The sequence below is a fragment of the Cynocephalus volans genome, chromosome 16 (assembly GCF_027409185.1).
Source record: "Cynocephalus volans isolate mCynVol1 chromosome 16, mCynVol1.pri, whole genome shotgun sequence".
Lineage (NCBI taxonomy): Eukaryota > Metazoa > Chordata > Mammalia > Dermoptera > Cynocephalidae > Cynocephalus > Cynocephalus volans.
In genome coordinates, this window is record NC_084475.1 from 16641087 (window position 1) to 16759966 (window position 118880).

General features: G+C 45.2%; 2 protein-coding genes and 1 pseudogene across 3 annotated transcripts; all 3 read right to left on the reverse strand.

Annotated features, from left to right (window-relative positions):
* Positions 1-21628: 21628 nt before the first annotated feature.
* On the reverse strand, positions 21629-24580 carry FOXJ1 (forkhead box J1). The gene is made up of 2 exons (XM_063081460.1): positions 24083-24580; positions 21629-22396 (listed from the first exon to the last, which is right to left on the reverse strand). The coding sequence occupies exons 1-2, from the start codon at positions 24578-24580 to the stop codon at positions 21629-21631; spliced, it is 1266 nt and encodes a 421-aa protein (XP_062937530.1).
* A 2075-nt stretch (positions 24581-26655) lies between these two features.
* On the reverse strand, positions 26656-104355 carry RNF157 (ring finger protein 157). 2 transcript variants are annotated; one of them, XM_063080680.1, is made up of 20 exons: positions 104247-104355; positions 82730-82848; positions 53895-53983; positions 49476-49622; positions 48916-49033; positions 48402-48468; positions 48076-48119; positions 47643-47690; positions 45838-45909; positions 45122-45281; positions 44844-44956; positions 42384-42622; positions 41448-41556; positions 39621-39732; positions 38967-39139; positions 38625-38690; positions 37350-37398; positions 35355-35465; positions 31477-31517; positions 29486-29572 (listed from the first exon to the last, which is right to left on the reverse strand). In XM_063080680.1, the coding sequence occupies exons 1-19, from the start codon at positions 104332-104334 to the stop codon at positions 31477-31479; spliced, it is 1965 nt and encodes a 654-aa protein (XP_062936750.1). In that variant the 5' UTR covers positions 104335-104355; the 3' UTR covers positions 29486-29572. The 2 variants fall into 2 exon arrangements, with proteins under 2 accessions (XP_062936749.1, XP_062936750.1); XM_063080679.1 differs by lacking the exon at positions 31477-31517 and having other exon boundaries at positions 26656-29572.
* LOC134364379 (small ribosomal subunit protein bS18m-like) lies at positions 94368-94800 on the reverse strand (annotated as a pseudogene).
* Positions 104356-118880: the final 14525 nt, after the last annotated feature.

Genomic DNA, 118880 nt, shown 5'->3' on the forward strand with positions numbered 1-118880 from the left:
GCATGGAGAGCCTTGTTTGCCCATCTCTGTTACAAACACCATCTTTGCGTTATCTTGTCTAACCTTCTTAATTAACCTAAGAGTAGGGCACAGCTGCTGTCTCCCTTGTGCAGAGGAGGAAGCTCTCAGGCTCAGAGAGGCACTAAGTCAATACAGCTGACCGGGAGAGTAAAGCTGAGACTGTCTGCTCTGCCTCCCCATGCCGGGTAGCTCCAGGGGTTTTGTTTGTCATCACGCAAAGCTGCCAATCTGATTTTCAAGAAAATTCATTGTGAAAAGCAGGTTATATTGGTGAGAACTATATTTACTAAGAGTAAGCAGAACGAAAAAATGAGTTTACGTTATTCTCAACCTGGTATCAGACATGTGCGGACAAGTAGGTATTTAGTTAAAGCTGTAGTTCCCAAACTGTACTCAACATAAGCTATTTTAGCAAAAGAAGTGAGTCGTGTTTCAGTTGCAGCCTCAGATGCCTTGATTCTCACATCCACAAATTTGTGCAGGACACAAAGTGCCAATCATAGCTGTATTAGTCTGTTTTATGTCACTGATAACAGAATGCCTGAAACTGAGCATTTTATAACAAAATGAAATTTATTTGTCACAGTTTTGGAGGCTGGGAAGTCCAAGATTTGGGGGACACATCTGATGAGGACCTTCTTGGTGGGGACTCCCTACAGAGTCCCATGTGAGGAAGACTATTACATGGCGAGAATCCAAGAGCGTTTTCTCGTGCTCTCTTTATAAAGCCACCACTCCACACTCATGATAACCCATTAATCCATTTACCCATTAGTGGATTAATCCATTTAGGAGGGCAGGGCCTTCATGATCCAATCACTTCCTAAAGACCCCATCTTTCAACACTGCCACAGTGGTAACCAATCTTTCACATGAATGAGCTTTGGAGGGGACAAACATTCAACCCATATCAATAGCCAAGGCCTGCTACTGCCCACTCACAGAGATTCTCTTTCCAGAGGGAAGGAGGAAGGGCGTCCCTATCTAAAGTGTGTTCTTTAGTTTGATTACTTCCTGATCCCAGACTTCATTCTCTTTCTGAGGAATCAGGTGTATGATTCTCCAAATTATCATTTCTTGGCCCTGTAATAATACTGAAGATGTGTCCAGGGTGCCCTGTACCAGCCAGCCTAAAAAAAAAAAAAAAGGTTGAACTAGTCTACACTTCCAGTAACAATGTATAAATGCACCTATTCCCCTACACATTGACCCACACTAAGTATTATCAAACTTTGACATTTTTGCCAATCTGATAGGTGAAAAATGGCATCTCATGTTTATTTTGAACTAAATGAAAATGAAATGCAACTTATCAAAACCTGTGGGATGCAGCACACTATTGAAAGAGAAGAACAAAGCTGGAGGACTGACGCTACTCAGCTTGAAGCTACGGTAACCAAGACAGTGCAGTACTAGTGAAAGAACAGTCAGATCATTGGCACAGAACAGAGAGCCCAGAAACAGTCACACACAATTACAGTCAACCGATGCTTGGCAAAGGAGCAAAGGCAGCACAATGAAGAAAAGAGAGTCACACTGGAACAACTGGACATCCACGCTAAAACCTGACTCTAGACACAGACCTCACACCCGTCACAACATTAACTCACAGTGGATCCCAGACCTAAACGTAAAATGAACTATAAAACTAGGACATAACGTAGGAGAAAATCTAGATGACCTAGGGTTTGCCGATGACTTTTTAGAAACACCAAAAGCATGATCAGTGAAAGAAAAAATTGAGAAGTTGGACTTCATTAAAATTAAAAACTTCTGCAAAAGACACTGTTAAAAGAATAAAAATTAAAAAGACAAGCCACAGACTGGGAGAAAATATCTGCAAAACACGTACCGGATCAAGGGCTTTGTTTTAGGGGTACCCAGGATTTGTTTTAACCAAGTATGGTAAGACACACAGACACAGAAAGGATGGTCATGAAAATAATTTTATTCTAGTCACAGTTCCCTAGAAACAGGAGGCACAGCATACCCTGTAGGGCTACACTGACAGACACTTGGGTTGACCAGGAGGCAAAGGGGACAAGAGGAAAGGGGGCCACGAGCCCTTAGAGTGGTTTCCATGGGAAGGAACAGGCGAGGCAGGATAAACACGTTTAGGATCAGCTGATCTGAATAATTTCAATGGGTTCTAGGGTGCAGGGGCTGTCCCTAGTCATTTGGTATCTGTACCTGGAGTGATTAGGACAGGTGGATAGTGGCCCAGAGTTTAAGAGCCCCATAAAGGCTGGGGGTGTGGGCTCTGGATTGGTTGGTTTGCATATGAAAGGCACTTTTGAAAGTGAGTTGTTTGCTATCTCTAGGAATTAGCTAACTTTAGGAGGGTCAGTCCCACCAGGGTCTGGAAGGCCCCCAAGATGTCAAAGCATCAGAATACAGAAAAGAAAAGGCATGGTTAATAGAGACATATCCAAATTATACAAAGACCTTTAAAAACCCAACAATAGAAAAATAAACACCCAATTAAACAATGGACAAAAGAACTGAACAGGCACCTTGTGAAAGAAGATACACAGATGATAAATAAGCATATGAAAAACTGCTCAATATCATATGTCACCGGGAAACTGTAAATTAAAACAATGAGATACCATTACGCACTTATTACAATGGCTAAAATTCAAAACACTGACCACACCAAATGCTGGTGAAGATGTGGAACAACAGCAGCTCTCATTCATTACTGGTGAGAATGCAAAATGGTACAGCCACTTGGGAAGACAGCTTGGCAGCTTCTTACAAAGCTCCTAATATAGTTCCTGTATTCTCACTATAGGAATCGAGCTGCTTGGTGTTTACCCAAATGTGTTGAAAACTTATGTTCACACAATAACCTATGCAAGAACGTCTATAGCAGTTTTATTCATGATTGCCAAAAATGGAAGCAACTGATGACCTTTAACAGATGAATGGATAAACAAACTGTGGTATAGCCATACAATGAAATACTACTCAGCAATAAAAAAAAAAAAAAAAAAAAAAAAAAAAAAGAGCTATTAAGCCACAAAAAGACATGGAGAAATCTTAAATGCCTATTAATAAGTGAAAAAAGCAAGTCTGAAAAGGCCACACATTATATGATTCCAACTACATGACATTATGGAAAAGGAAAAAGTTGGGCCGGCCCGTGGCTCACTCGGGAGAGTGCGGTGCTGATAACACCAAGGCCACGGGTTCGGACCCCATATAGGGATGGCCGGTTAGCTCACTGGCTGAGCATGGTGCTGACAACACCAAGCCAAGGGTTAGATCCCCTTACCAGTCATCTTTTAAAAAAAAAAAAAAAAGGAAGAAAAGGAAAAGAAAAAGTATAGCAACATTAAAAAGATGAGTGGTAGGGCCAGCCCGTGGCTCACTTGGGAGAGCGTGGTGCTGACAACACCAAGTCAAGGGTTAAGATCCCCTTACCGGTCATCTTTTTAAAAAGTAAATAAATAAAATAAAAAGATGAGTGGTTGCCAGGGGCTTTCAGGGTAGGGGGAAGGGAGCAGAGGGAGGAAGACAGGGATGAACAGGTGGAGGACAAGGGATTTTTAGGTTGATGAAAATATTCTGTATGATACTAGAAATGTGGATACATGACATTATGCATTTGGAAAAACACACAGGACTGTGCAATACAAAGCATGATCCCTATTTTAAACTCTGGACTTTAGTTAATAATAACGTATAAAGATTGGTTCATCAGTTGTAACAAATGCATCCCACTAACACAAGACGTTAATAACAGAGGAAATCGGGGTGGGGGAGACACAGGGGGGAACTCTATAGTTTCTACACAATTTTTCTGTAAACCTAAAACTGCTCTAAAAAAGTCTATTAATAAAAAATTTTTAAAACGACATCCCATGTTTAATTTGTATTCCTTCTATTAAATTTGAGTATCTTTCTTGTTTATTGGCCATATTTATCTATTTGTCTGTGAACTGCCTGTTTAATGTCCTTTGCCCATTTTATATAAATATGATGTTCATATTTTCTTATTAATTTTTCAGAACTTTTTGTATATTAAACAATATTATCATTTCTATGAAAACCTTTTTCTTATTTTTTCCTTTTTTATTATTATGTGGTTTAATTCTCTTTGCTGTTGCTATTTTGCTCTACTAGAATTTTAACTTTTTAATTTATTCATATTTATCAGGCTTTTTGTTGTGTAGCTTTTTGGTTTGGAGTCTTTCTTGGAAAAGCATCCCAGTTTTAACTTTTATTTTTTAAATCACTGATTTTTTTTCTAGTTTTTTTTTTTTTTTTTAACGTTTACATAATTGAGCCATCCGGATTTTTCCCAGATGGATAGTTAATTGTCCCAATACTATTTCTTCAAGAATTCATTATTCAACCACTGATTTGAAATGCTAACTATATTATAAATCAAGTTCACATAGATATTTGGACCTATTTCCTGGGTGTATTCTGTTCCATTGAACTGCTTTTGTCTATTTCAGCACCAGTATCAAACCAGTTAATATAACAGAATTATACATTTAATATTTGGTAGGGATATTTCTTGGCTTTTTGCTCCCCCCAAAAACCTTCCTGCATATTCTCCTTTTGTTTATTTCTTTGCAGGGAAACTTTACATGCATTTTCACAGCTGCAAATTGAATGTCCCCCGAACAAACTTAAGGGTCCTCAAAGAGGGTGGGGCATCACCCTCGGAACCATGCCTGCTTGAGGGATGGAGGCAAAGTGTGACCCTGAAGAGGCAGGACCAGAATCCACTCGGTGGTACCTGTGATGTGGCCAGCAGAGAGAGGCCAGGAAGAAGATCCTGGACCTCACAGGTGAGAGCTGGGGTGGAGAAGCCGCCAGGCCGGCAGGAGCCCCTGCGCTGCGGGCAGATCAAAGGCAGGCCCAGGGCAACTCTCTTCACAGCTGAGTGACACAAACGAGAGGAAAGCCAGGCAGCAGGGCTGATGGGATCACCACAGGTGACCACAGCAGGCTTCTAAAGGGCTGCCTCCCCAGCACCTGGCCTTGGCCCAACACAGAGGGTGTTTAAGGTGCCCAATAATCTATGATGAAGAAATAAACAACAAAAAAAGGGAGGAGCGGGCCAGCCCGTGGCTCACTCGGGAGAGTGCAGTGCTGATAACATCAAGGCACCGGGTTCGGATCCCATATAGGGATGGCCGGTTCGCTCACTGGCTGAGCGTGGTGCTGACAACACCAAGTCAAGGGTTAAGATCCCCTTCCTTACCGGTCATCTTTTGGAAAAAAGAGGAGCAGAGGCATCAAGGAGGACCAAAGGGATATTGTGTCCCAGAGTGGGGAGGTCACAGTGCACCTCATGAGCAACCACGAACCTCTCTGACCTGAAGATCCCCGCAACATACTCATGAGCAGCAGAAACGCCCACCCCCACGGGATGGGGCTGAGGGACGCCTGTATCTCTTCCTGCCCCTCTTGTGGCCAGACACACACACGCACGCACGTGCACACACACGCGCCCGGAACAGATCCCAGGAGATGGCTGTGGAACAGGTGGGAGTCTAGCTTGGAGGGAGGAACTGTGGACACATGTCCCCATGGGAGTGTTACACGTGCTGGCTGATTTCTGACAACAACACAGCTGGCACTATGGGTGGCCCAGAGTGGAGGAGAAAGACCCCAAGTGTGAGGTCAGACAGGCCTAGTCTGATCTCAGCCCCCTCACCAACTAGCTGTGTGACTTCAGCCAAAGGAGGGCTTCCCTGAATAATGCACCACATGTGCTGACAGGCCCCCTTAGATTTGGGGTGAATCAGGTAACATGGCATATATGAAGGGCTTGGCACGTAGTAGGTGCTCAAGAAATGTTAACCAGTGCCCACCCCAGCTCTTCACTGGCTTTTCCAGCTATGGCTGGAGTATAAAGAGAATGACACGGGCTTCTGCAGCTACCTTTCACTGCTTAGAAAAGTGTTCTGAGTTCCAAACAGTCAATTTATGCAGAATCTTTGCGGCCCTCCACCTTTTCTTGCCTGTCCCCAAAATGGTCCTGAGCCACTGACAGCATGTTGCCCCTGGTCCACCCAGTAAGGCCATTCTTAAAGATCGAGGAAACTAAATCATCAGGCAGTGAGTGCCAAGTGCTGAATGGGCACCTTCTGGCACCTTTTAGACACTTCTCTGTACCTTGGTTTCTCCTTTGTAAGGAAAATAACACTACAACTCCACCCCGCCCCCACATACATAGGTTGCTGTTTGTGAGTACAGATGACCATGATAAAGGCTCAGCGTGGTGCCTGGACCTCGTAGCACTAGGATGAGATGTCGCTGGTTGTCCATACACACACCTGACTTACTTCCTGGACTATAAAAATGCAAGAAATATCACTCACATGTCCCCTCAGCTGGCGCCTTGTGGCCCTTGCTCTTTAGACAACCCACCCAGCACTTGGCACTCACTGCCTGCTGATTTAGTTTCCTCAGTCTTCAAGAATGGCTTCCCTGGGTGGACCGGGGCCGGGTGGCTCAACATGCTGGCTGTCAGTGGCTCAGGACTGTTTTGGGGCAGACAAGAGGAGGCAAAGGGTCCCAAAGATCCGTATAAATGGACTGTTTGGAACTCCAAACACTGGAAAGCAGATGCTGTTTTGTCCCTCATGATGTTGCAGAATGACTCGCACAGAAACATCAGAGTGACTCTCTTGGGACCAGCTGGAGCATTCCCTGGCCACAGCCACAGTCTTACCTGGCAAGACGGTGTATCTGGAGGTTACAACAGCCAGGGTTTCTGGAGAGATCCTGAAGACCTTAGTCTGGCCAAGGGCCGTTTAGATCCTAAGGCGAGTGAGAAACCAAGTCAAGTCTGGCAGAGAAAACCAAGCGGGTCGAGGAGGCACTGGCTCTTACCCTGCTACTGGCCATCCACATGCCATGGCCCCTTTGCTGTCCCTGGGCCTGGTGAACCTTTGCCGCCAGGACACCAGAGGGCTCTGGCCACTGGACATCCACTCTGACACTGGTCGCCAGGCACGAGTTCTGGGTCTGGAGGGTGACCAACACCTGAGGGGAATTTTCCACTAGCTTTTCAAACCCGAGCTCTCCTCAGCCTGGCTGGCTGAGGCCAGGGCCAAGGACGGCAGGAACCAGCAGAACTGCAGGCATCCCAGCACGTCCCCTGCTGGCTCTAGGGACAAAGGGACAAGCACGTGAGGCCTTCAGCAACGTCTCCCCTGGCCCGGCCTCAAGGCCCCTTTCCAGAGCCCGGGGTGGGGCTGTGGGACCGTGGCTGTGGCGTGGGGGCGCCGCCCTCCCTGCAACCCAGGGCTGCAGCCGGGGGGCTCCGGGAGCTGGGGCGAGCCGGCCCGGGCGGCCGCGAGGGGGCGCCCCATACCACCCTTTGCCCACGCGGCGACCCAGGAGCTGGAACCTCCGAGAAGGTGCAGGAAAGGGGAGAGGCTCAGGGGCCCGTGGGTGGGTGGAAACAGAACAGGGGGCAGGAAGGGACACTGGAGAGGAAGCAAATAACGTGGGCACCGTCCAGAGGGGACCATGGAAGGAAGGAACGTGCTGGAAGGAGGGCGGGGGCCGCCCGCTCCTGGGCTTTTCTGCCGCCTCCCCTCCCCCATCCCTCCGAACGAGCCCGGGAAGGGGGGTCCCGGCCGGCGGGCCGTGGTGACATCAGTCGCTGGCACCTGCCGCCGGTCCGTCCGCGGCTCCTGGCAACCGCGACGCCGGCGGGGGCTGCGCTGGGCCGGCCTCGATACCCGCAGCCCCGGCGCGCCCCGGAGGCCCGGCTCCCCAGGGCCGCGTGCCCGGAACGTGACTCAGCAGCTCCGTGAGCCCGGCCTGGGGTCGGGGAGAGCACCCGGCCTGCCTGGGCAGCAGGGGAGGGGACAGGGGTGTCGGGGAGGAGCGCTGAGCTGGGCGGGAGTGGAGGGAGCGCAGCCTAGGGGACCAGGCGTCAGCTGTACCTGGTGAGAAGCCTCAGAGGCAAGAGAGACCGGGACAGGGACACAAGTGAGGAGCCCACGACAGTGACCCCGGCAACAGCAGCAGTGGACGCAGGGAGGCGGCAGAGAGAGAAACAGGCCGGGGCTCGGGTGGGGGGGCACAGGGAGGTCCTTCCCGGGAGCCTGCTGGGGGCCTGCCACTGCCGTGGGAAACCAGGAGGCCTCATTCCCTGACGTGGTAGTGGCCTGGGGGTAGAGGATTGAACAAGATGACCCAGTGTGTGCGCGCATGTGTGTGTGCGCATGCGTGCGTGTGTATGTGTGTGCGGGCGTGCATGTGTGTATGTGTGCGTGCGTGTCCGTGTGAGTGTGTGTATATGTGCGTGCGTGTGTTGTGTGTGTGTATGTGTGTGTGCATGTGTGTGTGTTGTCAGGGTTGGGCGGTCCTCAGTGTGCTCTTGGGACCCACTTGGTCTTGCTATGTGTGTTTTCGAGTCCGCACTCACAGAAGTGTCCTCCTGTCTGTTTGACATTTGTTGAATGAACGAATGAATGAGCAGAGACAGGCCAGAGACAGGTGTATGCAGTTCTCAGGATATCTTACCTGGCAGGACACCACACACAATTAGATCTTTAATAAGGGCTTTTTAATAAGGCCAAGGAGGAGGGCTGGACTGGGAGGTGAGGCCTGGGGTCCCCAGGGCAGGAAGGACAGGCTCGAGCTGCCTTTCCCCTGGCTCACTACTGTCTGTCCAGCTGACAGCTCTGGCTTTTGGATCTAGCTCTGCAATAAGTCACTGTGAGAATTAAGGTGCTTCCTGCCACCCCCCATCCACTCTGCCACACTCAGTTGAACATAATCTGTGTGTCATTACCCACTCCTGGAAGGTGCCACAGAGAACTGGGCACCGTTTCTGCCCTCCTGGAGTTCCCCTTCCAGCAGGGGAGGCACATGCTGCCACACGCTGCCAGTGTGGTGAGCAGGGAGGTGGCAAACGTCCAGATGGGTCCCCCAGCCAGCAGCAGCCAGGAGAAGCCTCCTCATTTTCAGGTGACACTAGGAGGCTCCTAAGGCCTTTTGAAGACTAACGGCCCTTGCTTCTGTGATTGAGTACAGCTCCAGCTGCTCCTGACTCCCACAAAGAGGGCAAGCAGACCAGCCTTGTCTGATGCCACTCTGAATCTCAACCTTTTGCATTTCATTTGTTTCCACATTTTGGGAAGCAGTCAAAGTCTTTGCTTAATCCCTGATATGCTGAAAGTCCACAATGTTGTCTGTTGGCATGGGTTTTTGTTCACTCTAGTGGGCCTTCTGTGGGCCCTTTTATTTATTTATTTATTTATTTTAAAAAGATGAACGGTGGGCCAGCCCCGTGGCTCACTCGGGAGAGTGCGGCGCTGGTGGTGCCGAGGCCGCAGGTTCAGATCCTATATAGGGATGGCCGGTGCGCTCACTGGCTGAGCATGGTGCAGACCACACCGTGCCGAGGGTTGCGATCCCCTTACTGGTCAGAAAAAAAAAAAAAAAAAAAAAGATGACCGGTAAGGGGATCTTAACCCTTGCTTGGTGTGGTCAGCACCACACTCTCCCAAGTGAGCCATGGGCCGGCCCTTGTGAGCCCTTTTAATCTGAGAAAATGTCTCAAAGGATTTCTTTTCTTTCTTTCTTTCTTTTTTCTTTTTCTTTTTTTAATTTTTGGTGGCTAGCCAGTACGGGGATCCAAACCCTTGACCTTGGTGTTATCAGCACCATGCTCTAACCAACTGAGCTAATTGGCCAGCTCAAATGATTTCTTTAATAATTTCTTGCCTTTCATTTTCTCTGAGTCTATTATTTTCAGATGTTAAACCTTAAATTGTATTGTCTTTTGTCTCTGCTTTATTTTCCAACCCTGCTATTAGAATTTTGTATTTCGGCTGCCATATTTTAATTTCCAAGAGCTCTTTTAGTTGGTTGCAATATCCGTTTCTCTTTCTGAAGGTACTGTGGTAGTGGTTCCAAGTTTTCTTTTGAGCTCTACGTTGTGTCCTTTTCCTGCAGGGCTTTTTTTGTTTTTTTGTTTTTCTATTTGTTTTTGGTCTCTAGCTTTCAAGTTGAAGGCTTTCTTCGAATGTCTGGTCATCCTGGCTGTAAATTCATATTTAAAACTGAAGCACTAAAGAGCTGACCGCAAATTCGGCAAATAGGAGCAGTTGGCCAACTATTGGGCTTCATTATGGGACAACCTGGCATTTTTGGCGGGGGCTTTGGGCTGGCCAGTTGCTCAGTTGGTAGAGCACAGCCTTGTAACACCAAGGTGATGGGTTCGGATTCCTACACTGGCCAACCATGAAAAAAAAAAAAAAAGAATGGGGGAACATAATGGTCATTACTAGTAGACCTTTCCCCTGGGGCCATTTTATTAGTTCAGAGAAAAATCTTCTAGTCTATTCCTGGAGGAATTGAGCCTGGCATGATGGTTGCTGGTCCAGGGAAGAGGTCTGGAGTCTTGTTGCTCAGGATGCAGATTTCTTTCACTTATCCTTGTTTTCAGACTGATCCCTACTACCCAAAGAACCTGCTGTCCCTTGGTCCTGAGCCTGGTTCAAGTGCTCCAGAGAATAAAACTCCAATCTCCTGGGGAGGGGAGTGTGGGAAGAGTAGAGTCTCATCGTGCAAGGTGTGGGAAGATGGGGGGCTGGAGATCTGTTCAGTACACAGACTTCAGCTCTGTGTTCTGACCTTTTGCACAATCTAGGGAGAAAATCACCTGACTTCTTTTTGGTATCACCTTCTGCAGGCCCAGAGGAATAGTTCCCTTCACACTGTGACACTGTTTCTCATCTTCTTCCTTATCTCTTCTCAGCATAAACTTCTCTCATCAGCTCTCATTAACCCCCTCCTTTTCCCTGCCGATTTATATAATTTTTTCTTATTGAGGTAACACTGACATACAATTAAGCGCTCAGATCTTAAGTACACTGTTCAATCAGTCTTGACGAATACATATCACGACACAGAAAACCCCCTCATGCCCCGCTCCAGTTGATCCCCCACCTCCAAGCAACCACTGAGTTGATTTCTAACACCACGGGGCAATTTTCCATATTCTAGAATTTCATATAAATGGCATCATAGAGTTTGTACTGCGTGTTTGGCTTCTTTCACCCAGCATTTTATTTTTGAAACTTACCTATGTTGCATGCATCAGTAGTATCCCAGCAGCTGAATACAGCGGTTTGTTTATCCATTCTGTCCTTGACAGATATCTGGGTGCTTCCAGTTTGGGGCTATTGTGAATGAAGCTGCTACGAACACGCTTTTACAAGGCTTTCTGTAGTACAGGTTTTTCTCTCTCTCTCCTTTTTTTAATCCTTTACTTTTCATTTGGATGGGGTTTAGGAAGAGAAGAGATAAATGTGTGGGGTCCATCTGCCATGTTCGACTAGACTACCCTGAGTTGATTCTTAAAAGAGTGGGCACAGGTATTCAGCAGGAGTGCAGAGAGGAGAGGAGCTACGGGCAGAAAGAGGGGAGTGGGTGGAAGAACGGAAGTGGGAATCCAGCTGGATTGCTCAGGGAGCTGCTAACACGCAGTACAGAGCAGTGCAACGGCCAAGCGAGGTCACTTAGCGCCCTTCCTGCAAGGTTCTCTTGGCTCCTCCCCTTGTCTAGAAGGAGCCCTGAAGAGGTGGGGAAGGGGCATATAAAACGGTCTGTGGTTTGCATAACATCCCGTCATCCAAGCCCAGGTCTGAACATGCAACACTGTTGGCAGCACTGTGCATTGGGACGGTCCTCCCTGCATTGCCATCCCAGCAGAATTCGCGCCAACCCTTTCTGCACTTCTGTTTGAGAAGGCAGTTGATCACACCCACCAGGGTCCCCAGTCTGGTATCTGAACCAACGTCAGCACCAGCAATGTCACATCCCTCACAGAAGGGTGGGACTAGATGGAGCAGAGTCCAGGCCGGATGTCCCTGGACACTCACTCTGCCTCTAGCTGGCCAGAGTTCCGGAAAATCCACTTCCCACAGTCCACCCCTGACCCTGAGCCCTTTTATCTGGCAGTTCTGGAACTCAGTTTGGGGGATGGGCTCCACTACAATCCCTTTCCCTGCTTCACCCCAGCTGTCTGGTGAATTCCTCAAGGTCAGAAGACAAGTGCTGGGGGCTCTGTCCTCTGCCTGCCCAGTGCCCACGCCCTTCCCCTGCTGCCAGCACAGGCTGCCCACCTTGGGGCTCCTGGCTGCTGTCTGGAGTTCAGGTTTGTTGGGGAAGGTCTTGGGCTGGGCTCTGAGCTCCAGGAGGCCACAACATCAACTGGCCGGGCCTCTGGCAGATCCCAGGCTTCAAGTCTGGTCTTGGGGAGCTGCGGGCCCAGATTCCTGGAGGGGTGGAGGTGGGGGGACAAGGCTGGTCTGCTTGCCCTCTTTGTGGGAGTCAGGAGCAGCTGGAGCTGTACTCAATCACAGAAGCAAGGGCCGTTAGTCTTCAAAAGGCCTTAGGAGCCTCCTAGTGTCACCTGAAAATGAGGAAACTGAGGCACAAAGAAAGGATGCAGCTGTGAGGATGCTGGCACGATGAGGCTGGCTTCTCCTGGCTGCTGCTGGCTGGGGGACCCATCTGGACAACAATGCTGTCAGGTTTCTGAGGACAATTTGAACCTGTGATTTTATAGCCAGCTCAACTAGCAATCCAGTATGAGGGCATGCAACAAACATTCTTAGACATTCAATATCTCAAAAGAACACCTGCTGTGCTTCCTTTCCGGAAGTTGCTGGGAATAAAACAAGCAAGAGGAGGCGGTGGAATCTAGGAAACTGTGAGTCCAATATAGGACAGAGGCAAAGGGAAGTCACAGGATCACCCGATTGCAGCTGGCCCAGCCTGAATGGGAAGACAGTATCCGGGGTGGGGAGGCTTATAGAAAATAGCAAAACTGAGATTGTTTATTGCACTTGGAACTTAATATTGATGCTTATGTGCTTGTATGCGTGTAAGATGTCTCTGGAAGACCCCACCAGAAACTAGTAACGGTGGTTGTTTCAGAGGAGGGAGCTGGGTGGGGGCTGGACAGAGGACACTTGCTCTTCACGTTTCACTGAAGACTCCTTTGTACATTTTTCAGTTTGATGACGTATACTTACGGATTATTTACAGAGGTATTAATAGAGAAGAGAATAGTATTGATAAGGATTTGTAAGATGTTTTAGATCATTTGTCAAGAATTAGCTATAAGCATACAGAAAACTAAATAAATGACAAGCAATGAGGTGATTACTAACTCCTGCATCCTTCCGAAAGGACGTAACTCACAGTAGACTGCTTGGCTTAGCAGTGGACAACATGCCCCATGTCATGACAACCCCACGATCTCTGACTATTTAATCAAAAATCTAACCGAATAGGAGGGTGGGGGAGGGAGCCAGATAACCTTATCTTCTGTGGCGGGAAGTTGATGGACGGCATCCACATAAACTGACAATCTAGCACTGGCGGTATTAATCAGAACACAGCAAGGATTATCTGAACAACTGAAAGAAATGGAGGTGGTCATGGTTACTTCTGGGGAGTAGGACTAAGGGAAGGACAAGCGACTTTTCTTTTTCTTTTTTTTTTTTTTTTTTTGGTGACTGGCCAGTAAGAGGATCTGAACCCTTGACCTTGGTGTTCTAGCACTGCCACAGTGTAACTAACTGAACTAACCAGCCAGCCCAAAGACTGACTTCTAATTCAAGTGCATGGACCATTATGATTTTTAAACTTTTGTTTAAAAGGAAAAAAGAAAGGTCCACTGGCTCTTAGGTGGAGAACATACTGTGGTGAGGGGTGGCCTGGGAGGCTAGTGGCTGGTGGTACCAGTCCCTGTGTGGCAGCCACATGCAGGAGGCACGTGTGAGGGAAAGGGGGTGGCAGGCTGGGCATATGTTGGGTTCGAGGTGCCTGTGGCACATTTGAGGGGTACCTAGGACGCTTCTGGGAAGTGAAGGAAGGTTCTAGGAGCTCAGAAAAGGAACCATAATGTGTGAGCAAATCCCTGAGAACAAGATTCCTGGCCAGATGCTGTGAAGCCCAAACATGTTGGCCTCAGAGCCCTGAGAAAACTGCCCGAGTCACACCAGTAAAGCTGCCGCTTCCCAACGCAGTGGATGAGCAGGGCTCCCTGAGACCAGGTCTTGCTCATCTTTGTTGCCTCCTCCAACCCTGCAGACCCAACCCAAAGATGCAAGGAAACAGGTAAGCAGGTAACCAGGTGAGCGACGGGCCAGCGTGCCGGGACCCTGGCTTCCTCCCCTGCACCGTGGATCCTGCCTGCACCTGCTCTGCCACCTGAGTCCCGTGCTCCGGGGGGAGGAGGTGCGGGGGGCTGGCCTGACCTCCCGGTGCTCCTGCGCCTCCTCTCTGTCTCCCCCTCGTTCCCGTTCCCGAGTGCCCTCCCAGGTTACCCCAGACCTGCCCTCCTTATGCCCATTGCCCTGCCCACTAGCTGGAGCCAGAGCTCCCCACGCCTCCTCCTGTCCCCGTGACGCAGCCCCAGCCCCGTCCCCGCCCTCCTACTTCTGGAAGCAAGAGGCTGGGGCTGGAACTCACCCTTCCTGCGTCCTCTGAGACCCTCTTCTTCTGCTGCCATGTGGGGGCTTGTCCTCTGCTCTCTCCACAGCCCCCTCCCCCAGCATCTTCAATCCATCCTCTCCTGGGGGGGTGGGGCTGCCCCTTCCTGCCCTCTTCCCGTCAAACACACCCAGGTCTTCCCATCTTACAAAAGCCTCCCTTCGGCCTGCCCCGTTACAGCCACCGTCCACAGTCTCTCCTGCCTGTCTCCCTACGTGGAGCTCTGGGTTTGCTGCCCACCCTCAGACTCAGTCCCCACCCCAGCACCATGCTAAGGAAAGTGCCCTGTGGGGGCTGCAGGGACCTCCTTGGCAAACGCTGGCTTCCTGCCATCCATCACTCTGCAGCACTCAGCACTGTTGACTCTCCCTGCAGGGCGGTGGCGGTGGCAGGACCTGCCAGCAGCGGGTGTGCAGGGGGGGCAGCCTCCGCCTCCCTGTTCCAGCCTCCTTTCCTGCCCGTCTTGTGCTCAGGTTTCCTAACTGGCCCCTCTCAGTCTCTCTGCTCTCCTCTTCCTGTTCTCTGTTCTGGAAGAGTCCATGCACCTAGGGCTTTAGCCCTGACCTTCGTTATGTGGTGCCTGTGGCTATGTCTGAGTCCTGGATCCATCTCCTTCAGGTTTCTGGTATCCACCTGCCAATGATGTCTCTGTATAACCTGGGGTGACCTTCATAGGACATGCCAAAGCCAGCATTGTCTCCTCCCCTGTCTTCCCCAAATTGGCTCCCCTTCATTTATTAATTTATGTAATTATTCATTCACTTGTGACTCCAATAAGTAGCTGTTAAGTGCCTGCTCCTTCAGACTGTCCTCAATCTTCCCAGCCTGGATTGATTTTCACTTTGCAGCCACATATTTGCTTGTCACTCGTGTCTGTCTCTTTTCTCTTAGGTTGCAGTCCGTTTCCTAAGTCCCCTTGGAGTCACCACGGTCGTTGATGTGAGGGGGACTGGGAATCCAGTGGGAGGCCAAAGTTCTAGTGGAGGGTAGCAGAGGGAGTGCTCTCTTTTGTGGGCACCTGCAGGCTCTAATGCACCAACAGGCCTTAGGACCACCCGACACCAGAGTTGGGCAAGACCACAGAGATCAGTTTCTTCCTCTGCAAAACGAGGATACTGGGCCTGCTCTTGGGTCCATGCCTTATGGAACTAGCTATCCCTGTGGCCCTCCTGCCTCCGCTCCTGCTTTCCTCTCCCCCATGTGATTTTCTCCCGAACTCTTCCTGCAGACAAGAGCTCCCTGTGTGGGAGGGTGCGGGAGCCTTGCAGCTTGAGCATTTGGGTAGGGGGCCAGGGTTAGGGATGGTCCCCTTTTCATGACCTTTCTCTCCCTGGGCGCACTTGGTGAACAGTCTTTGGATGATTTTCCTCCTCCCCTGCTTGAATTCCTTCCAGGGCTGGGATCCTTGCGATGTCCCACTCCCTCCAATATAACCCTCACATGAACTAGCAACACCCAGGGACCCGGGGAGCATCGGTGATGGTACGAGTCCTGGCCCTCTGCGAGGTCCACCACCCACACCTCCTGGCCTCGTGGGACAGCGCTGGCTCCTGCCCCAGCCATGCAGGCAGTCTCCACCAAGCCAGGGTTAATCTTTAGCCAAATACGAGGCACTGGATTCTCTGGCTTCACTGGATCTCCCACCCTCAGGGTAGGACCCTGGACTCCATGGACTTGGCCAGCTGGGGCTCCAGAGGTGTCAGGCTTAGCAGCCCCAGGTGCACAGTGGGGTGGGTCCAGGCGAGGACAGCTGAGCTGGGCACTGCTCTATCCTGGTGACCTTGTGGCCAGGGTGCAAACAGGTAAAAGGCCCATTCGCCAACCCTGTGGGTTTGGGTGGGGTAGTAAAAGAGTGGGGGGAGGGTCTTGGATGCCAGTGTCTCCATGCCAGCCCTGCCTCTTGGCCCTCTGTGGTCCTCATTCCCAGGACCATCTGGGTCCTGGTCTCAGGGAACTGGGGACCAGAAGGAACAGGTGAGAATGAAAAAGGCCAGGCCTCTTCCCATCTCCCTCCATCCGTCCCTATTTGCCCAGCATCCCCTCTGGCCCTCTTCACCCGGCTCACTCTTCCATGCCTCTCCCAGCAGCCTGTCGGCACCGCACAGGCGAGGGGCCTGGATCCACAGGCCCAGCAATCAGGCAGCACGGGGCGTCCTCACAGCAGGGCCCGGAAGGCCCTCTCCCCAGCCTCTGCACGTCCTCAGGTCAGGCCACCACCTCCGGGGGCTATGGGAATACCCCAGCCCAGTGTCTGGAGAAGCCCTTGGTGTTGACTCTCTGGAGCATTTTTCCAAGGCTACTTTGCTGTTTTTCTGCCTTTTGTCGGTCTGCCAGCCAGCACATTCATTCATTCATCCATTCATCATTTATTCAATAAACACTTCTCAAGTTGGGTACTGTGTTTGATGCTTTGAGTGAAGGAATGAGTAAGACAGGTTATCTGCCCACAGGGTTCTGAAGACCTGTGGGTTTATGAGACCGAAAACTCAGAGGCAGGGTCTGTATCCCCCACCCCCCACCCCCACCCGCTCACCACCCTGCCCAAATCACAGACACAGTCCACTTCAGCAAGCAGGAGGGACCTCTGATGCTATGTGGGGATGGTGACAGGGCTTGATGCCCAGAGGGAGGCAGGAAGGGGGCAGGGCAGCTTGCGGTGGGGGGCAGGACCACTGACAGAGCCCCTGGGCGACTGGGCGAGGGGAGAAGAGTTGGCAGCTTCCCAGCCTCAGCTTAATTCCCTGGGCAAACAGCAGCGCTGGGAGGGCTGCCCGCAATCCGCAGTGGCTTTGGCTTCAAAGGGCCCTGGGGGACCGGGGACGGGGCGGGCTGAGTTGGGGTGTGTACTTGGCATGCTCTCTCCAATTCCTGGAACTCTTGCTTTCTTGTGAGCTCAGCAGAGCTGCTTCTTTCAACAGGAAAAGAGGAAGAGGGCCTGGAGCTCAGACCCCAGGCTCCTGTCCTGCCATCAGAACAGTGATATGGCCCAGAGGGTGGGTGGGGGGATGGGGTCAGCCAGGTCAAGACCCCCACCTTTCCTTGCCTGGCCAGCTCAGGCTGGTTGGTTTCTGGGGGGGCAGCGTCCTTCCAGCTGGTCCCTGCCTGCTCCTGACATACACGAGGCAAGTTCAGGCCCCAGCATGCCCATCGCAGTGGCTCTGACCTGTCCTACCTGGGGGCAACAGAGGGGGTGGACACATGTGCTCAGGGAGGAAGGCGACCCCCCAGGGCTTCCGCACACCTCGTCACCTGCCTCTCAGCTCACAATGGTCAGCACAGCCCCAGCATGGGTGGCCTCACAAAGCCCCTTCCCCTGCCCCAGTGCCTCCCGTCCCTTGTCACCTGTGCTTTCCTGTTCATCACATAAGAACATGTCAGCAGGACCTGGGCCACTCTCCCACCCATTGTGAACAACAGGCTCTGCCACCCCTCCCCATGATCCCTCCCCTGGCAGGCCCAGGCCTGCCCCAGCCCTGCCCCTGCCGGGAGTCCACCTACACCTGTTTACCTTTGGGCCTCAGCCCAGGATGGGACTGTGGCTGACCCTGCCGCCCCTTCCTTCCCACCCTCCAGCTTTGCAAGTCTGAGTCCAGGCGGTGGGGGTGGAAGAAGAGCAATTGATTCCTGTCCCAGATCTAGCCGGGCTCTGCAGGGGACCCAGCCCGCTTGCTCCAGGAGAGCATGAAGCTCTGGGCAGAGGGGGATCCTCAGGGATCCTTCCAGACCCGAGAATCATTGGACTCCAGTGGCCTGTCCTGTGGAACAGGACGTGCTCTGGGCAGGGAGGGGGAGGCCCTCAAGGTCTGGGCTCTTGGCCTTTCCACCCTTCCTCACATCCCTGGCAGCAGGGGGTCCCTGGGGGAAGGAGGATGGGGAAAAGGCACGAAGCGAGGGGACAGCAGGGGCTCCTTGCTTTGAGAAAGGGCTTCCCCCAACACCTGAGAAAGAAGGTGTTCAGGGAATGGTCACCTCAAAAGTGGGGTTTGTAGGTTAGAATGAAAGGAGATGAGGAACCTGCTCAGAGAACTTGAGGCTTGAGCTCAAAGCCACACAGCTCAAAAGGAAAGGCAGCCCATGTGATGCGGGATCTTGGATGGGGACGCAGGCATGGAGGGGCAATATGGGGGTGATCTGCAAAGTTTGAATGGGCTCTGTGGATTACATGGGGTTATGAGGCCAATGTTAGTTTCCTGATTTTGATGGTTGCGCCAGGGTTAGTAGAAGTGACCTTGTTTCAAGGAGATACACACTATTTAGTGGTGGTGGGCATCATGTCTGCAACTTAGTGTCAAATGGTGCCAAGCACATTTTGGTTGAGATAACACTGAATCTGTAAGTGAATAGGAGGTAAACGACTATCCTAAAAAAAAAAAAAAAAAAAAATAGCCACCCCACTGAGGGGCAGGGCAGGGACGACTAGGAGCTCCCGGCTCTTAAGTCCAACCCCTTAACTGCCCAGTCATCTCAGTGATCCAGTGCCGGGCTCTGAGACTCCTGCTTTCCTTACTCCCAACGCTGCCTGCAGACAGTGTTGTCCAAAGCCCTCTTCAGGGCCCTCTCTTGGTTCTGGCTGCACATTGGAAGCATCTGGAGACCTTTAAAAATGCTGATGCCCGGGCCCCACCCCAGAGATTCTGGTCTACTTGGTCCAGCGTGCAGCCCAGGCAATGGGATATTTAGGTGCTTCCTGGTGATTGTCACATGCAGCTAGGGTCAAACCTCGCTTTGCTGCTTTGGCCTTGTGCTGGCCCAGTGGGCGGTTCTGCCTGCCCCGTCACTGTCCCTCTTCCCCCCAGCGCAAGCCTGGGGTGGGCAGTGACACACCCCACTTATGAACCCAGTGGTGTGCCCACCTTGGCCAGGGCTCGAGGCTTATCCTGGGGACCAATGGAGAAGGTTGGAGCTCCCCTTGCTCCCCCGATGCTGGGGTCTGTGGAGAGAAGGGTGTGGTGGTGGGGAGAGAGGGAGGGGTTGTCCAGGGGGTGAAGGGAGCCTGGCGTGGAGGCTGGACAGCCCCTCAGCATGCTGTGTGAAGGCGATGGGGTTGGCTTCTGGGCTCAGTAAGGCCCTGACACTCCGAGTCTGCAGTGTGTGTGCCCTTCTGGAATATTTGGAATAATTAGCAAGTGAAAGCAGCAAGTTAGCAAGGGAATGCCAGGTTGGCCTAGAGCCAAACTTGAGGACAAAGAAAGAAAGGGGCATCAGGAGAAAGGGTCCATGGAGGCTGTGCAGGATTGCTGGGGACAGTGCCCATTTGTGCCTGTGTGTGTGGGTGCATGCATGCGTGTGTGCGTGTGTGTGTGTGTGTGTGTGTAAAGCTCCTCTGTGGGGGGAGCTGAGTACCAGTGAGGGTGTGTACGTGGGGTTGGGTGGGTGCTGGGTGAGGAGGTGGATCCCAAGCAAAGCTAGGGTGAGGGGAATTGAAAGGTGCCTCAGTTTCCCTATCAGAACTCGGGTAGCAGTTCCAGGTTCTTGGCCTCAGTCTGATCCCTCACAAAGTGGACCTGCCAGTGTGAGTGGGGGAAGAGGGTCTGAGCATCCGGGCCCCACTTCCCCGGTGGCCTTCCTCCTCCCCAAGCCAGCATTGAGCTGGCTTGGGTGAATACACACTGGAGTGGGAGGTGGGGACCAGGACTGGGTCCCTCTGACCTCAAACCCCAAGGGAGGGAGGCACTGAAGACAGGCCCAGGCCAGGGACCTAAGACTGAGGGCAGGCGAGCCCGGACAGGCCCTCTCCATGGGGGATGGTGTGAGCCGAGCCCTGGGCACACTCGGCCTTTGTGAGTCCCTGGGGCTGGGGCAGGGGCCACACCCCCTCCCTTTGTCTCCAGCTCCCTGGGGTTATGGGCGCAGTTCCCCCCATTGCGCAGATGGAGGCGCTGAGGCCCAGGCTGCAGGGGACTCCTGATAGCCACCTCTCAGCCCCTTCCTCCCTGGGGACACCGAGGTCGTGAGGAGTTCATCAGGGATCCCTGCAGGCCTTTAGTGTGCACCCATCTTCTTCCCAGCCATTCCCCGCTCAGGCAACAAGATAAGTGCTCCCCCCTCCAAAACACTGGGCCCTCACGTTTTCCCAAAGAAAGTTTTCAGCAGGTCCATTTTCAGATTTTTTAAAATTTTATTTTTAAAAATTTTTTATTGTAAATAACTTTCCATGAAAAAGGTTAAATTGCCCCATGGGGCAGGAGGGTGGATGTGGGATGCAGCCCAGAGGGTCAGGGTGGAGCAAGACCCTCACCCCACCACAAGTGCAGGCAGGGGTGCGGGGCTACCCCCCTTCCTGGTCCCAGTGGTTCCAGCAAGCCCAGCATCCCTCCCAGTTAAGCCTTAGCTATAGCTACGTCACTACATTAGTCTGTCTGCCCCCAAACCCCTGCAGCTTGGCTGCCTCTGCCCCTAATCCCCCCAGAACCCCAACTTCCTGCTGCTCTCAGCTTTAAGCTCAAAGATTTACATCCTCCACCATACTCCTAGGGATGGGGCCAGGAGAAGACCCCAGAGGCCTTACAGCAAGTCTCCTGCACCCTACTTCATTTCTGTCTCCTTGTTGCCCCTCCCCCCCGTCAGTCCTCTGCCCAGCTCTGCCCCAGCCACTGCCTGCCCTGGCCCCAGGGAGGCTCTGCCTGGAGAGGCCTCCAGGGGGTTAATTTGCTGTCACCTAATTAGCATTTGTTGTACCTGGGAACTTTTTCTGGATAGAGACCTGGGGAAGCAGGAGGGAGAGGGGGAGCTGTCCAAGCAGAGGTGCTCTGTGGGGGGGCCCTATCTGTCCCTCCCCAGCCTGGACAGGGCCCCTGCAGGTCTCAGCTCTCACTGTGCAGGGCCCTTAGCGGGTTCCGGGGGCAGGGGAGGCTTGGATCAATGAAACACTGTGTGTATGGGGGGCTGGGGACGGGAGGCAGCAATTCTGGTCCTGGGCCCCCAGTTATCAGCCTCCTGGGCTTGAATCTGAGGGCAGCCTGGGCTAGCGGTGGTGTGGCCTTGTGGGGCCAGCCCTGGGAGACCTGGCCCAGCCCCTGCCTGGGTTGTGGGGTGTCCATAGGACTGTGTTGGGGGGCAGTTCTGGGCCCTGACTTGGGCACTGTCCGGAGGTGGGGCGGGGCCTGGCCTCTTACAAGAAGGCACCCACGCTGGCCCAGTCCTGCAGATCGGCGGCCAAGGTGGCATCCCCAGCCTCAAAGAGGGGCTCTGGGGGCAGGCAGCCACTGCCATTTTCGTCCCAGGGGTGCTGCAGGAAGGATGTGGCCAGGAAGGTCTCGTCGAAGTCCAGGCTGTCGGCAGCCTGCTCCACTGGGGGCCCCCAGGTAGCGGGGCAGTCGATGTGGCGGCCGTGGACGGTGAGGTCCACGTCCCCATGCGAGGCGGGGCTCAGTGGCGGGCTCAGCTCCAGGGCCTCCAGCGTGCCCAGCTCCCCACCCAGAGTGCCGGTGTCGAAGATGGCCTCCCAGTCAAAGTTGCCTTTGAGGGGTTCCAGCTCACCCTGCTCCTCCTGGGTCAGCAGCAGGGTGCTGGGGGGCCGCGGGGCCTTGGCCACCCGCTTGGGCAGTGGCTGTTTGCGCTTGTGCCCGAGCCTGCCCTCGCCGGCACCCCAGCCCGCCTCCCCCGTGGCCTCCTCGAACTCCCGCAGCAGCTGCTGGGCCTCGGAGTTCACCGTCAGCGGCCCGGCCCAGGGGGCGCCGCTGGGCTCCTGCGAGGCCTGGCGGGCAAAGGCCGGGTGGATGTGGACTGGGGGCAGCCGCCGCTTCTTGAAGGCCCCGCTCAGCAGCCGCTCGGCGTACTGGGGGTCAATACGCCAGAAGCCCCCCTTGCCTGGCTCGTCCTTCTCCCGAGGCACTTTGATGAAGCACTTGTTCAGGGACAGGTTGTGGCGGATGGAATTCTGGGCACAGGGAGAGAGCGAGAGAAGGAGGAACCGTTGGTCAGTGGGGACAGTGGTGTTGGAGTGGCACCCAGTGCTCCTGCATGCCACCCCCCATCTTCTCTTCGACGGGGGAGGGGAGGACAGACGGCCTGGCTCTGACCAGGCGGTTGTGGCTCTGGGACACCAGCCACGGGGCACCGGGAGCCCAGAGTGCTGTCGGGGGCTTTTGTTCCCTGTTGCCGGGATATCTGCCTGCTCAGTCATCCGAGCTCTGAGCCACAGGGTGGCTCTCACTGCCACCCCCGTCGCCTGCCCTCTCTCCCTTACCCGGCTGCTTGCAGCCTGTGGCCAAAGCCCTCGGCTCCCCCAGGGCCTGGACGGCCATCTCCCTCTGCCTGGGCCTGGCTGGCCCTCTGTGTTTGCAAAGTGAGTGGGTCGAGTGAGGGGGCTGGGCGACCGAGGATGGTGTGATGGGTGTGTGTGTGTGTGTGTGGGTGTGTGTGTAGGGATGAGGGGTGGGGGGAACCGGTGACTTTCCTTGTTTGTTGAGCCAGCCACTGGCCTGGGCCTTCACCCACTACGGCCCCCTCCTCCCACCCCCAGCTCAGTTGATTATTACCCAGCCAAGGGCATAGCATTCATTCCTAGGGACCATTTCCTGAAGTCCAAGCTGCACAAGCCTAGGGTAGGCTGGGGGTGGGGGTCCCTGATTTCTCACCAAGGCTACAAATGGCCCCACCCCAGGGAAGAGTCTGGGCATCCCTGGGGCCTCTGTCTCCAACTAGCCCTCGATCCTGATGGTTGAAGACTCTCAGGGCAACGTGTGCTCAGCCTCAAACCCATCATCATCCTGCCTTGTCCATTCTTAGGTGCTTAGTCTTGTCCAAACCATGCTGAGGGACATGGGTCCTGAGCTGGGACAGCAGGGCAGGTGGGTGAATAGTACCCTCAGGCAAGGCTGGGATGTTTACATGGTGGCCTGAGCCCCTGGCTGCTCTGAGTCAGGTTCCGGAGACTTGGTACACGAAGACAGTGAGCTAGGCAGAGTCCCTGTGGAAAGCTCCTGGCTCAGGTAATTGTCCCCCCAGGGAGGTTGGCTGAGAATGGGGGGGAGGTAGTGGAGGAAGGAAGTTGGGGAGAGGTGGGAGTGGGGGGCTGGGACAGCAGCTTTAGGAAGGCCCCATACCCTTTCCACTGGGACACAGCAGGCCTTCACATCCCACAGCACTCCCCTTCACCCCCAGAGCCAACTGCAAAAAGGCTGGCTGTGGAGCCTGCTGGGAGGCCACGCTCCAGTTTCCGTTTCTGAGTCCAGCCCTGACAAACTGTCCTTGGGCAGGGCAGTGTCTAGGAATTCTAAGACTTGGGACAAGAATGTGTCCTCAGCCCATCACCCTTCCCAGGAGACTATGTCCGCGCATAGTCTAGTCCTGGTCTTTGGGCCAGGCCTGCTGGATGAATTGACAAGTTCCTTCCCTTAAACCTCAGCACCTGCACCCTGAAAGCCCCATCCCCCCTGGACACTCTCACTCCTCCCTTTCTGGAAGTCGATGGAGGGGCAGTTGCAAGAACTTCCTGGGCGGCCGTCCTCCCTTCCGGTGCCCTGGGTGACCCGCGCCTGCTTGGCCTGCGGCTCTGGGATGTGAGTCCCGTGTAGCGAGGGGACGGGGGGGAGGGAGCAGCCACCGCCCGCGCCGCCCCTACCTGCCAGGTGGGATCCGCGTGGCGGAAGTAGCAGAAGTTGTCTGTGATCCACTTGTAGATGGCCGACAGGGTGATCTTGGTGGCCTTGCTGGCCTGCATGGCCATGCAGATGAGCGTGGCGTACGAGTAGGGCGGCTTCACGTGCGGGTTGGTGGCGTAGTCCACGTCGTCGGGGGGCGGGGCCTGCAGCCCCGGGGGCGCGCTCCGCGACGTGCACGACGAGGTGGGCTTGCCCGGCGTGTGCGGCTGGCCCAGGCAGGCGGGGTCTGCCGCCAGGGGGGACCCCGGCGCCGCCGAGCCCGGCACCTGGTGGTAGCCGTGGGGGTCGGTGCCCCCCGGGGGCAGGGCGGGGGCCTTGGCGTTGAGAATGGAGAATTCCTGCAGCCACTGCAGGCTGGTGAGGCTGTCATCCAGGGCGTCGGGCTCCTCCAGGCCGCCCTCCGGCCCGGCCTCCTCCGTCGGCCCCGCTCCCGAGAGGCGCATCCAGCTCTCCGCCATGTCTGCGCGGACTCCCCGAGGGGCCGGCCAACATCCAGGGGCTGAGCCGGGGCCGGCCCACCGCGCTCTGCGGGCCTCGGATGCCCGCGGCTTCGGTTACGCAGCCTCCCGGACGCGCGCTTCCATCCCGCGACCTCGGAGCACGTCTGTGGTGCCTGCGGGGACCACAGCGGGCGCTGAGCGCTCTTACCGCACCCGCGGGGGACAGGGTGCGTGAGAGGCGGGAACCTCCTCTGAAGTCCCCACGGCTGGGGAGGATCTTTCAGTGCCCAGGTCGGGGACACAGGAGCAGTGCTCCGGGGTCCGACCCCCACCGAATCCTCCTCTTATCCTTTTCTCTTGGAGGTTTTCTTAGTGAGTGAGGGGAGAGAGAGGGACATCCGGACCTATCCCTTCCGAAAAGCGGGAAATCAGGACCCTCCCCGCCACGAATGGAAATGGGGCGAGAAGTCCAGGAGGGCAGTTCGACGGCGCGGGGGTCGGAAGAGGTCATTAGGATGAGGGATCACGGGAAAGGAAGGGAGCGGGACAGAGTTGTGGGGCGGGGGCGGGAAGCGAGTTTCTCCCAAACTCCTCCGACGTCGGTAGCTGGGCCCACCGCTCCCGTCGGGGACGATGGGAGAGCCGGCTGGTAGCGACGCCCTCCCTTTCCGTGGCACGCAGCCCTCCCCGTCCCTTACCTGGCTCAGAGCGCAGCCCGGGCCAGAGGAAGGTTCTGGAAGAGGTTCCTCCCGCCCCCCCGCGGCTCTCTGCCCCCAGCTCGAGGGCCCCGCGAGCGCCTTTTGTCGCCCCCCGCCCAACGGCGCTTCTCTGAGCGCCGGCGGCCCCGGGACCGGCATTAAGTAGCCGCTCCAAAGGCTTCTCCTGCTGCCATGGCGACGCCCCGCCCCTGTAAACAGCTTCCGCTGCTGCCATTGGCCAGCACGTCTCCAAGGAGACCGCGGGCACTTGCTGCCCTCTCTGGCGGCAAGTCTCTTGGAACTCCCTCCTGCTGCGGCCCTCTCCCGCGCCACCCAGCCCCCTGCCCGCCATCGTGTCGCGGCTCGGCGCATTCCCGCCCGAAGGCCGCGCTCTGGAGTCGGAGAAGCGCGCGGCTCACGGCTCCCGCCCGAGGCCCGGGGAACAACCATCGATCCGTTTGTCCTGGGAACTGCCACTCCCGCCGCCGCCCCCTTCCTGTCTGAGCTGCTCCGAGGCGTCGACGGCTCCTAGGACGGAGCCTGGACCACTCACGGGGCCAAGGCTGGGAGCGGGCTAAGGCTCAGGAAGCGTATCCTTGGGGTTTTCTTTCCTCTTCTCTGGACTACGAGTGGCACTTTGTCATGTTTCTGCGGGCTTTCCCTCTCTCCTGAGCCTGAATGTCGTCTCTAGTGCCCGCAGGCAGGTCTGACTCTCCAATGCCACCTGCCGCTCACATTCGCAGAAGCGGCCGCGCGGATCCCTGACACACCAAGGCGGGTAGAGTAATCTGTTTCCCGGTAAGCAGCTCCCTCTCCACCCCTATTCTCAGCAAGGTTCCCTGAAGCTGACATTCCAGAGGCTTCTGCAGAAGTGCTCTCCCTCCTTTCCAGATAGCCCCAAGGAAGCAGAGCCGGTGCGTAAGACCCAGAAAAGTCATGGACTTGCCAAATTCTCCTAGTGGGTCATTTGTCCCGTTAATTTTACCAAGCTTTAAGTGACAAGGAGAAAGGTTGGATGAACACTGTGGCCCTCCCTCCTCCCTTCCCCTGGCCTCCCTCGGTCACTAGCGTTCCTGCTATTGAATTATTGAGGAGCTGCAGTGTTGGAAGTTCTCTGGTTTAAGGCTGCGCAGAGGCAGGAGTGGGGGGTGGGGCTCTTTACTCAGCTTCAGCAGGAGCTGGAGAGCTGGGGAAGGGAAGCCTGGTGCCCAGAAGGCGAGGTAGAAAACAGGCAATGGCACATTGACTCCCATCCAGAAGCGTGCCTTTCCCTACCCCTTCCCTCTGCTACTCCTCCACCTCGAGATCCTCTTGAGTAAAAATATTAGCGTGAGTGCTGGAGAAAGTTGGACAGAAACTTTCACAAATAAGCCCACTTCACAGTTAACGGTTCCCCTTCCTTTGTAAACAGTTTTATTCATTTTTAAGAATCATGCAGAAGTCCATAAATATTGCATCCTTGATGTCCCCACTGCAGTGTGCCCACAGGTGTACTCCCAGGAGTAAGAGGGGTACACAGACAGCACAAACAATACACACACACACACACACACACACACACACACACACTCGCACACACCAGGTGTGCAGACCCTAAAGCAAATTGAGCAACCAGCATACCAATACCAGGTGGACAGGATCCTAACTCCCCAGGTGAGACCGCTTAAAGTGTGTGAGTCTGTGCTCAGGAGATGCCCTAGCAGGGGGATAAACTGGCGGGATGGAACTGGGTAGAAGCACAAAAGGCCCTACAAGGAAGCCAGGATCACCATACCACCCGCAAGCCATGGAGAGTGCAGGCCTGGTGTGGCAGGAAGGAGCCACAGGCCTCCACAGCTAGTCTGTGCCCTCCTGGGGGAAGCCTGGCCCCATCCCATTCTCTCTGGGTAAACTGTTGACAACACGACTGTCTCCAGATGATGGACTGGGGCAGAGGAGTTGGCAGCTGACCTGTCCCTGATCAGGCTTACTGAGGACCAGCCCCTTTGGATAGGATACTTCTGCTTGCCAAAGAGCTAAATGAGAACAAAGAGGGGGGAGGAAGAGGAGGGAGAGAGGGGGAGAGGGGGGAGAGAGGGGAAACAGGAACTGAGAAACAGAGTAAAGGGCATTTCTAACCTACATGTGTCTTGGCCTTGAGGAATCTTTTGGAGCCTCTTAGGAGAGGAAGGACACAAATCCTCCAAGAAGGGATGAAGACAATGGCTGCCTCTTAGGGTCCTAGCCACCCTGGCCACTGTTTGCCTGAACCTGCTTCCCCCATCCCCTCAGGTAACACCACACTATGAATGCTACCTGCTGGGAGAGGAGGTGGGTCTGTGTGCCACCCCCCCCCCAGGCTAAGGGAAGCTCCCTGTGGCCTGGTGCTTCTGGGGCTCACACTTCAAGGAAATCAGGAAGTGGGGTTATTGCTCAGCTAATACTGGTTTAAATTTTAAATATGAAAGAGGCTGTAAGAATGTTGGGGGAGGGAAAGAACATTAGGTGGGACGTGAAATGGCAGAGTCTGTTGCGCTATGGTATTTTGGAGAGGGTAGGTAGACACAGGAACTCAAGCTCGGCTTATGTCACATCTCAGGCAGGACAACAGGCTTCCCTCCGGCAGAGCAGGAAATGAGCCACAACCACTAGACAGTGTGACAGTCACTGCACTCCTGGTCTCTGCAGCCACACGGAAGATGCAAAGGACCCCTGGGCACTGGGCTCTTTTTGAGGCAATAGGCCTTGGAAATGGCCTTGAAAAACTCTTCTAGGGTAATGATTCCAACCCCAAGACAATCCATCACAGTGGGCATAGCAGAAGGCTTTCCCAAACAACCTCATGCCCCCACTAAACAATCACCTTTTCTAAAAGCCAGTAGACAACACATCTCTCCAAGAGCCATGTGGAATCCACTGATAACACTAGTGCTGAGAAAGGAGTAACAGCCAACAACCTGCAGCCCAGCCTCACTGTTTCAGGACTCTGCTTGAAAAGTGTGTGTACGCCCCTATGCTGGGGTGGGCAGGGCACATGATTGCAGCAATATCTCTAATCACTGATGAGCCTCTGGAAGGCTCTACCTCCCCCTTTACCTGTCAGGCCCAGTGGATTAGGAAGGCAGGGGAGGAAAACATGGAGGGTGGGGAGGGTCTTGAGGTGAAGACCCTGACTGTGGCCCTCCAGCTCCCAGACCACTGCTGCAGGCCCCGGGCTGCTTCCTGGACTTAGCACAGCAGTCTTTACCACTTCCTTTGGGGATCCTGGACACCAATTTGAAAATCATTGGTCCACACCTCTCTTAGCCTATTTCTTCAACTGCTAAAAAAAAGGGGGTAGGAGACAGGATAAGAATACCACCTCATAGGGCTGTAGAGAAGATGAAACATGGTTATATGACGGCTGCTAACACAGTGCCTGGCACAGAAGTGGTCAAAAATGTGTTTTGTGAAATACCACCTTAGGACGACGTCGCAGGCCTTCCTGAATGCACCTGAGGATACCTCAGGAGATATCCTCCTTAAGGGTAATAATCATCTCAACTGGGCAATTCTCAGATTTAAGGGTTCCCACCTAAGCAGACAGGCACCTGAGGCACAGGAGACTAGCTCTGCTGCTAGAAGGACTCTTTTTTCCACCCACCTTTTGGTTGCCACTGCTTCCCTTGCCCTTGAGAAAGGAGCTCCTGATGCTTTTGGAGGGAAACAGCACATAGGGTGTGATATGGCTCTCCCTTCTCACAGCAGTAACCCCCAACTCTGCCCCAAACTGGAGGTTTCAAATCGGTTATGATGTGCCAGAGACCAGGAAATGCCAGATGGGTAACAAAGTTGCAGAAACTGAGTCTTCTCAGTCTACCCCCTAAGGAAAAAACGGTGCGTAAGAAACAACTAGCCCATGGATCCCAGCTCCACCTGAAGATCAAGACACAGCAGAACATTCCAGAGAGTCTCTGTAACGGTCTCCTGAGCTGCAGTTCATCGAGTGGCTTCAGCCCACAAGGTGAGAGGAGGGCTTCCAGTCCGTTCTGAGAGGGGAAGGATCATGGTTACAGGAGAAGAGGCTGGGAGAAGTAGCAGGCTGAACTCAACGCTCAGCTCTCACACAAGTATAAAAAGTCTGCACATGTCTTGCCCAGGAGGCCAGCAGCCCAGTGAGGATGATGGAATGCGAGGACAGGAGGAGAGCCTGGGTTCAGGGGCTTAGGTGCTCAGACAGCCAATGGACCCCACACATAGGGCCTGTCCTCAGGGTCCTCCAGGCTGCTGGATGATAAACGCCGGCGCTGGGTGTTCCGACGACTGACAACGTTGTCATCAGCCTGCCAGGTACCTAGAGAAGAGAAAATGAAGATTATAGGAGCCAGACCTTTGGCCAAGTCTAGATGGTGTCTCCAGCAGGGGAGCCTGGGAGTTTGGCACGGAAATTAGCAGGATGTGTGTTACCTGAAATGTCTATGAGTGTGCAAGCCACAGCACGAGAGACAGGATTGGGAGAAGTAGGTGCTGACAGGGCCGCTCCTGCCCCCCCCCCCCCCCCGTTTAGGGACAGTCACTGCCACTGTGGCCCATGGACAGAGAGGGACATGAAAGATGTTCTTTATTCTTACCCTAGGGTCCACTTGTGAATTGTAATTGGTTTTGGAGCTTGCCTATATGTTGTGGTGGACAAGGGAAAGGAAGCTAGGCCTAGCTGAGCTATTTTTATCAGGGCAGGAAGAGCTGGAGGGGAGTGAGAAGAATGTGTTTGTTCAGGCCCAAAGTGTTACTGTTTGCTGTGGGAGCCTTGGTGGGGCAGGAAGGGACTGGCTGCCCAGCAGGGTGCCAGGGACAGAATGCATCCGGTGTGAGGACAGTGTGACACTCCAGCCTCCCCCACCCCGACATCTGCTGCTTTTCATCTCTTTCTGCCCCTGAGCAGCAGGCTGAGGTCTGCTATCAGCTGGTGCCATTAACCCTGGAGACACTAGCCTGAGAGCTTTGGGGACCCACAGGTACCACCCACTAAGCTCATCCTTCTCCCCTAAATCCGCCACTGCTCCCGCGCAAGGAGTATCCACTGCCTGTGCTGGAACTCGTTCCTGGTGCCGCCCTCTCCTTCCTGCTCTGCATCCAATCTGCCACCATCTCCCGTGTGCGCACTTCCGAGCTCTTCTACACCTGTAGTCACACCCAGCTGGGCTTCCCTCCCAGGTTACAACGTACTGACTGTGCAGCTTTGGGCAAGCCACTTTACTTCAAGCCTTGGTCTTCTCATCCCTCAGATGGGAGACAAGTCCTTACCTCACAGGTGTGCTGTGAGGACTAAATGAGATAACGGAGAGTGCTGAGCAGAGTAGCTGACTGGTAGCATGTGCTCAATAACCAGCCTCTCACCCCACAAGGTTTGGTGGGGCCACCCTCTCCTCTGCTGGATCTGCCCTTAATCATCCTCCAGCCCACAGATGGGCTCCTTCTGGTTCATTCCAAGAGGAAAGGCAAGGCCTCAGCCACCTCTGCCTTCAGGATGAAGCCCCAGCTCCCTGGGGTTAGGGAAGGCATCTTGCCCTCTGGTCTCTGTGGGCCTCCTGAGCCCCAAGGGACCCAGTGTCCTCCCCTCACAAGGCACCTCCGAGCTGGATGAGGCCCAGCCTGCTCCTCAGTGCTCTCCCAGCAGCCCGAACTACTGCTCCACTTCTCTCACTGTGGAAGCTGCTGAACCCTTTCTTTCTCCGTTAGACCGTAAGCTCCTCCTGCACAGGGACCATGGCTTAGTCACTGTCACACCCAGAGCCTAGCACAGTGTCTGACCCATCAGAGGATTCAGTCAGTACACAGGGCCGACCAACTCTCGAGTGTGGTCCTGAGGCTTGAGGGAGGCCACTCACAAATGTCCAGGGTCAGCCTCAGGGTAGGCTAGCCCAAGACATGAAACCCTTCCACGGCACTAGGATTAAGCAGGTATAAACTGCTTATTTCCCATAAATGTCCTGTTGTGATAATCCATCCTAAGGCTCTAATCACCTGTGGCGATGGACTCTGGGTGAAAAGTGAGTGGACCAGGAGAGTCTTAGGTGTCTTTCACACTCAAACTGATTTTGGCATCTTTCCTTCTGGAGGTACTGCAGCCTGAGACATGAGTTAAGGGTGGCACGAAGTGTCTACGTGTGGCAGGAGGAATATAAGGTAATATTGCCATTTAGGTTAGGATCCCCAAATAGAATGGTTTTCATTTATACAATCTGGTAGATCTCATACCTATTCCTCAATGTTTATGGGGCAGGACTCCGGAACTGCGGCTGTTCAGTAGGAAAGACCAAAAGCAAATGGTAAACGAGAGAGAAGACACACGTGCACACACAAAATAAAAACAGCAGCAGCAACACCACCACCACCACTGCCGCTGCCACCACGCCATGAAACGCTGGGACCAAGAGGCTGCCCAGGAGAGCTGTCCTGACTCTGAAGTCACAGGAGTCCCTGCTACAAACTCCAGCATTCTACAAGCCTTAGCCAGGGCCAGAAAGTGGTTCCTTGTGTAACAGAGTCAAGACTCAGATCTGAAGTCTCTGTTCTCACTGGCTTCCTGACATACTCTGTGATTGGGGAGATTTAGCAGTGAGAATGAGGCACCCTCTTCCCTGAAAGGACTCTGAACAGCCCACAGCAAGCTCCTGCGGCTGCTCTCCCTCAGCCTTGCTCTGATGGTGAGACTGGGATGCCGATGAGGACTTCCTGAGAGAGCACCACCATTTTCCCTGGCCGAATCCAGGGCCCTCCGGCCAGAAAATGGAGCTTGGAGATTTAAAACCTTCACGGGAAATGGATAAAGGTGCTTTCCATTCAAATCAGAAATGGGAGAGAGAAGAGACCTCTAGAGGTAGATTTTGGGAGCACATTTAGGGAAATTTCACATACCCCTTTCCTACCTCTATCAAGCCACTAATTAAATTAAAGGGCTATAATAATTCAATTGTCTTTGTAGCATTTCTCTCCAGGGGAAAGAAACAGTCCGGATTTTTCCTTAGTGTATATCACATGCAAATTTTCCTAGTAGCAACTTATTCTTGGGTTTTGAGGCTTGAAGAGAGGAGTGAACTGAATGTGAGGTCCCCATATAAGTATTCTTAGATTTCACTGGATGTGCCAACTCTGTGCAATGCAGTCATTTAACAATTCTATTTCCGCCAAAAAACAAAACAAAACCCCAAACCATCTTTGCCTTTTTTCATCACATACAGTACCCAGAGCCTTTTCACAGGACTATCGCTTGTCCCTGATCTACTATCAGGCCACCTGTGTAATATTCCACCAAATTTCTTGGAACCACATCTACTCAGCATGGTCTCATAATTCCAATCTTCTTACTACCTGCACCTGTCATCTACCTGTCATTTTAGATTTTCCCCCTTTGAGAACCTTTCAGAAGCAATCTCAGAACACACACCCCACCCCACTGCCCAACCCGTGTGAAGAACCAGAAATCCACCCTTAGTCTGGGGGGCCTAAGAAGACCGGGAAGCTTTTTAGGGGAAGGAGGACTGGAATGACACAGGTGCCCTCCACACCTCTCACAAGCAGGAGGAGAGTGGTGAGGATGGGAACGGGCACGGGTCTTGCCACCAGCTGGGTCTCCTGGCAGAGCACACATAAGCACAATGCAGGGCACAGGGACACCACAGGACACTCCCCTGGGCTCTGCTTCCATCAGCCCTCCATGAAGGGAATGGAATCCACTTGAAGAGGGAAACACTCAAAGCAGAGACCAGGTGTATAAGCAGCTGTCCTGATGGAGGAGAGAGTTGGCCACAGGAAACATAAGGAGCCATACCAGCCTACGGTTGCCTCAGTTGCAGGATGGAAGTTCAACTTACAGCTGAGGGTGAAGAGACCTATTTATTCCACAGGACCTACTAAAGTGGTGCTCTTCTCTTTAACCCAATGGATACTTCCAGAGAGTTCCCCAGCACTTTGCTACCAGTGTGATGCCACAGCAGAACTAGAGAAACATTTTGTCAAGATAACAGAGGTGCAGCCCTTGAGGCCTCTGGGGAGGATACAACGGGACATTCAGTGTGCATATGCCCGAGTCCCTCTCCCGATGGCCTGTCTGGCCCAAACCGTGAACCCAGTTTAACCACAGAACAGTTGGCTCCAGAAATCACCACAAGGAACCCTAGGGCTGCTTTCTTCCTTCCAGGCCTCGCTCCCTGCCCACAATCCCATAAGTGGAATAAATAGCAGGGAGGCCGGAGGGGTTGGGAAGAGGGGGAAGCAGGAGGAATAAGCTCACTTTCCCCCAGCACTGTTGGCTACAATGGGCCCAGCAGCTCCCTCTGCCAAGAAATGGCAGCCCCTTGAGGGAGGCAGGACCCTGGGTTTCCCTCTTGAAGCCGGTACAGGATGGCCAGTATAGAGCTGCCACAGACACAGGGCAGAGGTAGGCTGGAGACATCATCTTCACCCAACTACTGACAAGGATGCCAATTAAAGACACATCCTTCCTCTAATCCTTGCCACAGAGCATTCCCACTATTGCTGAACAAACTTAATATATTCCCACAAATATTTTTTCTTGGAACATCTTAGTGTATTGAATACATGCCCTTGACACTTGGGAATGGAAACCTTGTTTACAGCCCAAAGCAGGAGCCTCTCAGATATGCACACGCCCAGCAAGCTAGGTGTCAGGGCTAAGCATAGGCAGGGAGGACAGTGTTGGCACAGAGTGAACATGAACTTTCACATGAAGTCTAGATAACATAAATGAATTTAAAAATAAACCAGACAGGTTTACACTTGGCAAAAAGACGTGGAACACAAATGGACAGACGGAAGCAAGGTCAGGAGTGGAAAGGCTAGCAGCGAAGTGGACCCTGGGCCCCAGCAGCTCCAGTTGAGTTCTAACTGGCAGGAGGCTGGCCACATGGCCAATGCTCCCTCCTCCACCAGCAGGCAGGGAGGAAATCTTCCCTGGGCCTGTGCAAGAGAAGCAGGTGATACCGCCTCTTTTGGCCCTAGTAAAGACAAAGAGACCTGGGCAGTATCTTCAGGACAAACTAAATAGAAAATGGCCAAAGAGCCCTTTGAAGGCTGCAGCAAGTGTCTCCTGAGAATTCTGGCTTCCCCTGCCACAGCCTGCATGGGGCCAGAGCATGCTGGGACTGTGTCCTGCACAGGCTGATGGAGAGTGGCAACCACGGGAGGTCATGTGGCAACACCTCCAGCCACTTCGCTGAGCGAGTAAAGCACTGGACCCATGGTGTGGCTGTTCTGAAGCTGAAGCATGTCTTCACTCAAGGGATGTTTAAGAGGATTACAAATGGCACAATGTAAAGGACAATCTCTATAGTAATACCAGGAGGGAACACTTGACCGAGTCCATTTGAGCAAGACTTGGAGCCCTTGAACAAGCACATGGAGTAGAAGGAAGTCAGTGCTCAAGAGTGATTAACATGGTTCCTTCATGACAAATCATGCTAGGTTCAGTGGGGAATCATGAGAGTGAATAAGTGGCACACCGACAACCTGACCAAATTTAAAGATAGGGATCCAGGGAGCACAGTCACACCTGACCCCTGACCTCTCCTTTGGGATCCAAATCTAACGTACTATGCAACGGGTAATGCAGAACTCACTGGGTCACAAAGTCACTAGCCTATAAAATGCTGGCTTTCAAATTCCTCTTTGATCCTAACTTAAACACATTTCTTCTGAGGAACTACAACTTCACTTTTAAAGGGCTCAGGCTCTCTTTCCAAGACCTTTGCAGAGACGTGGTATTTGTCTGCACACACTTCCTGCTGATGGAAACAAGACCAGGCCACTGACATGGTATCTGCAAGACTGTGATGGAGTGGGGCATGGTTACTCTGAATTGTGAGGAGAGGAATTTTTGCTCCTTTCTTCCTATCCAATATTCTCACTCAGAGCAGGGGTAACTCTTTGCAAAAAGCTCGAGGACCCTCCCGAGACCACATCACTTCCTTTCAGCAACTGGTCTCCAGCATCTTAGCACATCCCAGGCCTTCTTGGCAGGAACTGCAGAGCAAGAGGTGGGTGTACAGGGTGAGAGCAGGGATAAGAGCAGAGGGATCATCTCCCACCAAGTTCATGTTCAGCAGACTGCCACTCACCGGGTAAGCAGACCTCAGAGCACAGCTTATTGTCCAGTGCTTTCACGCTTGCGATGTCAAAGTCATTGTTATTGTCACACTCCATACCTAGAAATGCGCATGTCCTCTGGCCTGTAATGGAGTTAATGCAGTTAGAGAGGGGCTGGCTGTGTTTTTCTCTGCTTTGCTGTCCTTAAAATAAAAATTTTTTAAATGGAGACAAAAAAAATCAAATCATATGTTAAAAAAGACTATAATTAAGTCAGTAAAGAGTGGACAAAAAGGAGGTCAAATTGTGTGGGCATGTCTGTGTTCTTGTGCCATCCTGCTGTCTCCCTAATTGGCCCCTTTCCATCTGCTATTCCCTAATAGGTCAGATCACCGGGAGGGCTGTGGGACACAGGCTCAACCGAGAACCACAACAGCAGGCAGAGCTCTGCCAGTGGCCAGGCCGGTGAGACTGTGGCTGACAGGAGCTACAGAAAACCAATGGGATCACCCTACTCATGCCAGTGTCTATCTCGGGGCAAACTGGGTGTGTTCATGACCACAAGGCTCTGCAAAATGATGCATACATAAAGCAACAACTAAAGGTCTTAGGTTCCATAATTTTGCATGCCAAATCAGAATGACCACATTCACAAAATTATGATTAAAGTTCTTATGAGACCTAAGTCGTTATTTTGAGTATGTTTCAACTGACTAATCAGAAACCTACAGACAGGTAAGAGGGGATGGGGAAAGTTTTAGAAATTATTTTCCAAGTTCCCCTTCTTTTTTTTCCTTGGTGAAAGGGAGATAAGAAGACATAAACCCGCAGTGTGGACTGGAGAATGTCAGGCAGAAACAAACCTGGCCTTTCTGCACCTTTTTTGGGGCAGCTGGCTGGTAAGAGGATCCAAACCCTTGACCTTGGTGTTATTAGCACCACGCTCTAACCAAGTGAGCTAACCAGCCACTCCATGCTGCACTTTTTAGAAGCAAATATTCTATGGGGAAAACAATCAGAAAGGATAACTATGGAGCTTTGAGCACTGAAGTCATCAATGAGGTCAGTGAAGCTTGCAGACCTGCTTGGGCTGGTGTGCAAGAGTGTGCGGGAGGCCCAGCCTCAAGGCCCCATCCTTTCCTTCAGGCTCCGAGGCCAGGGGGAGCTGTCCAGTCTGCATGCACACCCCCTGACACTCCCCAAGCAATGGCCAGCGCTAAAGCAGAAGCGACTGGGATGACATCGCACACGTGTGCTCTGGAGGTGCCCTCTGCAGGAGGCATCTCCAGCAGCAGAGGGAAGAGTCTGGCTTCTGGAACATGCAGTTCTCCCTGCCCAGAGTGACTTTTCCAGCCCCCTTCTTCCTACTTCCTTGCTCTGTAGGTCATTCTTTCTTTTCTAGCCTTACTAGAAACAAAATTCTTCCAACTGAAGATATAACTGAAGACTGAACTATGGTAAAGAAAATCATTACAACAGACTACAAAATACTTGGCTAAGATAAGCTGCTGAAGAAACTCGTATCTGTTTCCTGACGACACCTTTAATGTGTCTGCTGGCTCCTGAGACCCCTGTTTTACAGTGACGCCAACCATTTTCTTCACTAAAGCAAAACCCAACCAGCTCAAATAGTTCTCCCTCCCAAATGGAAGAAACTGCTACTGCTGCTCCACATCAGGGCTGCTAGAGCAGCTTGGTGGGGCTCAGCTGGAAAGCTGCACAGGAAGGCAGGTGACAGGCATTACCCAAGAAGCTCCAGAATCTACTAAATGTAAATGTAGAACTATACATGACTTCTGCAGCATCCTCACCCTGACATCGCTGGCTCTGGGTCTCAGAATGAGCTGGGAAGGTCACTGAGGTCATTGATACCCTTCTTGCTTTGATATGCAATTGAGAAGACAACCTTTCCCCCAACAGCCACACAACTCAGCAGTGCCACCAAGTCACACCGCACCCCTTTCTTTACCCTTAAAAGAATACCCAGGAAAGAAATATAAGAGGAGACAAAGGACCAGGTCTTTTACCATCTTCTTGTGTGGGTGATCCATCCTCTTCCTCTATGACATCGTTTCCCTAGGACAGAAGGAAGGCCCTATGAGTCTGTAAAGCAAGTAAAATGAGTACACTGATCGGCTGGAGGCAGAACTAATCATCCTAATGGCATCTGACTCCAGGGCCTATGTCAACAGTGTACATTTCTCTTCTTTAATATGCCCAGAAGGGGCCGAGCCGTGACGCAGTTGGTAGAGTGCTGCGCTGGCAGCGCGGCGACGCTCCCGCCGCGGGTTCGGATCCTATATAGGACTGACCGGTGCACTCACTGGCTGAGTGCCAGTCACGAAAAAAAAAAAAAAAAAAAGACAAACAGTGCCCATCTTCCAGCACTGAGCTTATGGGCCGGCCCGTGGCTCACTCGGGAGAGTGCGGTGCTGATAACACCAAGGCCCCGGGTTCGGATCCCATATACGGATGGCCGGTTCGCTCACTGGCTGAGCGTGGTGCTGACAACACCAAGTCAAGGGTTAAGATCCCCTTACCGGTCATCTCTAAAAAAAAAAAAAAAATATGCCCAGAAGGCTTAGCAGAGGCAGAGTTTGCCCGGTGAGGCACGACTGACCTACAGGAACTAGGTCTGAGCCACATTATAGATATATGCTTGGATGGTCTGTCAGGAATACCCTTGTTAATAGCTTAGCTGATACTGTTTCTCTTCGGTGGAAATAAAAGCTATTAATTGAAAAAGCAAATAGTGAGATCATAAAACTTTCAGAAGTCCCTTAGGATCCCAAACTATGTCCGAATACTCCTTTGAGAGCAGATAGCTCCAGAAAACTTCTCGAGCCATCACTGTGAGCCAGGCATTCCATGGCATGCCACAAACACCATGGTGAAGGTACTCCTCGCACTGAACCGTAATCCTGTCTGCCCACTGGATGGGGCTCCTGGATGGGGAGAGTAGGTGGGGGAGGCAGAAACCTTGCCACTCAGGCCTGCATGTGCCCCAGTGCTAGGGAGCACCTGCGACATAGTCACCCTGTGCAAACTAGATGAACGAAGGTCAACACATTCTCAAGGCCCAGGGCCTGGCCCAGAAAGTTCCTTCTTGACCTCACTCCACACCAATCATGCTTAGAACCAGTGGCCTCTGCTGCCAGACAGTCAGTCCACAGGCCAGAGCGGGCAGCTGCTTTTGCTGCCATCCTACACTCCACTTCTAAGTGACCTGGGCTCGCCACCCAGGAAGGCTGCAATGCTGTGTCCTCACTGGCACCCCCGGCCACTGCTGGGGAAGGGGTTACCTCTGCATCCTGCCCTCCTGCTGGGAGGTCAGCAAAGTTGCTATCTGGAGACTCCACTGGCATCACCTGCAAAAAAAGCAATGAAGACCCAGGGCACAGTTGGCACAGGCTCTCCTAGCATACGTTCATAACAGCAAACCCAACCCCCGTCTTCTTCAGTACAAAATTAGGGCTGAGCAGAAGAGTCCAATCTAAGGGAATGTCTTGTTTTCCACAGCACTCCTCCCAAGCACTCTCTTTTGGGGGCTCTGCAGCCATCCCTGGCAGACCTTTTGTTAAGTTACTTCGGACACGTATGCAAAGCACAGGGAAGCAAGCATGGTCCCTGTGCCCCTCCCTTACCTCTCCTTCCTCTGAGGGGGCCCTGCAGGCAGCCTGGGGGGAAGGGAGAGCTTCTCCCTCCTCTTCAGTGCCAGGGGCGATGTAGGAACCAGACATGGAGGAGACCGTGTCAGTGCTGATCTGGGAGGACGCCATGGACATGACTGACTGGGCCAGACTGCTACTGGCAGGGTCTTTGGAGACAGAAGTTGGAGGAAGGAGAGAGACGTTAGGCATAGTTTCTACAGACTTAATGAGGAGCAGAGCCCTCTCCTGCACTCAGGCAGTGAGGAGAACTGTGGCCTTATCTCACCCTTCCCTAAAGAAGGTTTTAGGCTTAAGGTTTTCCAAGATTCTGCTCCTTCATATGTCAGAGCTCAGAACTCAACCTCAGGGACCAGGGATTTGCTTTTCCCTGTTGCAATTTAAAGGAAATCTGATGATGGCAGGACTGGGACTAAGAGAACTGATCTCCCCTAGCACAGGGTAAGCCCACTGTCCAGTCCCATCGTAGAAGAGCAAGTCCCCTTCCCTCTCAAGTCGGGGCCTATGTAAGTCAAGCAGCTCAGATATTGGCTTGCTGCTCCCAAGTCCATTCCCGGAGGAAAAACCAGGACAACTGTGGACTCAGTTGAGTGGAAAAAATGTGCAGCTGCCCCCTGCACCCATCTGTACCTTCTGGGGAGGAAATTGTGGAAGAGAGAGGCGTCCCTGTGCAAGATGACTGGTCGATAGCTCCCGATGATGACAAGGTAAGATTTTCGCTTTCTGGAGTGACACCACATTCCTGGGGAGTGTGGGAGGACACTGAGTGAGCACAAGTCAAACGTGCTGGAGAAGGAGGTAAGGGCAGGGGTCCTGGGTAGGGGTGAGGAGGAAAGGGGCACTGGGAGGAGCTAAGGCCCCCTACTGCCAGTTGACGTGAGTGGCACGCAGAGGAAGTGCCAGCTTCTCTCCTGCTGTCACTGCACCTCAGCCCCGCCTGGATGGCTGTCTCCCAGGGGAGGGCACATTTCAGTCAGCACCTCCTGCCTGAGGCAAAGCATCTGCTGGGGCTATACAAAGACTGCAGCTCAGGTGACACAGGCCCTATAGCAGCTGTGACATGGGGACACCCCAGGTTTCCCTGGGATTATGAACAACTTTCCTTCTGAAGGAAAAGAATAGAAAACCCGCAGAGGGCTCACTGCCTGCAGAATGGATGTGCACATCAAGTTAGTTCCAGCTCAATCGATCTCAAACAAACAATGCCTTTTCCCCCCAAGCTGACTCCTCCCACATCCCCATCTGTGACCCTGACCCCCATCTGTCAGTCACCTGACCACACACCTCACCCGTCCCAAGTAGATGCAAAGTTCTACTGACTGTATCTCCACAATCTGCTCTCTCCTCTCCAGGCATTCCCTCCAGCCTGGGCCACCAAGACTGGTTCCTGGCTCTGTCTGTCTCCTGTCTAACCCAGTCTACACACCCTGTCAAGCTGCCCTGGGGGAGCCCAGCTCTCACTGTATCACTGGCCTGCCATGAGCCTCTGCCTACACCGTCCCCTACACCGTCCCCCCACTACCTGGAGGTTTCTCTCACCTTTCTTCCATGTCTAAAACATTTCAAGATTCAACTCAAAGGCCGCTCCTCTATAACACTTTTCTGATTTCCTCCACTTATGGTAATCTTGTACCTCTCTGCCACAGCACTTTATTGTCCCTGTTTTGGGTGCACTTATTTTCTGTAGTTAAAATTAATTCATTTGTTCATTCATTCATTGAATAGTTACTGAACAAGAGCAACGTGCCAGGTATGGAGCTATGATTCATGTACATATCCTGTCCTAGCTAGACCTGAGCTCCTAAGGACAGGGACATTTTATTATCTTTGTATGTCCTGCTGTACCTAGCTCAGCACCTACAGACAGTAGACAGATAATAACCCTCTGTTAAGTAAAGTCTGTGAGGGATGCACAGCGTAGAAAATGCCAGCCTTCCACTCACGCCCACTGACCTCCCAGCACACAGCCTCAGTGCCTTCTACCTGCTGCCCTATGCCTGGGGTCCTTGTTCTTGTATATCTGCATCACTCGCTCTCCCACCACCCTCAGTCTCTGTTCCTGGACCACTTTTAAAACGGCAACCCCACTTCTAGGCTGGGTACCCCTTTCCCCTCGGCTGACACACTGATCCAGAGGACCATCTGACACACCAACATTTTTTGCTTATTGCCTTTGTATCAACTCCCACCCCAACTAGCAAGAATACAAGTGCCATGAGGGCAGGGACTTTTGTAGTTTCTTCATTGCTACCATCCTCAGCAGACAGGCCTGGTAAATAATACTGACTCCATATATTATTGAACAAATGAATCTAACAAAACCTTTGCTGCTACCTCCGAGGGTATTAAAAAGGTGTTAGATGAATGAATGAAAGCAGATGGACATAAACAGCCATGCAGGTAGGAAGAAAGTACCTGGAGCCCAACACCCAAGAAAGGGAGAAAAATGTAAGTTACCTCTCTGAGATGATGAGCTGATGGTCTCTGAGAGAGCTGTGTCTCCGACTCACTGCAAGAACGCTCGTCTTCCTCTTCATGCAACACGGAGGAATTTTGGGAAATGGATCTGTAAAAGTCCAGAGGGAAAAGCAGCTGTATCCAATATCCATTTAAAGAATGGAATTTACCCTGTATTCCATTAACCAGACTTCATAGGAAGAGGAGGACCTACGGGAGGGGAATTGAAGAGGAAATCCAAATCTTAAGGAGGAGGAGAAGAGAGGAGGGAAAGAGAACCAGGGAGGGACTGAGACCTCTTCTGGGTGTCAGCAACTCTAACATTTACCTTTACCTCGTTCAGTGACTTGCTGTCTATACTTGGGATGAACCACTGACATTTTCAGGGTCTCAGTATTTTCATCTGTAAAATACTCTCCTTTACTCTGCCACAGAAACCTTGTCACAATTTTAAATGGTTAAAAGATACAGATCCCGTTTCCTTCAGCCTTCAGACTAAGGGATGCTCTCCACCAGTCAGGCCCCATCCACAGTGCTCCTCGTCCTCTTCCCTGTACCCCAATCCCTGCCCCCCAGAAAAGAAAGCACATGTAAGATATCTGTCTAATCAATTCTCCTAATTATCTAACATACCATTTTTTTTTTTGGCAGCTGGTCAGTATGGGGATCCGAACCTGTGACCTTGTGTTATAAGACTGTGGTCTAACCAATTGAGCTAACTGCCCAGCCTTACTTTCATTTCTTAACGTATGGGTAATCTTCCTCCCAAGGGTTCACCTCAGGTCTTTCGTGAGACTAAGCAGCTCTGGGAACAGCCCAGAGGGTCTAGTATGTCCCAGGGCCCCAGGACTTGCTCCAGCCTGCAGCAGGAGTATGATGGGTTGAAAGTGTTCATCAAGGACCCTAGGGACAATGCTGCTGAGCACTGCTACTCACTTGGAAAGACTTTTTTTGAGCTTGAGTCCTTGGCTGCTGCAGTCAGACAGGCGGTCAAGGGGCGAGAGCGTCCTGACAGGGGGCAGGTGGCCATCACTGCCATACGAAGGTAGCATTCCTGAGAGGTGGCCATCCCCAAGCACGTGAAGTGGAGGGACTGCTGGGGATGGGGTGAGGGGCCCATTGAGGGCCTCCAGGAGAGACACCACTTCATAACCTGGTGGAATATTCTCTGAGGACTAGGGGAATCAGAGACAGGTTGAAAAATTAATTAAGTACTTTTTGCTGTATGGCTTGATCATGTTTCTTACTCTACACTAAAAAATGTTTTCTTTTACATCTGGTCTGGGGTGTCTGGCAAAAAAATCCTCAGCATTAGAGGCAGAGAAAAGATAAAATGTCAAAGAATCACAGATTCCTAGTATGTACCACATTTATTTAGAAACCAGAAGGCTTCATTGCCCTTGCTTTCATAGGCTGTGTAATAAACCCATTCCTAATTTGAAGGGTGTTATAATAGGGTTAGGAATTTCTTTTTTTTTTTTTATCAAAACATAACTGATAGTACATATCTGTAGGGTACAGTGTTGAATATTAATACCTGTATGCAATATGTGATGCTCAAATCAAGATAATTAGTATATTCAACATTACACAGTATGTATTTTGTGGCCCTTTTTTCCTGATTTTAATAAAATATATATTCATTACGCGGAATTTAGAAAATGCATAAAAGTAGAAGCAAGGAAAAAAAAATCACTAATAATCAAATCACCCAAAGTAACTTTTGTTGGCATTCTGGTGTATTTTCTTACAATTTTCTTTTCTTTGAACTATTTACACAGTTATGATCAATCTAAGTAACAATTGATCCGAGCTAAGTAACAATTTTATATCCTCCTTACTTCACTGAACGTGAATATTTTCCTATGTCTTTGAAACCTCTTCCATATACATCCCTTTTTCATAGACAACATAAGTTTCTGAACTATTTTATAAGTGCTGGGTATTTAGTTGTATCCAACATGTCTTATTGTAAATGTTGTGATGAACATCCTTGTATATAAATCTTATTCCAGATATTTTATTGGTATTAAATTCTTGGACCTTAGACTACTAGGTATAAATGTTTTTGAAGGCTCTTGATATATACAGCTGTTTTGTTTTGAATTTTCAATGCCCTTTTGTATTGAATTTTCAATACTCCTATAAGCAGTACAGAATTCCCACTTTGATTGCCTCTCTGCCAGCATGGAGTACCTTTAAAAAGGAAAGTTTTTCAATTTGAAAGGTGAAAAATGGTATCTTATTTTATTTTGCATATTGTTGATTTTTAATGTGACTGAACTTTCTTTTTTTCTTTTTTTTTTTGTGATGCTGGCCAGTACAGGGATCCAAACCTGTGACCTTGAGGTTATAAGGCTGTGTTCTAAGCAACCGAGCTAAGCAGCCAGTCCTGAACTTTAAAAAAATGATTGTTAACCAGCTATATTTCCTCATTTGAGAATTTTTGGTTAAATCCTTTGCCCATTTATGTATTGTTTTATTTATATGAGCTATGGCAAAGATACTACCAGCCTTTCCTCTTATATATACTCATATGTTGTGCTTTTTTTTTCTTTAAACAATTTGTTGTTTGTTTTTTAATTTGGGTCACCTTTTAGACCTCTGAAGTGTTGAACTTTTTATGTGGTCAAATCTACAGGTTCTTTTTTTTTTCAGTTTTCCACTGCTTTCAAGCTTATGGTCCTCCCCCAACCAAAGTCAACCAAATAATCATCTATAATTAATTCCAGGTTTTTTAAATTCTAAGTTATCAATGTTTTGTTTGGTTTGCTTTGCTTTTAATATAGTTAACTCGTTACTCCATCTAAAATTTATTTGTTATCTGGTAAGAAGTAAAATGCTAAAGTGATTTTCCCTCCCTAAATAGCTAACTAATTATCCTAACACCATCACTGAATAATAAATATCTCTCACCAGTGGGTTAATCTATGAAACCAAGGTCAATTATTTTGTCTACTAGGCTTCCAGTCACTGAAGCCATGAAATGGGATAAAGAAAAAGTTACCTTCTTCAAGGATTCAAATAAAGATAGCAAATTGTATTCAAATCCAAAACAATCATTCCCTTGTTTCTACTTGGGGGAGTTCCAGAACTAGACCCCATTGCAGGGAAACTGTGAGCAGATGGCTCTAGGAATGGTAAACATTAACTGGAAACCACGTTCCCAAGGAAGCAAAGGGAAGTTTTAATGACCAGTATTCAATTTTCCGTTGTAATATTGGTTGGTTTAACACAGCACGATCACAGCTGGCCTACTAAGTACTTCAATGTGCCAAGGTTTAAGTCCTTGCTGCAATGCCATGTAAATAAGGACGAGTGGTTAAAAAAAAAAAGCCAGCAAGGACACCATAGAGCATTTAATTCAGAGCGGCTGTGTTTCTGAGCCCAACTTACTGAATGCTCTTCAGAGTCAGATGTCTGGGATGAGATGATGGGGTTAAAGCTGGTTGGGGACAAGGGGCCCAATTTTTTCCTCATGGCTCGGATCTGAAGCAGTGCCCGGAAGGCTGTGAAGAAGAAAACAGACAAACAGGACATCCTGATACAGGATTAAGGATGAACAAGAGCCCAGACAGATACCACAATCCCTCCCAGCATTCATCACTTTGCCAAAAAATGTCCTTCTTGTCCTCACTCCCACCTGCCACTCCCCCTGCCTCTCTGGGGCTTACGCAGTCGGCAGATGGGGCAGTTATTGGCCTGGTAGCGCAGGGTGTCTGCACAGGTGTTACAGAGGCAGAGGTGGCGACAGGGCAGAATCAAGGTGTCCCGAACATCTGAGAGACATACCACACACTCAGCACTGTTATCACTCACTTCGTCGTCAGCCACCTGGCCAGGGAGACAGAAATTTAGCCAATGACACATTGCCCTTCATGTCCCATACTTTACTTACGAGACAGCTTGGCTGAAGGGCTGAGATGAATAATAAGAACAAAACCTACACTGATGTTGGACTTTATAGTTTACCCAGTACTTTTGCATACTTAATTTCATTGCTCTGAGAACTGTTTATCTAAAGTGGAGAGGATGGGACTAAGCACTCCAGCTCATCCTATGAGGCTCACGTCTAGTCTTCTCTGACAGTCTGAGCTCAAAGGACTCAGGGGACCACACAGATGAAGGGGAAACAGCAATGAAAGAACCCTGACAGGAAACCAAGCTGAACAGAGTTCTGTAGCAGAAGGACAAATCCACGCCAGCCTCTTTTGCTATTTCCAAAGTGATATCAGCATAATAATCTGAAGTGAGGAACAATAAAATGCCCTTCTAGGACCTAAATGATTTCATAGTTTGGCACACTAAATCCCTAGATCCCGGCTTTATCAGAGAATTTCTGACTCTGCCTCCTGGGAAGAGTACCTTCAGAATTTTGGATAAAACTTACCTTAGAATCTTGTGTGTTGCACTTGTTTTCAATTCCATAGATTTCCTGAAGGAGGTAGCTGACCCCATCTACCTGAACAGCAAACAGAAAAGTTCAAGGACTGGCTGACTCTACTGTGAGACAAGAATGGGAACTCCCCGCACCCTCCACCATCGGTAACCAAGGACTACTGATTCACAAGGGAAAAAATCAAAGGCCTAGACAAGTAAAGGATGCTTTTATTTACTTATGTTTTCTCTTTGAGAGGGGAAGGAAAGTTAAATGTTTAACTCACCTACCATTAAATCCAACAGGGGACATAAAATTTCACAAATGCTACAATAATTCTTATACTGAAGCTCACTATTATGGACAGTTAAGAAAAAAAGAAACAGACTAGAAAAAGGATGGAAGGGTATATATCAAAATATAAGCATTAGCTATGTGATAAAATTTAAGTTCAGACATTATAAAAGAGAAAGTAATGGAAAAAAGAAAGAAAGAAAGAGAAAAAGAAATAGGCAAGGAAAAAGAGGGGGAGGGAAAAATGGACATGCAAAGGGGCATAACAAGACCTTGAAGGAGAGGCCGGTGGTGCACCCCCCACACCCCCTGCCACGTGATGCCACCCCATCCCCAACATGCAGCAAAATTACCCCTTTTGGCCCTGTTTTTTAAAACCCCAACTGCAAATACCCAATCCCATTCCCACTAGCCTGGTCCATGTCAGTGCCTAAGCTGGCCCTTCCCTGTTTCGGTTTAAGAGCCCACTTCTCTCTTCTGCCTCGCCTCCGTTCCCAGACATCCCCTTCCCTAAGACCTAGCCTGCCTCTGATTTCATATCCTACTTTCCAGTTTGAGAGTCTGTTGCATCCTATCCAGGCCTCCTGGAGAACTAGGCCTCCCCCATGAGGCAACTCACCAAGGCCTGGCCTGCCCAAGTGGTATCCTGAGCTCAGATTTGTTTCCTCTTCTGCCTCTCTTAAAATTTGTTTTACTAGCAATTACATTGGAAAGGACATTATCAAATAATTCATACTAAGGTATTATTGACTACTATTGACCTTATTAACCCAAAAGAATGAATCATGTAGTGTTTCTGATATCTGTCACCCATCTGTATAGGGGCCTAGCTTGCATCTCAACGAAGGCCAAGCCTGCCTCCCACCCAACTGCTCCTCTCCCTCCACATGATGACCTGCCTCCCACCCACCCTCCCTTGCCAATGCCACTGGCACCACTCTTCCCCCTCACCCTCCACGACACCTCCTCCTACGTCTGCATGAGTGGAAAGAAAAGGGCTGGCACATGGTGGGGTTAGCACTTCTAGTAGACATATGCATAAGCTGCTGATCATTCTGGAAGGGGGAGAATGCCAGCAAACCTTGAGTTTTAAAAAAAGAATAGTGGGATGAATTAAGCCAAGAACTCTAAGTGACCCTTAATTGGACCCCAGGACTTGATCCTTTTGCTTGAAATGTTTCTAACCCTGGCATTTTAAATCAAAGGAGTTCTCCCTAAACCCAATGTCAGAAGACAAATTCTGTCCTTTCATTTCTCAAGTCTTTTGCTTAGATAATGGCCACCTCAACACCAACAATTCTGGAACAACAAAGACACCAAAAATCAGTATTCTTTTTAGGACACCCAAGTAGTTTCGAACACAGGAAAGCAGTTCCTTTTTTTCCTTTTCTTCTTTGATTAAAAAAAGAAAGGGAGGGTGGAAAGAAAAGTGTTTAGCAAAAAATAAAAAGAAAGAAAGAAGAGAGAGACAGAGAAAGGAAGGAAGGAAGGCAGGCACTAAGTCCCGGCCCTCAAATACTCACGACTTGTTTCTGTTTGAGCGGCTTGACGCAGAAAGTCCCATCTGTGTGCTGGAATGAAAACAAGATAGTTATGACAAGTAAGGGAGAACAATACAGCACCAGATACCTTTTGATACTTCTCTCAATTACACATGTTCTTAGACACTCACAGGGTGGACGTACAGAATCCTAATACCGAAGGGTCTCACAGTCTGACCCTTTCATTTTAAGTAAATGAGACCAAGGCCTAAGGAACTGAAGGTCATGCAGCAAGCTGGTGGCAGAGCTGGGCTGGACCCCAGCGCAGGCCAGCATGCTGCTTGTTCACACCACCATAGCCTCTCAAGCCGGCCCATTCTGCTGAACTCAGGCCACCAGCAGGCAGGTTCCCACATGTCCATGCATGAAAGAAAGGGCTAAACATCATACAGTGAGGACCCATAAAGCTACTTACCTTCTCAAAAGTACCCAGCAGTACATGGCAATGGCCAAAATACTCTGAAAGAAATGGAGGCACACGGATGAAGAAGGCCAACACCACACCTTGATGCCCACCACCTGCCTGGATTCCTTGCAAACCAAATGTGCTGTTCCCAGAAGGGCGTGTCATTTATAACCCAACACTCTTAACATCAGCCTAAGGAGCTTGGGGTCACACATGTGACAGGAGGCAGAACTGCCCGACTAAGACCCACAGCTCATTCTTGGGCCACAGCTGCTACCAGGACTATGCCACGAAAGGGTGGCGTGCATAGCAAAAGAAGACAGAAATCACCCTACCATCTCCTTCATCCACCGCAGCATGGACCACTAATGGGTAAACCTCTCGGTCCAGATCAAAGCCAAGCTGAAGGGAATGAAAAGAGAAAAAGATGACTTAACACATGTAGATGGCACAGTAAGCCATCAGAAAGGGAGGCGCTGTCAAGAAACATTAACCTCAGCTCTGCTCCCATTTACCAACCTTGTAACTACCCAAGTCTGTTTAACCAAAGGCCACCAGTTGCATTTTTAAAATCTCACAGACGCAAAGCCCTCTAAACTGCAGGTGTTTTTCTTTGAGCCTGGCTTTCTCAAAATATCCTTGGCCTACTATGGAATAGAAAAATCAACAAGGTAGATAAATCCTTGCTGTGAAATAAGCAGAACTTCTAAGGGCAGGAAGAGGTCACGAGGTGGAAAAGTGAGTGTGGCCTCCAGGAACCTGGACGGCCTATTTGCTGTGGGCCCAGGTCCCCAGAAGCTCCCAGGTCCTCCCGGGGCTATGTGTGGAAGCCGCACTGGGGCAGCTCACCTCCTCTTCAGCCCATTCGGATGGATCCACGGTATGGGAGGGCAGGCAGAACTGCTGACACACCCCTCGCTTGTAGTGCACAGTCTCCGACTGGAGGCTGTTGTCTTTCGGAATGTAGCTGTTGATACAAGTGGGAAGCAAAGCAAAAGTTAGTACCTAGCCCAGAAGGATCTGACAAATTCCTCTGCCTCATACCTGTTCTCAATTACCAACAGGCTCTAGCATAGAAAGGCCTCCTTTACCACCCATTCCCTTTGCTCTTCTTTGGTAATGTTATCAAACTTATCTCTTCAACCCATGCAGCCACAGAAAGGTCACTTAATAGATTTTTAACAGCATCTTAAGGACTGAAGGGCTATGCTGCCACCTGCCACTGTACCAGGATGGTACAATTTGAAGGGACAGGTGAAAGAGGAGGGCTTTGTAGAATTAAATCTACATTCAGGAACCAGATCTCACCTGGTTATAGGAAAAGCATGTTTTCCTCCATAGGTGAGTGCATAAGACATGAACCCTACCTGTCCGGGAAGGAAGCGGCTTACCTGGCCTCTTGTTCTTACCTGGCAATACCATTCTGGAACTCTTCGGTGGCTTGATAATAGATGGTGATGGCTACCTGAGCATCTGTGTCAAAGGTGAACTCGACATTGTAGTGGACTTTTGCTTTGCCGGCCTCTTCCCCAGGGCTCTTCACTTCCTCAGCACATCTAGAAAAACACAAGAGACTCAGCATTTGCGGGGCAGCATAACAATATTTTAAAATTTACCTTTTTTTTTTTTTTAAACAATACATGTGGGCTTCTGTCCATGATCATAAACATAGGTCTACATCTTCATTGTTAATGATTTGCAGAGTTCTTCATTACCAATACTGTTGGGCATTTAGGTTATTTCCAATATTGCACTGTGCTACAATTAACATCCTTGGGCATTTGTCAGACTTTTTTATTTTAGTTTTTATTTTAATTAAACTTATTAATCGCATAGTTTAAAAAGTTTACACAAGGCTTGTTACAAAAACCAGCAGGTCTTACTCCTTCTCTTTCCTCTTCTTCAGCTGAAAGCTGATCATTTTGGCATTTACCCACATGTTTCTAAATAACATGCTTGGGTTACTACTTTTATTTATTTATTATTTTGGCATCTGGCTGGTATGGGGATCCAAATCCTTGGCCCTGGTGTTACAAGGTTGTTCCCTAATCAACTGAGCTAACTTGATTTTTCAGGTTAAGGCATTATCTGTTTTGATTTCCTACTATGAAAACGAGGATTTCTTTCTCTTTCCTCACTCTGCCCCACATAAGAACTCTCCCATCCCTTAGTGTAGTTCTATCACAATTTTATTAGTTCAGTACTTTAGTGTCTGTATTATGGTGATTATGTAAACATTATTCACAGGTTAGCCACAGAGTAGTCTATGATTATTTTTCTTTTCCTGCGTACCTTTTTCTTAGAGTTAGTGCTCATCTTGTTTTTTTCAGTTGCTTAGTTTTCTATGCTCTCATCACAAATTCTGACCCAAAGTCTCTGCCAGCTGTCTAAATCTCTCAAGACACACAGATGCTCTGGGTGGTCCACTCATTTAATCTTCCTGAGGAGGCCCCTTCTGGAGCCCTCTGACCTGCTTCCTCTGGATCCCTAGCTCTCTGTACCTGGCACCCAGCTGCCATCCTGGAATCCCACCCTAGCCCCCATCATCCTGGTGGTTCCGTTCTGCCTCTGTCCTGTGCAAGCTCATGTCTTCCTCTTTCTTGGGTTACTCTTTCATTTTGGTGGAGCACTCTTCCACTAGCTTCCTGAAAAAGGATGTGTTGGGGGATAAACTTTTTGAGAGCTTTTATTCTACACTTGCACTTCATTGAACGTTTGGCTGAGCAAAGAATTCTAATCATAAATACTTTTTAAAAGACATTTGAAAGCTTCACTGCCTTATCTTTGAGCTCCCAGTGTTGCACTCAAGAAGTCTGAAGCCGTTCCAATTGCTGATCCTTCTTCTTCTGAAAGCTTACAAAAGCTCCTCTTTATCATTCATCGTGCTGGGCACTTGGTGCTCCTTTCCATTTAGAAATCTGTGCCCTCTGGTTCTGAGAAGCTTTCTTAAATAATGTATGTCACTAATGATTTCCTTCCTTCTATATTTTCTGTTCTCTCCAGAACTGTTAGTTGGATGTTAGGCCTGTAAACTGGTGTTCTCTTATTTGTATCTTTCTGCTTTTATTTTCTGTCTCTCTATCTTTTTGCTCTACTTTCTAGAATATTTCATCTTTTCTTCCTACCATTCTACTGAATGCTTCATTTCTGCTATGTTAATTTCTAAGAATTTTTTTTTTTTTTTTTTCCATACCATGCTGCCTGGTATGGAAAGAGAGCTTTTTTGTTTCCTAAATGCTTTGTGTCATTGTATCCATAAAATAAAATGACAGTATCTTCTCTAATGTTTCTGTGGCTATTAATGAAGTTTTCTTCTTGCAGTTTTTGTTTCCAATTAGTAGTAGTTGTTTTTTCTTAGTTAGAAAAAACAACAATTAGTTGTGGTTTTGCCACTGTTTTTCATATTATAGGCATTCCTTAACACAACTAAGAATCTTTGGTTGTCTGCTCATATTTAAGAAATTTGAAACTGCTGATTAGAATTCAGTGTATAACAGGACTCAGGGACCCTGGGCTTCACTGTAGTCTAATATGGGTCTTTCAAGGAACCTCCAATTCTAGTCTCCTACGTTTTCCCACCCAGTGGTCCAATTCCCAGAGAACAGTTTTCCTCTCTCCTGACAATGAATGGCCTGGCTTCTGGCATTCTGGGGCAGAGTGGGGAGGCAGGCTAGAGGGCTCAGCATCTGATCTGTCTAAATTCACTTAGCCCCTTGTTTTTAGCACTGAGTCTGGCCCTTAGCTGTGCCTGTGTCCCCCACATCCACAGATTGTTTTAACCTTCCTAGTCAGTCATATGCCAGATTTTGCCAGGATGTGGGAAGGGTAGTTCTAGCTGTGTTGTACGAGGGAGAGGACCTGACTACCTGTTAGGCAGGCTTTCCACCAATCCTCTCCATTTTAGCTTTCCACCTTCACTTCCAGAGGGAGCTGGTACTGCCAATTACTGATCCTTTTGGGGATATCACAGTATACACTGGGAAGTTCTCAGCTTTTCCTTCTGCTAGTTCAGGATTCTGATTTCTTAGGTCTACTAAGTCATTTAACATTCACCATCTGTTTCTAGCTTCTAAGATTTTGTTGCTGTTGCTCCTTTCACATTCTCCCAATTCTTATGGATTTATGCCTTTCTTTTTTATTTTTGTGGATTTATGCCTTTAAAAAATACTTTCATTATTATTTAGTGGGGTTTTGAGAGGAAGCAGAAGCAGATGTTCAATCTCTAGGTTTACCTGGAAATCTGAGAAACAGAACATACTATATTCCCATAATCTTAGATACACACAAAAAAACACCCTTCACCTTAACATTTATTGAACACCATCTGTTTTTCCTTTCTGTTATCTTATTTAATTTTGACAACCACCATGAAAGGTAAGGTTGATTATCAGATGGGAAACCCAAAGCTCAGAGACTTGTTGGAGCAAGCATCCACGGAGCTGAGAGGCAGACTGATCTTTTGCTTCCAGGCCCGGTTCTTCCAGCACATCACAGCTGCTTCACTCTACTCTCAATCTGCAGCCAGGCCACCACATAAGGGGCCAGGACCTCACAATGGCACAGGCCCTTGAACCCGTCTCTGTCAAATGTGTGAACATCCATATGCAAAGAGAGAAACCAAGTGGACAGAGGAGCTGACAGCGGGCGGGCTCCCAAGGACTCTTAGGCTCAGTCTGCTCTGTTTCTGTAGGAACACCTTGCACAGGGAGACTGTTCTGCAGCTGACAAGTGCCCCCTTGGCTCCCTCGTTCCCAGAGTTGACCCCAGGTATGGAGAGAAGCATTGCTAAGGAAGCAGTAGGAAACATCAAGGACAAATAAAGTAATAATTAAGAGGGACATAAAATAAATTAATGGTTACTCAGGGCTGCAAGGAGGAGTTTGGGGACAATGGGGCGTGACCACTAGTGCGTATATGGTTTCTTTTTGGAATGATGAAAATGTTTTAAAATTAGATAGTGGTAATGAGCCACAACTCTGTGAATTCACTAACAACACTGAATCATACACTCACATGAGTGAATTGTATGATATGTGAATTATATATTGAGAAAGTTATTATATTAAACAAAAATCAGAAAGAAACTTCCTAATGCTAATTAGGCATCTTTGTTCATTTAGAAAAATTCAGGACTTCTGGTTTGCCCTAATCAAATTTGTCTCCCCCAGGAACCACAGAGCCTTAGGAGACATACTATTTGCAGGGGCAGCATCAGATTAAAAATTACAACCTCAGGAATTGCACAAAGGCAAATATTGATGATAATATTGACGGTGAGGATTAAACAACCAACCCAGGGCACTACAAGTTCCTTAGAGGAAAGGCACATGACATTAGGAAAACAAAAGTAAATATAAGCAATTGGGCTGGCCAGTTAGCTCACTTGGTTAGAGCATGGTGCTGATAACACCAAGCACCAGGGCCAAGGGTTCAGATCCCCACACTGGCCAGTTGCAAAATAAATAAATAAATACACACACATAAGCAATAAAAAGGATTTTATATCCCAAGTTCAAATATTCCATTTTTATATAGGCTTGTTGGGGTATCTGCAAAATTCCCCTTTTTTCTCAATTCTTCTTCTTTTTTTAAATCCACAAAAAGGGATAATAATGACCACTTCCAGGCAAATGAAAGTTCTTCATGAATAAACATTAGTGTATGAGTTCTGAACAACATAGGTGCAGAGACCCAACTAAGCAGACATCCTGGAGGCCTGGAGAGGCAGGCTCTGGGTCTGGCAGAAACTGCTCCAGTCCTCTGAGGACTCTGCTGTCCCTGAACGAAGGAGGCCACCTGGGACCTAGCCCGAGCCTCTGGGAACTTACTTGACGAGTCTCAGTGTGTCCTTTCGGATGTTGATCAGGCTTCTCAGAGTCTTCACGGGTTCTTGGGGAGGTGGGGCGGCATAAGGAAACTGTGTCAGAAACAAAGTAGGAGAAGGCTGTATGTTTATGTAAGACCCATAACTGTCCCTCGCTGGTACAGGGCTTTACGGTTGACAAAGAATAGCCTAGTGAGGTGAGGTGGGAAGGTGTCACTCCCTAACCAAGTGAGGAAACTGAGACTCTGACATATTGAGTTAACTTGCTCAAGGTCACAGCTAGTGGGAGAACTGGGATTTGATTTGGCATCAAACAAGCTAGATTTATCTGCATTTTCCATTATATGAAGCTTATTTTGGGTCAGCATTCAAAACTTGGAGAACTAATCAAAAACTCCTACTGAAGTTCCAAATACCAAAGGACACATTGTGGCTGAGTTAATCACTAAAGGCTTTTCCATCTGACCTTAGACGACAGGGAGCTAGACCTGCAAGCCCTTTCCTTCAGTGAAGCCACATAGTATCCTAGTAATTTAGGGACTGCAAATAAAACAGAAATTCATCATGTGTACAGAGCTGAGGCTTGCAAACAGAGAAGAACAAATTTTCCCTGCAGCTTATCGTCTAAAGCAGACTTCTTTAACATGTGAGCCAAGAGTTACTTTGGGGTCATCAAAGGTTTATGGTTGTCTTCATCATTTACCATACACTTTCTAATTCTTCCCCCATTTAGATCTTTGGATATGAAGTTCTGAGTTGATGATAATTAGGAGATAATGAAAGGGGAAACAGTAAAAAAATATCACCGGAAATTGCTTTTAGAAGACTGATTTTAAATGTTCCAAGTATTCTTATAATGTTATTTGGGCAATAAGAAATTTTTACATATAATTTGCAGAAAACTTACTGGTCTTTGTAGCTTTGCAGAACCGTGGTTCTCCTAGCTCAAGAAGAGTCTACATCCAGAATGCTGCTATCGGAAAACAGGACCTCCATGTTATAATCTAATTTGTGCCTTCACAGACTTTTACTAAAAGTGGTTATTTTACTTAGGAACCATACTTTAACTATGGTATGTCTGACTTTATATATTCAGAATGATTGCTGATAATTCACATGTATGAATGTGACTCTTAAGAAAATACATTTTATTTAAATTACTCACATTCAGATTATCCACTTTGTGGGCATTATCTGAGGGTACCTGAAAAAGTTGGTGGAGAGATTTGTATTATCTTTTAATTCCATTTTTCCATGAACTTTTTGAAGTACCCTCAAATAGCAATATTTTACTTTTTCATTGATACATTAAACATATATTCTTTTAAAAATAATAGTTAATTTTTATAATTACAAAGCAATACATGTTCAAACAGAAAACTTGAAAAACACAAAATACAAAGTCAGCCATAATTTCACCAATAATTCACCATAATTTCACCAATTAAGCAATACCAAAGCTAACGCTGCAGAATGTCTTTCTATCTATCTACCTATGTACTGTTTTAAACTGTACATACTATTTTTTGTTTGTTTTTAAATCATGTCATTTGGGTCATATATGTACATACTATTTTACAGACTCTCACTTTGAAAGATGTGGTAAACATTTAAAAAGTATATAGTTTTGACAACGTAAAAATTACAGCATACTTTATTTAAACAATTCCTTATTATTTAATGGTTTAAGTTGGCTTTACTTTTTTTGGCTGATATAAATGCTGTGGTGAATATCCTTGTTCCTACATTTCTGCATGCTTGTTTGATTATTTCCTTAGGACAAATTCCTAGAAATGGAATTAGTGGATCAAAGAGTAAGCATATTTTTAAGACTTTAAAAAATATTTTGCCAAATTATTCTCCACAAAGCTGCCTCTAACTTTGTTCTCCTATGAGCAGTGCTTCAGGAGGCTTTGATATGAGAAAACTGAAATTCTAGCTCAGATCCCATCTGTGGCCCATTTCTCCTCCCCCCACTTTCCTGGGCTGTCACAGTAAAGGAATTTAAAACAATTTTAAAATAAGCTTAAGCAAAAAGTAATCAGGCAGGAAAATCCGACACAAATGCTAGTCTATTCTAAAGCCAAAATAAATGACTTTGGGATTAAAATTTTTTTCTGGGGTAGCGAAGTTAATCATTTTCATTTGTACAGGTACTTGGGAGTTATCCATAACTCCAACCTGAGTTTATAAAAAGGGGGGGGATTACACTTTCTCCTCTGTACCTCCCCAAAAAAGAAAAACAAAAGGAAAGAAAAAAAAAAAAAACCACCTAGCACCCTCCATTCTCCATTTTGACTATTACATTTGAGGACAACTACGGCAATGAAGCATAAGTTCTTCATCTCTCAAGAAAAAGTATTTATGGGATCAACTGTTAATAAATCCACACCTACACTTCAGGTCTCCCCTCCACCCACAACACACACAAAAGAAAACAATTGAAAATCTGTCTGAGAGAAAATCTTGTTTGCGGGATCCTACCTATCAAAGTTTCTTGGCTATTCTTTTTTTTTTTTTTTTTTTTTTAAAGATGACTGGTAAGGGGATCTTAACCCTTGACTTGGTGTTGCCAGCACCAGGCTCTCCCAAGTGAGCAAATCAGCCATCCCTATATAGGGATCCAAACCTGTGGCTTTGGTGTTATCAGCACCACACTCTCCCAAGTGAGCCACGGGTCGGCCCTTCAGTGGATATTCTTTCACGCAATCAGAGTTTACATGCAAATTTCAGTGCTAGGTGTAAAGAGAGATTTAAAGTGGAAAAGATAAGGTCCTGCTCTTTCAGGAAGCTGAATTATAAGGCAAATAACATAGCTACATAAATAATGGTAATATTAGAGAAAGAGAAACGCCACCAAAAAGGGGCAAAAAATAAAGGAAGTGATCACTTCTGGCTGAGGTAATCTGGAAGGCTTCCTGGAGGAGGTGGTATCTGATCTAGGAACTTGAAGGATAAATGGAATCTGTACATTCAGAGATGACAGAGAAGACAGTAGAATCAGAAGCAAATTGAAGAAAATATTTTTCTAGCTGGGGACCAGACCTGCCCCCCCACCCCCCACAACCAGGCACATCACCAGTGCTTCAGGGCACCCCCCAGAGACCCAAGGCATGGATCTGGGGACTGAATTCTCCACCTACAACCAGGCACAGTACCAGAGCCTCGGGGCCCTCCCAGGGACCTGAGGCATGGAGCCAGGGACCAGACCCCCCCCCAACCAGGTACACTGCCAGTGCCTTGGGGCCTGACAGGAGGGCCTGAGGCATGAAGCCAGGGAACAGACACCCCCTCCCACAACCAGGCACACCACCAGCACCTTGGGGCCTGCCTGGGGGCCTGAGGCATTGAGCCGGGGACTGGACCCCCCCACAACCAGGCACATCACCAGCGCTAAGGAGCATGCCAAAAACATCACCTCCATGTGGGTGGCCCACCACAGCCACCACAGTAACCATGGCTGCCGTGAAAGCAGCTAGATGTCACAACCACCATGCAGATGGTCCACCAGCCACTGGAGTGTATTGACACCAGGAGAGTCACCAGCAGAGACCAAAGAAAAGAAGAGGATGTCTCTCTCCACAAAGTTCATTCCAGAGTGACAGAAGAAGCATCTGCTCTACGATAATATTGGGGGACCCGATTACACCTCTCAGCATTGGACAGATCATCTAGGCAACAAATCCACAGAGTAACCATTACTCTTTCAGAGGGAGAGAAGAAATCTAGGGTTATCAGTGGTGGGGGGGGAGGGAGAGGGGAATAGGGAGAGACTGGACAAGGGGCATAAAGAATAAGTATGGTCTGTAACAATATATATACAAGTAATATTGATTTGATCGACATATGTAAACATTAAACCCCCAAAATATGTATAATCAATTATGATTCAATAAAAATTTTTTTTAAAAGAAGAAAATATTTTTCTGCTTAGAGCTGTCTCCCCTTCCTCTCTAAACCAATTTAGCCCACCATTACTCTCTAAGCTTCTCAGTGATCTTCCTTTTTAAAATTACCATTTATTGAGTGCTTACTATGTACCAGGAACTATACTAAGCCCTTTACATACCCTATCTTATTTAATTTTTCTAATTAATTTAATTTTATCTCAATCCTGTGAGATAGATATCGTTGTTTTCATTTTTGCAAAGGAAACTGAGATAGTAAAGAGGTTCAACAACTTCCCCAAAGTCCCCCAAATCTTAGGGAGCAGAGTTGAGGTTTGGACACATTCTACCTCCATTTCTCCCTAAGATGCTTCTGGATGTGGCTTCTTAATCTGGAGATGAGGTTTCCAAATATTAAAATGCTGGTTGTTAAAAGATCTGAAAACACAAACAGATAAAAGTGACATGAAAGCAAACTAATGTCTTCTTGGCACTGAGGAAGACAAAACTCAGGACAGGTTCAGGTCCAAGCGCTTTGCTGAAGTGATCACTGCACCAGGACTGAACTCAGCATTAGTAATCATTTTCACAGTTCACATTCAGTTTCTTTCTTAGGGTCATGAAAGTGTAATTTTTTCAGCCCTAGGTCCACTAGGTTAGGGTGCAAATAGTGATAAAGTCTTTTCTCTCTGATGGAAGCATCTGGCACAACAAGGCCAGAAAACGGGAAGAAGTAGCCATTTCCATCTTGCACAGCACACACTGCATTCACAGAGGGAGGGAGGCAGGCTGACAAGCCTTCTGACTTCTTGCATCAAGCTCCATCTGGCCTTATGAAATGCCTTCCTGTTTCTCAAGTGTCATTCTGGAGTAAATAAACTCTTAACAGCCTTACGAAGGATACCTAAATGCAGCTTCTAGAATTCTATTTCTCTTTTAATAATGAAAACAGGCTTCAGATCAAAACTAATGGACAAAGAATAAAATCTGGCTGCTCAGGAATTTATAGACCAAACCTTATTCGTGAACACCTTTATGACAAAGAAGTAAGGCTTGGATCCCCGCAATCTACTTATCTAATCAGAAAATTTTGCCAAAAGAAAGCCTCTTTGTGGGGTGAAATTTGGGTAACTTGCAATTACAGCCTGTCATACCATGAAAAGAGAGAACATGGGGAATGTTTAATTGAGTATCTACTATGTGCCAGGCATCATGCTAGGTTCTTTAAATATATTTTTTTTTCCATTTTAATTTTTTTAATTGTGGTAAAACACACATAACATAAAATTTACCAACCATGCTCATGCATACAGTTCAGTGGCATTAAATACATTCACGTTCACATTGTTGTGCAACCATCACCATCATCCAGCTCCAGTTTAGATATACTATTTCATATTATCAACATGAACAGATGTGTCCGCCACTCCCATAAGACTGTAAGCTCCTGGAGGACAGTCTGACATGCAGGTGTAACTAAAAAATATGGTCACATGTTTTAACACCAAGGTCAAGCATTTGGATCCTTGTACCAGCCAGCTGCTGGGGGAAAAAAAATGGTAGCTGACTGAGGAGATGAAGAATGTCAGTATTAACATCGCTATTTTGCAAATAAAAAACTGAGACTCAAAAGATTCATGTAATTATCCACCATCCCAGGGCTAACATGTAGCAGAACCACAATTTGAACCCAGGTATGTCTGACTCCAAAAGTCATACACTCTCTGTTACAACTGCAGGGCGAGCTGCTACTGTAGGGCAAGCCTACAGTCTGTTCTGATCCAAAGAGTGTTCCAAGTACCTGAGTAGAGGGTAAGGAGTCTGAAGGTTATATGATCACTGCAAACAGCACGAAACTGTGTTCAGATTCTGGAGGCTAGTCAAATCTCTCTGGATTACATCCTTAGCAGTACATACAAAATAACACCTAATGCCACACTTTTTAAATTTTAACAGGAGCATTTCAAGACTTCTCAGAGAAGAGCTTTCTTGGAGTACAACATGACAAAATCCTTTTGTTTGTAAGATCTAACAGCACCTGCAGAAGATACAAAAGTACGTTTATGGCAGGCAATGTTAGAATACTGCCAGCGGCCGCAAGAGCAACAGCAGATGTCAGTCACTGTTCACCTTGTGCCCAAGATGCTCAAGGATGTGTTACCGACAGACATTTCTAAAGCAGTGATCTGTCCTTTAAATTCTTTTTTTTTTTTTTTAAAAAGATGACCAGTAAGGGGATCTTAACCCTTGACTTGGTGTTGTCAGCACCACGCTCAGCCAGTGAGCGAACCAGCCATCCGTGTATGGGATCCGAACCCGGGGCCTTGGTGTTATCAGCACCGCACTCTCCCGAGTGAGCCACAGGCTGGCCCTAAATTATTTTCAAAGAACAAGGACATTTACCCATTCATTCAGCACTCTCACTATGTCCTGAACACTAAACTAGTCCTGGGATACAGTGAGGAACCAACCAAACCTTTCTTAATTCCATCTGTAAAGTGGCCCAGAACCGTGATATGGCTTGCATCTGGTGCACTGAACGCTTGGGTACAGCACCCTCCCGGGATTGGCCTGCTTGTTTCTGCACTGAAATAAGCCTAAATCTGAGAATCCCAAATACCTCAAGCCCAGGATGGGAGCATAGTTCTGGCTCAGACAGAAGAACTCTTTCAAAGGGCCCCAGAGCTTTGCCAGTGAAGGCTCTGTGTGTTTGCTGGGCAAGTTCCCCTTTGGCCTTTTATTCTGGTGCTCATCAGTTTCCTTTTACCTCACATCGGCAAAGTGCCACCTGGTGACCAAGGATGAAACTGCCAGTTTAGACCCTCACATGAACGGAAGAGTGTATGTGTGCCTGCGTGTGCGCGCACACACACATACACAGAGTATACACCAACCATGTCCTGGATTTTTTTTTTTAACATTCTGATTTCAAATATATTGTTAAACTACCCTTATGGTTGCACTCCCATTCTTGTTGTAGAAAATATAGTCACAGTTCATGTGAGATAATAGAACTTACTCTGTTTGTAAAGTATTGGGCAATTCCCAGCAGTCTATAAAAAAAGACTATAATCCATTCATAAAAATAAATAATTAAGTTTCATAAAAAGCTTTCAAAAAATACATAATTTGTTACTATTTGTCATGAGATTCAGGCCTGAATCATACGCATACAGCATAAATAAGTGGAAATTGATATTATCCCTGTTTATTCTCAAATAAATAAAGTATTGACATTGTATAGTTCTGTTGTTTAGTGCGCATGTGTCTGTGTGTGTTTTCTTTTTCTGACTATTTGATATTAATCATAGTGTTCTGGCTTTTCTTCAGTTAAAACAAACCATCAAATAATTTTTTAGTACACCTACCCAGTACTTCCTTGGGAGATAGGTCAGCATTATTAAAAATATTTAACAATTTGGGAAACCCTAGAAATAGTGAGAGGTCTCAAGATGAGGCAGTACGAGAGTAAGTAAAATTTGTTTATGATCACACAGAAAGGCAGTAATAGAGTTTGTATCTCATTTTCTGTTCTCTGCTTACCCTGCTAACTTCTTTTTTTTGTTGTTGTTTGGCTGGCCAGTATGGGGATCCAAACCCTTGATTTTGGTGTGACAAGGCTGTGCTCTAATCAGCTGAGCTAACCAGCCAGCTCCCAGCTAATTTCTAACTCAGTGATTCTCAAACTTGAGAGGGGCTGAGAATCACATGAGAGTGCTTTTAAGAACTGCAGATCCCAGGGCCTTGCTGCTAGAATTCTGATTCAGCTGGTTTGGAGTGGGGACTAGAAATCTGTATCTTAATAAACATCCCAACTGATTCTGATACAGGTGGGCCAGAGACCACACTGAAAGAAATAATGCTATTATTCTGCATTTAATAATATTTCATTATATACCAAAATAAACTTATATAAAGTTCTTTTTTATATTAAAAAATGTTTTCTCTCCTAAAGTAATACATGCCTACTATGAAAAAATCCAATAGAGAATGTAGAAAGTAAAAGTTGTCCATAACCCTATCCTAAGCACATCATAACATACATATGCATTTTTAAATTTAACTTTTTAATATTTTTGCAAAAATGGGATCATGCTGTACATATCATTTTACACTTCACTTTTTTTCACTAATGACGCATCTTTCCTATGAGCTCAACTTTATAATTTCTTATTTGTGGGGGGGCTGACTGTATGGGGATCTGAACCTTTGACCATTATTTGTTAAAACTTTTTGTTACCTTTATCACAGCTACTCCTAATGTTAATATCTGATGTAAACATAAAACAATTATTGAAACCAGGAAATTAATACTGATACAGAACATTTCACTTATTAACTAATCTATAGACCTTATACAAATTTCGCCAGCTTTTCCCACTAATGTCATTTTTCTGGCCTAGGATTCATTACAGGATCTCACCTTATATTTTTTCCCAACTTTATATAATCAAAAATTTCCAATACACAGAAAAGTTGAAAGAATTTTATAGTGATTACCAGAACACCACCTAGACTTTACCATTAACAATTTACTAATAGTCATATTTGTTTTGGTTTTTATCACATTATCTATCGCTCTATCCATTTATCAATACTTTTTTTCCCTGATGCATTGCAAAGTTGACCGCAGACTTGTTACACTTGTGAAAGCAATCTAAGATATTAAAAGCTCCTTCTTTACCTTTCTGAGGTGGTCTTTTCTGACCACTTTCTGATCTTTCTGCTTAATAAATTCCCACAATACATTTAGTTGCCATGTCTCTTTATAGTTTCCTCCAATCAGTGACAGTTCCTCAAGTTTTTGTCTTTTTAAAATAACCTTGAGACTGTGAATGGCTAGGTGTTTTGTAGAATGTCTCTCAGTCTGGGTTTGCCTGATGTTTTCACATGATTAGCCTGTGCTTATGCATGTCTGGCAAGAATACCATAGAAGAGATGCTCTCTTCATTGTACGATACCAGGAGCGGTAAATGATGTTGACATGACTTATTATGGATCTTGTCAGCTTTGATCACTTGGTTAAGATGGTGAATGCCAGATTTTTCCACTGAATACTTAATATTTTGTCTTTAATAAGTAATAAGTATCTTGTGAGGAGAAACTTTGAGACCATGAAAATATCCTGTTTATCATCATACTTTTGCCAGCTAAATTTAGCATCTATTGTGATTTTTGCCTGTAACAATAATTATTGGGGTGTGTGCCTACTGGTAATTTTCTATTTCCATTATTCCTGCTATATTTATTTACTGAAATTCTACTCTGAGGAGGAGCTATTCCTTCTCTGCCATTCATTTATTTATATAATTAATATTTATTTTTTACATAGGTTTAAAAAAAATGCCAAAAATCTGCTTCCAAAGATAAAGGAAATCATTTCAGACTACTTATAATTAAAATAGAAAAGTACTCATTTTATGTATCAGGCAGACGTATAATATTTGTGCCAAAGAATCAAATAGTAGTTACTATGGAAACTCACATCTGGGGTTATATCAATAACTCATTCATGGTACCACATAAACCTTTCTTTTATTGATTTTAGGGCTTTAATATTTAAATTCGCATTCATTTTTATTTGATGTTATTTTCTCAGCTTTCTGTCCATCCCCTCTTCTCAGATATGTAGTCTGTCCAAGGGCTTACCAGTGGATATTTTTAGACTGATGATGCTTTAGAACATTTTCTTACATCAGTGTCAGGAGAGAACAGTTTGGTCTCTGCTTGAATGTTGCAAAGTGATTACAAATTTGTGTATTTAACTGGCTGCAGCCCTGAGATAAGACTGTATTGTGCCTTCTGTAGACCAGATCGACAATGATCTATATTAACTGCAGTAAAAGTCTTTTCACTTATTTCCATCCAGTCCTCATGCTGAGTCAATCACCAGTTTGGAAAGACTGGTAATCACAAAGCTGAAAAGATGCAAGACAATTCTTTTCACTCAAATCAAAGCCATAAGGGAGACACCAAGAGGGTGTTATAACATGATCTTGAACACAAAAATGCTTTATATTCAGATATGACTACCAAAGAAATCAGTCCAGGAAGGTAGTCTATTTATAGTTTTAACTCCTCCGCCAGGTCTCCTGGCAGGAAGCCCACAGGACCAATGTCATGGCCATATGACATTATACCTCATGTTGACCTTTTCCAAAATATTTAATTAAGTAATTAAATTAAGCAACTTGCCCAATTAAACAAGTCTCTTTGCTCACCCTAACAGGTGATAAGAAGAGGGTGAAAAATCTCCTTCAGTAAAGCACACATCATAAAATTACAGAGATCAATAACCATCATAGACCCATTTCCTCTCTCTTCTCATAGTGTGGGTCTTGACCCATTGTTTGGGAGTACTGAGACCAGGCAACATGCTCAGTACCACTCTGACATCACATGCATCGAGATGGCTATGTGAACTGCTCAGATAATGAATGAACAAAACCTGCTCGACTTCCAGGCCCCCATAGATAGTAATCTCCCTTCCCAGCAGGCTAAAACACTCTACCCAATCATACTGTGCTTCCAAAATAAAAACAACCTTCTTGAAAACGAAAAGAATTCTGTCTAACACCAGCTAATTTTAAATTGAGTTAAAAGGGGAAAAAGAGTGCTTTTAATAAAGCAGACACAGTCATCTTTTAACCCCAAAGAATTGGTAAATAATGACTAATGGTCAAGGAACCCCTCCTTGCAGACAAGCAACCCATTCTTGAAGCCTTGCTTCCTGATTTCATCTGGTCAGGAGACTCACCACCCAGCTCACAAATAAGAATCCACTTCTGAGCAAGAGATTCTGAGATGCCTGATACTGTAATACCATATGTGAAGGATATGCTCAAAGAATATGCTCAATATCAGTCAAAATAGGTTTCTAAAAATATTGTACCGGCCAGCCACCAAAAAAAAAAAAAAAAAAAAAAAAAAAAATTCCCAAAGAAGCATTTGAATGTTCCAATGCCACCAAGTGTTAGTTTTCTGGATATTTTAAAAGAGGCATTTTTAATAGGCCAATTACTAAGAGAGCAAGAGAACCCAAATCTTCCCCATTCCACATTTCAAAAACAAAAAATAAAAAACTTCAAGCTGTCCTGTGCCCACTGAAATATTCAACTCTAAAACTATCTATGTAAGATCCAAGATTAACTACAAGAGCTGTCAAGTCTTCTCTCATATTCCTGGAAGGAAAATATGCTCTAAAGTCTACTAAGCTATAAATCTCAGCTCTAGCTTGAGAACATGAATAATAGTATGAAATAAAGAAATGGTTAAGTTTATAAGCCAATCAAATATAGAACTCAAAGTCTTGACAAGGTCCGGTTACTTTGACTAAGCTATATATTTGCAAATACAACCCTAGGAAGAAAGCTACTACTCAATCAGAAACCATAATAAGATTTTATTTTCTTTAGCTAATCCTGAGATATGGAAGTCCTATATAATTAGAACAAAATAGCATAAAATTAAAATCCATAGCATATGTCTGACAGTTTTAATTTCTAAATTATTAGTATAAAGATCTGTGGAAACCCTGATGGAAAAATCTATTCTGCAGCTAATTTAACAAGGCAGCACTTGCTCCATTTTGCCCTGCTAAGCTTCCAGAAGTTTTAAGAACTCTGATCATTTCTGTTACCCGTCAGTACTGGGTACTACTACTTTCTTTGGCTTATATGAACATCTAAGGTCATTTAAACATTGTATATAGTAAAATCTAGTGGCTAGAACTGTAAGTTCTAGATGGTGAACCTCAGAGACAAAACACAAACAATCACAATATATCATGTTCAAAGTCCAACTCAAGAATGACTTCTGTCACTGGCTTCTCTTTCATCCTGCGTTCCACCCCCACCCCTTCCATGGCCTCCTACCTAAGATATCTGCATCTCTCCATGCTATCATCTATTGCCTTCGATCCACTCTTGTAAATCTCTACTCCTTGAGTCAAATCTGTCAACACCTTCAATTTCACCTATTCTCAGCAACTCTCCTCTTTTTGCTGATTTCCTGCATGCCACTGGGACCCTTTCAGGGCTTGTCAGAGGTGATTACAGTTCATCAAGAATAAGTAGCTGTCCTCACATTAACCATAAGCATTCTGAGACTAAAAATAGCCAAGTTCCAAGTTTAAACAAGATGCGAAGCAAAGATGGTGCAACAGATAATAATCCCCCAAGAAGCAATACAAGCTATCACCTCCTAACATTGTTAGTCTGGCTTCTAAATTTATAATTCTCAGCCTGGCTGTTAATACAAAGATTCTTTAAACGCTAGTTAATAATCTATAAAGAAAGCACAGCTCCATAATTAAGTGGGAAGTCGAAAGTTCAGCAAGAGGATTTAGTGAGGCTTCTAAAGAATAAATTATGGAAAGGGAAGACTTATGGTGGATAAGCCTGTACCACCTTGACCAGGTGATCAAGGGTGACATCATCAGTAATGCACCATGTAATATTACATACTTCCGACATGATGCAACGAGAAGGCTCTCACACGGTGGTATTCTTCCACTAACTAACAGACAAACCCAAATCAAGGGCAGTTCTACAAAATGCCTAACCAGTACCTTTCAAAATCATCAAGGTCATGAAAAATAAGGAAAAACTGAGAAACTGTCACAGACTGGAGGAGATGAAGAAGACATGACAACCAAAGTTTTGTGGTATTCTTAATTAGACTCTGGAACTAAAGAAGGACATAAATGGAAAAAACTGGTGAAATATTAATAAAGTCTATTTTTTTTTTAACAGCAATGTGCCTATTCAATTTTTAGTTTGTATAAATGTGTTGTGGTTATGTAAGATGTTAACATTAGGGGAAGCTGGGTGAAGGGAATATGGGAACTCTACTATCCTCATGATTCTTCTATAAGTATAAAACTATTTTAAAAAAATAAGTTCAGCAAGGGAAATGCTGAGATGAAATGGAACTAGCACAGAATCCACAAGTAGAGGGTATAGATCTTGGCTCTTGAACTGGTCGTGTGATGTTAAACAAATTGCTTCACCCCACTGAGCCTCCATTTCCTTATCAGTAAAATATGCTTAATAATAGCTATCTCATAATTTGTGAGATTAAAGATTGTTAATCAAGGTCAGTCAGGAAAACAGGCACAATGCTTATTTTAATAGGGAGAATGTAACAGAAGAAACTGGCTAAATGGGTATAAGAGAAAGAACTAAAACACAAAAAGGGGACACTGAGCTGACAAAGACAGAAACTGCAGGAAGCAGTTCCACCCCCAGGGCTGAGGGAACGAAGGGGAGAGGTTGGGGGTTGGGTTCGCAGATCCTAGAAACCCAGAGGGGAGGCCTTCTGAAGCTGGCACTCAGACTTCTTGAGGTGGGGGTACCACTCATGGTTCTGGGTTTGTTTTGGGGGGACAACAAATGAACAAACAAAACAACTGGAGACTGGAACACACTGCAGCTGCTCTGGTGAAGAAGCATTGCTGAGACGGTGGTCATGGGAAGAGCAGCTGGACAGGAAGCAGCCTGTCCTTCTCCAGACCTGTAGACCCTCTAGCGCCCTCCATTGGCAGTGCCGCGCAGGGAGCAGCAGACAGTGAGAAGGGTGGCTCCCGGAGGCCCTGCGCCAGCATCACAAAACTGAGTTAGAGGGTGGTTTCAGGCTGGGAGGCAACAGCTTAACTGTCCTGGAGGTGAAATAACTTTGTAAACCCACTGGTACTTATTATCACTACTTCTTTTAAGTGCCTAGGCTAACTGCTTGCTCTCCCTCTCTTTTAAAAACATTTACCTTACAGATTAGCAGAGGACATAAACCTCTAGTGTTATCAGTATTTAAAATTGCAATAAATGGAAAATTTAGATAAAGACTACATTCTAATCTATAATTATCCCAACCTTTACCACAAAGTTTATCAGTACTGCCTTCTAAAGACAAAGCATACATCTGATTAATTCTGTAATAATCAGGGCTACTATTTTACGTGATTGGCCTGGTAAGACCATTTTACAGAATGAAATAAATGTACTGCTTAGGGATGTTATTTACATGTAACCACTGTTAATCTATTTGACCTAAAATTCTGACTTCTATAGACTTTTGTAGAACAGTTTCATTAAAATTTAAGGCCACTGTGCATATTTTTAAAAGCCGAAAAAGTTAACCAAATTTTTCTTTGAAATGCAACACCAGTAAGTATAATTTCCCGTAAGATGGGGCGTACAATGACAACAGGAAACAGAGGTGACAGTGTGCACACTTGGTTTCAGTATGTTTCAAAGAAATTTCGAGGAAATTCCTACAACACAGATGCTGGAGAGTTTCACTGCTGAATACCATAGCAGTTCTTTGCACTCTGGTTAAAAAAAAAAAAAGCATTAAACAATAAACCCAAAGTTCAAGCATTTAGCGTCACTTTTCAAGTCAGTACACTTCTGTCATAAAGTTCCTTTCTCCAAGCTTCCATAAGACTATGTCTACACTTCATTTTTTACTTCCCCCTTTGTACTATAACCATGTGTGTGTCTGATGTTCTCTACAAGATTATAAGTTTGAGGGCAAAATCCATGTTGGAGTCATCTTGGATCATGCCCAGTGATTATACCAACACACACAGAAGACAGAAATAGATGTCTGTAGAATGGACCCATGAGCAATGAGATCTTCAGAAAAGCACGCCGTGTGCCCATGGAGACACTCTAGATTTTGAGCTCTCAGACTAACCAGCATATTGGCACAGTCAATGCTCAGAAAATAACTGAAAAACAGATCACGACATGTTTTTAATTAAGGGTTTGTGAAATAATATTTATTAAGCTTAACTAGGAGCTAAGACCCTCTGGTCCTGCAGTGAGCTGTGTGCAAGACTGGAGAATGAAGATGAAATGACTTAATAAAACAAGTACAACAGCAGGAGCTGGAAGATCCAGGTTCATGCCTTAGTTCTCTACTTACTGATATGCAAGACTTTGAGCAAGTAATTCAGTGTCTCTGGGAACTGATGTCCTCATCTGTAAAATGTGATTTATAGCTCCTGACTATCTCATAGGATGATTAAGATCAAATAAAAATGTTGAAAATCATACAGGGCTATGAAAATATAGGCTGCCATTAGTGATCACTAGTGATTATCATTAATAATAACATAATCTTCATTAAAGGAGTCTACTTGTAATGCCATTTTGAATACTTGGGAAAAAGAACGTATAAATGAAATATAAGCAATTAATAAGTATCTCTTATTAATAATCCCAAAGCACTTGAAGTAAATACAATTAGGACATATATCACTTTGTTGTGACCCAGAACAATTATCGTCAATCTGCCCCATACTCTACTGGAATTTAACCTCTTGGGAACAGCAAACCCCCTATGAAGACATATAAATTCCTAGCATGGTGAATGGAAGGCTCTTTGAGATTGTTGGTTTATGATTAGAAGGGAAATGGTCACTTGATTTATGATAAGGCAATGCTGCAATGTAGTGGGGAAAAGGACGGATGGTCTTTTCAATAATCAATCCTGGGTTAATTAAAACACAAACAAATAAAAAAACCTTGGCCTCCTACTTCACAGCATACCCAAAAACCCATTCTTGGATGGCAATCCCAAATATGAAAGGTAAAACAATGTTATTAGTGGGAAACTAGAGCATCTTCATGATTTTGGTAATAGAAAGATTTTTGAAATAGCATACAAAAAGTGCTACCTTATAAGAAAAAAGTTAATAAATTGGACTACATTAATATTTAGAAGACACCATTAAGAGAGTGAAAAGGCAAGCGGAGACTGGGAGAAGATGTCTAAGATACATTTATCTGACAAAGGGCTCATATTCCTTATCATTTCCTTACTAAGAAAGAAAAAGCAGATAAGCTAATAGGAAAATGGGCAAATGATGTAAACTCACACTCTACAAAAGAGGAATCCAAATGGCTAAGAAACATATGAGAAGGTGCCTAACCTCATTAATCATCAGGAAAATGAAAATTTATTCTTACACACCCACCAGAACAGCTAACATGAAAAAGATGGAAAATACTACGTGCTGGGACTCTAAACACCGCTGGTGGAAATAAAACTGGCATAATCACTTTGGAAACTGTTCAGCAGTATTTACTACAGCATATTCTATGACCCAGCAATTCCACCCCTAGATATAGTCCTAACAGGTACGCATACATATGCTAAACAAAATACATATAATAGAATGTTCATAGCAGCATTATTTGCAATACCTAAAATTCCCAAAACAACAGAATGATCAATGCCTATAAAAAAATAGAGTGGATAAACTGTGGTATACGCTGTGGATTGATTGAATTGCGTTCCCCAAAGTCCATACCTTAAAGCTTAATCTCCACTGTAACTGTTGAGGGTGGGAAATCCTATTATGGTAATTGAAAGGTGGGGCCTTGAAGAGATGATTAGGTTGTTGGACCATGTGGTAGTGAGTGGATTAATAATGGTGTTCAGGGGCATGGTTCTGAGGGCTTTAAAAGGAGTGCATGTGAGAGTCTCTCTCTCTGCTCTACCACTTTCTGCCATGTGAGACCCCTAGGTCACTACTGCCACTACCAAGGCCTTCACCAAATGTGTTCCCGGGACTTTGAAACACCAAATGCGTTTCCCAGCCTCCGAAATAGTAAGGAATAAATTTCTTTTTCTTTATAAATCACCCAGTTTCAGGTATTTATGTTATAAGCAACAGAAATAGACTAATATAGTATACTCATACAACGTAATACTATACAGGAATGAGAATGAACTGTATACAGCAATAGTTCATTTCTTCTCATTGCTGTATGCAATGATATATAAGCGTACTTCAAAAAGTTCATGGGAAAATTTGTATTATCTTTTAATTCTATTTTCCACAAACCTCATATGTAAATGTCTCAAACATTCTGAGTGAAAGGAGCCAGACCTAAAAGAGCACACACTACATCGTTCCACTTATATAAAGTTCAGACCAGCAGAGAAGTCAGGATCGTGGTTACCTTGAGCTAGAGGTGCTGATTGAATGGGGGCAGATGGGGAGCTTCTGGGGGACTGGCTACGTGCTATTTCTTGATCTGGATGCTGTTCACAGAGATGTGTTTACTTTGTGAAAATCAACTGCACACGTATGATTTGTCACCTTTCAGTATATATGTTACACTTCAATAAATATAATTTTTAAAAAGGACAAGCCAGCCCTATGTAATTGGTTCTAGAATGATCCCAAAATACACTATTAAATTAAAAAACAAGGGCAGAGTATGTAGGGCAATGTTGTGATGTGCTGGCACCCCACCTACATCTCCTTCCCAGGTCTCTGTACCCAACCCCAGCTGCTGAGAGTGTGGGCTACAAATAGCTACAGCTGTTCCTTCTCCAAGAACTGAGAACCAGAGACATCTGGTCCATGAGAATCCCCTGATTGCCCCTTCCTGGTACCACCCCTAGGGGCAGCCAATAGCCAGTGACTGATTGACAGAGAACTACAAAAGGTCAGCCCCCTTACCTCAAGATGGGGCAACTCTGTGGAGCAAGAATACTCCGAAGCTTTCCTGTGGGTCCAGGTCTCTGCCAAGACCACACTGTTGTTTGGTTTTGCTCCCCTACCCCCTCCAGCTTCCCCTTCCCCAGGGAGCATTCCTTCAACAAATAGATTTCACAAAGATCTCTACCTCAGGCTTTGCTCCCAGAGAACCAGACCTAAACCAGCTGGTTGTCTAAGATATCAGAGGTTGTTTAAAGAAGTGGACTCTGCGGGTGGGATTTTGGGGGTGGATCAGCCACCAGCAGATGGCAATGAGGACCCATCACTGAGGTGTGTACAGTATGTGTGGTCCCCAGCCTGCTGCAGACTTTCTCCTGTGGTGAAGGGGCATAGCAGACATGTGGCAGTTTAATGCACTGGCTGGTTTGATGTCCCTGGTACAGGACGCAGGGAAGAAACGGTTGTAATGAAGACTGTGGAACTGGGTGGCTGTTATTACGAGCCATCCATTTACTGAAAAGGAAAAATGACAGTCTCAGACACAGCAATCAACAATTTAAAGTCAACTTTGACAGTCAGAGAGCCTCCTTTCGCAACATTTAAAGTCTCATCTCTTGCAGGCATAGGACCTAATTTTAAAGAGTGGCAGAACTGAAAAGAAGGCTGAACTCTCAGCCTTGGCAAGTCTATTTGCCAAAGGAAGGGCCCTGGTAGGAAAGGCATGAATGCTAAGACTTGGGATGGGGATTTCTGTGCATATGGACCTGAGAACCATGATCCCCAGATTCCCTGGCCTGCCAAGTGGCCCACTCCCTCCCCTGGCAGATGGAGGAAGCTGTCCCCCTTTGCTTGATGACAGTGCAGAGGCCTCACATGAAGCAATCACCTTCCCAGACCGTGCTCACCCTAAAGAGAACCTACCCTCCATCTTCCCTACTGGCCACTGGACCATAACTGGGGTCAAATCTCAGCATCACTCACTCAACATGGGCCTACTGGGCCTGTTGAGAGGAAGGGGCTTATAATGCTAGAGATGCTGCAGGACCTGGTAACACTGGGCCCTGCACTGACAGGGCCCAGAGCATGTGAGGGAGTGGATCCTGAGAGTGCAGGATCAAGGGCAATGGAATATAAAGCAGGGTGAGGGACAACCTGTCGATATGGGGACGATCTCTCCTGACAGAATTAATACCTTGACAAGGGCCCTGGGTCTCACACGTGCTGGGGGAGGGGAGCTCTTGAGAGCTTGGAAAAGTAACGGACCACATTAAATGAATCCAGAACTGCCACAGGAGTCTTTGGAAGAAAAGCTCAAAAGGCTTAGAAGTGTAGGCACACTAGAATGGGTCTGCACATTCAACAGGAAAACCCACTACTGGGCTATGTCCTTCGAGTGGGCCCGGAAGATACTCTAACTACCAAAGCCTAGATTCTGCCTCTTACATAGTTTACCGGCGTAGATTCTGTCTCACGCATCAGAGTCCTCTTCATTCCTACTGCAACCTGAGCTCAGTCTTCCGTCAAATCTCATCTGGACAACTGGTTCCCCTGTATCCATTCTCACAACCCTCTAAACCACAGTCTTTCACAATGTATATTCTATGACCCCCCAGGTTAAAACCCATTAGCAGTTCCCCAGGCCTACAGGATAAAAGGCCAAAGCTCACAGGAAGCCACACGAGGGCCCCTTGTCTAGGCCCAGTTTGACAGCCTTATCTCTTGCGGTGTCTCCTCCTACCCCGGGGACCCTACGTGCTAGTTATGCTGAGTCATCTGTGGCACACAGACCTCGCCTTGGTGCTTCTGTGCCTCTGCTCAACAACCCTCCTCCAACAAGCTCATGCTTTCTAGCTACACGATAAGTTCCTTCAGGCAGGATTGAATTTTATCTGTTTTTACATCTCTAGTGTCTAACATTAACCCGGAGAACCACAGATGTTCAGTAGAATGTTAAATGAATGAGGAAATGAATGAATGAGTCAATCAATCAAGGATTTATGTAATGGGGAGGGGAGAAAGATCAACAGTGGGCACAGTCTAATGATTATTAAAGAAAACTATCTTCTCAATTAGCACAGAAACCAAATTAAGAAAAGAACAGAGAAGCAGAAACTATTTCCTTATCCTCCTTCTCTTCTTCCTACTCCCAGTGAATTGTTTTATAATCCAAATTGTTTTTGAAATTCTTACATAGAAAAGGTAATCCGCTAGGTTTACACCTAGTAAAAACTCACATCCTGTTCCTCATTCATCCCCAGAAAAGTTTCTTCTCCAGAGAACCTTTTCCTTTCTCTAAATTCAAATTATATTGCAACCCCTTTCTACAACTGTAATCCACAAAACTATACCCTGAAATTTACATGCCACACACAACTGTGATCACCGTTTTACATCTCAAAGCAATGCAGTAGATCTAACATGTAATGTCCTACTTCACTAACCTCAGCCAACACAGCATCCTTAGCTAAAAAAGGTAAGGAGCAAACTTAGTTGCTGTATTTTGCATTAAAAAAAAAAAAAAATCCAGGCAGTAGTTTCAAAGTATCTTCCCCAAGATATTTAACTACAAAGGGAAAGATGACAACCCTACTGTGGAGAAATCCATGGTGAATTATATCTCAATGAAGCTGTTATGAAAAAAATTATGCAGATGTGATCAGGGTTGGGCACACAGAGGACAGCTAAGGTAAGGTGCAGGCAATGTTCCACTTCTCAATCTGGGTGGTGGTTATAAGGGTGTTTGCTTTATACTTCTTTAAACTGTAGATATATGGTTTATATACTTATGTATAAATAGCTCACGATAAAAAAAAGTGAAAAGAAAAAACAATGGAAAGTAAATTAAAAGTAGCTATTTTTTGTATTCAAAAGGAAAGTTAAAAAAGAAAGAACAGCCATATCAATACTAACAGGTACTAATGCTGATTCAGCTTCTCTTGGAGCACCCCTACTCATCACTGATGGCCTCCGCGTGAAGCGTGACTGCACTAGGTGACGCAGCTCACTGGCCTCCATCCCACCACCGCCTGCTCACAGCACTGGGACCCCTGTCCCTCTGATGAACCATCTACTACAGAGATCCAACTCCATAAAACACAGGTCTCAGAGCAGGAAACTCTTAGAACAGATGCCACATAAAAAATCCCCTTTATAGGGCCAAGTAACAAATGCTTGGAACCGACTAGCTTTCCAAAGCTCTCTTTTTCATGCTACCACTTATTTTCTAACGGTGTAGTTAGTTTTACACATACTGTTAAGCCTCGTATTTTATGCTCTCATATACCTTAAAAAAAAACACCTATTCTACTCTTCATATGAAAGTAACCAGTTTTTTTTTTTTTTAATGTTATCCCTGGAATCAAGAGATAGTTGATTAATTAGAGTGCAGCTTTATAACCCCAAGGTCACAGGTTCAGATCCACATACTGGCCAGCCACCCCCTCAAAAAAAAAAAAAAAAAGAGAGAGAGAGAGTTAAAACTAACTCTTGAGTAAAATCTACAATTTGGTTATACTCTCTCTCGGTATTTGGAAATATGATTATGATGTTATCTATACAATGCAAAATAGTCTTTGTTTACGTATTCAGTATTTATTCATGAAGGGACAGGGAGCAACTTTCCCTAGAAGGAGACATTGAAATAATTTCCTCATCTCTATTAAGGATAAAAAGTAATATAAATGGAATATACGTTTTTGGTAAGAACATAAAAACAAGCTGAATTTCAAAATTGAACCTACAATACCTTCATTTACATTATTTCCTAAAGCTGAATAGTTATTTGTTCCCTAGCCTAATAATGGTGTGTGTGTGTGCCTTAAAAACTAAATGCAACACCCCTATTCATAGCATTACCCACAACAGCCAAAAGGTGGAAGCAACCCAAGTGTCCACAGACAGATAAATGGATAAACAAAATGTGGTTATCCATACAATGGAATATTATTTAGTCTTAAAAAGGAAGGAAATTCTGACATGTGCTACAAAATGGATGAACTCCGAGAATATTATGCTAAGTGAAATAAGCCAGTCACAAAAGGACAAACATTATATGATTCCACTCCTATGAGGTACCTAGAGTAGTCAAATTCATAGAGACAGAAAGTAGAATGGTGGATGCCAGAGGCTGCTGGGAGGGTGAAATGGGGAGTTAGTATTTAATGGGGACAGTTTCAGCTTTGCAAGATGAAAAGCATTCTGAGGTATGTTGCACAACAATGTAAATGTACTTCTGAACTGTATACTTAAAAATGGTTAAGATGGTAAATTTCATGTTATGTGTATTTTACACAATTTAAAAAAAAAACACTGGGTGTAAAGGGAAAGGTTGAGAATACCCTTTATTGAACTAAGCAGGGTGGGCACCCCTGGGGAGAGCCTAGAAGTAGGGAGACATGTATCATAAGAATGCTGTTTTTAAAAAGTTCTTAAGTGGAACTCTGTAAAGCTCTAAGGCATTTAAAAAGTATAAATTTCTGTTCCTAAGTTCAGCTCTTTTATAGACTGGGTTTTCTTTTATCCTTAGGTTGTTAAAAAGCAGGCCACATCTGTATGGCACTGAACATTTCTGAGGTGAATCACCGCATGTTGGCACTAGGAGGACAAGGCTACCTGGCTCCACTCCTCACCATACTTACTGGCTTTTTGTCATCCCCCACAAGCCCCCAACCACTTCCTGGCTCATAGCCCCACCCTGCTCGGCAGACCTCATCTTTTCTGTAGTTCACTAGAAAAATTACAAGCATTATTTTGTGAACTTCCTTAATTTTCCTACTTCTATATTTTCTCCTAGACCTATTTCCTGCCTCTGCTCAGAAGTATTCCCTTCTCTATTTTTAAAGAAAATTAAAATGCTCTGAATTTAAAAATGAAAGCATGCTCATTAGAGAAAATTCAAACACGCAGAAGAATATGCAGTAAGAAGTAAATACCCTCCTCCCTGATATACCCCAAGAGTCACCACTATAACAGTTTTTTGTTGTTGTTATTGTTGTTTTAAAAAGATGACTGGTAAGGGGATCTTAACCCTTGACTTGGTGTTGTCAGCACCATGCTCTCCCATGTGAGCTAACCAGCCATCACTAATTAGGGATTCAAACCCATGGCCTTGGTGTTATTAGCACCACACTCTCCCAAGTGAGCCACAGGCCGGCCCTCACTGTAACAGTTTAAAATGCATTGTTCTCTTACGCATTTTTATGTAGCTATAAATATATATACATAAGTGCACACGTATATACATATTGTTATTTTTATCAGAAATGAAATCAGACTCTACATTATATACTACAACTTGCTTTTTTTGGTAAGTGAGTGGTTGAAGATATATTTTCACCTCAGCGGACACACATCCACTTCATTTTTGGCTGAATAATAGTTCATAGCACAGACACACCATAACTTATTTAACCATTCCCCTAAAATGGGCATTTATATATTTTCTAATTTTCACTTGTACAAGTAATGTTACAATATATATTGTAAATAGGAATCATTTCACATTCTTTAAAGTATTTCTGCAGAAGAGATTTAGAAAAGTGAAACAGCTGGGTCAAAAGGTAGGCACAACTAAAAATGTAATAAACATTGCTAAGCTGAATGCCAAAAACAATTAAGTTAGTGTGCAAAAGGCAAATAACCCAATCTCTCTCTTTTCTCTCTCTCTCTCTCTCTCTCTCTCTCTCTCACACACACACACACACACGCACGCGCGCGCACATGTGCACATGCACAGGAATAAGAGGCCCATCCCGCCACAGGCTTTAAGGCTGTAGGGCAGTAGGCATCAGGGTCCTTGTACTGTAACTGACCAGGCCAGCCACCCAGAGCCCAGGGCACAAATTAATCTCCAAACCTAACTCGTGCACAGCACCACATTTTAAGTGGTGGCCTCCCACAGAGGCTGTTCCACAGAGTGTCCTCTGCCTCCACTGTCCCTCAACTCACACTGCCCACGATTCTCAAATCTGCAACCTGTTTATTTTTAATGCTATTATCCTAGTTTAGGCTCAGTGATTAGCCAACACTTTAACCAACAGCACAAAGCTAGTCAGTGGCAAAGCCACTGATGACTATGACCTTCATCACTGCCATAGAAAGTAAAGTAAAAACTTCTTAGTACAATATCCACAGCCCTTCAAACACAGGCCCAGTTGGTCTCTCCAGCCTCATTCCCACCACCGTCACTCACAATCCAGTCCTTAGGACCACTTGCCATTCTGGAAACTAGCATGTACTTCTGTACCTTTGTGTTTCCTCAGTACCTTATTAACTCTGCCTCAGATGCCTCTCCTGTCTCCCCCACCTGGGAAATCCTACTTGTCCCTCCAGTCTCAAGGGTTCATCTTTCAGAAGCCCTTGCCTGACAGAGAGGGCATCCCCATTCCTCTGTGCTCTAGGGCACGCTGGTCCTCTCCCTCCTGCAGAAGCCACCATAGTATATCACAGTCAGGAGCAAGTCTACCTATTGCACTCTGCTGTGAGCTCCTTCAGGAGAGGGCCAGGCCTTTTCATATCTGCATTTCTAGTTCCTAGCTTAATATCTGCCTCATCAATATTTGTTGAATGAATGAATGTCACCAGGACTGACAGAATAATATTCTTTTTCTTTTCTGCCACAAAGCTCTACATGTGCAAAATTCTACTTCACAAATGGATATATTGTCAAGTTTCTTTAAATAACTTGCTTTCCCTACACACATGTGAATAAAAGGGTCAATTAACAAAAGGTGGATTTAAGTACAACTTTTTGGTATATCTCTATTAGAGAAAGACGAAAAGCACACTGTGTGCACCTGAGGTCTTGGCAATAATGCCAGCTGTGCAGCCCTGGTTGCAGAGAGCATGAGGAGGAAGAAACCTTGTCAACGGGGCCAAGCTACAGAACACACAAGATAATGTGTACTATTAGAAGCTAGACTAAAGGGCCGGCCCGTGGCTCACTGGGGAGAGTGTGGTGCTGATAATACTAAGGCCACGGGTTCGGTTCCCATATAGGGATGGCCAGTTAGCTCACTGGGTGAGTATGGTGCTGACAACACCAAGTCAAGGGTTAAGATCCCCTTACCAGTCATCTTTAAAAAAAAAAAAGAAGCTAGACTAAAGCTCAACTGCTTTCCCTCTAAGATGAGAGGAAGGGTTTGAACTCCTGGCTACAAATATCAGTTAGATATTATAACACCAAGGTCAAGGTTGGGGATCGCCATATCAGCCAGTCACCAAAACGAAACAAAACAAAAACCAAAAGGCAGGTAGAGTCAAGGCAGCACGCGATACTCTGACAATCCTAAATTCACTAAGCCTCTAAATAACTTAGAGCTTTAGCAGTAATTTATCTCAACAAAATAAGATCTAACTCAATAAAAGAGCAAACAAAGCAGCACCAGCTCTTCCCCACCTAGAAAGGGCAGGGATGGTCTTTATTAAACATTTTATAACCGTGATTCACAGACACCTTAGCTCCTCTATATAGGGACCAGGGCAGAAAGACCTTTAGAAGCCCTGTTCGCTACTTAACGGCAGTACTTAAAAACTAGTGTATATTCTCTTCACTCAGAACTATCAGTAGCTGCAGAAATAACCAACTTGAAATGTTAGCAAGTATAGCTAACATTGCCCCATGCTGCTTTTCATCTGGCAATTCCAATGTATTTTTCAAGCATTCCTCTAAAGTCAGAACTGTCCCCACTTTACAAGCGGGTAATTTGAGAGCCGAAGTGCCAGACTGGCCAAGGTTATAAAGAGTAAGATATAAATAAAACTTGAAATCTTGATTCCAACTCTCTTCAACCATCTTTCTGTATATACATACACTCTACTTTCCTTAAAATTGATCCTTAAGACTTGATAATAAATTTGGCTTTCACGGATTATCCTAAGTGGTGGATCTGTAGTGCTTCAGTAAAAACTACAGGCTAAGTGATAGCTCATTCCAATGATAGCCTTTTTAGTCTGCTCATTCAGAAATGATAGGAAATACCACAAATCCCAGATGCCAGGAAGTCTATGGCATTTATATATTTTAATATAACAATTTATTTCAACATATTTCACTGCCCTTATTCATTCTCTCTGGAAAGAGGAGCCACTATTGCCTCGTCCTCCTAGGTGGTTTTAAAAAGCTGTCCTCTCTCCTCTGTAACCTAACACTCATTTGCTGATACTAGAGATCTGTTACTAGAGAGTGGAAGTCAGGTCTTCAAAACTAAAGCTACATGTCAATCTTCAATCTCTGGGCCTTCCCCTAAACAAGTGTGATGTGTGGTAATGGCAAAACCCAGAGGTCAGCTCAGCAGATGGAATTACACACCAAATACAAACTCTCTGAAGAGATATTCCAAGAGAACATATCACTGCTACTCATTCTACTTTTAGATGCTATCCGTAGCTCATATATTGCGCTTGATGATTTACACAAATGGACTCATAGACAGGATGTGGACAGAGATCCTGAGCACAGCTGACCTTATGAGCAGAAATGGCAGAGGCGCTCAGGCTCTGGAACAGACTGCTGGGTTCAAATCCTGAGTTGATCCCTTACAGGCTTTGTAATCTTTATTTAAACTCCTTGTGCCTCATGTTCTTCACCTGTCCAATGAGGACCTTGCTCAATAGGATGAAAGGACAAAATGAGATAACACACATGAAGCACTTAGAACAACCAGGCCTGGCAAATAGTAGGTGTTCAATAAACGTCAGCCATTATTATTATTAAATAACATGTGGTGAAAGAAAAGGGAAACATGCTACCTTTATTCTGTATGCTATATTTCTATGCAGCTATTTGAAGTTACTCTGATTTGCTTTCCTAACATGAAATTATATCTTTTAAAAACATTTGTTCTTTACAAATTAAGCATACTTAATGATTACTACATAAAAAAACAACCAAAACAACTGCCATGTCAATGCTCCTTTGGGAAAAAGCCTCAAACTTAAGGTCAAGGCTGCTAGTAGTTTAGGAAGAGCTCAGTCATTCACAGGCCTACACAAAGGTATAAACGAGGCAACTACACTTTGGAAAAGTTTTCCACCCAGTATAAACCCCAACATGAACCTAAAGAAACATGTACTTATTTAAAAATCATCTTCATGGCCTAAAAAGACAAAATTAAAAAATATATATATATACGTAAACTATTCTGACATCAGAGGAAAGAAAAAATAAAAAATGAAACTGATACAAATGTTAAGTCTGTGTAAGCAGAATCAGCTATTTTCTAAGCATGAGCTGATTACTGGTGAGTGAGGAAAAATTCTTATCTAACTCTATCAGAAAAAAAGAAACATCTATCTACTTGAATTGCTAAAGCAGTAGTAGCAAAATTAAAGAGCAGACATTTGACAAGTACTACTTGGCATAACTTAATCTGAAGCAGAAGGGACTTGGTATTTTGAAAAAAATACACTGCACTAAAAATTAGAAGAGGGATCACTCCAGATAGAAAGGAAGAAAAAACCAAAAAAAGCTATTAACTAAAAGGCAAGATGGAAGACTGTCATCAGATCAATCTTCCTTAAAAAACAAAACAAAACAATTTCTCCAGGTCCCTCACCTGCCTAAAAATCTTAAATATTCCTGGTAGCCTATAGGAGATAGTCAAAAACCTCTCAAGGTAACGGAGACCCCACCTACCTTTCCAATCTTATTTGGCCATCATCAGGCCAGACTGGTTTCCTTGCTTGTTCCTGAGGAGAGCAAACCATACTAATTTCAGCTCTGTATCATCCCCAGCGCCTATCACAGCACCTGGCACACGGGTGTTGCTCATAAACATTTGCTCATTCAACAACATGAATGCTTTTAGGCCTATCTCCTGGGAAGCCCCCTCCTCACCCACCTCCTCAAAGTCCCTCTCTACTCCCTCCACCTCTTCTCAACACAGCACCAAAGCAATCTGCCCTTGCCATTCTCTTCTCCCACTCAACTGAATTCCTACAGAATTCAATCACTTCACATCTTCACTGTTATTTAAACATTTCCTGCTTATATGTTTTGTCTGCCCCCCATAATGGGAGTTTCTTGAGAAAGGCAGCATACCGGAGGCAGTGAGAAGCAGTGGAAAGATTATCGATCTGTGGCCAGACAAACCCAGTTATGTGATTTTGAGAAACGTTTGTATAAAATGCTTAAAACAGTGTATAACTTCATAACTTCTACCTACCATCATTATTCATCTCTCAGAACCTCAGTTCTCTCACTCATAAAATGGAAAAAATAATAAGTCTTCTGTCAGGTGGGTCTTCATAAGGAGTGGGAACAACGTCTGAAAAGTCATCCTCAGCATGCAGTAGCCACTCAATAGCCACCAGGCACCTATTACTGCAAAGCCTAAGCTGGGCGCAGAGAAGGTACTTAAAACTTTATGGAATGAGGGGCCAGGCCCATGGCTCACTCAGGAGAGTGTGGTGCTGATAACACCAAGGCCACAGGTTCAGATCTCTATATAGGGATGGCCGGTTAGCTCACTGGGTGAGCGTGGTGCTGACAACACCAATTCAAGGGTTAAGATACCTTTACCGGTCATCTTTAAAAAACAAAAACAAACAAAAAAACCCAAAACCAACTATATGGAATGAGCTCAGCAAACAACTGAGAGGGACGTACTCTAATGTTAACTCAGACATCCAGGGAAACTTTTCCAGTTATTCATTCAGCAAATATTTATTAAAGGCCTATCATGGGCCGAGCCCGTGGCGCACTCTGGAGAGTGCAGCGCTGGGAGCGCAGCGACGCTCCCGCCGCGGGTTCGGATCCTATATAGGAATGGCCGGTGCACTCACTGGCTGAGCACCGGTCACGAAAAAGACAAAAAAAATAAAAAAATAAAAAATAAATAAAGGCCTATCATTATGTGCTAGGCTTTCTTCTATGTCTGGGAAACAACAGCAACAATACATTCTAAAGAGGAAGGCAGGTAAAAAACAGAGAACAAGACAAACAAATAAGACTTTGGTGTTAAGTGCTATGAAGAAGAAAAAAATAAAAGCAAGGTGAAGGCAAGCTGGCAGGGTTGGACCGGGCTGTCTGAAGAGGTGGCATTCAGGCAGAGATCTGAATCCTCAGAAGCTTAATTTTGTGAGACTCATCCTCACCCTGCCACAGACTCCATCCAGTAGCCTTTCAACGGGTCTCCTCTAGTGCCAAGAGACCCAGCATGACCAAAAAGGCTGTGGTCTGGTTCCTAAGGCTCCTCTCGACTCATACCAAACTACAAATTCTGCTGAACCAGGCATTGCAAACTTATTATTATTATTATTATTTTTTAAAAGATGACCGGTAAGGGGATCTTAACCCTTGACTTGGTGTGGTCAGCACCACGCTCACCCAGTGAGCGAACCGGCCATCCGTATATGGGATCCGAACCCGGGGCCCTGGTGTTATTAGCACCGCACTCTCCCGAGTGAGCCACGGGCCGGCCCCACAAACTTATTTTTTATGACTGTTTGAATTGGCCACTTAAGCCCCACATGGAAGTAAAACGATTACAGCCATACCATAACTGGCCTGTTCCCCAGAAAGTTCAGATCGCTGTTTTCTCCAAACAGGTAACCTTCAGGATGGGTTGAGTCAAACTTCTCTCCTCCCATAATGAAGTGGCTGGCAAAATAGCTTCCTAAAGAGGGAAAAACAAAAAAATCAGACAAGCAGAAAGCAGTCAATCTGAACCAAGTAAAAAAGTTGATTTTAAAAAATGTTAACCCTTCATACAAATAATTAGAGCAATTTCTAACCCCAGGAATGTTTTCTTTTCCTGATTTCAGACAATGGCACGAAATAAGCAAAATCATAGCAGAGAGAACCCAACATAGCAAACACAAAATAGATCATTGTTTTCCTTTTAACATTCTTAATTAAATCCTTATTGTGATCTGTCTAAAATACCATCAGCCAAAAACCCAGAAGGTCCCACAATGCACATTAATGAACATATATATATATTTTGTTTCTGATATTTTTCCTTAAATTTGAAGTTCTATGTATTCAGGAATCTTAACTACAGGTATCAGCATGTATACACAAGCATATGTTTCTTTGCCTAGATTTTCATAAGGAAGCTCATATCTACAAACAAAGTCTCAGTACAGACATACTACTGCTTCTACACTTCCATAATCCTCTATGATGAAGGTTCTTTACACTTTAATTTACTGTACAACATGATTGTAAGGAAATATGAATTTAAATAATATAGCTGTCCCTGGCTTTACCTACCAATTAGACCAATTACCACACAGACTATGGAGTTTAATAAGGAGATATTTTAGAGCTATGAAAGGATACACACATACCCCCTCAGGCTTACATGCATTAACACTGCTAATGGTCAGGGCTGCAGGGACATTAGTCATGGCAGGCCCTCTTTGCCCCATCTTAACCAGCCAGGAAGCAGGGATATTTTCAATACAGTACAACAACCAGATGAAATCAGCAGTCAGGGGTCAGAATGCCCATCAGCCTCATCCAGATAACTGAGAAACTGGGCCAGGATATAATGGTACTGATAAGTCACCAAGGGAAGCTTAGGTAACACCGAACATTCCATACGGGAATACATTTTAGCTTTGATGTTTAAACGAATGCCTCTTACCTCAGATTTCTATCATCTAATTCTCCCATGAAAGTGAGCTGTCCAAAGTGAAGGACTTATACCATAATATACCTTTATCAATGCTCTCATATACCCCAATCCTCAAATTAATACAAAGAACTTACAAAATGGCAAAAGGTTTATGTGCTATACAGCTAGGATATATATATATAAACTGACTTAAGTTGCAATTTTTGTTGAAGATTTACAGCAAACTAAAAAAAAAAAAAAGAGCTTTATCCCTTTCAGCCAGTGGAGAAGCCACGGGGAAGGAAGAAAGAGAAGAAAATTCTAATAGAAAAATTGCACCAAACATTCATTTTTTAATTTTCTACACATGGAGCTTTAGTCTAGAAACAGCTATTAAACAAATCAGTGTGGATAAAATCACTCACCACAAAGTGAGGCAATTCTTGAATTAAACAACAAGCAGGAAAACATTATTTGAGAGTAACAGCATCCAAAATCAGAGCAACCACTGAAGAATTCTTGAAAGTTACCCATCAGAACTTCAAAACACAAACAGCAGCCATTTGCTGTAGTACAATAGTGCAATTCATCATTTAAGAAAGCTTAATTATCAATTATTTATGTCTAGGACTTGCTAGCCCTATTTTCCAAATGCATAATTTATACAGAGGGGAGGTGCCTAGTTGCCTTAAGTAGAAGCAGCCATCTCAAATAACTGAAGTCATTATTGTTGAACCTTAGTAAAACATATTTTCTACACATTAGGGATTATGTATTTATTATCCATTAGGTGAAATTAGAAAAGTTAAAGATGCTACATTGATGGATGTCTTGCCAAAACAATGAATAAAGAATGAAGAGAAGTAAGTTTGGTGTCTGGAGCCATCCAGGTTGAGTTCAGTGTGGGAACACTGAGTTTCCAGCACCTGAGGGCACTCAAGTGAGGTATATGGGGCAGTGAAATCCCCAGATGACTAGCTTACAGATGACAGTGATTGACTCCAGCAACAGGAGAGCACTAAGGACTTGGGGGCTAAAGGGTAAAGCAAGTAACAGGGTTCTATTGGAAATGCCCTTTTTAGCCATGATATTACAAGAAAAGAAATTATCAAGGAAGATGTGTAGAGCTACTACTATAGTTTTGTCTTCCATTAAAAATCAAGAGCACTGATCTGATATACAAAAATCTAAAATTAGGGTCAATACTTCACAGACTTAAAAAGATTTTTCATTTCAGCAAAACAATGCATGTAAAGTTCTTTTAAAAAGCTCATCTCCCTGGGCCGAGCCCGTGGAGCACTCGGGAGAGTGAGCGCGTGGCGACAGTTCGGATCCTATATGGGAATGGCCGGTGCACTCACTGGCTGAGTACCTGTCACGAAAAAGACAAAAAAAAAAAAAAAAAAAAAAAAAAAGCTCATCTCCCTTGGTGCACTTAAAATACAAATACAACTTCATTTATAAAAATTCGATGTAAGCAACTTTTCATAAAAAAATACATTGAATAAAGTATTAAAGATAGTTGTATACTTATATCTGGGACTGATTTCCTATGATTACATAGGTGGCAAAAATAATCTTTCAATTAAAATTAGTTTGAACCCCTGTTCAACCACTCAATAATTCTTTGACAATATTCATTTCTAAACTTTTGGCTATTAAGTAGGAGATACTTAAAATGTGTAAGACTATATGAATTAAAATAGAATAAGCTCCCCAAACTTTCATCAGCTAAAAGGAAAAACAAATTTAAGACAGCCCCAAGTTTGCTTTTTGCTTTCTTTGAAATGAACCCCTAACAACATACCCTCACTTAGATTAGCGAGAAAGAGCAAACCAACCATTCACAGGCTGAATAAAACTTTCTATTTGCTCAGTCTTTCTGAAGGGACAAATAAGTGAACAGTAACGTATAGCCACCACATCAGCAGCACTAACACCAAGCACATCATCAGTCCTCCCCAAAAATGCCTTTTGGACAACTTGTGCATATTTTTACTTCTTAACAGCATAAACTGTGCTCCAAAATCAGAAATGGTAGGGAAAAAGGCACTCTCCTAAAATACATATTTGCCTATTTGCTAGTAGGAATAAACAGATATCGTTAGTAGTTAAACAACAAGTTTTTCATTATTAGTGAGCTACAATTTCTTAATCAAAACTCATATTCAGAATTTTTTGCAGGGGCTTTAAGAAGCCACATCAAATACAGATCTCCAAAACTGCATTTAAACCAAAAGGTATGAGTGGGGAGGAGGGCAGGAGAATAAGAGTTTAATAGGTACAGATTTTTAGTTTTGCAAGATGAAAGAATCCTAGAGGATGTATTGCACAACAGTGTGAATATACTTTACTGAACTGTACACCTAAAAATGGTTAAGATAGTTAAATATATTGTTATGTATTTTTTACCACAATAATAAATAAATATCAAGAAAAAACACCACCACATAAGATATGGCCCAGAATGCCCAACACTATGACAAGCTCACTAAAACTACTGAGATTTAAAGAAAAAAAGGCATTCAGGTCAAAAGTCAAAGAATATAGAGGAAGAAAATCAGCGCCATCAGACTTTTCAGTAGCAACAGTTTATGCCAAAAGACAAGAAGTAACACTTTAAAGACATTCAAAGAAAGACAAGCCCCTGAGCTCAGCTGAGGAGTCTACCAGAGAATAAGCTTCAGACAACCAGCATCCCCTCCATGCCGCTGACACAGGGACGGCTGGTGACCATGATTGAGAACTAAATCGAACATCAGATAGAACTGAAACTGAGTGGTAGTTCCAAGGAGAAAAGTATAGTCTGTAATGGCAATTTGCCCTACAATTAGAAATAGAGTGCAACTCTCAAAGAATGGAGGAGAATGGGACAGCAGAAGAAAAGTAGAGTAAGTTTGCTGACAGATTTTAGATTTTACGTGGGAGTCAAAGGAGATTCCTTTGAATCAAACACTGGGGCAGAGAGGAGAGGTGAATGAAGAGGTGACTAGCTATTTTGATATTATTCATAGCAGGAAACTAATAGACAATAACAACAGCAAAAAAAAAAACCTAACAGAAGTATACAAAGATTAGATAAAGGTAACTATTAGAAAAAAATACAAATCTTCCTAAATATCAAGAAATACATCTTAAAAAAAAAGAGCAAACTAAACAGGCTACATAGTGAAAGACTGTATAAATTTATATATACATGAGTATATACATTTACATTCGTATATAAACAAAATAATAGGACCAAATTTGTGCCAAACATACTGATCATATGAATAGATGTAAATTGGCTTAATTTGTAGCATGCTACCAGATATGTAAGGAAAAGTGAATATGAATATATACACATTCCCATTAGTATTTTAAAAACAAGCAATGTAAGGATAAATCAAAAAATTTTAAATGGTTATAGGAGGAGGGAGAGAACAAGGTAGAAGGTATTAGGATAGGGCCGAGCCCGTGGCGCACTCGGGAGAGTGCAGGGATGGGCGCCGCCGCCGCCGCGGGTTCGGATCCTATATAGGAATGGCCGGTGCACTCACTGGCTGAGTGCCAGTCACGAAAAAGACAAAAAAAAAAAATAAATAAATAAATAAATAAACAAACTGAGAAAAATGTATTGGAGAATGGGAAAGTAAATCTAAAGAAAAGAAATGGAAAAAAAGAAGGTATTAGGATAAAAGCTAGATGTCTTTGACCATGCATTGTTTTGTATAATTAACACTAGAACAATATACACATTTTTCATAATTATAAAATTTTAAAAATTTTAAAGCAATCCCTAAAAATCAAAAGTAAAATGAAACAAATGAACCTAAATGTATGTCCAGTTATTGGCATAACCACACAAATAAAAACTATTCCAAGTAACTTTAAAACACTATAATTTGACTGTACATCTCTCATGGGATATACCCTACAGGGAAGAAAACTGCAAAAAATATATATCTTTCTCAAACTGTTTATAGTAATCATATTATTGGTGGTAGTACTATTCTTCTGAGAATGTGAAATTAAGCAAATGAACAATCATGTGATATTTTAATTTTATCATATCTGGTATCATTGAGAATCAGGAATTCTCACATGGGAGAAAGTTAAAGCCCACATTAAGAAAAAAACATGAATTTGAAGTATCAATAAAAACTCATGATGTATTTTGTCTTCACAGACAATGTTTCCTAGCTCTGTCCACTGAAAAGGCCTAGAAACAATGACCAACGACGTAGCAGTGACCATCTCTAACACCCAGACTGTGGCCCCCAGATATTTCCTACCAACAGGAACCAAGGCTCTTTGGAGGCTGCATTCCAGGTCCACGGCAGGAAATGCACAAGATGCACCCGGAAAATCTTGTTGTACCAGATAACAAGGAAGCTCTCAAAGCCTACATGGGTCATGTCAAAAGGACTCAAGAGCTGACGTGAAGAGGTTCCCACTGACCAAAGATAGAATGTACTGAGCTTCATCAGGATAATAATGGCAAGGACTAAGATATGGTAAATGTGCCAAAGTCCCTGAGTCCACAATGATATTTAAGAGGAAAAAAGGTCACCACTGGAGGATACTAGTGAACCAATTCATTATTTTGAAAACTGGTAAGTAAAGGAAAAGCATCAAGCGTTTACCTTGCCTTTCTTACATGAACTGTACCCCTGAATTAGTGACCAATTAATAGATGAGGGAAGTTTCTCTTTACAAAAACATTCCAGCATATCACAGTTTTACAACCCTTAATAAATTAATGAGTCATCAATCACCAACATCATACACCACCACCAAAAAGACAACCAGACACAAGCCTAGTGATGGAGAACACAACAAAGTAGTCTTACCAAATACAAACACACATACATAGAATTTTTAAGCCTTAAGAAGAAAATGAATTTGATCAAGCTGCTGGATCCAACATCCAATTTGCAGGAAATAGAACAGAACATGATTAATGACAGTTCAGGAAGGCACTCAGCAAAATTCAGGTTGTGGAAAACTCTACAAGACAAATGACCAGGTTTCCTCAACAAATACATCGAAAGTGGAGAAAGTATTGCAACAGACAATCCAAAATGCAGCTTTATTTTAATCAACCCTCTAATTTCCACATATTTTATATTATACAGTCAGCAAAGACCAGGACTTTCCTGGTCCCAGCTGCTGTCCATGCTCCTTCATGGGTTCTTTTAGAAGAACTAAAGTACAAGGAAATAATAGACATTAAAATCGTATGGGTTGGGCCGGCCCCGTGGCGCACTCAGGAGAGTGCAGCGCTTGGGAGCGCAGCAGCGCTCCCGCTGCGGGTTCGGATCCTATATAGGGATGGCCGGTGAGCTCACTGGTTGAGCGTGGTGCGGGCTACACCACGCCAAGGGTTGTGATCCCCTTACCGGTCACAAAAAGACAAAAAAAAAAAAAAAAAAAAAAAAAAAATCATATGGGTTCATAGAAGCTATTCATGATAACCAAAAGGTGGAAACAATTCAAATGCCCATCAGCAGATGAATGGATTAAACAAAATATGATATGTCCATACAATGGGATATTAATCAGCCATTAAAAAGAGTAAAGTACTGATCCATGCTAAAACATAGATGAACCTCAAAAACATAGGAAAGACACCAAACAAAAAAGATCACATATTGTATGATTCCATGTATTTGAAATATCCAGAATAGGTAAATCTATACAGAGAGAAAGCAGATTGGTGTTGCCAGGGGCTGGGGAAGAGCAGAGTGGGGAGTGACTGCTATATGGGCACCTGGTTTTATTTTGAAGTGATGGAAAAATTTTAAAACTAACAGAGGCGGCAGTTACACAATGTTGTGAATGTACAAAATGCCACTGAATTGTTCACTTTTACTTATTTATTTTGGTGGCTGGCCAGTACAGGGTTGGTGTTCACTTTTAAATGGTTAATTTTATGTTTTTGTAAATTTCACCTCAATTAAAAACAACTCACATGGGGAGGAAAAATTTAGCACAAGTCAGATTATGTTGTCATTTGAATTTTAACTTTAATTTTCAAACACATATTGTAAGCAAGATACAGAACCTTACCAAAATTATCCCTCTTAAATGTCATCTGTGAGAAAGGTTTTCTTATGCCCACTTTTCAGTTGAGGAAACTAGAGACTGGAGAGTTCAATGACTTGCGCTAAGTCCCATAGTTAAACAGCAGAGGCAGAAAGAGGCAAGGTTCAAACCCAAGGTCTGGTCAAGTCCAAATCCCTTGCCATAAACAAGACACCTGTTTGACCATCTGACAGAGGCAAAGAATAGTGTGTGAGGGGGAAAAGTGGAAACCAACACCTCTCTCTCTCTCTCTATACACACACACACACACACACACACACACACACACACACACACACACACACAAATTTAAAGTCTATTCTTTCATATATATGTGGAAGAGAAGCCAACTGTTTGGGATCCTTTATGATGTGATACCTGACTTTCCCTTTCCCTGTACTGTAATAGAAAAAAGAGGGACAACACATTTGATGATAAAATGCTCAAGCAGATAAAGCCCAGGTATTTTTCTTTCTGACAAAGGCAAACAAAAATTGTAAATCAGACGCTTTAGTTTCAAAAACATTTTGTTTTCCACATCAATTTTAAATATTTTATTTTACGTGTCTAGTGGAAGAGCCAGTAAGTTCAAAGTACAGCCTCCCTGTCCAGAATAAAATATGGAATAAAATGAAACAGGAAAACACATGGACTGTACTGCCAAAGTTTATATTTTTAGAAACAAAAGCAAAAGACCTCTGGACCTAAGTAAAAATTTTAGAATTTGCAGTGTTTTCTTTCTTTTTTTTTTTTGTCGTTTTTTCGTGACCGGCACTCAGCCAGTGAGTGCACTGGTCATTCTTATATAGGATCCGAACCCGCGGCGGGAGCGTCGCCGCGCTCCCAGCGCAGCACTCTACCGAGTGCGCCACGGGCTCGGCCCGCAGTGTTTTCAATACATACACAATTACTGTACAAATTTCCAAAGCACCATCAGAAAGAAGTAAAACAATATAAGGCAAAACTTGATACTTACTCTGAATATCAACAACAGGAATTACAAAGATTAATTAAATACCTATGAAACAAGCAATTCTATGACAATTTCTGGAGTCCCTCAAAGTTTCTAGAGGTCCTATGCATAGACCAAAACATAGAAGCACATCTCTACTTTCAGCCAAGATGCCATGTGGAACTGACCACACATAATTGTTTTAGAATCTCATCTAAAATACCTTGTATAAACATCCACCAACAGGGAACGTACTTTAATAAATCTATCAATAGAATGCTATGTAACCATCAAAAATGCTGATACAATTTTACATTTTATTGGCAAGGAAAGACGCCAAAGACATTTTACTGAGCAAAAGATACAAGTTACAAAAGAGCAGGTTTAGTAATGCCCACTTATAAAGACTATGGGTTTGGGCTGGTCAGTTGCTCAGTTGGTTAGAGTGCAACTTTATGTCACCAAGGTCACAGGTTTGGATCCCCGTACTGGCCAGCTGCCAAAAAAAAATTAATTAAAGAAAAAAAAAAGACTATGTCTATATTAGGACAGATTCCTGAGAGAACATTCACTGATTTGTTAACAGTGGTTTCCTCCATGTGGAGGAATTTTATGATGATTTTTACTTTCATCTTTTTGCGTTTTTCTATATTGCTGTAGTTTTTTTATAATGGATATCTAATCTATTATTTTATAATAAGAAAAAACACTAAAGCTCCTTTCATTTTAAAAAAGCATTAAAATACCTTAAGGATTTGGCATACCTCTTCAAAAAGTTAACACCTCTCTATAAAAAAGCAATCTTTAAAAAACTTAAAATTTAGAAATAAGTTATTTTATTTGATTCCAGAGAAGCAACTGCACCAAGTTTTTCTAACCAAGTGTGAAGAAAAAAGTAACGGTAAGATCAATTCAACTACATTACCACCAATAACAATTAGGAATCAAAATGTCATTTTCTAACAGGAGGCTTATAAAACAGAAATAAACTGAGAGTCGCAGATATCCAGTAAAGTTAGTTTATGCAGAGAGCTTATCCAGATAACCCAAGACCCCACTATCTCCTACCCAAAAAAGAAAAAAAAAAAAAAAAAAAAAATCATCAAGCCACCCATTGTTTTTTCCCAAAAGTAATCAGACTCAGCATTTCATTATCTTAAATAACAAGATAGTCACCAACTGGACTTTGTGTCTTTATCTACAGTTCTAGGCTTTCAAACTAGACACATGATAGTTTCAATATTTTTACCTGAATGTCTCTGTGGTACGATGTTTATAAAGCTACAGACTCCACACTAGCCACTCCTACTGTACCTTCAGATCAGCGCTGTCCAGTAAAAATATCATGTGTGCCACAAATGTATTTTAACATTTTTTAATAGCTTCATTTTTAAAAAGTAAAAACAGGTACAATAAATTGCAATATATTTTGTTTACACCAAATGTTCAAAATATTATCATTTCAACATGCTATCAACATAAAAATATTAAGGAGTTATTTATATTCTTCTTTTGTACTGAGTCTTCAAAATTTGGCACATATTTTCCACTGTCTCTAGTCCAGCTCAGTTTGGACTAGGCACACGTCAAGTGCTCTGTGGCCATGTGTGGCCTGTGGTTACCATACTGGACAGAGTAGCTCCAGACACTGCTTTTTAACATCCAACTTTATAGTAGTCACAATTAGTCACAATCAACGCTTTCTGGCTCTGCAGAACTCGGGGCCACTCCAAGCAAACTTGCATCACACTGAGGGAGCCCTATCCTATCAATGACAACTCTTGAAGCAAGAGCCCCAAATCAACAAATTGACTTCAACTGTCCACAAAGAAAAATGCAACCATTTGTGCCTCATCATGTGAACAAAAAGATAAATCTCATTCAGAATTCACTATCTTAAATAATTTACATAATCATTTTGAATTTAAGGTTTGGGGCATATTCCTAACATCACAGTGAAATTACATACTGGTCAGTGGATTTCCTAAATTATGTCTGCCTCAATGAGGAGATGTGACATTTGCTACCGAACCACTATGAACTACTGTGTAACAACATCATACAATAAAGGTCAATTAAACCCATTTTCCATGTTTTACAACTCTATATTTACAGGCACCCTAAATGTTAACAAACAAAAACTCTAATTTTAAAATAACTTTTCTTTCCCAATCTAAGAAATCACTGAAATATGCCTGACTCTATAGTCTATAAACAGGCTTGGGGAAAAAAGTGTTTAGACCTTTAGTAACAATAATTTATTTACTGTCATGGCACAATTCCAAACCAAAGATATTAAACTTTCTGATGTCATGGAGACTTTGTATTTTATAAAATAAACAAACAAATTTTGGATTTTAGCCACTATCTCATGCTAATAGGGAGTTTTTATTGTGAGACCTGTAATCAATCTTCTAACATTTTTCCTTAATAAGGTCACAGTAAAATAAATTAAACAAATATCCCACCTTTAAGTAAGAAATACTAATCTTGAACTATTTACTTTTGGACTAATGGAGTCATATACGTGATTGTTGCAGAAAATGGAACTGTGTTTAAAAATAACTTTATATAAAATTAAAATACAGGAAAATTGGCTATAGGAATCCTATTAGGTTTTCATATATTTGAAAAACCTTCATCTACATGACATTTCAATACCACACTTTTAAGTTTTAGGTCACTAAAATAAAAAGGAAATAAAAGTTTTTTCAAACAGCTCTAACTGTTCACCTCAATGCTACAATGCTATGGTGCTGCCTTTGTTATTCATGTTTTTGTTTAAAAAAAAATTACACATGTAATATCAGCCCTTTGCAAAAAAAATTAATACATCGAAGTATGTAATTTTTTTTTTTTTTTTTTTTTAAGATGTCTGGTAAGGGGATCTTAACCCTTGACCTGGTGGTGTCAGCACCACACTCTCCTAAGTGAGCTAACCAGCCATCCATATATAGGGATCCGAACCCATGGCCTTGGTGTTATCAGCACCACACTCTCCCAAGTGAGCCACAGGCTGGCCCAGAAGTATGTAATTTTTAAAGTGATAATCCAACCCTACTCCACAAGCCTCACAATTAGGTTGTGGCCTTCCAGATTTTTCTACACATACACAAATACATCCAGGTTTTCTGTTTTACTTTGTCTTTCAAATTGAATGGGATATTGCACATATTGATCTGCAAGTTGCTTTTTTTCACCTAATGTACTGTAGGCATATTTCCATGTCTATACTCTTGGCTGGACGTCATTGTTTTTAATCATAATCATAATCATAATAACTTCTAAGGGCTTAACCCATACCAACACTGTACTAACAAGTACTACATGGGTTTTTCCTCACAACCGTATGAAGGTATTACTAGTTTCTTTTTATTTACAGAAGAGAAAACTAACACACAGAGAAGTTAAGTAATTTGTCCAAGGTCACACATAGTAAGGGGCAGTATCAGGTCCCCAAATCCAGCTACTTTTATTTCAGAGCCTGTGTGTGGGTTGTTTTTTTGTTTGTTTTTTTTACTGAAAAATAAGTTTATTGGTAGTAACTTCATAAAATTTATTCCTGATATTTGATGTTACAAACTTTAGGGTCGTTGAGATATGCTGGATACCTGTAAGTACCTGGCATAAACCCCATTATTTGAACTCTCAATTGCTTTTGTGATTTCCTTCTGTTTCTTCCCACAAAGACCTGTTATGTGCCTTCCAATGATGCATAAAGTAAATGGACAAATGAACTGGGACAAAAGCTGTACATTCTTATAATCTATGCATTTTCCATACAAGATACATTTCTTAAGAGGCTTCTTATAAGGATTTTCCATTGGAACGGGCAGGTCCTCATTACTGGTTACCTGTTTATACCGTGAACAGCCTCTTCTCCCCGGCACCGTGTGACTCCCGGGAACCTAGAGGCAGACAGCAGCCACTACCAAGCATGTCAACTGTTTCCTCCCTAAATCACTGCAAACAGCAACCATAGCGGCCATGGTTCCTCGTTCTGTGCATGCTCTTAACCGTTACACTGCATTCTCATGGAATACCTAGATTTAATTGACTGTTTCCCTACTAACAAACATTCTTTTCTCTTTCCAGTTTATGTTGCTTCCTTTTTTTCTATTTGATTGTTTTTACATCTGGAATGTGTGGATATGGACTGTGTGGGATAAGGATTTAATCTTTTTTTTTTCCATATAAGAAATTCCAATAAAACCATTTATTGAATGTTCCATTTCCCCCACTAATCTGAAATGTTATTTTTATCATGCTATATATACCTAGATACGGACTCTATTCTATTCTGAACTAGGACAACATAGTCCTAACAACTGTGGCTCCACAGTTTCGAGTACGGCATACATCTCTGGACTCAAACCCTTCCCACATCCTCAAGTCCCCATCCCTTTACCCTTCCTCCTCCTACTTTGTGGCACTCTCTCAAAACCCTTCTCCATTACGAGTTTCAGCACCCTGCAACTTTCATATATTTCTATCCATGCTTTCCTCCAGTCTCAAGGAGGCATTCATTCCCTCTTTCCCTATCCCAAGGTGACCTTCACCTGAGTTCTCGTTCTCCACTGCCCGAGACCTCATCAGTAACCATCCTTCTTTATTAATACTTCTATTTCTCTTCCTCCACTGACTTCTTACCTCATTCAATAAACATATCCTGGTCTTCCCAATTTAAAAAACAAATACAAAAAGAGTTCCATCTACCGTGGCTTAATATCCATCCATTCGCCCTAACCCTGTGTGCTTCCGCCCCACACCAATGATTCCTTGGATCTTTCCAGTAGTTTGTACCACTCTGCTGTAACTGTTCTCTGCAACACCAAGCGAACCAACAGTCTTCTCACACTTTTTGACCTTTTTAACGCTCGACAGAATTCACAACTCTTTTCTGGGCTCTCTTTTTTCCTCAGCTTCCAAAACCCGGCAGCTCTGGGTCTCTTCCACCTCTCACTTGCTCCAATTTTTCACCCCGCTCTTAAGCATGAACTTGTGTTTAAGAGCTCAGTCCTCTCCTCTCCTTTCACATTCTCTTTCTCTCTCTTCACAGAATCAAAGAAAAGGCTTTGACTTAAAACAGAGCTAGATTTTATCCTGATGCTAACAGCTGTGTGACCTAGGATAAATTATTTAAACTTTTTGAGCTTTGCTTTCTTTATTTGTATAATGGAGATAATACTTCTTTCAAAGGATTGTTGACGAGATCAAATAAGATCACATGTGCATAGCAGCTGGCTAGGCCCAATGGGCAACTAATAAACGTTGACTTCTCCTTTCCCATACGCGACTCCCAAACTTTTGTCTCTGATCTCTCTGGAGTTTCAGTCCAAATCTTTAACCACCTGCCATATCTTTTCATGTGGATATCCCACCTTTGCTTCAAAACTCAATGAATAACTTTTTCTTCTGAAAAGAGGTGGAATAAAGAGCATTTTTAGTTTAAAAGCAGGCACCAGAATTCCTCTTAGGGAAGGCACTGTCTTTTAGGGGGGATATATACCTTAACAAACTGCTGAGAATGGAGAGCCACAAATGGTTATGGGTGCTTTTGTTGTTCCTTGATGAAACCCCAAATGCTTTGTAATTTGTTTTTTGTCTGAGAGAGAAGAGTAGAGTCAGAAAAAGGAGAGGTAAGAAGGAGACATCCAGACAGAAAAAGGCTGGGGTTGGTGAGCTTAACAGCCAGTAAAACTCTCTAGCTTAAGTACAGTTTTAGGGTGACAATGCTTATTATCCCTTTGGGGTTGTTTGCATTTCTGTAATATAAACCCAACTCATTATCCCCCACAAATCTTTAGTAAAATCTACACTTTGAATACATCATGTAAATAGAATTTTTTGTAGAAAAAAAAAAAGAATGGACTGATGTCACATCTGTTGTAGGACAAAGACAGCAAGCTGGAGCCCATGAGTCAAAATGGTCATAATATTATACCCTAGAGAATTCATAGAAATCTTGGCGGGGCATTAGAATTCTCCATTCTACAATTTTAGGTAATTGCTGGGTTTTTGTCTAATTTGCCGAGATCTGAAGGCACAGTAAAGCCCTAGATGACATTTAGGATACTGTTTGTTTTGTTTTTGGTGACTGGCCAGGATGGAGATCCAAACCCTTGACCTTGGTGTTATAACACCGTGCTCTACCCAACTGAGCTAACCAGCCAACCAGGACTCACTTTAAAAGCAGTTCCTGCTCCAGATTCTCAATTTCTGTAAATGGTGCCTCATTTCTCTATTAACTCAGGCTAAAAACGTCATAGTCATCAAAGCCACAAAAACACTAAACATGTGCTTTGTGCAAAGCATCCTAGTCAAAATCTCGCCCTTTCTAAATTTGATTACAGTGGTTATCACGTAATAGTTTCCTACCAAATCTGTATGCTTCCACTTTTTTTTTGGTGGCTGGATGGATGGAAAGGGGATCCGAAACCTTGACCTTGGTATTAACAGCACCACGCTCTAACCAGCCAAACCCTATACTTCAACTTCTCCCAACCATTCATACCTCTTTCTTAAGCAGAGATAGTCTTTTTAGATTAAAAGACCTAATCTAAATCTTTTAATTAGTTTATTTTTAGAGATAAAAATACCATTTGGTTCCTCTCCATTGTGGCTCCTACCCATCCTCTCAATTTCTGTCCCAACCAATTAATTCTATTCATTATCTTCTAAATCCAACAGGAATATTTCCAACCTTTAGGCCATTACTAATACTATTCTCTGCATTGTACTATTTAAGAGTTCTACAGCCTACCTTCAAAATCTACTTTCAACGACTGGCCAGTTACCTCAGTTGGTTAGAGCGCCATGTTATAACACCAAGGTCAAGGGTTTAGATCCCAGTACTGGCCAGCCACTGAAAATCAAAACAAAAAACCAAAAATCTATCTTCAATGCTATTCGCTCCCAACCCACCCTTAGTAAGCAAGTTTTTCTCTTTATTTTACTCAAAAGGCTTAAATCCCTCTATACTGTTACTTTTAACAGCTTTACTGAGGTATAATATACATAGCATAAAATTCATCCATTGTACAATTCAATGATTTGGGTAATCATCCTCACAATCCATTTGAAGACATTTCCATCACCCCAAAATGTTCTATCATGCCTGTTTACAATTAATTCTCACTCCCATACCCAGCCCTAGGCAAACACTGCTCTACTAACTCTATAAACTTGCTTCCTCTAGCTATTTCACAGAAACAGACTTATGCAATGTATAGACTTGCATCTGGCTTCTTTCACTTAGCATAAAGTTTTTAGAGTTAAATCATGTTGTGGGGTATGTATCAGTAGCTCACTCCTTTAAATTGCTGAATAGTATTTAATTGCATGGATATACTACATTTTGTTTATCCATTCACAGGCTGATGGACATTTGGATTATTTCCAGTCTTTTGCCCATTATGAGCAATGCAGCTTTGAACATCTGTGTACATGTCTTTGTGTGTATATATATTATTTCTTTTGCACAGATTCGTAGGAGTAGAATTGTTGGATCACCAGGTAAATTACATTTATTTATTTTTTGGCGCTGGCTGGTACAGGCATACGAACCCTTGACTTGGGTGTTATAACACCATTCTAACCAACTGAGCTAACCAGCCAGCCTGGTTTAACTTTTTAAGACACTGCCAAACTCTTCTCCAAAGTGGTTGTACCATTTTACATTCCCCTCAGCAATTCACAAGGATTTCAATCTCTGCATTCTCCTCAAAACTTGATATGGTCTGTCTGTCTTATTTTAGCTGTCCTAGTAGGTGTGAAGTGGTATAAATGTATTTTCCTAATAACTACTGATGTCAAGCATCTTTATGTGTTTACTAGCCATTCCTGTACCTTCTTGTGTAAAATATCTATTCAGCTCCTTTGTCCATTTTTTAATTGGGTTGTCTTTTTAATATTGAGTTCTAAGAGTTCTTGATATATTCTGGACACAAATCCTTTATCTATGATTTGCAAATTTTTTTTTAGAAGGTGGCTTGTCTTCTCATCTTCTCAATGTCTTTTGAAGCAGAAATGTTAATTTTGAAGAAATCCAATTTATCATTTTTTGCTTTTATGGATTGTGCTTATGGTATCATATCAAAGAACTCCTGCCCAATCCAAATCAAATAATTTCTTCTAAGGGTTTTACAGTTTTATCTTTTGCATTTAGGTCTACGATCCGTTTTTTAAATAGCTTTATGGAGATATAATTTACATACAATTCATATTAAATATATACACTATTTAAAGTGTACAATCACACTATTTAAAGTGTACAATCCAATGGTTTTCAGTATATTTACAGAGTTGTGCAACCATTCACCACTAATTTTAGAATATTTCATTACCCCTAAAAGAAACCAATTAGCAGTCATTTCCCCTCCTCCCTAGCCCCTGGCAGTCACTAATCTACTTTCTGTCTCTACGGATTTGCCTCTTCTGGATCCATGCGCTCAGTGATTTTGATGCCTATAACAAGAAGCAGGATAGAAACCCTAAAATCAACTTTGTAATTCATGATGTGGATCATAGAGGGAGTATTAACAATACAAGCTATTTGGTGGCTGTATCAGTCAAGATTCTGTAGAGTAACAGAACCAATAGGAAATATACATACAGTATAAAATTTATTTTGAGGAACTGGCACAGGTGATTGTGGGGGCTAATTTAGCTTTTTTTTTTTATGGTAGTAACTGTATTTTCTATGAATTTCAGAAACCTCCATAATTTAAAAATATCAAACTATGACAACAATTCTTTATTCTGTAAAAGGTTTCATTTTTCCAAAACTAAGTTCATGATTTCAAAACTAATATTGAAGCTCCTAAAAGCTAAGAGAAACTTTTATAATTATTTGACAGGCAAAGAATTATTACCCATGTTTTTATTTTTATTTTTAATTTTTTTGGCAGCTGGCTGGTATGAGTATGCAAACCCTTGATCTTGGTGTTATCAGCACCTCGCTCTACTCCACTGAGCTAACCAGCAGGCCCTTTATGACTCAGGCTTTTAAAAACTGCTCTTGTCATAGGGCAGACCCATTTGACAAGGATATGTCTACTCCAACACAACAAAAATTGGGAAAGTACCCTTGATAATGTAGGTGGGTCTTATCCAATTAGCTGAAGGCTTGAAGGGCAAAAACCGAGGTTTAACCAGATTAGCTGGTCAGGACTCTGATTACCATTCTGAATTTTTTTTTTCATGGCAGCTGGCCAATAAGGGGATCTGAACCCTGGACCTTGGTGTTATCAGCACCATGCTCTACTCAACTGAGCTAATCAGACAGCCCACCATTCTGAATTTTTAAAAGAGGTTTACTTCTTAAGACTTCAGCAAAAAGAATTATTCCTATTTTCCAATTTGCTCAAAAATGTATAGCAAAACAAAGTAGAGTCATGATGTACTGATTTATATGAATTAAATTGTCTTTACAGTATAGGTGACCCTCGAACAACACAGGTTTGAACTGTGCAGGTCCACTTACACGTGGATTTATAAGAATATAGTACATAATACATATATAAAATATGTGTTAATCAACTGTTTATGTTATTGGTAAAGCCTCTGGTCAAAAGCAGGCTATTAATAGTTAAGTGTTTGGGAAGTCAAAAAGTTATACACAGATTCTTGACTGCACCAGGAAGTCAGTGCCCCTAACCCCACATTGTCCAAGGGTCAGCTGTATATCTATTTCTTCCTGGATGGAGAAAACAGACCTAATGACTTTTATCAATATGGATACTTCTGTCTAAATATTGGCATGTATGCATAAAAACAACCACCTCAGCAAAGCCATACCTCTGTTAAACAAATGATCATGGGTTTTTAAAAAAGCAAAGATCTGGGGCCGGCCTATGGCTCACTTGGGAGAGTGTGGTGCTGATAACACCAAGGCCACGGGTTTGGATCCTATATAGGGATGGCCAGTTCGCTCACTGGCTGAGCGTGGTGCTGATAACACCAAGCCAAGGGTTAAGATCCCCTTACCGGTTATCTTTAAAAAAAAAAAAATAATAATAAATAAATAAATAAATAATAAAAAAGCAAAGATCTTAGGCAAGGATTAAAGGCATGTATGGCCTCTAATGCAAAAATTACAAAGGCACAACCAAATGCAAAAGAATAGTACTATAAATTGCTTTCTATGCTAATGGAGAAATACTATACAGAAATTAACTCCTGCCATATCTTCTGTTACTTAAATGATTAATATTCATGCATTTATTAACAAAGCTAAAAATCACCTAAGAACATTTGTGTAACATTATTCATTGCTACATTATTTGCAATAGTAAAATATTGGGAAAAAAACAAATCTTCATCCATAGGAGACTGTGAAAAAATGATAGTACATGCATACAGAGGAATATTATACAGTTGTTCAAAAAAGAACCCAAAACCTCTCAAATATGTTAACAGTAGAAAAAGAGCTCCAATATCCCTGAAAGTGAAAAGAACAAGGTGTAGAATAGTATAAATGGCATGCTATGCTTGTATTGCTTGTAGTTACACAGGAAATTAACAGAATTCCAAAGAAACCAAAAGTGGTACACAGGGATGGGAGGTGTACAGGGAGGAAGGGGAACTGGGTAGATGCACAACAGCAGTGAGAACAACACTTTCACGGTATGTCTTTTCATTCTTTTAAACCTCAAACCATGTGACTAGATTATTTATTCAAAAAATAAATAATTCTAAATAATTTAGGCTATTTAATTTCCACTTACCTCTATTAAAAAAACAAAAAGCTACAAACTCAAGTCCCAAAATGAAATCAGATGTTCTCAATAACTTTTAAATATTTCAAGCTCAATGTACATACAAAACTAGGGGTTCCATTAAAAATACAAAAAAGAGGGCCGGCCCGTGGCTCACTTGGGAGAGTGTGGTGCTGACAACACCAAGTCAAGGGTTAAGATCCCCTTACCGGTCATCTTAAAAAAAAAATACAAAAAAGAAAAGAAAAGCAATTTCTGCTGGGCACTGTGACCATCATTACAGGGACAGATGACAGTGTTTCTTTCTGAAACAACTGTTCCACGGGCAGTACTGTTTTAGTGACTTTCCAGTGAGCCAAAGGGTGGTCACAGCTTAGCACCTAGCCTACAAGGTATGTTCCAACAGTAGCCTGGAGAAAGCTGACTCTGCTATTTGCTTTGTTTCACTCTCAGTATTCAGGATAAGGAGACTTCTCAAAATCAACCCAGTCTGATTCCTCAGCAGGGACAGGCCTATGAGTTTTGATTCAGTTCTGACACAGAATGTCCTCCATTGCACAAATCATCAAGGACAAGTTCAAAACCCAATTCCCTGTGAAAGGCCTAGAGGCAGATGGTATAAGAAGAAGAGCACTAATTTGCTGATCATACCAGTTCATTTCTATGGGTCTCCATTCTTACCGATGAAATGAATGGGTCTGGACCAAATTCTCTTGAAGGTTCCATTCAGGTCTAAAATACCGTAATCCTGTAAAAAGCCAGGTTAATTTATTAAGATCAGATGAAGGGTGGGAGATGCCTCTAGTCTAGAGCATATAGGAAAGCTCAAGTACACAATGGTTTGTTGATTGGGATGTAGATGTTCCGATACCTATTTTTGCTGTTTCACCTTCAACAAATAACTTGGTCCACCTGCTGTAAAGATTTTTCTCATACATAGCTTCCGATGGTTGGCTCAGTTGGCTAGAGCGCAGTGTTATGATACCAAAGTCAAAGAGTTCAAATCTCAGTATTGGCCAGTCACCAAAAAAATTTTTAAAAATGAGTTACAATTAGGTAAAACTTTTTAAAGATTGGTAGAGCGAACGAGATTATTTAGTACTGTAAGTATAGAATGTGTTAGTTAAGAAAAGTTTTAGTTTGATCCATTATCCTTTTATTATCACCATTCAAGATTCATACTTGTACTAAAACCCTTTGAAGAACAGCCTTTCGGAGATTTACCTATGTTAATTCCCGTATATGAAGGAGGGGGTGAATACCTTCCTTAAGCAGCAAACTCTACTGAAAACTCCAAGCTCAGCAAAACATGCTCCACATTCTGATCAATAAAAGCCAAGTGATGTAGGGGGAAAAAACCACAAATACTACTGCATATATTCGTCTATTAAAAAACAAAACGCATGCCTTCTTTAGGGCTGATTTCATATACTAATAATTGGCCAGAGCTTTATTAAAATACTAATGATTTGCAACTTTATCTTAGACCTTTCTAAAATAGCTCTTAATCATATTCATCCTTGCAAGGATTCATTCTTTGGCACAAAAGCAGTGAGAAGCACAGCTCTGGCAGACACTCTGCAGGGATCCAGGTTCATTGTCTGGCCCCTGCTTTCACCTGGCAGGAACTGGACACACTGCTGAGAAACCAGCTCATCTCATTAGCATGTCTTTATTCTACCAAAAAGAGAATGGCTCCGCTCCAATTCTAACACCTCACTCCAAGATCACCAAAATCCCCATCAGGTCTCAAGCCAAAGAGAAGATAGTCACCATCAGTCCCCAGAAGACTTGAGAGTGGCAATTAAAAATAAAGAGAGGATAGCTAGGTCATATGCACCAGCAATTCAAATTGGCTGGTGCTCAATCAACTGAATTACTTTCTCGTGATTCTCTCCCCTTTACCGTCAAAATCCTCCTCCACCTCCAGTGTTGACGCCACAACCCAAAGGCTGGAGACACTTATCTTTTTAAATGAAGGAATAATTCTGAAAACAAACATAATACTTCTACACATCTTAAATACCTCTGCCCTGTCCCAGAGCTATCCCCATTCCACAAACCAGGCTTGCCGCTACTCTGCCAAAGGGACAATCCAAGTGACTCTGATACTCAGATTCCCAAATATATTCCCAATATAAAACACTTTCCCCCCTTCCTTTTGCCTCTGGAAAAGCACCAGCACTGTAAACGTATGTTCGGCCTCCATCCTCCAGCAGGCAATGGAAGCTTTTCCATGAGAAACCTAATTCTAACCTTTTCAGGGGCCTGGATGCGGCAGCCCAGGGACAGCACCTGGCACAGGTGCCTGTCACGGGTGCCAAGACCGCCTCCTCTAAGTCCTCAGCCCCTGCGAGGCGAGCGGGCTCTGCGACCTCGCCTGCGACGCTGGCAGCCCCGCTCCCAGGAGCCGCAGTCCCCGCCGGACGCACGTCCCTGTAACAGGGCAGATTACAACGGAGGCTGCTCACGTCCTCGGTGGACGGGCTCGGTGACCTCGGTGACCCCGCCAGGGCCCTAAAGCAGCCCCTCCGCTAATTGGCCTGGGGCGGCGGGAGAACTCGGCCTCCTCGAAGAACTCCCACGTTCCAAGATCGCATCGGGGCGACCGCGGCCACTAGGTCCCCGTGGACCCCCTCTCGGCAGCAACCCGACCAGGAGCCCCCACTTCTCTCCCTCCTGCGTCCCCCCAGCCCGCGGCGCCGCCCGGCCCTCACCGGACTTGGGCGGGTAGCGGTACACGGAATTGGACGGGATGTCCACCTCCTCCACGCCCGCGTGCTGCCGGCTCGTCAGGGCCCCCATGGCCGCCGCGGCCGCGGCGCCCGGCCCGGCCCTGGCGCCCGCGCCGCCCTCCGCACCTCAGCGCGGGCGCCCGCTCCGCGCGCGCTGCGGGGGTCGGCTGCCCGACGCGGCCGGCTCCGCTGCGGCGCTGCGGCTCTGGCGGCGGGGAGCCCCCGGCACGCCGCGAACCATCCTCCGCCGGGCACCGCGGCGGCGCCTCTGCCGAAGGGGTCTGCGGCGCTGGGCCGGGGGCGCCGCCGCGGCCGCCTCAGGCCTCGTGATGTCAGCGGAGGCTCGCGCGCGGGGACCGCGGCGGCCCCAGCCAATGGCGAGGCGGGGCGGGAGCGCCCCCGCCCGGCCAGCCAATGGGCAGCCGCCGGCCGCAGGAGCCGGCGGCGTCTGCCTCGCGCGGGGAGCCGCGGCCGGACAACGCGCGGGGACGCGGCCCGGGGGCTCGCGGCGGGGGCGGGGCCTGTCCGGGGGCGGGGCCGGCGGGCGCTGGACCGCGCCCACAGCGAGGCGCGGGGCTGCGGGGGGCTACGCCTGGCGGAGGAGGCGCTACCCCCTGAGCTCCTGTTTATCCCGGCTCGGATTACCACGCAGAGAGCTGCCTCCTCCCGCTGGCCATTGTCCCAGACATCCGAAAGCGTGGCCCCCCGCCCTGGCAGCTTCCCGGCTGAAGGAAGCCCTCCTCATCCCCACCTCCTCACTTCTGCAGACGTCAGCCGTCAGAAACCCGCAGAGGGGGCGAGAGGAGGGGCGCCCCACGGCCCCCTGAGTCGGAGCAGGTCGGGGAGGCACAGGAGGTGTTCACGTCTCTCGTGTCCACAGAGCCCGAAACCCAGGTGCTGTGCCAAGCCCATCTCCCAGGGGTCGGTAAGACTAACTAGTTAATGCTGGTGACTGACTGGCCGGGATGTCGCCATCCCTCTCACGTAGGTCTTTTCAAAGCGCTCCGGTCTTTATACATGCTGTTTATGGCTCCTTCGGACAGCTCATGTAGCCCTAAAGTCAGGAGAGCCTCAACCCGAGATAAGATCAAGACATTCAACCCCTGCCTGTACCTGGGAAACTGTACCCTGGAAACTTTGGAAAGGCCTGCATGCCAAGAGTCAACGCAGAGGAAAGGAAATCGGGCCAGGCAGAGCCGGGGTCTGCTCTTGATAAAAACACACAATACAGTGGGAAGCTTGGGCAGGTGGAAGACGTCATTCCAAAGCTTAATTACAGACATTTGTGTTTTAAACCTTTTATTTTATTTGTGGATCTGGTAGTTTTTTCCTGAGAGGGTGCACTGATCAGCAAAAATCTCAATTGCTGGAACATGACTTCCACAACTTTTCAACAACGTTCAAAGTACAGTTTGGGGTGTCCAGTTCCCTTGATTAGGTTTGTAAGTCTAACGCTTTCCTGATTATCTTTTGCATTTTTCATCACCCCCTTTTCAGCCATAACCAACAGACCTGTGTCTTTGTGCAATTGCCTTGGTTTTCTCCATGGTCCCTTTCTCTGTCATTTATACTGACTGATGCTGAGGAGGGCCTGAGCTGCAGGGCAAGTCCCTGCCCCCGGCACCCTTTCCCAAGCACTAGGGCTCCCTGACAGAGCTCAGAGGTCTCCTCCAGCTTCTGGCCCTAACCATTAGAAGGCCCCAGACGCACCTTTGGGAGGGGACTGGTATCCTCCTCAGTACTCCTTGCACCACACACAGGTCCCACCTTGTAATTGCTGGGTAAAGGTAAAATATAAGTTATGAAGAATCCAGAACCACCTCAAAATAGAAGGCCTTCAGAACGTCCCAGAGCAAAATATTGCCTTACAATCTTGGGCTCTGTTCAGAAGCCTTTTGTTCTTCCTGCCCTCGGCATTTTGTAAAGGAGTCATCCCTCCCCTTTATGGGTTTATCTGTATGTGAGAGTTTTCTCTTCTTAGCCAGGGCCTAAGGCAGGGATGCAACTCTGGCAGCTCAGTTCTGTTGCTTACAAGGTATCTGTCCTGGTCCCACCTTAGCCTGCTCTGAGCCTGGGAAGTGGGTTCAGTCTCCATTCTGGATAACACTCCCCAAACCAAGAATTTGGTAACTCCCTCCATGAAGGAATTGTGAGTCCAGTGCTTGGAACCGTAAAGAAAAACAAAGCATTCCACAGTGATATTTGTGGAAATTTACTGGACACTGTTTATGCACCAGGCCCTGTTTTAGACAGTTTACACATATTAAAGGATTCAACAGTAACCCTTACAATAACTCTCCGAAGTACATGCTATTAACACCCCCATTTTACAGTTGAAGAAACTGAGGCAGAGAAAAGGCACTGGACTTTGAGTTGGACAAATCAAGACCCTAAGTAGTTGTGTAACTTTGGACTAAGCCCTTAGAATCTGCATCTCAGTTTATTCACTTGAAAATAGCCCAGCCCTACTGGCTTAGTCCAAAGTGAATCAAGACTCATTTTGAAAAGAAGTGATGACCACAGGGCTGGCTGGTTAGCTCAGCTGGTTAGAGCATGTTGCCGATAACAGCAATGCCTAGGGTCTGATCCCTGTGCTGACCAGAAGCTTAAAAAAAAAAATAGAAAAAAAGAAAGAAAGAAAGAAAGAGAAAGAAAAGAAAGTAACACGAGCAGTAATGATCAAAGAGACTTTCTGTGGTGCCGGCCCCATGGCTCACTCGGGAAAGTGCGGCGCTGGTAGCACTGAGGCCCCACGTTCGGATCCTATATAGGGATGGCCGGTGCGGTCACTGGCTGAGCGTGGTGCAGAGCACACTGTGCCAAGGGTTGCAATCCCCTTACCCATCAAAAAAAAAGAGAGAGACTTTTTGTGAATTAATTTAGAGTCCCACAGTCTACAAAGTATTCACATAGGGTTACAGTTTGGGAAAGAGAACCTCAGCCAGTGCCCAGGGCAAAGGCTAGAATAAGCAGCTATGCCCTTGGAGCCGTCACCCCTCGAGAAGCCGAATCCCGCATTCCTCTCCGGTCTTTCCTTGGCTCCCTTGCCAGAGATCGGAGCCAGGGAGAGTGCCAAGAGAGAAGATGGCACAGAGAAGAGGAAAAATCCAGAAGTGACTGCCATCAAGAGAGCCATAAAAATGCTTTTAACTTGAAAAAATGGCCTGGGGAGGGATTGCACAGTGCGCATGGGGAAATCACACATGAATGCCATGTGTCCTTTTGTGTAAATAGCTTCACAGGATCCTATCCATTTCCACACTGTGGAAGCAGTCCTGGAAGAATCCCAGCAAAGAACTCAGCATTCAAGGGTCTCGGGGGTTTCCTCTACACATCTGTGCAAGGCAGGGGGGTAGAAGCCAAGTATTTTATTGGGTTCAAGCTCTTCTTCTCAATCTTGGGTCTAAGGGAGAAAGGAGAAGGCACAGGGACAAGTAGTTTTCAGGTCAGGTAATCCCTTTGAGCTTTGAATTTGGTTCATTCAGGTTGTCCTGGATTTAGCCCAGATGTGCATTTTCCATGCTTGTAGCGCATGCATTTATTTCAGCCTGTAACAGGGAGTGAGAGAGCCTGCAGGCGAAAGCTGCTGCCCTGCAGAACACCATTCCCTAGGTGGCAGGGCAGGGAAGGCCAGCTGATGCGTCGGGTGACCTAAAGAAGCTGAGACAGGCCCCTGCATGGACACAGGAAAATTAAGTCCTGACTTCTTCTGAATAACTACGGGGTCTCTCCAAAAGACAAGACCCAATCAACAACACAAAAGGGCCATGAGCCCTCTCTCAGTCCTCAGCCTGTGGCTTCAGTGGATTAAAACCAAAACCACCAGCAGAGAATTTCACATCCTGCTCGGGATCAGCAGGCTAAGCTAACACCAACAGAAGAGTCTGATTCTAAATGCTTCAGAACCCTGCAATTGGTTCCTTTGGCAACCTAAGGCTCTCTGTTGAGGAAAATAACCTTATCCATTAGGAAGTCAGCAATCGGGCTTTCATATTTCACTTCTTGCCAAGTGTGAATTCTTCATTGTTAATTTGATGCTCAGCTGTGGGTCACTAACAAAGGAGAGCTGTTCAAATGGCTGCAAACTTCAGTTGAGTTTGTAGCTTTTTAATCTGCACTTCAAGTTAAGGCCAAAATGAAAGACAATGTTTATACTGCCCTGCATGGGGGAGGCTGAGTGAGGCACCTGGGGTGTAAATTTTAAGACCACACTCTCAGTGTCACACGAGTGCCTCACCTGCCTTCCCCTGCTGCCCAGGCATCTGACATTTGGAGAAATGAGGGGCCTGAGACTACTCCTGTTCAGGGACCAGTTTAAAGGAATTAGGGGAGTCCATTCTATTTTGCTTTACTCACAGATCTTCACTCTCCAATACCAGACCATGTAAGCTCATTTCTGTGTGTGTACTTCTGCCTTCACTTACCTCATCACTGGTACTGCCCTTCTTTTGGTTTTGAGCTCACCCCACCTGGGGCTGCACATTCTGCATGGTCAAGTCAGTGTGCAAAGAATGTGCCGCGAGTATTTCAGCCCAGTATCAACTCAGCTGCCCATTCCACCCCTGCCTTCTCCGGGAAACAGACTGAGCAGGTACAAAGCCCAGCATCTGTCTCTTGCTACCCAGAGAAAGCAGACTGTGGAAGAGGCAGCGTGATGACAGCCCCAAACCTTTCTTTAACAAAACAAATACTCAACTGCGGTTACTTAGAAGATCAAAGGAAGAAAATGAGAACAAATTCTCTTCCTGCTCCCAGGGTTTCTTGAAAATGCCTGTCCTGGCTGGATCAGCAGATTTTAAAGGAACCTTGAAGGAGCAGCCCCTTCACCGATCAGGTGAGGCAGCTGCAGCGTGGGCAGGCAAAGGGACTTGCCAAGGCCATACAAGTGGCAGTGATGGCTCAGAGCCCAGAGATCACCAACTCTCTCTGTATTATGGGAAGCCAGTGCTGCTGGTTTGTTTTTTCTCTCTCTTTTTTTTTTTTTTTTTTTTTGCAGGGTGAGCTGTACTCCTAGAGCTGACGTAAGAGGCTGAACTGACTCAAGGAAAAAGCTCAGAAAAGCAACACAAGTGCATAGGTGTGTTCAGCGGTTGAGATTACATTGCCAGCAAGGAGTTGCCAGTTAGCTCAGTTGGTTAGTGTGCAGCCTTATAACACCAGGGTCATGGGTTCAGATCCCCGCATCAGCCAGCCGCCAAAAAAACAGTTAACAACAAGCAATTAGCTGCCCTCGCATGAAAGTGATCCATCACTGTGCTCAGGCTGGAATAAGAAAACCACAGAGCTTCTCTCAGCTGAAGACGCCCTTCACCCTCCCTCTATTTCTCTGAAACTAGAGCTCAAATCAGGACTGCAGAACATGAACCAATCACCCCATCACATAACTTCTCCCAGGCACAGGGACCAAAGGGCAGACAAGAGAAAAGAGAAATGAGAGTGGCCACTGAGGGTTAGGGGATCAGATTCTTAGCAAGCGGTTTTAAGCATCATGTGCACACGAATACTTTATCTCAGCAAGAGTCTGAGTGCAGACTGAAGTCCACTACAGGCCAGCAATTCGTTTACAATGACATGTTTATTCCTGAGCTAACTGCTTGTTTATTTAAGCGATAACTACTATCCTATTAGAACACTTCAATGACAATGTGTTGAGCCTAACAAAGTAATAAATAGAGATACTATTCACTGTTGTGGTTCTTGCAGCAAACTATTGGAAGCCTTAGATCTTTTTTATGCACTACGAGGTGTATATTCATTATATTGCTTAGTTGCATAGGTATCTTTTATATCACAAGATAAAATCTGTGTATGAAACGAGGTCTGGCAATTTCATTAGCTTCCTCTCTAGTTTTCCTACCTATTGGTCTTCTTCCCTCCTCTCATCCCTTCTAAAAACTATTCTCAGGTTAACTTTAACAGGACACAACTGTCATCACGGTATTCCCTTTCCCATATACCTTCAGTGGCTGCCTATTACCTTACTGAAGACAGACGCTTCATCCCTGAGCCCTATCCCTCCTCTGCTTCTCAATAAAACACTGCTTTAGCTGCCGCCACCTCCCCGGGGCCCCACCTGGGTCCTGAGATTTGGAGCCGGGGGAAGCTGAACCCAGCCACAACCAGGTAAAGAGCACACCAAAAACACCGTTTTCACTCGGGTAGCCCACTATAGCCACTGCAATTGCCATGGCTGCCACAAAGGCAGCTGGTCTCTGTAGTACCAGTCTCAGCCACCATGCAGATGGCACGCCAGACTCTCAACTGCATTGACACAAGGAGAGGCACCAGCAGAGACCAAAAAGAAAAAAAAAAAAAAAAAAAGAGGTCCTCTCTTTCCACACAAAGCACACTCCGGAGTAATAGAAGAAGCATTTGATTTACAGTAATAGGGGAGGACTTGGTCACAACTGTCTCAGTCCTGGACAGATCATCTAGGCAACAAACCAACAGAGGAACAGTTAGTCTATCAGATGGAGAGAACAAATCTATGGTTATTAGAGGGGGGAGGGGGAAGATAAAGGGGGGAAGGGAGGGGGACAGGGAAGGGGAGAGATTAGATAAGGGTCGTAAAGAATAAGTATGGTTTGTAACAATGAATATGGTAATAAAAAAAATAAAAAATAAAAAACCCTGCTTGCACCCCAAACACAGCTTATCACTCCTGCTCAGGCTTTTGCTCACAAAAAACCCTTCCACATGTGCCTTTTCCATTCCTGTCTGCCAAGGTGAATCCCACTCAGCTAAAATCCTACCTCTTCCATGAAGCTGCCTCCCTCTGAGAACTGCAGTCCACAGGTGGCTCTTCTTTCTCAGAAGTCCTATTATAGGAATTATTTTCTGTATAACTCATTTGACACTTATATGCAGGATGACCCCAGCCTCCAAAGGCAAAAGGCATGTATAAGGTCTGGAATTAAACAGAACAAGGTTCAAAATCCAGCTCTTCTGTTATTGGCTGTGTGTATGGGAAAGTTCCCCAACCTCTCTGAGCCTTAGTTTCCTCAGCTACAAATGAACATGAGAACAGCAAAGGGCTGTTTGAACATTAAGTCAAACAAGGTATGTGAAGCCCTAGCACAGTTCCTGGTACACAACAGGTGCTCAATAAATGCTAACTTTTTAAATTAAAAAAAAAAAATCTTTACAAAGTAGTTGGCTTCCAAAAAATAATTTTTAAGTCAGAGTTTCAGGATTTCAGAGCCAAGGTGTGTGTTTGAGACCTACCTTTTTTGTGCAGATAATGAAACTGAGATCCATGCCCCACTGGCTGGAGGCAGAGCCCAAGGGTTTGGATTTCCTGAGACATCATCTTTCTGTGCCTGCTGGGACTCAAATACCAGGAACATATCTCCCCTATCACATGTGTAGTGGCTGTTAAAGTGCCAGAGAAAAGGACACCTGGCCCCTTCCTTCTCGCAGAAGTACTGCAGCCCAGGTCACTGCACTGGAAGCAAACAGGACCCCTAATTGGCCCTCTTGCCCTTCGGTCTGGATCAGCCATCTGTAGCCTGGGGTGGGGAGAGGAGTGCTTGTGAGTCAGAGGTCGTCAGCCATTGTTAACTGCTCAGCTTATGTGTCATTTGCTAACAAGAGAGAAAGTTCACTGAGTTGAGGCCTGCTCTCCAGAGCTGATTGTTCAGGAATTTTGCCAGCCTGTTGTTAAACTGTTGGTAGCTTGAAATTGGCTGTAATAGGAGAATTTACACCACAGAAACCATCAAATGCTGTCAGCCAGGCCTTCCTCCCACTCCCCAGAGCCAGTTTACCAGCGCACCCTTGGTTTTATGTCTCTTCTAATCCCCCAGAAGGGCTGGGCGCATTGCTTCCATATCCTAAGTGCTCACGAAATGAAAGACTATTTAGACATGCATTAAGAATAGTCATTTTTGAGCAATGGCTCAGTCCAAGCACTTTTGAATACATTATCTCACTTAATCTTCAAAACAACGCTGAGATAAGTACTGTTATCATCGTTCCCATTTCCCAGATGAGGAAACTGAAACTCACCTAAGCACAGGGAGCAGGAACTCGCCTGACGTTCATCCAAGTCCAAAGCCCCAGGTCTTACCCACAAATTTCCTGTCCTACCAGCTTCCATGGGGAAAGCCCATCCGGATGCCTGGCCTGTGGCCACCAAGCCAGCAGCATGGTTCTCTCTGGAGTGGTGCCAGTGATGCAGGGCATGGGCCTGGGGACTTCATTGTTGCCATGGCACCACCCCCGCCTTCACCTGGCCCATCCATGTTTAATCTTTCTTCCTCATCCTACCTATCCCTTCCATATTATCTCCTTGTCTGTATGAGGGCCATTTGCTCAAGAAGCCCTGGGAACCTCCATCTCCTCTTGTCTATGGAAGTCCTTTTTGGCCTTAAACTTCTCTCCAAGAGCTCTGGCACATGAGTAACCTGCCTTCCTATGAGTGCTGCTGTGAACCCCGTGATCTCATGTAACTGCCTGCCTTCAGGACCGCCTCATTGCTCAATTTCTTCTGATGACTGAGCTCCATACACAATCTGGTCAGTGGGTCAGCTCTGGTCTGGAAGCTCCCCGAGGGCAGGACACAGGATTTTTCTCTGACTGCTTCTAGGCCCCAGAGTGTGTTAGGAATGGGAGAGCATGGCACGGATGTTGTGGGTGACAAGGCACTTGCTGGTGGTTTCCCAGTGCTGTTTTGTACAACCCAGTGTGTTCTTGTGTTCAATAAATACTTCCTTCCTCTTTATGCAGAACACTGGCCCTGTGTTTATTAACAGCAATTCGTGCTTGGTCAAGAATGATCAGTGTGGCTTGGGTACTTGGGGTCAGGAAATAGCACTCATCTGTCACTTGCCCTGGACATGCTGTGTTCCTGAAGGAGAAGAGGATCTAGCACCACAAAAAATAAGCAAACTCTGCCCTTCCAAACTCTGCCTCTCTCTCTCTTGCTCTCTCTCTCTCTCTCTCATTTTTTTTTCTCACCATACCCTGGCTTCCTGTGTTCCTGAAAATTTCTGAAACCTCAAGCATTATCTCATCAGAAACTTCTTGACTTCTTTTAACGTTTCTCTTCTTTCTGCTGGGTCCTGGTAAATTTAAATTCCCTCTAGGCCTCTGGGATTTAGAGATAAGCACGTGAAAATGGGTTCATCCTCATTTCCCAACAGCCTGGTTGCCTGTGGAAGAGCAGAGTGAGAAACGTCACCAATGGTCACCCACCCCTGTTCTCCTCTGCTTCTGGGTAGGTGGGGGGACACCTTTGCTGCCGCCTTGAAGTTAGGAGAGGCCACGTGTTTCTTCTGGATAATGAACCGTGAACAGAGGTGTACTACTTTTAGGCTAAAGTGTTTAATTGCTGATGCTCAACCTGCCACCTCTCTCATTGCCTGCTGTCATGTTCTATATGGTACAAAGAGCCAGGAAGGAGATATTTTATGCTTTGCAGTCCATACTGCAGTGACTCATCTCTGCTATAGCACAAAAGAAGTTATGGATAATACATAAACCAATAAGCATAGCTCTGTTCCAGTGAAACTTTATTTACAGAAGCAGGTGGCAGCCCAAGGTCTACAGTTTGCCAACTCAGAGCTATAGGATGGTGGAAGATCCCACAGCCCAGATCATTACATCACCGCCCAGAGGGCAGTTTTTCTTGAGTTACTAAACTGCAGCAAACTTTATACGGGTGACAAATAAAACTGTAGCATTGTATGTTACCTCAACATAGTTTAGCCTAACCTGATGATTTCGAGGAGTCTCTAGGGCAGTTTCATGGCATGTGCCATTTTTCGCAGATAAAGGAAATAATGCTAACCACCCTTGTCCCCCGCTGCCTGAGCTTGTCCTTTCCAACCCTTGCCAGTCCAAGCTCAGTGGCTGCCCCCTGCCCCCATCTCCCAGCAGATTCCCTGAATGGTCCTTGCTGGGAACTTGCTTTGGTTTTCACTGTTCCCTCCCCAAATTCTCTTTCTTCTTCTTTCTATTTATCCAAGTCTTTCCCAGTTTCAGTCTTCCTGGCTCTAACTTGCCTTCCAGGACTGTCTCCTTATGACCTTAGACTGCTAGTTTGGGTCAGAGTCACTGTACGAGGTCACAGAAAGCAGAAAAACAGTCAGCCCTTGCTGTGAATGATCCTTATTGTCAAGGGGACTCCACTGAGCTCGCCCACCAAAGTTAGGTAGAGAGAGGGACTGAGTCACTCAGCAATGGAATCAATCCACCACACCCACAGTGCATTGTTTGGGGATACCACATATAGGATTCAATAACAAAGAAAAGCAGGGGAATGATTAATGTGAATTTGAGGATTATGGGTCTCTGGCAAAGAAAAGAGGGTAACGGCTCAGGAAGGGCCATTCAAGGGGCTTCAAAGGTACTGATCTTGGACTTCCTAAGTTCTGTGTTGGGTCTAAGGTTCAGATCCCCATGTCAACCAGTTGCCAAAAAAAAAAAAAAAAATTCTTTGTTGTATTGACGGGTGATGATTATTCTTTAAGTTGTGCATATAAATTATACACATCTTTGGTGTGTGATACATTTTTTTTTTTTTTTAGATGACCGATAAGGGGATCTTAACCCTTGACTTGGGGTCGTCAGCACCATGCTCTCCCAAGTGAGCCACGGGCTGGCCCAGGAGTACCCTCCTTAGAAAACTTTACTCTGCCTTCCTTTTGTCTCCCCCTTGACAAAGATGCAACCTCCTGTGTCTGGCCAACTGTCCCTTTGAAAGGGTTGCCAGGGACTCACCTACCATAAGTCACACCTAGCAACCGGAGGCGGGGCCAACTTATCACTGGGCTGGCAGGTACAGGACAGAGCATACATGCCAGAGTGCTGCTTTTGGGAAATGCCATCAACTATGCTGGGAGTGGTGTGGCCTTTGTCCCTTATGAGACATGTGACATTTGGTGAAAAATGTAATCTGGTATAAACCAGCATGAACTCATCACTGGGGGGTTGGCTTTGACCTTCCTGCTGCTTCCAGTGACACAGACACGCTTTTGTATCTTTTCAGTACCATCGAAGGAGATCTAAGGGGGATTGTAGGGGGTGGGCAGGGCTTGGAAGTAGAATGTGATATTTACGGTGCCATTTTCACCCTGAACTAGCTGAGTAACCTTGGGCAAATCACTAAACCACTCCGACCTCCTTGCTTTCTCATTTGTTAACTGGGAGTTTGCACAGTCCCACCTCACTGAGCGGTGATGAGTGTCAATGAGGTAATTGAGGCAAAGAATTTAGTGCTGAGCTGGGTTCCCAGAGAACGGGATCTGCCTAGAGTAGACGAAGTGCTTCTGCACCGAACCTCCTTCCTCTTGGAGGCAAAAGACTAGAGAATAAAAATAATGCCTTAAAAGTGACAAAGCCTACTTAACCCACCATACAGTAGAAGTAGCATAAATTTGTAATTAAACATAGCAGCAAAGAATCGGTTGTGATAAACGAACAAAGGCTGGCACTAGCATTTGGAGTTTACGAAAGGAAGAGGAAACCATCCCACCACAGTTACCTCCTGGGCCCAAGCCTTCAGGGAGTGGGTGGGTCCTGCCTAACTCAGTTGCCTGTGGGCCTCGTGCTGATTGTCTTTGTTTTGTCTTTTTATTCCTTCTCCATTCTCTCTCCCCTCAACACCCTCTGCTTCTCCTGACCACCTTGTCCTTTTGTCCTGGCCTCTTGAAGCACTAGTAGGGAAACAAGAAATAAGAATTGGAGGAAAGGAGGAAGGAAGGAGGAAGGAAGGAAGAAAATGAGCTGTTGGAGCAACCAAACCTGGATCTAATCCCCGTGCTACCATAAATCAACGGGGGCTGTGTGACCTTGAGTAAGGTCAAAAGACAAAATTTCAACAAATTTACTTAGAGGTCTCATTGGCTTTTATTTGCAATATATGAATTGGGGCAGCCTCCATGTCCTACAAAACAAAATGAGAGTTCCCCCTGGGCAATAGATAGCAGAACAGCAGGTTCTGTAAGGTGGAACATGGAGACAGAATCATAGAAAAAAAATTTGGTTTAGGGCCGGCCCATGGCTCACTCGGGAGAGTGCGGTGCTGATAACACCAAGGCCATGGGTTCAGATCCCTATATTGGGATGGCCTGTGCGCTCACTGGCTGAGCGTGGTGCTGACAACACCAAGCCAAGGGTTGAGATCCCCTTACCGGTCATCTTAAAAAAAAAAAAAAAAATTGGTTGGTTAACATCAGAGTACTTCTCCTTACTTTTTTTGTAAGGATTAAAGCAGAGGGGACTTCCTTATTAAGATGACTCAAATAGACTAGAATCTCCTGTTTTCAGGAAAAACTGGCCTGTTTGGAATCTATCTGCTTCCTTAAAGTTTCAGTTTGATTATGTGGTATTTAGCATGAGTGACTCCATTTTGGTTTGGTTTGGTCTGTTTGGGCCTTGTGGAGGACTTCAGTCCAAAACAATGGCCTCCCATAATTTTTGTTCTTTGTTTTGGTTTTGGCAGCTGGCCGCTACGGGGATCATAATTTTTGTTTAATAGTCTGTTCCATGCCCTCTCTGAGTCTCGGGCCTATTGGGAGTTCTGCAAGCCCTCAAGTTCCCTCTTTAGCTTTGTTGGGTCTGTTTGGGTCAGGGGAAAAGAGTCGGGAAGGAGGGAAGAAGGAATGCACTGCAACTCTCCGTCCCTTCCCAGCCATTACCCAAGACAGCTGGTGCTTTTTTTCTCCCATGGAGGCTCGTTCATTTCAAGCACCCCCGGTAGAAATCTCAGAGCCCTTGATAGCTCAGGTTTGGAAAGAGTCCCTTGTGAGTCCCACTGAGGTGGCAGCTACAGCATCAAGAGAGGTAGTGTGGTGCAGCAGTTAACCACTGCCTCACTCCACCACCTATCAGTGTGTGACCTTGGGGAAGCTCCTCCTCTCCTCAGCTGCCTCACCTATGAAATGGGATTCTGTGTTGTTGGCAGGATTGAAGTGAGTTAATAGACATTAAACTCTCAGAGCAGTGCCTGGCTCATAGGCAGTCCTTGGTGAATGGCAGCTGTTTGTTATGGTCCAGCTATCGTGCCTGTTTCAGGACTGACTCAACAACTTGCAATCGCAACATCCTTGTTATCCTGGCACCCAGGAAGTACTGGCTACGATTGTTTCTCCTCTTGCTTGCTGCATCATATCTTCTGCTGTAGCCTAGGCCATTGATGTAACAAGGATTTTGTTCTTTTATTTATTTTTAATGGGCATGTTTTTATTGCTCTGTTTTACCTGCCACATTGTCCTCTCAGATTAAAATAATAATACCTTCAGTTAATAATACCTTGTACTTGGGGAGTTGCTTTCATCCCAACAGCTCAAAGCCCTCTGCAAACATGACCTCATTCCTTCTCCCTGCACTCCCAGGAGGGGGGCACTCCTACCGTTTCCCAGCCATTCATTTCCAACCGGATTCCAAGGAGCCAAAGTATTGATTAAGCACTTACACCTCTCAGGACTGCAAATCACAGGCTGAACTCTGTTGCTCTCCCTCCCTCTTCCCAGAGTGACCTTAAGCCCACAGAAGATAACCAGAACCCGAGTCCCTCTGGCTTGGGGGCCTTGCCCTTCGTGCCACTCCCAGGTGCCCACAGCTGTGCCCTGCAAATGGTAAACATTAAATAAACCTTAGGGATGAACTGCCTTGATATCCAAGAAATAGCAGGTTTGGCAATTTTGGACCCTCAGCTTCCTTGAGAACTTCTTAATCAAGACCTAGGGGCTTAAGGGAGACATTCTCCTGAAGCCAGAAATGTGTTTGCCCCCTATAGACCCAGCATGGCCCTGGCATGTTTGACACCTGTAAGTTCTTGTGAAAGTCTAGAGCCCCACCACGACTTCCTCGTTTTGGGGCTGCTTGTGGCCTGAGCTCCCTGGCAGTGTAAGCTGCTGGCTGTTCACTTTTGTTTTCACCAAGCAATTACTGGAAAGGAAGGGCTGCAAGCTGTACTTGACTCTCCAGCCACCCTCCAGGTCTCAGCCTGCCCATGCGCATTTTGGGGCCTCCAAGTGCAATTACAGCAAGAGACACGTTCTAGGCAGGTGAAAAGTTGCCATCTATATCTTCAAAACAAGCAAACAAACAAGACTAACCAAATGGGACTAACTCATGATAGTGCCCGAGGCTGTTTTTCATCAGTACATAAACATTGGTGTAAACCTTTCCTTATTTATATACTTAAATATATGAAGTTTTCTTAAATGGAGAATTAAGCCCATTTTAGGCTTGCTTTCTTACTATTAGCCTCCTCCTGTTCTGCATACCCATAACTAGTTAAAATATACTCTGTAATTAGTAGTTCAGATTAAAAACTATGTTTTCCTGAAACAAACGTTAACAGTGAATCCCTAGCAACATTTACATTCCTAACCTCTGCTGCCCCTTCCCCAATCTGCTTAAAATCCTGGTTGGTTTTGGGTTTTTTTTTTCCCCACCCATACAATTCCCAAATACAACCCTGAAGGTCAGGTCCTAATCCACAAGGTGGGAGCTCAACATATATAAACAAACTTGTGTTGATAGCCAATACCTGTGTAGAAACATTCATTATTTAAAAAAATATGAAAAACATAGAAATTGAAGCTTCAATTAGGTCAACCAATTTAAGGGGAAAGATACTCTTGGCTTGGAATATTAGTCCCTGAG

Bases quoted from the DNA above. Each gene is read 5' to 3' on its own strand.
- FOXJ1 (XM_063081460.1), bottom strand. From the start codon at position 24,580: ATGGCGGAGAGCTGGATGCGCCTCTCGGGAGCGGGGCCGACGGAGGAG. The intron at 22,397-24,082 runs GTAGGGGCGGCG...CCCTGTGCCCAG, and splicing joins ACGCGGATCCCACCTGGCAG to AATTCCATCCGCCACAACCT.
- RNF157 (XM_063080679.1), bottom strand. From the start codon at position 104,334: ATGGGGGCCCTGACGAGCCGGCAGCACGCGGGCGTGGAGGAGGTGGAC. The intron at 48,469-48,915 runs GTGAGCTGCCCC...CATTCCCTTCAG, and splicing joins CCGAATGGGCTGAAGAGGAG to CTTGGCTTTGATCTGGACCG. The intron at 42,623-44,843 runs GTAAGTTGGGCT...TGATTCCCCTAG, and splicing joins CTGACTCTGAAGAGCATTCA to TCCTCAGAGAATATTCCACC.